The sequence below is a fragment of the Solenopsis invicta genome, chromosome 6, assembly GCF_016802725.1.
Source record: "Solenopsis invicta isolate M01_SB chromosome 6, UNIL_Sinv_3.0, whole genome shotgun sequence".
Classification (NCBI taxonomy): domain Eukaryota; kingdom Metazoa; phylum Arthropoda; class Insecta; order Hymenoptera; family Formicidae; genus Solenopsis; species Solenopsis invicta.
The window spans coordinates 12,574,840-12,719,018 of record NC_052669.1 but is presented as its reverse complement, the minus strand read 5'-3'; the positions used below and the strand labels follow the sequence as shown (position 1 = coordinate 12,719,018).

General features: G+C 39.3%; 2 protein-coding genes and 1 non-coding gene across 5 annotated transcripts; 1 reads left to right on the top strand and 2 right to left on the bottom strand.

Moving 5' to 3' along the window:
• Positions 1-3,511: 3,511 nt before the first annotated feature.
• LOC105197338 lies at positions 3,512-4,645 on the bottom strand. The gene is made up of 3 exons (XM_039450463.1): positions 4,498-4,645; positions 4,022-4,405; positions 3,512-3,954 (listed from the first exon to the last, which is right to left on the bottom strand). The coding sequence occupies exons 1-3, from the start codon at positions 4,643-4,645 to the stop codon at positions 3,512-3,514; spliced, it is 975 nt and encodes a 324-aa protein (XP_039306397.1).
• A 23,319-nt stretch (positions 4,646-27,964) lies between these two features.
• LOC105207843 (serine/threonine-protein kinase 16) lies at positions 27,965-141,104 on the bottom strand. 3 transcript variants are annotated; one of them, XM_039451134.1, is made up of 6 exons: positions 140,889-141,104; positions 137,892-138,126; positions 137,603-137,720; positions 53,453-53,607; positions 33,347-33,481; positions 27,965-30,195 (listed from the first exon to the last, which is right to left on the bottom strand). In XM_039451134.1, exons 1-6 carry the CDS (start codon positions 140,996-140,998, stop codon positions 30,079-30,081), a joined length of 870 nt encoding a protein of 289 aa, XP_039307068.1. In that variant the 5' UTR covers positions 140,999-141,104; the 3' UTR covers positions 27,965-30,078. The 3 variants fall into 3 exon arrangements, with proteins under 3 accessions (XP_039307068.1, XP_039307069.1, XP_039307066.1); XM_039451132.1 differs by having other exon boundaries at positions 29,789-30,195; positions 137,603-137,807; positions 140,889-141,026; XM_039451135.1 differs by lacking the exon at positions 33,347-33,481 and having other exon boundaries at positions 137,603-137,807; positions 140,889-141,026.
• Positions 99,656-99,761, top strand: LOC113005369. The gene has a single exon (XR_003269452.1). It is a non-coding gene; the product is annotated as a U6 spliceosomal RNA (small nuclear RNA).
• Positions 141,105-144,179: the final 3,075 nt, after the last annotated feature.

Here is a 144,179-nt window from a genome sequence, read left to right as displayed (position 1 = left end):
AAAGCGATCAGTCGCGAAGAGATTTTATTATACGAGAGACGACATCGACGCGACTACGCGAGGGAGACGCGCGATGATTACGTGTGAATGAGCGAGTGCGAGCGTGCGAGTAGTTTAAGACAACGAATTTGTGATCAACAAACTAGTGATGAATAAATACACTTATTATTCTAATTGAAATAAATATTTATTTCGCCCGTCACGCATATTATAATACCGACACCGCCACGCTCGCGAGAGTGACAAAGAGAAGAGACAGGGCAGCCGAAGGAGAGAGAGAGAGACAGCACGAGGGAAAATCACCGAGCCGTTGGTGCTGCCGATGCGACGCCGAGCTGGGGGAGGCATCCCACATAGCAACGGTAAGACACCAGCTACCTGAGCGATCCGGTTTTGTCACGCTGAGACGCGCATCAGGTAAGGAAGAAAATCGGGACGCAGTAAACTCGGGAATCGCGATACATAATGACCTTCCCATTTATTCGGTTAAAATGAGTGGCGACCGTTAGGGATATTAACATAGAAACATAAAGATCTCGTGATTTCCGGGAATGCGCGGCGATTTTCGTCATTGTCCGGCTACAACCGATCCCCTTCTCTCGATCAAGTCCTCGAACTGGGCGAGGCAGCGGCTCGGGGGGGGGCATACACCCCAATGACCACCGTCTCGCCCCATCTAGCGTCCACGTAGCTGTCCCCCCTCTCAACAAGAGAGAGAGGGAGAGCACGCAGACCACCACCACTAATGATCGCCACCGAGCCATCCTGGTCACCGAACCAATCAGCCCAATCGTGCACCAGGTATGGCTCGGAGGCCACGGCTAAATTAATGGACCACTCCGCGAGGTGTTGGCATAGGAGATCCTGCGCCTTTGCGGAGTGGTTCAGATTCGCCTGGAGGAAGCGGAGACCGGTGTCTGGCATTACTAGCCGGTCTCCATTGCCTCCTCCGGGCTTACTATCTCCATGGGAGAGGGTGCAGCAGCTCCCTCTCCGACGGCAGGAGAGACGGTGCTGGTCGCCGTCTTCCCGCCGTCTTTCTCTGGCGCAGCCACCGCTGCCGCGCCCTGTGCCGAGGCCGTTGACATGGCCTGACCGCCCGTCTTCTTGGGAGGGGATGTAACCACGCAGGCCTTTCCCCCCATGCGGTGATTGGAGGGGCGGCCGCGCGCCTTGCACCTCGGGCACTTTGGAGGGGCCTGACACGTCCCCGCGAGGTGACCCTCTTGGCCGAAGCGGTAACAAAGCCCGCTACGGTCCATCTCTGAGGGGCACTTATTGCGGACGTCCCCCACCTCAAGGCAGCGATGGCACTGCAGAGGGCAGCTGTCCAGTAGCTCCACCCGGCCATCACCCACCCAACTCTCATTTTTCTGGGCTTTGCTGCCTTAATGGTGGCAGCCCGTTGGGCCCGGACCCATAATCCGTAAAGCCCTTCAGCGCCGGGCCTTAGACCGCTGACTTGCACATCGGCGGCGGAGCAACCCCACACCACCGATAATGCTGCGGTCACCTCCGTTGCGGTGACCAAGTTATACAGACCGGTTATCCTAATTTCCGCCATAGGTACCGGCCTGAAGACTTTCACACCATTGTCCCCAAGACCGGCGACCAACTTTTCAGCGAGTCGGTCCGCCTTGGGGGCACTCTCTTCACCGGGGACCTCAAGGATGATACTCTCGGTAACCGCCCTCCGTATGCGGAGGTGGTCTATTTCCAAAGCCGCGAGGTCCACCTTGGACCTCGCAGTTTTCATCACCTCCGCATACGGGAGGTTGTTTACCTTCTCCGGGGGGACTGAGAGGACGACTGCTGCCGTCCTTACTTTTCCCCCCTTCCTCCCCTTAATCCTTTTCTGTTTTGCGGGGGGGGGCAGCTACCTTGGCCGACGGGGCCTTTTTCGTGGCGGCAGGAGCCGTCTTGGCAGCCACCGAGGGCAACCTTTTTTTATTAGAGGGCACCGCCTTCGATTTGGCGGTAACCCCCCCGGGCTGCCCTTTAGAGGGTGGAGGAGGGGCCGTGAGGGCAGTTGTCGCCGCCCCCTTCTCTCTTCTTCCCCTCTTTACACCTCAACGAACAACAATTTGTCGTTGTTGAGGCCCTCTCCAGCCCTCCCAGAGCCCCCCCGAGCACGGGCCAAAGGCTCCGGCCGTGCCGGCTGAGGTTGGGGCTAGGACTGGGGCTTGTTCTGCCCTTTCCCCGTCTTAGCAGCTACCGGCGGGGTCGGTTTGGACTTTCCCTTTTTAGTAGAGGGGGGAATCACCGGCCAGGTGCCATTTTTTCTTGAGGCAGTGAGGGGGGGACGGAGGTTTTCCTCGGGGGACCAGACTTGACAACCTCGAGCCTCGCACTTAACATATCCCCCACCTGCCTCATTATACGCGCGGCAAGTGCCTCCGTCCCTGTAGCCGAGGTCGGAGGGCTGGTCGCGCCTGAATATTCGCCAGCAAAAGAGGCCGCAAGCGGCTCTCACTCCTGACCAGGAGAGGCCACAGTCAGCTCAACCGTCCTTTTTTTTCTTTGATTACGGAGAGGAAACGCGTTACCGCATACCCCAGGGGAGGCCTGGTGGTTATGTGGGGCTCTCTCCCGCCGGCGACGTGTCGGCGAGGGCTTACTCACTAAAACCTCTCCAGGTGTCCTGCCCTGGTCCATGACTGGGGGGTTCCGGGAACACGTGCAGCATACTTCCGGAAACCCCGGACTCGGTCGGTCTTTTTTTTTTTTATAGTTGGGAAACGCCTTTATGGGTCCCCGGTCCTGTGGGGACAGGAACGCGGGGTATGTGAGACTCGTCGACCTGACTAGCCGACATACTCACTAAAACCCAACTTTTTCCGGCGTCTGGGTTCGGGACGGATTACGGGATCAAACTAAGCATGCACCGCGATCCGTCCTAGACCAAACGGGTCCCCGCCCGAGAGCAGGAACCCCCCTCCGGAGTTAGCGGCCAGAGCTCGACCGAAGTCGAGCCCCAGCCGCCCGAACTGGGAGTGCGTCGGACCCCCCTGGAAGAGGGTCCTAGGTACGCACTCCCGCATCCCAAGCCCCGAGACGGGTCAGCCGGGCAACTACTCCGCCGCTGATTCCGCCCGAGGCGTACCTCCTCAACAGTGGAGAGGGTAGGGCTCTTTGTCCCGTCTAGCCGGCGCTGTGAGAGTCCCCCTGCCCCACTGTTCCTTCTCGGCTCGACTCAAACCCTCAGGTGAGGAGAGCGATGAGCCGCGCCAGCGGGCTCTCCCGGCGACGACAAATGTCGTCGCGACAGATGCCGTCACCGGGACGCCGGCGAACTCTAGTGGGCAGGGAGAGGGCGGCAAAGCCTACCCTCTTCCTATCCTGTCCTCCCACTGGAGGGTGGGCAGAGAGGGAGAAGGGTCTGCTACTGTTGCTGCAGGTATACCCTCCCCCTGCGCCTTCTCTGAGGCGGCGCGTCAGGCGCATCCTCCCGCGCCCGCTCTGCCGCCTCCTTCTGTAGCATTACAGCAGCGCAGAAGGAGGCGAACGCGTTCTACTTTTCGGGACCCTCCAAAATCTGTCCCACTGTGGATAGGAAGAGGTCATCCCCCACCACTGCCACGAGGGCACGCTCGTTAGCCAACGCGGGACACTCCTTGAGAGTGTGCTGCGCCGTGTCCCTGGGCTCCGGACAGTGGTGGCACCTCGTGGTGGGCTCCCGTCCAGTCCTTTCGTGCAGGTGCTCCCCGAAGCAACCATGCCCGGTGAGCACCTGCGTCATGTGGAACGAGAGGACCCCACCACCCCTTCCCACCCACTGCTCGAGTAAGGGCCCAATGGCCTCAACTACCCTGAGTCCGACCCTGGCATGAGGTAGCCTCTCCTGCCAGTGCCGGAACTCCTCCCGTTTAGCGCGGGCTTTTCTCTCCAGTAGCGACTCATGCGCCACTGGCTTGATCCCGCGGGCATGCTCCTCCTTCCAGTTGTAAACCTCCTCTAAGGAGCATGCCACGGGACCGAGCCCGCAAGTACACAAGCCGCCCCCCGCGGCACGGTGCGGTACGCTCTTGCCACTCTGATGGATATTTTACGTTGCGCTCCATGGAGCAGCTCCATGCTTCTTGTGGAGGCCACCACACCGGCGCTCCATACAGGGCTATGGAGCGCACCACCCCCATATAGAGGCGGCGCACTCCCTCACCAGGACCGCCGAGGTTGGGCATTATTCGAGCCAAGCTCAGTGTCGCAAGACACAACCTGGCAGCCATCCACGTCCAATGTGGCTCGAAGGACCAGTGCGAGTCGAGGATCAGCCCCAGGTATTTCAGCTGAGACTTCACCTCGACCCGCACGCCATCCACCGACCCGGTCGGCTTAGGCCGACTCGGCGCGCCAGGTGCGCCATAACCATGGGCGTACCTGACAGGGCTTAAGGGCCTAGACAGTCCTAGGTCGGGGGGGGGATGTAACCGGACGAACGGATATTAATTTCTGTGTTTTTGACTTTACAGGTTATCTCACCTACCTTATCTCACGTACCAAAATGAGCTAACAATTTGTGCGCTCGTTTCATCATCTTCCAGTTCTTTTCTTTTGGTAAGACAATTTTATCAGAGTTTCCGTCTATATGTCGGACGATGTTGTCTCTTTCCAGGAACACGTGTGGATCCGTTTGCGGTGCGCTCATCAAACCTGGGTGCGCTTGCTGCGCATCACGGATGATTTTCACCTAATCATCGGTCCTGATTCCATCTCTCGCATTTTCGATCAAACCGATGTACTTGTCATTTTTCATGAGTACGCGTCTTTCGTCTGCGCTTCTGGACAAAGTATCGGCAAATGAGTTCTTTCCCTGGAATATGGATCACATCTAGGTCGAACTCCTGTAGAAAGCTGAACCATCTAGCAATTCTTGTGTTATTCTGCACGCAAGTGCTCAAGAACTGCAGGGCTCGGTAGTCAGTGTGTCCTCGCACTTGTCTTCCTAGTAGAAGAGTATGTCATTTCTTCAGGGCCCAAACCAGAGTTAAACACTCCAGTTCGGTGATTGTGTAGTTGGCTTTGACTCCATGCAACGCACGGCTGGCGTATGCAATGGTAAATTTTTCTCTACCGTCCTCCTTGTATTGGTAGAGTCGGGCTCCCAATCCGGTTTTTGCTGCATCGACATATATGCCGAATTTGTAACCTGGACGGGGGGTCAAATAGAGATTTGGTGCTTCCTCGAAGGCTAGTTTTATCTCCTCGAATGACTTTTGTTGCTCATCGTTCCATGCAAACTTCTTTCTTTTTCTTAGAAGCTCTTCCAATGACTGTGTCATTCTGGCTAGATTTTTAATAAATCTGCGGTCCCAATTTACAAGAACGAGAAACACTTGAACGTCTCTCTTTTTCTTGGGTCTTTAGCAGTTTCTAATGTCCAATTTGGTATCGGCGTTTATTTCCGCTTCTATCTCGTTGAAAGTGTGGCCTAAGAACTTAATCTCCCTCTGTATGTCGCATTTGTCCTTGTTCAAACAAAAACCTAATACTTCAGTTTTCCAAGGACGAAATCGATATGTTTAATATGCTCTTCCAAGCTTTTGGAGGCAATTAAAATATCGTCGAGATAAACGATTAAGAAGTCATTTGCGTATGGGCCTAAGGCTTTGCTCATAGCCCTGGTGAAAGAAGCTCCGGCTGTTTTGATTCCGAATGGCATGCGTCTAAATATCTACGTTTGGCCATTAAACATGAATCTGGTATACTTCTGTGACTGCTCCTCCAATGGGATTTGCCAAAAGGAATTACTTATGTTGAGTGAGGTGTAGTATCCATTTGGTCCAAATCTGCGGAAAGCCTCCTCTATGGTGGGTGGCTGCGCGTAATCTTAGCACATCCTTTTGTTTATCTCTCTAGCGTCGAGACAAAGACGAATGTCTCCGCTCTTTTTAATCACAACCACAAGTGGGTTTACATATTGAGTGGCTGCTTTTTCAACTATCCCTTGTTCCTCTAAGTCGTTGATATAGCTCGCGACTTTGTCGAAATGCTTATCGGGAATGGGATATAACCTTTTTTTGTATGGTGCGTTTGATTTAACCACAATTTTGTGTTTGTAGTGGTTGACCATTCCTATGCCGTCTTGGAAAATTTTGGCATTTTTGTAGATTATCTGACGTAAAGCTTCGTCAGCTTCTTCCATCGTTATCGTCGCAATGGTTTGTGGTTCGTTGTCAGCTTCCGCTTCAAAATTCACCGTGATTCTATCATCGCATAGCACGTTGGTGTGATATTTTACAAGGAAGTTTATTCCAAGTACCACTTTGTATGCCATTTGTTCGACGATGTATAACTCGTACTGAAACTTCTTGCCGTTAAATTCGAATTCAATTCTAGCTTTGTTTGACATTGCTGCGCCTCTTCCTGCGAAAGCTTCTTTTAAGAAGAACTTTCTCACTGGCAATGCGTCAATTATATTATTGGTGGTGACCAAAGCATCGTACAGCTCCTTTGTTATGGCTGAAATCTGTGCTCCGGTATCCACTAGCGCTTTCACTGTGAACGCTTTGAACTTTATAGTAATTAGCGGCACATTAAAGTTTGTGACTTTCTGGTTTTGCGCTTAGGTGAAGGTTTCCTCCACGTCTTTGATCATATCCTCTATCCTAAGGATATTTAATGCATTTTCGACTGTGCTTGTGGTTCTTTTGGCTTTAGCACTTGCCGTTTAGCTGATTTCTCGCGGGAATTAGCGTTATCCGCGTGAATCGTTTGAATTTGTGGGTTTCTTTCTTCTGGAACTTTTCTCGTAACAATTTTGTCGTCACTGGGTCGTTCCCTTTCAAATCCTTTGAAAAGGTCACTTTGCGTTGATCTAGTACAGCTTGACTCGGTGTTTTCTTCATCACTTCCACTTCTCCGTCTTCTAGAGTTACTGGAATTGGTTCCAGTCGTTTTACGCTGCTTCTCATTTTTAGCCCTCAGAATCTTCCTCTCTATGGTCGATTCTTGTTTTTGGACTGTTGTACTGTTAGTATATTGTTTATTTGTGGTCCCTTGTGTTTGATTTTCATTAGTATACTCCGCTTTCGGGACTCTTTTTTTGCAGAATTTGTTAACTTATTGGTGGCCCCTAAATGTTTATTTTCTTTATTGTGTTCCGTTTTCGAGGCTCTTTTCTTAACGGAATTGTGATTTTGTTCCACATTTTGTGGTTCGTCATCCCATTTGTCCATGAAATAAGTACTTTCTTCAATGGATCGTTTACTGTGGGATCTCGCATAGTCCTTAATTGACTCATGAGTTTTCCGTACGTTTTTAAATCTTTTTCGGAATGGGATTACGTTTGGTTTCCCGCCAATTCGTCCTCTCGGTGTACGGTCGAATTTTGTGGCTGAGCGGTCTCCGAACTCGTCAACTCGCTCGCTTTTGACTCGTCATCGAAGTTTTCTTGACAAACGGTCGGTTTCCTCCCTTTCGAATAATTGTGGTCCACTAAGTGTGGTTTGGGTTCGTCACCGTGATGGTGTATCATATGTATGCCACGAAATTGTTGCTCGGTTGGCATTATTTTAGTCTTTGGCCTTGAGTTTCGCTTTCCCGTTTGTTTATTTCAAGGGTACGGCGAATTGAACTCTGGCATGATGACGTTCATGGATCTGTCTGCGAATTTGTCAGATCTGTCCACGAATACGTCGTCTTGCAATTTGTCGTCTATGTTGACTGCTCTGTTTGGTTGGTTGGATACTGGCACTGCTTCGCTCGTCTCGTTGCCGATTACAGTTGCCATCCTTCTGCGTTGTTGTGGCTGCTGCTGCTGCTGTCCCACATTTTTGTTTTGATTTTCCTTCTGATAGCGGTTTTCGATCTTGGCGACGTTTCTCCGCTGCGTAGCCTCATCATCGCCGTCTGTAACCTTAATGATTACGACTCTTCCATTCTGGTATTCTCGCGATCGCGTTTGCAACGAGTTATTGTTATTATTGAATCTCGCTCGCGGTTTGCTCGCTCGATTAGGCTCGTTGTTCCACTATTTGTCTGACGCGGTAATAGCCAATGGCTTGTGCGATGGAAATGCGGCTTATTGACCATAAGGTCTGTTAAATTGTTACTTATTTGCATTAATATTGCTTTTTGGAATAGTACCGGTTTTATTTACGCTTTTGTATGCGTTATTTCCACCTTTTTGTGGTTCGCTTTCGTTTTTACGTCCTCTACGCGTCGCTTCTATGGAATCTAGTAGTCTAACTAAATCCTGCAGCGTCTGAACGTTCGTGGGCCTAATTTCCCTAGCTACATCTATGGTCTCCTAATATACCTATTATATTGTCGTCTAATAACGGTGTGTTTAACAATCGCGCCTTTAATGCTATCTTCATTGCGTATTCGGCCATCGACGTTCCCTTATTGGGTACTTATTTACCCGTAAATAATAATTTTTTGTTCGCAGTTTGCGCTTCGCGACCCCAATGATACTCACGAAACCTCTCTTTTGCGGTTTGGATGTCGTCAGTTGTGGTCACTTAGTACCAATATTTTGCGCACGATTTCATCGCTCGCTTAAAATAAAACAATTGATCTTGCTCAGGTACTTGTTCTTCCCTAGCTAGGTTTTCGAAATCTCGTACAAATAATTCGGGGTTTGTTTGTCGTCTTTTCCCCTGAATGTTAAGTGTTCGAATGGACTTTTCAACCATCCGCCTCGTGGTAATCGAATACCACTGCTTCCGCCTGAACCGACTCCGCCTCCACCGGCTCCTCCTCCGGAACCTAATCCGGCTCCATCGGAACCGAAGACGTCGTCGTCGGTCAAGACGTGGTATAGGTTGTTGTCATTGTCCGTATCGCGGTTGGCTAGACACGTTCCAGGAACGTTTATGAAAATCGGAGCTTGTTTTTGTGTACGCGGTCCCGCTTCGCTCGCGTTTCCCCCTAGAACCTCGTTCTCCGTGGTGTTGTTTTGTTCCCTAGTAACGTTTTGCACTCGCGCTTCTAATCTATCAATTTTGTCTGATAATCTTCTAATCAAATCCACGATATTTGAATCTGACGTGGTGCGATTAGTGTTTGACGCCATTTCGGTGTTCGCGGTTGTGGGTAAAGTAGTATCTTCCATAATATTTCTACCTAATACACCTATTGGTCGGTCGTCGTAAGATAACGATCTTCGCGTATTCGAAACGCTTGCTTGGCTTTCGATTTGTTTGTTGCTGTCGACATTTTGTCGATTGTCGCCCGCGTCCTGCATTGTACGCGCTGTATTTCGCGTCTGGATTGGCGATCTAGGTAAATTCGGTATGGTATCGCGTCTTATTCAACGGTATCACGGCTATCGCGATTTTAATTTTGATTTTAACAAGTGTTCACGTACTGCGTTTACAACTCTCGAAGTTTACAATCGTATTTGTGTTTATTAACCAATTAATCCGTATGCGCTTTTAACCAATACACGTTTTAACATAATCTACGGTTTACGGTAACACGCATAGTCGTAACTTGGCGCTAAAACATAACACGTTGATTAATATGTTCAAAACTTGCTTCTCGAGTTCTCTATACATCAAATATTGCGATGGTTTTTTGTCATACCTAGTTTTGTGGTGAATTATTAGAATGGGTTACTTTGTATCCACAAATAAATTTCTCATTACTTATGTTTTTTTAATAAGTATGTTATATAGCTAATCTTAAACTTGTTTAGAGAATATAGGTTATATCGTGTATATTTTGTTAATATTAACCATGAATATGTGTTTTATATGATTAAGGTAAGTATAGGTATTGAATATAATATAATATTAGATATTATCCACAAATATGTAAGGTTTACTTAATAAATACTTTATTTATTAATATAGGTATTGAATAAGGTATAATAATAGTTATTATATGTAATAGAATAAATTTGTATCGAAATTTAGATTATTATCCACAAATAAATGAATTTTATTGAATAAATTCTCATATTTATTAGAATATGTAGCAACTACGGCTTATAACCACAATAAATTGCTCTTGTATAGTAATTTATGATAATTATTAATAACTAACTTAAATTTGTTAAACAGGTATAGGATTTTCATGTATGGGTAGGTCAATGCTCATAAAAGCGGGTTTAATCCACACGGAAATGTTCTTTATTGCGGTTTAATCCACAATGTAACGTTTGAAGTTGAGATTCGCAATTATTGACTTAATTTGGCCCTAAATCACCTTTAGAATACGGCAATTTGCAATTTTTGCTTTAAAGTTATGAATGTTTGGGTATTTGGGTTGTATTACGCCTATTTAATGCGATAGTCTGACCAAAATCGGGCATAGGTTCGTTACAACCATAAGCTACTTAAAACTTTACTGTGTATTTAAAATTTCATTTATATACTCGTAAAATACTCGAATTGTATTTGTTTTGTTTAAATTTTGTTTGATTTGCCACAACTAATGTGTTTGCACTATGTATTATCCACAACTGGGTAATTTAACTTAACCTAACGTTTTTTTTTTTACATGGGGAAATCCTCATAGGATACCCCTCCCTTCCGGGGGGAAGGGAGGCGGTTATGCCGGACTCCTACCGGCTAAAACCCCATGGTGGTCCCCTTTACATGAGACGTGGGGGGCGCCCCGGGCTTGCAGAGGCATACTCCAACGGGCGCCCCCCCCCGAGCCCCTTTCCCCTCCCTTTTCAAGGAGAGGATCGTCCTAACTGGAGACCGTTGCGAGACCACCACGCAACGGTCTCCCCTGCCGAGGAGCTGCGTGCAATGGGATAAGGTGCCCCCGCACCCCATCCCTGCAGCTTCCGACAGTCGCGACCTGGAGGGCCATGCGCATTCGCCGGTTCCTCCCTCCAGCCCGCGACTGTTGTTGAGGAGTGTTATAGGGCCCGTGCAAACGCTCGGGCCCTTCTCCTCGGTTTCTTCCTCCTGCAGGGGTCGGCGTTCGGGGCCGACTCCCTTCGTCTTTCTTCGCTCTCCTTCTGCGAGATAACGGACTCGCAGAAGAAGAGCGCGGCTGCCCAGGTCTCCTCCATCTGGGGACAGGCCCTCGCCCCTCGACAGCTTGCCTCCTCTTCTGGAGGCGCCACACCTCCTGCTCTTTGTGTGTCCAGGGAGCCCCCGGGGCCCGACGGCGCGCGCGCCTCTCCTCGTACGCATGTGCGTACACGCGCGCCTCGAGCACCCACGGGAGCGCCCCGGCCACCAGCATCGCCGCCACCGTGGCGATGGTCCGGTAGCCCCGTGCGGCCCGGACGACCAGCCCTCGCTGAGTGCTCTGCAGGAGCTCTCTCAAGCGACGACTGGCCACCACGTCCGCGTACCACACGGGGGCGCCATACAGCGCCATTGACCGGACCACGCCGAGGGGGGCCACCCTTTTTTTTTTTTTTTTTTTTACATGGGGAAATCCTCATGGATACCCCTCCCTTCCGGGGGGAAGGGAGGCGGTTATGCCGGACTCTTACCGGCTAAAACCCCATGGTGGCCCCCTTAACATGGGACGTGGGGGGGCGCCACGGGATTGCTGAGGCATACTCCATCGGGCGCCACCCCGAGCCCCCTTCTCCCTCTCGAGAGAGAGAGTCGTCCTAACTGAAGATCGTTGCGGGACCACCGCGCAACGGTCTCTCCTACTGGGGAGCTGCGTGCAATGGGATAAGGTGCCCCCGCACCCCATCCCTGCAGCTCCCGGCAGTCGCGGCCTGGCGGGACGGGCGCGCTCGCACGACCTCCCTCCAGCCCGCGACTGATGTTGGGGAGTGTTAGAGGGCCCGTGCGAAAGCTCGGGCCCTTCTCCCCGGTTTCTTTCTCCTGCAGGGTTCGGCGTTCGGGGCCGACTCCCTTCGTCTTTCTTCGCTCTCCTTCTGCGAGATAACGGACTCGCAGAAGGAGAGCGCGGCTGCCCAGTGCTCCTCCCCTTCAAGCATGGCACGCACCATGCTCTCCAGGGAGAAGTCTACCTGGTTGATGGAAAGGGCCTCAAGTAGGACCCGGCGGTCAGCATCCCACGCTGGACACTCCAGCAGGGTGTGATCCGCCGAGTCCATCAGGGCCCCGCAGTGGTGGCACACACTGGTGGGTTCACGGCCTATGCGGTGCAGGAACTCACCGAAGCAGCCATGCCCGGTGAGCACCTGCCCCAGCCTGTACGTCAGAGATCCGAAGCGTCGCCGGCACACCCATTCCAAGAAAACGGGCTTGATGGCGCCGACGACGCGAGAGCCCGGCCCATCCAAAGCCAGGCTCTCGCCCCAGTCCTCGACAGCGCGCCTCCTCATTTGGAGGCGCCACACTTCCTGCTCCTTTGGTGTCCAGGGTGCCCCGGGAACCCGGAGGCGCGCACGCTTCTCCACATAAGCGTGAGCGTATATGCGCGCCTCGAGCTCCCACGGGAGCTCCCCGGCCACCAGCATCGCCGCCCTAGTGGCGATGGTCCGGTAGCCCTGTGCGGCACGGACGACCAGACCCCGCTGGGAACTTTGTAAGAGATCCCTTACGCGACGCCTGGTCAACATGTCCGTGTACCACACGGGGGCGCCGTATAGCGCCATGGACCGGACCACGCTGAGGTACAGGCAGCGAGCTCCACCTCCAGGTCCCCCGAGATTGGGCATCAGTCTGCCAAGACTGGCAGACACGACCCGCACCCGGGGTACCATCCGCAGGAAGTGCGGCACGAAACTCCATCGACTGTCGAGGATGAGACCCAGATATTTCATCTGGGTCCCAATTGGGACTCGGACCCCCTCCACGGAGAGCTGGGCCCCGCGCATCGGTCCCCTCACCCGAGGTCCGGCGAACCAGACGACCTCGGTCTTTTGGGGAGCCACGCGTAGGCCCAGCTTCCGTATTCGCCCCACCAGCTGTGCCACGCCGACCTCGGCGAGGCGAATAGTGCTCCTCCAATCCCCCCCCCAGGCCAGGAGTAGCGTGTCATCGGCGTAACACACCACCCCCAGCCCATGAAGGAGGGCGCCCCGGAGGACCCAGTTGTAGGCAAAGTCCCACAGGAGCGGTCCCAGGACCGACCCCTGCGGGACCCCCCGCTGGATCCCCCGTCTGTGGGGTCGCCCATACCGCCCCAGGTAGCATATGCCCCTGTCCCGCAGGTAATCCTCAATGACCTTCTGCATATACGCAGGCACACGATGGAAGCGCAGTGCCTGACGTATACACTCCCACGGGATGGAGTTGAAGGCGTTGGCAATGTCTAGAGAGACAGCCAACACCCTCTTCCCGCGGGAGACAGCCTCATCCGAGAGGGCACGGACCCGTCGAATTGCATCGACGGTTGATCTGCCCTCTCGGAATCCGAACTGGCAGTCGGCCAGATCGGGGCCCTCATGGGACAGGTGCTCTCGGAGGCGAGCAGCTAGAATGCGCTCCAGCATTTTGCTCGCCTCGTCGAGCAGGCATATGGGGCGGTAAGCCGAGGGCGACCCCTCTGGCTTACCCTCCTTCCGGAGGAGCACCAGTTTCGCCTCCTTCCACGCGGTGGGGAACCGCCCAGCCTCCAGACACTTCCCGAACAAGTGCTGGAGGCCGTCCATCAATACCCCGGACACCAAGGCCAGGACCCTGGCGGGGATGCCGTCCGGGCCCGGGGCAGTCTTTTTTGCCCTGAGCCGTTTGGCAACCGCCATTATCTCGTCCCTCGAGACCTCGCGCGCCTCTCCCCACCGGTCAGGTACCGGTGGTGGGGGCACGCCTAGTGGGCACCTTTTTTTTTTTTTTTTTTTTTTTACATGGGGAAATCCTCATGGATACCCCTCCCTTCCGGGGGGAAGGGAGGTGGTTATGCCGGACTCCTACCGGCTAAAACCCCATGGTGGCCCACTTTACACGCGACGTGAGGGGCGCCCCGGGCTTGCGAAGGCATTCTCCAACGGGCGCCCCCCGAGCCGCCTTCCCTCTCCCATTGGAAGAGGGTCACCCTAACTGGAGACCGTTGCGGGACCACCACGCAACGGTCTCCCCTACGTGGGGAGCTGCGTGCAATGGGATAGGGTGCCCCCGCACCCGATCCCTGCAGCTCCCAACAACCCATGGCTGGAGGGCCAGGCAGGCGCGCTCGCCTGTCCCTCCCTCCCGCCCATGGCTGTATCGGGAGATTCATTGGGCCCGCGCATAGGCGCGAGCCCTTCTCCCTGGTCTCTTCTTACGGCAGGGAGCGGCGTTCGGGGCCGACTCCCTACGTCTCTCTTCGCTCTCCTTCTGTGAGATAACCGACTCACAGAAGGAGAGCGCGGCCGCCCAGGTCTCCTCCCCTTCGAGCATGGCGCGCACCATGCTCTCCAGGGAGAAGTCGGCCTGGTTGATGTCCAGGGCCCTGAGTAGGACCCGGCGGTCAGCCTCCCATGCCGGACATTCCAGCACGGTGTGATCCGCCGAGTCCACCCGGGCCCCACAGTGGTGGCACCCACTGGTGGGCTCGCGTCCTATTCGGTGCAGGTACTCACCGAAGCAACCATGCCCGGTGAGCACCTGCCCCAGCCTGTATGTGAGGGATCCGAAGCGTCGCCGGCGCACCCACTCCTTCAGAACGGGCCCGATGGCGCCGACGACGCGAGAGCCCGGTCCATCTGGAGACAGGCCCTCGCCCCAATCCTCGACAGCCTGCCTCCTCTTCTGGAGGCGCCACACCTCCTGCTCTTTGTGTGTCCAGGGAGCCCCCGGGGCCCGACGGCGCGCACGCTTCTCCTCGTACGCATGTGCGTACACGCGCGCCTCGAGCGCCCACGGGAGCGCCCCGGCCACCAACATCGCCGCCACCGTGGCGATGGTCCGGTAGCCCCGTGCGGCCCGGACGACCAGCCCTCGCTGAGCGCTCTGCAGGAGCTCTCTCAGGCGACGACTGGCCATCACGTCCGCGTACCACACGGGGGCGCCATACAGCGCCATTGACCGGACCACGCCAAGGTATAGGCGGCGAGCTCCTCCTCCAGGTCCCCCGAGGTTGGGCATCAGTCTGCCAAGACTTGCAGATGCCACCCGCACTCGGGGAAAGGGGGGGGGGGCACCCTAACCTAACCTAACCTAACCTAAGGTAAGCTAACCTCAATCTGTCACATGTGATTCTTGTATTGCTTGAAATTATTGTTAAAATGGTATTTAACCACAACTCGTGTTTGTTTGCAACGTTACGTAATATTTTTATTAATTTCACGCAAATTTTATGCGTTTTGGAATAACCGAATTGAATTTACACTTTATCGTGCAATGAAAATGTATCTTTCCGCGCGTTGATCCACAACTGGCGATTACGTCATTTAACAAGGATGCAATCGTCGAGTCACTTTATTGTAATTTTATTTAATCTAAAAGATTTTACGAAATTCTGACACTTTTGAACACGACTGTACCTAATTCTTAATCTACGCGTTTAATATACGAAAGGTTAATTTAACATAACGTTATTGTGCATTTGGAATCACTGATTATTGGATAGTAATGAATTTTTATTGCTAAGGTAATTTAATTTTAAATTTAATTAAGTCTTATCCACAATGCATCTGATTATCCACAATGCATGGGTGAGTCTATTATACGTGTTCGAGTCTATTATGCTCTCCACAACTGCATGGAATAGTCCACCTTGGGTGAGTCTATTTTTGTTGGTACGGAGTCACTTTTATGTGCTGTCTACAATAGCTCGTAAAATAATAATTTCAGTTTCATGAACGATTTCCTACTTTCATGAACGATTTCCTACGGAAAATCTCTTTCGTTGTTGATCATTTATTAACGATCTCACTGTCGTATTCACGAATGATCTTGCAACTAATTACACACGCCGCGTCCTGTTACGGTCGCCATTACGAGAGAGAAAGGAGAATTGAAATATTCCGTTTTGCTTGGAAGGATTTTACTAAGACGCATGTCATATTTATAAAGTGTGCCTTCAACGTCTCGTATGATTTGGGTTTTATAAGGTTCACGGGTGGGCGAAACTGCCTCTTATTAAAGTGCTTAGTTGCAAATCTCACTACGTGTTGCATAATACACTGTGACCGGACGAACGGATATTAATTTCTGTGTTTTTCACTTTACAGGTTATCTCACCTACCTTTCGGATGGATTCTACAAAGATCTCACGGTCGCCAAGTAATTTGACCTACTAATTACCAAGGTAATTGATTAATTGTCTCCTTTTATCTCCTTTTATCTTTTATTTCAGCAATTTTCGTACGTGATTGGCCAGGCTCGTCCCTCCTGTCAACGGTCGTCGTGGGATTGATTACGCCGCTGCATAATGTTCGTTGGTATACAGGTAAGAATATTGTTTCAATTACGTGCACTGAGTTTGATGTCTATGCACTTCTTGTTTTAGGTAGTGACATGGGAATGGGACTTATCAACGTCAGTTCCGCAAATCATTTATGCCGATTCACATAAAATAATGTTTATTGCACAAACATGATAATAAAAGAAAATAAAAGTACAATTGGTCCCTAGTCACCATTCACAATGTTCTTAACGAATAATCTCACTGTTCGCGTCTTGCGTGAGATGATGCAATCTTGCATCATCTGACATATGCCCGGTGGCATAGGTCTGTCTTCTAGCTCGGTCTGTAACCGACTGATCTGTAATAGGGCGACGCTTGCCATCTCTCCCTGAGGCCCCTATTTTCGGACGCTGTCGCATATTACTCCGCCAATATGGCGGCGATGCTATTACAAAGCGCGGTAATTCCACAAATTGAATTGTGGTGTATTTAGCTTGATAGTAGTTTATCTTATAATTAATAAAATAAATGGCTCTGGATAATCGAGCTGGTTTTGTAATATTTGTTATACTTAAACAATGACGCGGAATATCAATGGGTTTCTTAACCTAGTATTTTTATTAATCTAATAATGAGTAATTATTTGTCATTTTGTGGTTATGTTAAGTTGATATCGTTTCTCGTAGAGATAAATAAAATAAAAACGGTTGAACAAAGTGGCATATGCACGAATGCAATAGTGATAATAAAAAATAATAACGAAAATTAATTTGAATCAGTTGGATATCTAACTTTGTGGGTTTTCGGATGTAGGACAAGTATTTTCGTCCGAGATGTCCTTGTCCGTTGATGAGACTACCGCTGAGTCCGCCTCCTCGTTGTGGTTATCCGCTGTGTGGTCGCCACTGCTTGCAGTACTTGTGGCGATTGTTGCTTTTGCGTGGACCAGCTCCGGTTGCGTGTTTATCTCGGCTTGACCTGGTGAGACTTCTTTCGGTTTTTTCTCCTTTCGATATTCCATTTCTGGCTTTGGATGGATTTCTACGGGGGGCTCCTCTTCCCTTGGTAGCCTCTGGAGTGTGACCACGGGAAAATTTTCCCGCGGTTGCAGGGTCACCATCCTCCCTCACCCCCCCCCCGCCTCATCGCCTGGTGTTTTGTGGGTAAAGCCCGGGGTGTCCGTAACCCCGGGCTTTTTCGCGCCGCTCTGACGGCAGCGCGGCTCTCCTTTCTACCCTGGGAGGGAGATAGAAAATCCTTCCCTCTCCCCCCGCCCCGGCGAGGCATTGGGGGGAGTGACTCCGCGTTATGCCGCAGGGTTGCTCCCATCATACCGTCAGGTCGGATCTGCCTTGCCAGGCTCGCTAATGTGAGAAGCCCTCCTCCCGCGGCTGCGTGTCCCAAAGGCGTGGCTAGCAGCCGCAGGAGAGGAGGGTCGTCTCCTCTCCCCGTAAGCGCTGTCGCTCCCCTCTTCCTCGATTGTGGGAAGGGAGGGTTGTGACCGGACGAACGGATATTAATTTCTGTGTTGTTCACTTTACAGGTTATCTCACCTACCTTTTGGATGAATTCTGCAAAGATCTCACGGTCGCCAGGTAATTTGACCTACTAATTACCAAGGTAATTGATTAACTGAGTCCTTTTCTCTGTTTCAGGAATCCTCGGACGTGATTGGCCAGACTCGTCCCTCCTGTCAACGGTCGTTGTGGGATTGATTACGCAACTGCGTAATGTTTGTCGGTACACAAGTAAGTAAAATCGTAATTAATTGTGCACTGTGTTCAACGTCTATGCACTTATTGTTTCAGATGCGCACATGGAAACGGGACTTCTCGTGGCTGGGTACGCAAAGAATTCATGTCAAGTTCACATGAATAATATGTTTATTGCACACACATATAAATGATAATAAACAAAATAAAGTTTTTTTATGTCCCGCTGAACAACGATACGTATTAACAAACTTAAAGTTTTTCGTCGCGCGCGATGATGCAATGTTGCATCATCTTGTCCGGTGACATCGATCCGATTCCTTTGACGATCTGTAACCGACTGATTCGTAATATGGCGACGCTTGCCATCTTTCCCTGAGACCCTATTTTTGGACGCTGTCGCGTATTATTCCGCCAGTATGGCGGCGACGCTATTACAAAGCGCGGTAATTCCACAAATTGAATTGTGGTGTATTTAGCTTAATAGAAGTTTATCTTATAATTAATAAAATAAACGGCGCTAGATAATTGAGCTGGTTTTGTAATATTTATTATACTTAAATAATAACGTGAAATGTCAATGGGTATCTTAACTCAGTATTTCTATTAATCTAACAACGAGTAATTATTTATTATTTTTGTGGTTATGTTAAGTTGATATGGTTTCCCGTAGAGATAAATAAAATAAAAACGATTGAATAAAATGGAATATGCATGAACGCAATAATAATAAAAATTAATAACAAAAAATAATTTTGTATCGGGTGGATGTCTAGTTTTGTGGGTATTTTATGTAGCTATTGCTAATTTGTTGGTTCTTTCTCGGCTTGTTCCTCTGTCAATTTTTTGGACGGATGGCGTGTATCTTCGTCCGAGATGTCTTTGCTCGTTGGTGAGATTGCCGCTGAGTCTATTTCCTCGATGTGGTCATCTGTTGTGTGGTGGTTGTCGTTGGCGGTGTTTGTGGCAATTGTGACCGGGGCAAAGTTGGCTGTCGGACTAATAGCTACAGCAATTTACAAAATACTATTTGATTGCTAGTCGTTTACTAGCGTTTGCATGTTTTTTGGTTTTGTTTGCATACTAATTAGTTTAGATAGAAAATCAAAATTAAAAATTGGACAAGTTTTACAAGGTGAAATTGCGATTTGACCATTTATCTCATGATTTCGTGAATATTTCGGTGTCAAATCGTTTGCTAGTCGTTTGCTAGTTCCGTATATATAAGTATTACATCGATAAATTGCTTCATAGTTTATTTATTAATAAATGTAAATTATATAGAAACCGTAAGCCTAGTTACTTTTTAGATAACCCAATGCGCATGCGTCAGTTTTGTTCCGCTGGGTGGTATACCTGTAACTGCATGAGAATTCGGCGTAATTGTATATTACATTTAAATTTACAGTAAACAGTGAACGTATAATACTCGTCCGATACAAAAAATAATTTGGAAATCGCCGATTGCATTATTCACAATCGGCCATTAGAGCAAATTCATCAGTATGTGCGGATGTGTCCGTTACCAGAAATTTTTTTAATCTGCCGATTGCGTAGTAATCGACAATTATTAACTTGACTTGTGTAAATGGCGCAATTCCAGGGTTGCAGAAGCGCTATACTTATTACGCCGCTGTAAGTTGTTTTACATTTGTGTGCATAATCACGTATTTTAAAAACATTTTCACCAAATTATCGTTTGTTGCAGTCGTTGAGGAGAGCGTTAACCAGGATGGAGGCGTCTGCGCTTCTGGCACAAACCTTGATGCCCGATAATCTGTGTAATTCTTTGTCATATAATTTTTTAAATTATTTAAAGTGATTAAAAAATCAAGCGAAAATCAAATTCGATTGGTCCTGTAACGAAGTAATTTCTAAGCAAGTCGCCGCCTCTAATCTTACCAAAAATTTATCTAATTGTACCACGAGTGTGGTGATGGAAGGGATGAGTGTTATACCGAAGACACCACTGAAAAAGATTTGGTAAGAAAAGTTCAATATGTTAACAATCAATATTGATACCGTAAGTTACTTCATTATTACAATACCAAAGTATATATATGTGTGTGTGTGTGTGAGTGTGTGTGTGTGTGAGTGTGAGTGTGAGAGTGTGTGTGTGTGTGTGTGTGTGTGTGTGTGTGTGTGTGTGTGTGTGTGTGTGTGTGTGTGTGTGTGTGTGTGTGTGTGTGTGTGTGTGTTTTGTAGGTGTCTCATCCTTTGTTGCAAGACAAATTCATGGGTCTGCCTCACCAATTGAACGAGTTTGGAGATTTCGTTATCGAAATAGTAAAGAATCAGCAGCAACGTGGTGCGCACAGTTATAGGAACGCCTCCAACGTACTTAGGAGGCTCATGTTCGATCAAGTTGTGCGGATGCTTGCCAATTTTTTACAACCTGGTTCATCGCAAAATTAATCGATGACAGTTACGTTTATTCGATGCCTTTAGCTCAAATGGAAAATTATCAGGAGTATCTGACACGCATGACTCCACCGTTGAGAGAGATTGGAAGTGTGCCAGTTAGACAACACATGTTTGGTAATTAATCAGCAAAATGTTTACAAAAATAACTTTTCTGCGATGTATAATTATATGGATAATTAATGTTATTATTTTGATCGCAGGCAATTCTTTCAAGATAAAGAAGAGAATGATGGTAGATGAGGCAAACATCGAGGTAGTCGGCGCAACATCCTCGACATTGAAGGACGGTCTCAAGCGAAAATCAGACAGCGTTGGTTTTTTCTCCGAAGCCACCTCCTAACGAGAGGAAGCCTGGACACATACCGATAAATGTGATCGTGCCTCATACGTTTAGTAATACTCCACCAAGTTTCTCGATTCTCTAGGTGATTAAGGAGACAAAGAGTCAAATGGCGGTAACAGCGCCAGTAGCGGCATAATTGTTTCTTATACAGAGTTGAATAAAATGTATTTGAGCAATAGCATAACAGCAATAAAAATTACAATGAGAGGTTACGTGTAATCTGAGTGTCTTTATACAAACATAATGCAACAAAAGAAGAATGTAATATAATGTTTATAAATATGATAATAGACGAGGCGGATGTAGTCGGTTAATTTCATATGTTAATCTTCCTTGAGTATTGTGTTTCAGGAGCAGCCTCCTAAGTACGTTGGAGGCGTTCCTATAACTGTGCGCACCACGTTGCTACTGATTCTTTACTATTTCAATAACGAAATCTCCAAACTCGTTCAATGGGTGACGCAGACCCATGAATTTGTCTTGCAACAATGGATGAGACATCTACAAAACACACACACACACACACACACACACACACACACACACACACACACACACACACACACACACACACATATATATACTTTGGTATTGTAATAATAAAATAACTTACGGTATTAAAATTGACTGTTATCACATTGAACTTTTCTTACCAAATCTTTTTCAGTGGTGTCTTCGGTATAACACTCATCCCTTCCATCACCACACTCGTGGTACAATTAGATAAATTTTTGGTAAGATTAGAGGCGGCGACTTGCTTAGAAATTACTTCGTTACAGAACCGATCGAATTTGATTTTCGCTTGATTTTTTAATCGCTTTAAATAATTTAAAAAATTATATGACAAAGAATTATCCAGATTATCGGGCATCAAGGTTTGTGCCAGAAGCGCAGACGCCTCCATCCTGGTTAACGCTCTCCTCAACGACTGCAACAAACGATAATTTGGTGAAAATGTTTTTAAAATACGTGATTATGCACACAAATGTAAAACAACTTACAGCGGCGTAATAAGTATAGTGCTTCTGCAATCCTGGAATTGCGCCATTTACACAAGTCAAGTTAATAATTGTCGATTGCTACGCAATCGGCGGATTAAAAAAATTTCTGGTAACGGACACATCCGGACATACTGATGAATTTGCTCTAATGGCCGATTGTGAATGATGCAATCGGCGATTTCCGAATTATTTTTCGGACGAGTATTATACGTTCGCTGTTTACTGTAAATTTAAATGTAATATACAATTACGACGAATTCTCATGCAGTTGTAGGTATACCACCCAGCGGAACAAAACTGACGCATGCGCATTGGGTCATCTAAAAAGTAACTAGGCTCACGGTTTCGGGTGACACTCTTTTGGACACAGCACTATTGGACACCAACCAATCATCTTGACTTATCTAACCAAACCAACGGAAAAACTCTAGGCATCGGCCGCTGTGAGTAGTGGTGTCCAATCGTGCGGTGTCCAATCGTGCGCATCCCACGGTTTCTATTAGGAGTACAAATTGAAAACCGTTTTCCAGTAGATGGCGCCAGCGGTAAATGCTGGCACCAAACGTTAGATCAAAAATTTTAAATGTAAGGTTGGGCATCTGGCAACAATTTCTTATCATTGCAGTTGTAAATATTTATCGGCGTTATATATTTTTTTGTGATCGAAAATGTTGAAATTTGTGCTCAATAAGCGCCATTTGCGGGAAGTTTTGCTTTTTGCCTTCAATTCGAAAAAATCTGCGGCTGAGGCGCGTCGAATGATTGTAAAAACTTATGGTGAGGCTTCCATTAGTGAAAGAACGTGTCGAGAATGGTTTCAACGCTTCAAAAGTGGTGATTTCGGCGTAGAAGACAAGGAGCGTCCCGGACAGGTGAAAAAGTTTGAAGACGCACAATTGGAAACATTACTGAATGAAGATTCATCTCAAACGCAACAGGAGCTTGCAGATTCATTGGGCGTGACTCAACAAGCTATTTCACATCGTTTGAAAACCATGTGAATGATCCAAGAGCATGGACACTGGGTGCCATACAAATTAAAGCCGAGAGACGTCAAACGGCGTTTTTTCGCGTGCGAACAGCTGCTCCAACGACAAAAACGGAAGGGTTTTCTGCATCGTATTGTAACCGGCGATGAAAAGTGGATCCATTATGATAATCCAAAGCGAAAAAAATCGTGGGGCTACCGCGGCCATGCATCAACATCGACGGCCAAGCCAAACATCCATGGCTCGAAGCTCATGCTGTGTATTTGGTGGGACCAGCTCGGCGTGATTTATTATGAGCTGTTGCAACCGGGTGAAACCATCACAGGAGCTCGCTACCGAACACAACTAATGCGTTTGAGCCAAGCATTGCAGGAAAAATGGCCACAATACGAGCAAAGACACGAAAAAGTGATGTTGCTGCACGACAACGCTCGGCCACATGTTGCTCAGGTCGTTAAAACCTATCTGGAAACATTGAAATGGGACGTCTTACCTCATCCGCCGTATTCTCCTGACATCGCCCCTTCAGATTACCACTTGTTCCGATCAATGGCGCATGGCCTGGCTGAGCAGCACTTCCATTATTACGAAGAGGCCAAAAACTGGGTCGATTCGTGGATCGCCGCAAAAGACAAGCAGTTTCTTCGACGCGGGATTCGTATGCTGCCCGAAAGGTGGGAGAAAGTAATGGCCAGCGATGGACAATACTTTCAAGAATAAGTATGTAACCATTTTTCAACAATCAATCCTCAAATTTTGACAAAAAACGGCGGTTTTCAATTTGTACTCCTAATATACACTACTCAAAAGAAAATAGGGAACACTTTCCAGACACCAAAAATTAGGCTATATTCAAATGACTGTAACTCGGTGAAAAATCATCGTAGATAAAAAATAAAAAAAGCATTTTGAAGCTTGAAGATCCAACTTTAACGCTCTATCAGCAGATTTTCAAAATTCTTTTAACTTCCTTGTCTTATGCAGTAAAAAAGCACACCCTGTTTTGTTCCTTAAAATTTCGTATTTTTGACACTTTGCAGCTCGACCAACAAATTTTTTTCGAACAATTCAAGTAAAGCTTCATAAACTACAACATTTTGCCTACAAAATGCTTTTTTTAAAATTTCTCTACGATTTTTTTTGACCGAGTTACGCTACTTTGAAGCTAAACCTGCATTTTTTACAAATGATATCCGTACTCCGTGAAAAATCATCGTAGACAAAAAATCAAAAAACCATTTTAAAGCTCGAAGTTCCAGCTTTAACATGCTGTTAATGGTTTTCAAAAATTTTCTCAATTTCTTAGTACTATGCCCCAAAAAAGATACACTGTTTTTTCCTTAAAATAACGTATTTTTAACAGCCTGTAGCTCAATAAAAAAATTTTTCTCGACAAATCCAATGCAAGTGCCATAAAGTATGACATTTTCTCTACAAAATGCTTTTTTTAAAGTTTTCTCTACGATTTTTTTGACCGAGTTACAAGACTTTGAAGATATACATTTTTTACAGTACATTTTTCCGAAAAATGACGTCTACCGCCGACATTAGCATTACCCAATGTGCACCACGTGGAGGTTGTCGGTCGGATTTTTGCACATCGTGTGTGTGTGTGTGAGTGTGTGTGTGTGTGTGTGTGTGTGTGTGTGTGTGTGTGTGTGTGTGTGTGTGTGTATGTATGTATCACAGCAGAGATAAGGACCCCGCAGTTCGTCACTTCTGCAGTATTTAATGACTCCAAACCCTCTCTGCTGTGTGTGTATGCGCTCGCGCGCATGAGAGTTCAATAGTGTGTATTTCCTCCTCTCTGATCAATTACTGCTTGCAAGCGTTCTCGCATATTTATACATCTTGCAATACGATCTTGCGGAATGTTGTGCCAAATTTCCGTTAAAATTTCTCCCAATTCTTCTAAATTTCGCGGCTGTTCCTCGCGACGCCTTAATCGTCGTTCCATTTCATCCCAAATGTGCTCGATTGGATTTAAGTCCGGGCTATTGGCGGGATGATTTAACAGTCTAATTGCGTGTCGTTGAAAAAAACGTCGCGTTATATTCGCCGTATGAGGTCGAGCGTTGTCCTGCATAAAAATAAAGTTCCGACAGGTTCGATTTAATAGCAAAACGTGTGGTCGTAGAATATCGTTGATATAACGAACACCCGTCATTGCCGGAGGTGGCAGGATCACTAGATCACTTCGTCTTGTAAGTGATATACACCCCCACACCATCACGGAACCGCCGTTGTAGGATCGTATTGGCATAACGCAACGTCGATCATAGCGTTCATTTCGTCGATGCCAAGTACGTATACGAGCATCATTGCCATAAAGGCAAAAACGTGATTCGTCGGAGAAATATACATTTCTCCAATCCCTAGCGGTCCAATTTATGTGATCGCGCGCAAATTGATAACGTACTTGGCGATGTACGAGTGTGAGTCTTGGTACTTGTGCACGAACACGAGAACGAAGACCGGCTTCTCTCAAACGGTTGCGAATTGTTTGTTCGCACACATGGCGCAAATGAATGTCATTACGAATGTTTCTTGCGGTAATTATTCGTCTTTCTAATGCATAACGAACAATGGCTCGATCTTGTCTATTTGTCGTTAATCGAGAACGACCACTACCTTCACGTCTCGTGTAATTTCCCGTGTCTTGATATCGTAACCAAGCTCTACTCACTACGGACACAGATGCACCAATATCTTGCGCCACATAACGCATACTAAAACCTTGTTGCAAAAGCGCAATTATGCGTGCAACTTCTACGGCCGATAAATGTCTACGCGGCATTTTGAAAATTCCGTGTCGCTTATCACACTGCGAGAATCGCCGGCGTACTAAACAAAATTTTATTGTATTGAGCATGCAATGTTTACATATGGAATCATCTTTGTCTAAAAAGAGATTTTTTTAGACTAAGACGACTATATGTTTACAGTTCACAGGATTGGAGAAATGTATATTTCTCCGACGAATCATGTTTTTGCCTTTATGGCAATGATGCTCGTATACGTACTTGGCATCGACGAAATGAACGCTATGATCGACGTTGCGTTATGCCAATACGATCCTACAACGGCGGTTCCGTGATGGTGTGGGGGTGTATATCACTTACAAGACGAAGTGATCTAGTGATCCTGCCACCTCCGGCAATGACGGGTGTTCGTTATATCAACGATATTCTACGACCACACGTTTTGCTATTAAATCGAACCTGTCGGAACTTTATTTTTATGCAGGACAACGCTCGACCTCATACGGCGAATATAACGCGACGTTTTTTTCAACGACACGCAATTAGACTGTTAAATCATCCCGCCAATAGCCCGGACTTAAATCCAATCGAGCACATTTGGGATGAAATGGAACGACGATTAAGGCGTCGCGAGGAACAGCCGCGAAATTTAGAAGAATTGGGAGAAATTTTAACGGAAATTTGGCACAACATTCCGCAAGATCGTATTGCAAGATGTATAAATATGCGAGAACGCTTGCAAGCAGTAATTGATCAGAGAGGAGGAAATACACACTATTGAACTCTCATGCGCGCGAGCGCATACACACACAGCAGAGAGGGTTTGGAGTCATTAAATACTGCAGAAGTGACGAACTGCGGGGTCCTTATCTCTGCTGTGATACATACAACACACACACACACACACACACACACACACACACACACACACACACACACACACACACACCACTACACACACACACGATGTGCAAAAATCCGACCGACAACCTCCACGTGGTGCACATTGGGTAATGCTAATGTCGGCGGTAGACGTCATTTTTCGGAAAAATGTACTGTAAAAAATGTATATCTTCAAAGTCTTGTAACTCGGTCAAAAAAAATCGTAGAAAAAACTTTAAAAAAAGCATTTTGTAGAGAAAATGTCATACTTTATGGCACTTGCATTGGATTTGTCGAGAAAAATTTTTTTATTGAGCTACAGGCTGTTAAAAATACGTTATTTTAAGGAAAAAACAGTGTATCTTTTTTGGGGCATAGTACTAAGAAATTGAGAAAATTTTTGAAAACCATTAACAGCATGTTAAAGCTGGAACTTCGAGCTTTAAAATGGTTTTTTGATTTTTGTCTACGATGATTTTTCACGGAGTACGGATATCATTTGTAAAAAATGCAGGTTTAGCTTCAAAGTAGCGTAACTCGGTCAAAAAAAATCGTAGAGAAATTTAAAAAAAGCATTTTGTAGGCAAAATGTTGTAGTTTATGAAGCTTTACTTGAATTGTTCGAAAAAAATTTGTTGGTCGAGCTGCAAAGTGTCAAAAATACGAAATTTTAAGGAACAAAACAGGGTGTGCTTTTTTACTGCATAAGACAAGGAAGTTAAAAGAATTTTGAAAATCTGCTGATAGAGCGTTAAAGTTGGATCTTCAAGCTTCAAAATGCTTTTTTTATTTTTTATCTACGATGATTTTTCACCGAGTTACAGTCATTTGAAAATAGCCTAATTTTTGGTGTCTGGAAAGTGTTCCCTATTTTCTTTTGAGTAGTGTATAATTTACATTTATTAATAAATAAACTATGACGCAATTTATCGATGTAATACTTATGTATACGGAACTGGCAAACGACTAGCAAACGATTTGACACCGAAATATTCACGAAATCATGAGATAAATGGTCAAATCGCAATTTCACCTAGTAAAACTTGTCCAATTTTTAATTTTGATTTTCCATCTAAACTAATTAGTATGCAAACAAAACAAAAAAACATGCAAACGCTAGCAAACGACTAGCAATCAAATGGTATTTTGTAAATTGCTGTAACTATTAGTCCGACAGCCAACTTCGCCCCGGTGCAATTGTGGCCTTCGAATGGGCCAGATCCGGTTGCGTGCTTCTTGGCTTGGCCTGGTGAGAATTTTCTTGGGTCTTTTTCTTTCCGGATTCCATTTTTGGCTTTGGATGGATTTCTACGGGGAGCTGTGACCGGACGAACAGATATTAATTTCGTGTTTTCACTTTACAGGTTATCTCACCTACTTTTCGGATGAATTCTGCAAAGATCTCACGTCGCCAGGTTATTTGACCTCCTAATTACCAAGGTAATTGCTTAACTGAGTCCTTTTCTCTGTTTCAGGAATCCTTGTACCTGATTGGCCAGGCTCGTCCCTCCTGTCAACGGTCGTCGTGGGATTAATTACGCCGCTGCGTAATGTTCGTCGGGACACAAGTAAGTCTATTATTTCAATTGCGTGCACTGCGTTTAATGTCTATGCACTTCTTGTTTTAGGTAGTGACATGGGAATAGGACTTATCAACGTCGGTTGCGCAAATAATTTATGCCGGTTCACATAAAATAATGTTTTATTGCATACACATGATAATAAAAGAAAATAAAGGTACAATTGGTCCCTAATCACCATTCACAATGTTCTTAACGAATAATTTTACCGTTTGCGTCGCGCGCGAGATGATGCAATATTGCATCATACGACAAATGCCCGGTGGCATAGGTCTGTCTCCTAGCTCGGTCTGTAACCGACTGACTCGTCGTGGCGTCATTTGGGTTTCTCTCTTTTGGGGCTCCTATTTTCGGACCCTATCGCATATTACTCCACCAATATGGCGGCGATGCTATTACAAAGCGCGGTAATACCACAAATTGATTTGCGCTGTATTTAGCTTAATAGTAGTTTATTTTATAATTAATATAATAAATGGCGCTGGATAATCGAGCTGTTTTGTAATATTTATTATACTTAAACAATAACGCGAAATGTCAATGGGTATCTCAACTTAGTATTTCTATTAATCTAGCAACGAGCCTTAAGCCTTTCTATCAACCGACTTAATTTTTTTCACATGTTTATATAAGTGGCAGGAGTATGCTGTTCTACAAATAAGGTGGCAAAACATCATTTTGTGAGGTCCATAATTAGTACAAAAAATTTCAACTTTAAGCATTTATATCATTAAGACTACTTTTTTTTACATAATTGAGACGCTATTGTCAAGCAATGTTCCGCTGGCGCGCCCACAAGAGTCGATTTTATGGATACGTAGCACAAATATGGTAAGAGAAAAAGTGAATTAACTTTAAACTAATTTGTAAAAAAAAAGTGTCGCTAGCTCCCGGACTATTAATGTAGAGAGAGAACGATCGACGGCAAGTGTGAAGGGCTCTCCGCGGACTTCGTAGCAAGCTAAAAGAATTTCGCGAGTCGTGTAGGCTAATCTCCTGAGGACGCGTGACGTATCAACTGTCAAAATGTGTGCAGAATCCGGTACGGAGCTCTGCACCACGCGTGCGGATTAGCCTGTTCGTGTTTGTTTTCGAGGCGAGTGTAGAAAAGATATTCGCGAGCGGTAGTTTGAGAACGCCTGTCGGGAAGCGATTTCGAGATCGCGCAGAAATTTTAGTTTTCTTTTCGAGTTCGGCCACACTCCCCTTTTACGTTCCGTTAATTTTAGATTAGCATTCGAGTGCCAGACTTACTGTGAGTAGACTGTCGCTCATGTAATTATTCGCAAATGAATAAATTCTCTTTGTTATTGTTACTAATCTGATTCGAATTTCTCGCCTGTTCTCCGATTTCCTCGTAAAGCAAGTGGTGGAAACTATCCCTCGCCTTACCCCCCACCTCTGCCGTTAGGTAGAGTTAATTTGTAATCTTTAGTCTTATTTGATCGCGCCGTTCACACCGTTACGCGGAAACGGCGTAATAATATATAAATACATTTATTCAATACTAGGAATATTTGCCAAATCAAAAATTTTTAAGAAGTAAGAGCAATTCGTTCGCTCTCGCTGCGCGCTTGAACATCTGTCCCATCATGACTTTTTTGAGACTGTAACTCGAAATATACTTTAAATCTCGATTAAATATTTTAAAAGGACATTTTCAGATAGTGTTATCAATTAACATCACTTTTAAAAAATCGATTCTTTTGATCTTATAAAACAGATTAGGTTCTCCCTTAATTATATTAGCATACAAAACATCCACACAAAAGATCCGCTTCTTAAAGTTTTATTTCTTACATTATTTTTAAATATAGGAGTTGTTTATTTTTCTTAATATTTTTATTTATTTTACTTTCTACATAAATTAATAATATAATAATCATATATTACAGAATATAGAAAATGCATTTTAATTTTTACAAATCTTCTGTCTCTAAAATTTTAAATAGCGCTTTATTTCCCTTATTATCTTATTATAAGATTATATCGTAATTTTCGACGTGGTCATTGAAAATATTTTTTATACATTGTTTTGGTGTATTTTATGATGTTTTTATATTGCTTACATGCCTCTATAATATATATAAACTATATTATATATAATTGCATCTATTTTACATACAATTGTCTTATAAATATATAATCCTGTATGGTTTTCTTAACCATGTAATCTAGTCATCGCAATATCATATGTTACATTTTATATGCTGTGTGACTATACTCTATCCTCCAATTTAATAATAACACCATGCACGCTCTCTATTACACTATATATATATGGACGCTCCATTGGATTAACTTTTAACATTGATAAAATTAAATTTTGCATATCCTGAAAAAGAAATATTTAATTTATGGAAAAATTCATATTAAGTGAATAAAAGTCTGTCCACGAAAAAAGCAATTTTATTCCAAAAGCAAAATAGCAAGACTTTAAATGTGTGCGTGTTACATAAATATCTTTATTCAAGTTTAAAAATAAACTATTTAATCATTTATTTGTAAAAACAATTATTTTATAAAATAAAAATTATATAAAAATTAAAGAAACATAAAATGTAAAATGCCTGAATGATATACTTTAGAATAATTACAAAAAAATAAAATTATTAAAACTTTCATAAAGCAAAGTATGATTTTATTTATTTACTTTCTGTAATTATAAACTGTATTGAAAAATACCAAGCTATAGAAATTAATGACTTTAATAATTTCTTAAGTAATTACAATTTTAAAAAATCGTATTGCAAAAATTTGTAAAAATAAATATTTTGAGTAAAAGCTCTCAAATTTTTTAATTTTAATATTAAAGCAGAAAAACTAGTGAGAAATTTTAGTTGATTCTTTGGGCTAACAAAAAAAAATAAATAAATAATTCAATATGAATCGAAATAATAAATTACCGGTCGAAAGCAGTTTTTAGTACTAAATAATTTTTTAAATAAATTTTATAAACATTTATATTCCCCCAAATCGTGTGCCGCAATTTTGCCGAATTTAAAACGCGGGTTTAAAGAAGAATCCAAATGTAACATCACAAAATTAAATTGCTAATCAATTCATCCGTTTTAGAACAGACATACTGATTGAATCTAGGAGAATTCCTATGCTACAAAACTTTTTTTTCATTGTACTAAGTGTACAAGCATGAAATGCGAATTTGAGACAACATATGGTGCACCAATGCAGTGTGTAATATAAAGACTTCACGTATATGCCATTTTGTTGCCATTAACAAGCAGTGTTGCTAGATGGGTCGCTTTTTTCGCATATGCGCATAAAACTCAGCCTTAGTAAAGTACTATAACCATACGGAAAAGGGTACTACTAGAGCATTGTTTCAACAATAATAAAAGAAAACTTCTTGAAAAGAAAAAATATTAGTTATTTAGTCATTAATAAGATTTAAATGCACGGGCACGTGCATGTAAATCTTATTAATTATAAGATTTACATGCACGTGCCCAAATATAATTATAAAAAGATTAAATAATTGATGTACAAAATGACTTACATTATTATATCAAATTCCAAAACGTTCCTTTAGAAAAAAATTTTACTCGAAATATACAGTACATGTAACGTATACTACATTATTTTGAGTACAATTTTCATCGAAAGGTATGTTTTGAAATGTAGCTTACATCTAACCTTTGCAGCAACAACTTGCCAAGATTTCCCGCCTATATGTATCACTATACGGCACTGTATTAAGTGCCTCTACTGTGGCGCATGCGCGTAAAAAATGACCCATCTAGCAATAGTCAACAAGAGTCAACGCGCACAAATGATAAATTGAAAAAGTGTTTGTATAGTATTATTTTGCTATGTTCAATATGTCGAAATTTGTGCCAAATAAAGAGCATTCGCAGACAGTGTTAATTTTTTTGTTTTTATTTGAAAAAAACTGCCGTTGAATCATATTACTTCAAGAAACTTATGATGAAAATGCTCCATTGCAAGATACGTGTAAACGATAATTTCGGCGTTTCAAAAGTGGTAATTTTGATGTTGCAGACAAGGAACACGGAAAACTACCAAAAAGATACGAAAATGTAAAATTGCAAGCATTGTTGGACAAAGACGATTCACAAACACAAAAACAACTCGCAAAGCAACTGAGCGTTAGTCAACAAGCTGTTTTCAATCGCCTACGAGAGATGAGAAAGATTTAGAAGGTCGATATATGGATACCACATGAGTTGAACGCGAGACAGATAGAGAGGCACAAAAACACACGTGAAATTTTGCTCAAACGATACAAAAGAAAGTCGTTTTTGCATCCTATTATTACTGGTAATGAAAAGTGGATATATTTTAAAAATCTCAAGCATAAAAAATCATGGGTAGACCAGGCGCACCATCCACATCAACCACAAGACCGAATCGTTTTGACAGAAAGGCGATGCTCTGTGTTTGGTAGGACCAGAAAGGTGTGGTCTGTTATGAGCTGTTAAAGCCTGGTGAAACGGTTAATACCAAACGCTACCGACAATTAATCAATTTGAATCGTTCGCTACTCGAAAAATGACCAGAATATCGAAAAAGGCAACACAAGATCATTTTTCTTCATGATAATGCTCCATACATACGGTAAAATCGGTTCGCGACACGTTAGAAGCATTCAGCTGGAAAGTGCTAGCCCATGCGGTTTACTCACCAAACTTGATTCCTTCCAATTACCACTTATTTGCATCGATGAGTCATGCACTTGCTGAGCAGCGCTTTGGTTCGTACGAAGATGTGAAAAAATGGCTTGATGAATGGTTCGCGGCAAAAGAGGAAGATTTTTACTGGCGTAGTATCCACGAAGTACCCGAAAGATAAGAAAAATGTATATCAAGCAATGGAGCATACTTTGAATAAATTACTTTTTATCATTCTTTCAAATTTAACGTATTTTTTTGGAAAAAAAATCCGCATTTTATACACCTGGTAGCTATTATCGTTCTGTGGACACCTGTTGGCTGTATAATGTGAAAACAGTTGCTCGTACATGAAAAATATGTAGGACCTTTTTTATGGAAGACAATTCAATATTCAATTTTTATAATACATAATTGACGTACGACTAATAGAAAGCGAGATATTTACAAAAAAACACGTTTTTTGTAACCTTTGACCTTGAATAACTTTTGAAACAAATACGATGTCGGCAACTTTTTGTACGTTGTTTATAATGCCTAAATAAAAGTGTGTGCTGAAATTTAGCTAAGTGGAATTTTTTCCGAAATAATCTCTTCTTACGTAAAATTCTTGGATTAATGTGCGTAAATATTTGTTAACACAATTTAAAATATTATATAAAAACAGGAAAGAATTATTAGAATTAAGTTTTATACAAAATATGTTATTGTTCAATTTACGTTTAATATTGAAAACTTTAATTTTGAAATAAAACTACAAAAAAATATTTAAATATTTATATTTAACATTAACAGTGGACAGACTTAAAAAAAGCATAATATATAACAGATTACAACTTCGTTGTATGGAGTACCATCTGGAAACGTTACATGTGCACTAATTACAGCAAGAGCTACGCTGTCGCCTCGTTCGTAAACAGTATCAAAAGGAGATTTAAAATAACATAGTGCATACAGTATACATCCCAACGACTAAAAGAAAACAACATTAAATCAAGAGCTTTATATCACTTACAGAGCTTTATATCCCATACAGCACACAAACGTTGAATTATAACATTGCAAATGTTGAAACGACGTTTTAAAATTTAGATTCAATGTTCAAAAAATATTATAAAATCGTTCAATGTCTTTTGAATGTCTTGCAGACGTTATACTTCAATATTCAGAAACATTGTGCAATATTTATTCAATGTATTATATATGCAATGTAAATTTCTTATGTATTAAATATACATATATTATTTGCTGAAAAAAATTGAATAAAATAAATGTGTAAAATGTTTCTGAATTGTCAAAGAAAGTACAAAAAATTTAAAAAAAAAACAGTATTGATTTTTTTTTATTTAAAAATTCCTTCTTCTCTCAAATATATTGTATATATCTAAATACTGCTAATTTTTGTAATAATTTTGTGATAATAAATTCCGTACATACTTTGCAAAATAATGTATATGTAGTTCGATCATAACTGTATTTTATAAAAAGTGATGTCAAGAATAGTTATTATTTAAGTTATCTTTTTATAATTTATCGTAGGAAAGTTTTTATTAATATTTACATTCTTTATTAGTCTATCAAATTATTAAAAAAATATTGATTAATTCATTAGGACACCTTCATTAAGACACCATAAAAGATATTATCTATTAATTTACGACATATTTTATACGACAAATTTGACAACTCGATATGTATCAATAACTCGATGCATTCCAAAATCAATATTCCATAAAATAATTTCTAAACCGCTATTAATATTATCAGCATATACAGGATCATTTCTGAAAAAAGGCATGTAAAGAATATATCGAATGTATCGAAATTATTGTTGTTGCTTTTCCGCGATGCTGATTGTTTCTCTCGCTGCGCTAACTTCGTGAGCGGCTGTCATCGCGGAGATCGTGTATTTTGACTTTGTGTATTGAGGGGTTAATAGTGTCACATTAAATTTGTATAAAATTATGTAACATCAGAAGTTTTGTAATGCGCGCGTAGCGCGCGCTTGTCTTGTTTAGTGTTAATTAAACAAGAAATGTTACAAAGAAAAGAATTTAAAAATGAACACAAAAGTGTATACGCTAAATCATATTACTATTTAAACGTTAATATCTACAGACACCTTCACTATTCAACTGACTTAAACGCGCGAACAATAGACAATCCGATTAGACATTTTTAAACGCTTTCCATTTGAACATTATTGTAGCTTCAACATTTTCTTTAAATGACCTCAGGAATCTGCCATTAGCAAGTAGTGTGCTGGATCTGGGACACCCTATATATTGTATAAGTGACTACCCCCTTTTATCTCGTAAACTAACAGAGATAGATTCAATAAAAATATCAAATTATAAGGTTTAAAAACTGTATTGTGAACACACAGTGACCACTTAAAGAAAATGTTCTGTGGCAAATTTGTTTTGCTAGTTGACACTGAAATGTTCAACAAGGTTATCACTACGAGTTGATACATTGAACGACTCCTTGGCTATAAACATTTAATTGAGATCTGCACTTTCTTTATATTACTTGCTGAAGATGACTTCAAAATGCTGAAACGTCCATTTCAATTAAAATATAGTCTGTATTTTGAACAACAATAACGTGCACTGATTATTGCACCCAAACTTTTACCAGCACTGTGATTACTTTCTTTGAAAATTTTAAAAGTTAAACTTTACTTAAAGAAAATATTTATGTTAAAAAACAGAGGGTGCATAAATTTCGCATGGTAAAGTGAATATTTCTACATGATAAAAGTTTTAGCGTCTTTCTAATGAGTACAATAATGTACAACAAATTAAAATTTACAAATTATTTAAGTTATGTCGGTTTAAAGTTTGTAACAAACCGTCTTACCGCTCCCCCTCGGACTGTCTACCGTTCCGTGCTGTTTGGCCGAACATCCGCCGGACAGCAAATAACAAGCGCATAGCGCCAATAAGATTTTCAAAACGGTGTAGCGCGAGAGTAGACATCCGCGCGTCAAATTACTCTCCGCGCGCACGCGCCGTAATAGCGAACAAAGTGGCGGTTGCTGCTCTTGAGTGGCGGAGATCCTCTCTCCAATAACGTACCGTCCGCTTCCCCGCACAACCCCTCTTCTCAAGATCTGGCTATATAAACGCCGCCGCTTCTACGAACAGGACTTCTTTTCTCCGGACCGCCTGTCCGTACAAAAGACGCACACCTTTCCGCTCTGATCCGAAATCAAGCAAACTTGGTTTCTGCCGAGAGATCTCGGCGACAAGCTTCCTGACCGCCTCTGCTTCTACGGGCTCAAATGCCTTAGGCTCAACCGAGAGATCTCGGTAGACCGGAGAAACCAACATCCTATCTCCTCTCCGTCGGCACCGACTCACAATCTGGGATGTGGAGTTTCACGCCTCCACCAAGAGATCTTGGCGTGAGTCGTTGCCACCGCCGCAACAACAACGCAGTATTAAACGCTGCACGTCGCGATCGCCAAATCACCGTACCGTACAGCTGTACCGCGCGCGCGAGCTATATTGCCACCAGGCCTACGCGCCCGTGGCCGTGGCCACGGCCTTCGGCAAGGCCGCGCCAACTCGTAAACAGGGATTCCGAGTTCGGAGAAATTCGTTTCGAAATCACCTGCGTTGTAACTAGCCGCGATCGTCCTATTCCGCGATTATTCTCCGTCGTTCGTCCGTCCGCACGAAATTATAGATTCGTCCGTCCGTCTGAGCGCCGCAATTATTTTCCGCCCATCTACGCGTTATATCTCTGTTACGTCCGCGCGTAAAAATATATTCTCCGTCACGTCCGTTCCGAGCGTCATCTTTATCCGTCCGTCCGCGCGCTGCTTTTGCTTTCCTGCGTTTCAAATAAACAAATTTGTTTTGTCATCATCAAACACACGTCTAGTTCTCTCGGCGACCTGCCCACGTCCTCGTCCACCGACACAACACCGCCCGTGCGCGAAGTCAGGTCGTTACAAGTTTCAAATACTACCTTTTCAGCTTCGGCCCTGCGATATGGCTAACTTCCGACTCCTAGGGCCCTATTCTTGAAAACTTATGTATACAAAAGTGACAGACTAACCAATGGAATTATTCAGTGACATTCTTCCATTGACTATTTTGTCACTTTTGTATGCAAAGGTTATTTACATGTTTTCGAGACTATGGCCCCTGCTTTATAATCAGATATCAAAATGTTACATGTCAATCGCCAAAACAGAAATCGAAAATTATAGCATATTTGCCAACTCGACTCAATTCCGAGTCAAATCAATCTCATGTTCGATTTGAAACTCTAAACTATTATGACAGAAATTGTTGTCTAACTTGTTTACCTTCAGCAAAATATTGTTTTACCGTTATTATTTCCCCGTAAGAGATCGAGTAAGTTTAACTTCAAAGTTAATTTTTAAAAAATTATTTCATCGAATATTAAACATTGATATCATGATACTATAATTTCTTTAAAATCAAAAATTTAAAGCTCAAGAAAGTCAAGAGAAAAAAATTGACATTTTTACAATAATGAGTCAATTAGATAAGAAAAGTTTTAGCCAAATAAGGACGGTCAAAATCCCTCCCTCAATGAATTTATCAGAAATTTAGCCCATCTTTTTGTCATTAAACAAAACTAAGTTTCTCAAACCAAGTCGCGGGCTTCTTCCTATCGTCCGTACTTTTAAAAAAATTATTGATAGACTCTGTGTAACGAATATAGATGATTGAAAACAAAGTTTATAAGTGTCGGCACAAGGTGTTTGTGTGCATATAAAATTTATTAGCAATTAGATATGATGATAAAAGGTAAACATTAGTATCCCATGGATACAAAAAATTGGCAGTGAATGTAACAACAGAAATAACAACAAAGAAATATTATTATGTTTCGTGAATACAAAAACTTTTATAAAAAAATAATCCTCACATTATGCTCATACATGCGAACAAAGGTAATACGGTGGTTTGCATAAATAATGATTAAATTTACAAAATGAAAATTAATTTGTGTATGCTCCGAACACGATACAAGCACTGTTACATTTACAACGCGCGGACAAAATATCCGTTAACAAACTTGTAATCTCTATTTCCATCTAATTGTAAGTTTCTTGTGATAAGCTCTCTTTTAATTCATATCATAAGAGCTCTCATAGTCAACACCGCTAATGGCCGAAGACAGCCGTTGACACGAGACCGATCCGTGCACAACAGAAAGCCACGTGCACGAGCATCACCAGCTAGGCACAAGGAAAAATCCCCGTGAAAGCGTACCTGTATTAGCGGTCCGTAAAGGGAAATCTCAAGATAAAATCTCGAAATAAAACAAGACTATACGAGAATAACCAAGTGTGCGAGCCAGGGGGTATAAAAGGCCCCAGCTCGCACACTCAGCATCCATTTGCCGATCCTGACCCGAAACTCCTCTTCAGTAACAAGTAGCGGTAAAAGTTCTTTGCCGCTAGCCAAGGTACTCGACAGCTCTTGTGGTCCCATCAAAATTCGGCGACTCCACGCCAGCCCAATACAGAATAACCGGTTACTAAGCCGATCGTGCTGCAAGAATTAACTCGGCGTACAAGCGTACCAGACTAGCCCGCGTATCCGTGCCGTCGACGCGCCGCACACTGCGCCCTGTCAAGTATAAATACAATCGCGCTTAAAAACTCGTCAGCTGTGGCTGCCGAGCTATTATTTTCCGATACTCCGAAAAACCGACACCGGTTCTAAGAACAGCAAGACTACGGTCTCGCGGTCAAGGCCGCCCGTAAATAATCTGTAATTAGCGCACCGTATTTTTTTTCTGGTACCAGTGTCCAATCAATATTAAATCGTATCGAATTATATTCTCCGTTCTGTCAAAACGTAAAATTCACGCGATCGCGCGCATATATGTTCTCCGTCTTTTTCTTTCCTCTTATTTTCTTGTAAACCGCCGAGAAAGCACAGTTCATGCTCCGACTTATAAATATACATTTTTGTGTTATTAAACGTTGCGTTAGAAATAAATGTTACATTTTCGTTAATCATATTTCAAACCACGTGTCAATTTATTTTCTCTCTCCCATCTCGAACTTATTCCGTTAATCTAGCTGCAAGCTAATTCCGCGCATTAACGTATCGGTTGTTTCAATGTCTAATCGCTAAATTTTATGTGCATACAAACACCTCGTGCCAACACTTATGAGACAAAATTTATTTTAAACCATCTATATTGAAAAAAATGTTTTTAGTAAATAATTTGGTAAAAGTGCACATTAGGAGAGCAGCCTCTGACAACCTTGACCTTGATATATGTTATCAAGGAGAAGTACGAGCGACTTACAAAAGGCTTTAAGTAATGCTCATTTCTTATTAAAATGTATTACAGAAAAAAGAAACAGTTTTTCTTACTTATTTCAGAAAATATTTATTTTATAAAAAAGTGTGTCGAACAAAAAATGAAGCTCGCATAAACTTTATAAAAAATGTTATATACATTTTTTATCTAACTTCAATACTTTAGTCCTTATAGTAGAAAAAGTGTTTTAAAATAATTTTTTTTTATTTTTAGTAGTTTTGCGTGAAAAATAGATGCTTGGGCGGAGCCCCTCCCCCACACCTCCTCCCCGTATTTTTTCTAACCTAATCCAGTCCGTCTCAATCGATTCACTAATGACAGGGAGGGTGCGGGAGGGGATGGGCCATAATTTCAAATCTAATACCGCAACGTCAATTAAATATCCTTGGCCAAATTACAACTAAAATAGAGTTAGGTTGGGTTAGGAAAAATACAGGAAAGAGGTGCAGGGAGAGGGGCAAAGCCCCTCCCCCGCCCATGCGTTCTCTATATGGGTTTTCGACGCAAAACAGTTTTTCTACAATAACGACTAAAGTATTCAAGTTAGATAAAATATGTATGTGACCTTTTTTATAGAGCGTATTACTAGCTTTATTTTTTGTTTGACATTTTTTTTCGTAAAATAAATATTTTCTGAAATAAGTAAAAAAAACTGTTTTTCTTTCTGAAATATTTTTTTAACAAAAAGTAAGCATTACTTAAAACCTTTTGTATGTCACTCAGTACCTTCCCATTGATAACATATGTCAAGGTTAAGATCGTCAGTGACTGCTCCCCTAATGTGCACTTTTACTAATAATTTTTGTTCTGCAATTTTTTAATGAATTGATTTGAAATTTAAACTAGTCGTATATATTATTCAGACACATAACCACAAATTTTTGCTTTCCAGTTTGACAGAAAATTCTAATTTTACAAGCCGAAAAAGTAATTTAAATTGTAATATCTCGGCTCTTATAAGACATGCTACCTCTATATTTTAATCACAGTTGTATTTTCATAAAAACTACCTCCTTGATTTATTTTAAGATTTTTTTTATGAGAACACCCTTAAATACCTCCAAAACTACTTTTTTCACCTTTTTTTAGCTATTTTTCGTGGTTACTTTTGTAAAGACTATTTTGGCTGAATCCAATAAATTTTCTATTCTCCACGGAAACGAAGATTATCATCACGCATCATTAACCAATAACTTAAAATATATCATATTTCTGATTTAAAAAATATCACATTTCCGCTTGTTTTCGTCATTTTCGTGTATTTAAAGCGCGATTTTTTTGCTATTTTTTATAATCCAAAACGCTACTCAAAAACTTTTTTAATCTCAAAAACGACATACTTCCACAGGTTTTTACAATGCCATCCCAGCAAATACCAAGTTAATGTATATTAATGTTAGTTGTAATTTCCGCTTCAGCAATGTTGTATACCATATTCTTTACACAACATTTATATTGTTGAGAGAGAAATTACAACTAACATAACGATAACTTTGTACAATATTTGCTGGCAATGCTTTCAGTGCATAAAATCCTTTTTCTTTTAATGGATAACATCTAGTTTGAAAAGCATTTACAGTTTAAATCAAATCCAGCTTTTAAAACAAAAAAGATAATTTATTTGCTGTTTGAAATTTCATTTTAAAATAATTTTTCAGCAATTTTAAAAATTATTTGACCAGTAATACAAAATTAATATTACAAAATTACAATATTACGAAAAGAGAATATGTCATATAAGAAAAATGTAACTCATTTTCAAAAATACAACAAGAAACGGGTTTAAAAGCTGTACCAAGTATTATAAGCAAGTATGAACAAAAACATTGTTAATTGAATATAATAAACGGTTCGACCTGTTATTATCATTTTTTTTTTAGTATACAAACAAATTTCAAGAACTGTACTAAAATTCTATAATGTTTCTCTTGTTGTATGACATATCAAAATACATACTATGTAGCTAATTACCAGTGGTGCAGAAATAGTCACATTTACTGTAATGTTCGCCTCGATAACTACTTAAAAGTCATTAAATTATTACAAAATGTGTGTCGAACGGCATTTTTTTTGTGATGGTCTTATGAAACATTATAAGAAGACAAAGGTTTCATAATATTAATTTTGGTTGAAAGGCTCAAACTGCACAGTTACAGCATATTTTAAAAATTTGTTACATCCTAATATAAATTCTAAAGATATATTTTCGAGATAGTATGATAATTGTTTTTCTTGTTATTTTAATTTCAAATCGGTTCTAATTTAAAATTTATATCTTTTTAACTTGTACAGCATTCGTTTATTTAGTTCTGATTTATTTAATTAAGTTTTTATTAGCTAATTTTTTACTTTTATATTTGATAAATATTACTTGTATTTTATTAACTTATTGTCGTCTTATTTATTTATTTACTTATTTAATTTTTAAAATATGCTGAATTTATAACTGTTCATTTTGAGCCTTTCAATCAAAATTGATGTTCCGAAACTTTTGTCTTCTTACAACGTTCCATAAGACCATCACATAAAAAATGCAAAAAAATGTTATATTACGAATGTGATATACAACATTGCTGAGTGGAAAATTACAACTAACATTGATATACGTTAACTAAGTGTTTGCTGGGATGGCATTGTGTAACAACCTGTGATTGTCCGAGCACAGACGAGCTCAGGAAAGGGCTCGAAGGGAGGTTGCCGGGTAATTAATCCTGAGATCGAGAGTTCGTATATAAATGTGAATTTATTAGAAAAAAATACTTCGGTAACATAAATGAAATGGAATATAGAAAGCGCGGTATTTACAATGCGGCGATAGCTATATACAGGGTTTTTATTTCCGCTGGGATCGCGGCCGGTGAGGGGGAACGGTGCGGTATCGGTATCTCCGTCGCACTCGTTCGTCTACGGCGCACATTCTTCGCGATGTTTACGTCCGCGGCTGCAAGACTTCGGGGCCCGCGGTGTGCGCGGGTTAGGACATCGCGCAGACGGTGCGTCAGTGCGCTTCTCGAAATTCGGTCTCGCGATTTGCGACAGGTGAATCCGGGATTCCTTTAGTAGGGAGTTTTGTTAACTCGTCGATGACGGCTGCCTCGAGATCTATCTACCTCCTGGGTGGCAGTCGTCACTGCGGACTCTGATGCGGGACGAGAGATGGTCAGTGCCAAGATCTCTCGACCGTGACAGAGCTCGCTCCACCGTGGTAACTGGTCTCTCTGAGATTGGCGGAATCGTCGACATCTCTCGACGATGGCAAAGTTCTCTCTACCGCTCGGATTCCTCGGGTGTTCGGAACGGAAAGCGGGATCGGAAATCACTAAAATCTCTCAGCGGTGACAGAGCTCGCTCTACCACACGGATTTCCTTAATCTGGCTCGAAAGCTGGATTAGGAAAAAGTCGATCTTTCCACGAGATCACCCGCCTTTTATACCCCGATCTCGGAGAGTCGGAGATGCTCAGGTGGAGTTCGGTTCTCCTCGAAATACAGCATCCCCGCTGCTTCGAGATCGGTCCGGTATCGCGTTCTCGCTCGCACATATGCCTCTTCGTTGCCCAACGCCCGGAACGTGCGGTTCAGTGCGCGTACGCGCAGAGTTCGTATAATAACGGCGCGTTCGTCGAACCGTTCGAATGCACGTATATGTAACGTTTACTGGCGCACAGCGCCTGTATGCCTGTCCGGCGGGGGTTCAGCCGGACAAGGGGCAGTTTGTAGTACCAGGAGAGACAATGTGAAGGTGCATCGTTACAATTGTAAAAATCTGTTAAAATATGTCGTTTTTAAGATTAAAAGTTTTTGGGTGGCATTTTCTATTATGAGTAATAACAAAAATTATGTAGTTGCATAAGAATTAGCAAATCTATCAAGACATAGATTAAAAAATCGCCCTTTAAATACACAAAAATGACGAAAACAGATGAAAACGTAATATCTTTAAACCAAAAATATGATATGAAATATGATATTTAAGTTATTGATTAATGATGCTTGATGATAATCTCTATTCCCGTGGAGAATAAAAAATGTATCAGACAAAGTCACGAAATAATCTTTACAAGCAAAAGTAAGCACAAAAAATAACCAAAAAAGGTGAAGAAACCGGTTTTTTGGGTATTAGAGGGTGTTTTCTTGGGAAAAAAATTCTGAAATAAATCAAGATGATAGTTTTTATAAAAATGCAATTGTGATTAAAATATAAAGGTAGCAAGTCTGATAAAAGCCAAAATATTATAATTAAAAATATTTTTGGCTTGAAAAATTAGAATTTCCTATCAAAATAAAAAAAAAAAATTTGTGATTATGTGTCTGAATAACATTTACGACCAGTCTAAATTTTAACTTAATTTATTGAAAACTCGCAAACAAAAAAATTATTTACTAAAAAACATTTTTTTTAAGATTATGAATGATAGGAAGGAACGCGCAGCTTGAAAATTTGGAAAACTTAGTTTTTTTTAATAACAAAAAATGAGCCAAATTTCAGATAAATCCATTGAGGAGTTTTGACCTATGTGAACCTAGCACCCAACTTCAACAAAAATAACTTTTCAAATATGCATTCAATTCATCTTGGTTTGTACTCGATTGTACCATTTTACTTTTCGTTTGTATCCCTAAGGGGGTGATTTACCTCAATTTCAATATAGGAGTAAGAGAAAACTTCGCCGTTTTTCAAGATATTTGAAATCCGCAAGCGCGTGTTGTTTCAGAATCGTGTGTACTCGATTGTACCACCGGCCATTTTGTTTGTAGCTCTAAGGGGGTGATTGTGCAATGAAAGTGCAGTACCCCCTTAGGGATATAAACAAAATGGCCGATACAATCGGGTACAAACGATTCTGAAACAGCACCGCTTGCAAATTTCAAATATCGTAATGTGGGGTGCTAACATTTTTTGAATCCTTTATATTTTTCAACCCTTTGCAGTACAAACAAAAAGTAAAGTAGTACAATTGGGTACAAACCAAGATAAATTAAATGCATATTTGAAAAATTATTTTTGTTGAAGTCTGGTGCCAGGTTCACATAGGTGGAGTTTCGACCCACCTTATTCGACTAGAGCCTTTGCACTAAATTAGTAACAAATTACGGTCAATCATGTAATGCAAATTTCTTACTTGATTCATTATTGTAAAAATATCAATGGTCTTAATTTTTTTGAGCTTTAAATTTTTAATTTCAAAAAAAAACGTAGTACCACGATATCAATGTTTAATAAAGAGTAAAACAATTTTTTTTTAATTAACTTTGAAATGAAACGTACTTAAGCTCCCATAGGGAAATAATAACGGTGAAACACTATTTTGATGAAAATAGGTTAGATAACACTTTCCGTTATAATAGTTCAAGTTTCAAATCAAACACGAAATTTGACTCGACTTTATTCGAGACGAAATCGAATACATTATTAACCACACTGCAGGGCTGAAATGAAAAAGTGTTTGCTCACGAAAATTTAAACTGACATAATATGTATAATTTGTAAAATAATTTTGATATATCATACATCATTATATTCAAAAGAACGCTACGACTTTTGTCATGTAGAAATATTTACTTTACCATGCAAAAGTTATGCATGTCTCTCCGTTCTTTAATATAATTTCTTTAATCTTTAAACACACTAGGATATCTGGAAAACCTTCTATACTATTTCAAATGCTTGATGTGTAAAGATGGAATGAGATAGGAGATTTGGATCAGGGGGTAAAAAAAGTTTGAAATTTCTTTCGATTAATATAGTTGATCAATTTTATTGGTCAACTATACTGTTAAATGTTAATGGGTTAAATTTGTACCAATCTCTTGAGTTAAATAGTATTTAGTTATTCTTAACTACGTATGTGTCAAAATTGACTTTACTATAGTTATTTTAACACAAAACATGTGTTTAAAGAAACAACTACATCTATGATTATTTTTTTCAACCCTATCTATGATTGAATTATAGTCACAAATATCACGTACTTTTTTCTTTGTATATAGTAATACACAAAACCGTCACTAGATGGCTAAGATAGCGTAAATTTCTCGTAAAGAAAGAAACACATAAAATGGTATAAAAGGCAGAACATTATGAAATTTTTTACTGATGTTCTATTACAGTAATAAATTTTCCGATAAATTCTTTTAAAAATAAAATCAAGTGGAAGATGTATTTTGACAATTTACTATGATTAAACTAACCTTTTTAAATTTTTAATATTAAAACCATATAAACATAGTAAATGTAATTATACATAAAAGATAGAATATTATAATTCAGGCAGCTATGATTTACATTCTCTTCTCTCATTGTAACCATACACAAAACATGTGTTTAAAAAACCAACCACATCTATGGTTATTTTAACCCAGTGCCACAAGTCACAAATAAACCTAATTTTAGTTAAATTCAACACACATTTTTAGTTAAATTATTTAACTCTATCGTTTTAGTTAAATTAACTAAATATTTAGTAGGAGCAGTGGCAACTTGTAGATACAGTTAAAAATAACTCATTTTGAGTCAAGTTTAACACTACAGATTTAACAGTGTAGAATTCAAACAACACGGTAGGAAAGTTTTGTTGGCATCTATGAGACTACCATTGTGTGTGAGTGTAACTTTTTTGTGAGTAATCTTATATTTAAAAAACCAGACAAAACATGTTCGAACAGGTCCGTTCACGTACATTACTAGTATACTCTGTTTAAAGTTAGAATACTACATAGTGCTATGGAAAAGGGAGTTTCTGCGTAAGAGCCGAAATATATTATGAAACACATCAATTTTCAATTTTAAACACTTTAAGTTATTCAAAAATACTTCATATTTGTTTTGTTATAAAATTATGTTTTTTTAAAAAAAATAACAATGTCATAATTTTTTTTAAACGTATGACTTTTTAGCTTTAACCCTTAAACACATAAGTGAGTCTGAGAGACCCCATATAAAGTTTCGAATGCTTGCTGTGTAAAGACAAAATAAGATAAGAGGTTCGGACCAGGACGTAAAAAAAGTTTGAAATCTCCTTTTTGAATGATTTATGATTGATCAACTTTAACTAAAATTCGGACGGCACGGTAGCAAAGTTTTGTTAGGGTCAATAGGACTTATATAGTGTGTGAGTAAAACTTTTTGTGAGTAATCTTATGTTTAAAAAACTGGACAAAATACGTTCAAACAGATCCGTACGCGTATGTTACTCTATCTAAAGTTAAAATACTATAGTACCGTAAAAAAGAGGACTTTTGCGTAGGGTCCAAAATAGATTATCAAACACATCAATTTTCAATTTTAGACACCTTGAGTTAATCAAAAATCATATTTGCCTCATATTTGCCTTGTTACGTAAGTACATTTTTCAATAGAAATGGCAGTGACATATTTTTTTTTTTTTTTTTGAAAGTATGATTCTTCAGCTTTAAAACGCACTATTGTAAAATTCTTAAAATTTTTTTGTTACAAAGATATGATTTTTTTTTAGAAAAAATGGATTTTTAGACACCCAAAAATACCTCATATTCTAATGAGACAAGAGCTTCAGGGCCGTGCAGAGTGTTGTGCGTCAATACGAAATAAATACCAATGTAAATAAAGTAAACGTTTCGACTATTTAATGACTAGTCATCTTTAGTGCAATGTTTGAATCTATAAAATCGAAACAATTAAATAGCAAATTATATCACAAACTTAACGCAACATTAATCCATAAATTAAGATCTTATCAGATATATCTGCGATATCAGCTTACATAAACGTACCACATTGAAACGTGCAAAAAGTGTCGAAAAGCGTCTTAGTTCAAGATGTATGTACCTCATATTCTCTTTGTTATATAATTATACTTTTTAAAAGGAACGTATGACAATACCATAAGTTTTTTTTTAAAGTATGACTCTTTAGTTTTTAAATGCTGTATTTGAAAGTTTTTTAAAGTTTTTTGTTGCGGAGGTATGATTTTTTAAAAGAAAAGTGGATTTTTGAATAATTTCTAATTTTTGTTTAATGGTTTTTCTTTTACAACTTAACAACGAGTCATTTTTCGGCAAAACCAATGCAGTCATATTTCTGAAATACTGTACTTTCATGTGAAAAAAAAGTTTGTTAAAAAATGTTGATTAGAACCAAAGTTATAACGTCTCAAAGTTGAAAAAGTCTCACAGACCCAAAAATGTGTTTACGTATTTTACGGGATCATTGTGTTAAAGGATTAAAACACCGTATAGTTCTTAAAAATTTTTTGTTGCAAAAATATAATTGTTTAAAGAAAAAGCAAATTTTTGAACAATTTTAATTTTCGCTTAATGATTTTCCCTTTATGATTTCACAATAAATAATTTATCAGCAATATCGATTATGCAGTCACGTTTCTGAAATTCTAAACTTTTATTTGAAAGAAAAAAGATTGTTGAAAAACATAGATTGGAACCAAAGTTATAGCTTCTCAAAGTTAAAAGTCTCCTAGACTTTTAAAATGACAGAAAATGTGTTAACATAATTTTTCGGATCGGTGTGTTTAAGGGTTAAATTATCACTCACAATAAAGTTTAGTTCAAACCATATAATTCAATATTATTGAATATCTTTATTAATTTACAAGATAAAAGAGGATGACCAATTATACAAAAACACCTTATACAGTGTTTCAGACCACCCGTACACCCCTTTTCTCTTCGCAGGATTAGGACCAATCAAAAATATGTTCAGACGAAAGTTGTAGGGTTTCGAAAGATCTATTCAATGATCTTATCAGTTTGACCTTGGATGGCGTCGCCAAGGTCAGATCGAAATCACATTAAGTTTTTTAAATGAAACACCCTATTTTTGATTCCAGAATCTAATAGCTGGTGTCAAGACCTTTCCAAAACACTACAAGAAAGTTTATTTTCGTTGACTACTTTCCGAGTTGTGCGGCTTGAAAGTTACACTACCGCCAACACCATGTAAATAACAATATAAAATCACGCGTTACGCAGAAAGCCGTGCAGCCGACACAAAGAAAGTAAACACGCGAGCCGGGCCAACAAAAACAGATCATGAAAAATCGTGAAAGTTAGCTGTCGCGACCGTAGATAGTCACATACATATGTATGTCATAATATTATGTAATTACATTATTACTTTAACGGTAGCACACGAGCAATAACGAGCGCGGCTTTCTGTGTAACGATGTCTAACTCGTGATTTTATACATATTGTTATTTGCATAGGATGTAGTAGAGATGTATTCACCACAACGCTATTGTGACTCAACTCAACACGAGTGACAATAACTCTCTCAAACTTGTCACCTACGTCTTCAATAACCGTCATATCAGTATCAATCGCGCAACAAAAATCCGACCCTCTTTATTAGTCTAGGTTTATTTAGCCATGTCCTATTCCAATGAAGAAACATATGATATGCTGCTAATTTTAGATGAGTGTCGAGGTACATTCATTGCAGCGGAAAGATTGTGGCGGGAACGTTATCCTGATCGGACTCCTCACTCGCGAAATGTTTTTTCACGTTTGGCTAAACGAATCAAAATTAAAGGTGTCGTTCAGCCTCAACATAACAAAGGTACACAAATTCGTCGTCCGATTATGGATGAAAGAACAGTGGAAATTCTTGCATCGACAGAATTGAACCCTTATGATTCTTTAAGACGACGAGAACAAGATTCTGGTGTTAGTAAAATCAGTGTTTGGCGCATTCTAAAAAATAACAAATTTCACCCTTACAGAATGTCTGTTCATCAAGCGTTGAATTATAACGATATTAGACAGAGACTTGTATTTTGCAACTTTATAAGACAGCAACCACTTGATTTCCACTTGAAAATTTTATTTTCTGACGAATGTACACTTAAAAATGATGGATCTGTTAATACTTGGAACTCTCGTTATTGGGCACAAAATAATCCTCACTGGTTGAGAGAAGTAGATCATCAAACCATTTGGAAAGTCAATGTTTGGTGTGGAATTATTGGAAGTCAAATCATAGGTCCTGTTTTCTTTGACGAAAATCTAAACGGTGATAGATATTCCGCCTTGATAATGACAGATCTTCCTGTCTTACTAGAAAATATTCCTCTGCAATTGCGCCTGAACATGTGGTTCCAACAAGATGCATGTCCGTCTCATACATCGAGAGTTGCTCGTGCGGCATTAAATACTATGTTCCCCGACAAGTGGATAGGCAAATACGGTCCAATCAATTATCCACCCCGATCACCAGATCTCACCGTCCTTGATTATTATTTCTGGGGAAGGATAAAAAACTTGGTCTATCATGAACGTCCGACTACGAGGGATAATATGATTCGTAGAATAAGTGAAGCAATTCGATCCTTACGTGCCGAGGAAATTCTTCGAGCAACCAATGATTTTCAAAATAGAGTTGATGCTTGCATCGCAGAGAATGGTGCTCACTTTGAACATTTAGTCGCTTAACAAAACATACACTCATTCATTCCCGAACGTGAGAGGCAAGGGGACTCACGTGAATCAAGCACCCCAAACGTGAGAGGCAAGGGGACTCACGTGAATCAAGCACCCCAAACGTGAGAGGCAAGGGGACTCACGTGAATCAAGCACCCCAAACGTGAGAGGCAAGGGGACTCACGTGAATCAAGCACCCCAAACGTGAGAGGCAAGGGGACTCACGTGAATCAAGCACCCCAATGGGATGAAATTCTCGTCACGTCCACGTCGTTCATTCTGGATAATGCTAAGCACGGGAAAATGCATACAGTCAATCTGGACATGATTGATCATCAAACATAATCAATCCAGTTAATAAACAAAAGCAGAGTACATAAAACTTTGACTCCCCATTTCCTCCCCCATACACATACGCATGCACGTATGCACACACCCACACACAAGATTAAATCCGACTAAGTAACCACCACATGGTACATCTTGAGTAATGCTGATGCTGGCGGTAGTGTAACTTTCAAGCCGCACAACTCGGAAAGTAGTCAACGAAAATAAACATTCTTATAGTGTTTTGGAAAGGTCTTGACACCAGCTATTAGATTCTGGAATCAAAAATAGGGTGTTCCATTTAAAAAACTTAATGTGATTTCGATCTGACCTTGGCGACGCCATCCAAGGTCAAACTGATAAGATCATTGAATAGATCTTTTGAAACCCTACAACTTTCGTCTGAACATATTTTTGATTGGTCCTAATCCTGCGAAGAGAAAAGGGGTGTACGGGTGGTCTGAAACATCCTGTATATCCTGTATATAGATTTGGGCTGCGGTCTATTTGATACTATAAAAGTTTCAAAGCGTTTGATTAACCAATCGGAACAAAGAATTTTACAAATTGACCAATCAAAAAATGTTTCGAAGCATTTTTAGCGTTAAGTGGATAGTGAGTGCGGATGCGAGCGGCGGTGATTGCGAGCGTTAACAGAGATTTTAGAAAGTTTAAAATAACGAGAAAGAAAAGTATGTAGATAGCGTACGGTAAAGAAAAGCGGAGGGAAAAACGAGGTGAAACAAACAAAGTGGAGGAGTAGAGTGTAGTGGAGATTTCAGGAAAACAAGGTTTCGATGGGTTTTGCGAAGGTGCATGGAAAAGCAAAGTTATAATGTCAAAGAACGCAAGTGATGTGGGAAATGCAAATGGGAGGGCAGGTACGGGCATATCGGGAAAGTTAAAAGAAGATAGCAAACAACGAAAATTGATAAAAGATAAGGAAAATGGAAAAAGAGTAACTTTTAAGTGTTAGGATAAAATAAAGAGGAAAGTAATTTAGAAAAATTAAGGAAGGAAATAATTGAGTAAATAGAATGATAGTGAGGAAAAAAAAGCAGGATGTTGAAAGGTTACACAGAAAAGTTCAAGATTAGGGAAAAGATAAGAAAAAAGAAATTAGGCAAGTTAGAGAAAAAGTTGAAAAAATTGGAGATTAAAAAAGGAAGAAAGAGGAATGAAAGGTACAGATGTTAATAAACAGGGAGAGACTAGAAGTGAATATAATGTACGAGGTGTGATCAAAAAGTAAGGTGACTTTTCATTTTTATAAAAAAATATTCATTTATTCATCCAAAATTATGTTATCCCTTTCAAAATAATCCCCCTCTGATACAATGCATTTGTGCCAGCGCTTTTTCCAGTCGTCAAAACATTTCTGAAATGCACTTTTGGGTATTGCCTTGAGCTCCTCCAGCGATGCAGCCTTAATCTCCTCAATCGTCGCAAATCTTCGTCCTTTCATAGGCCTTTTCAATTTTGGGAAGAGGAAAAAGTCGCAGGGAGCCAAGTCTGGTGAATACGGTGGCTGAAGCATGATGATAGTATTGTTTTTGGCCAAAAAAGTACTCACTAGTAACGACGTGTGCGCAGGTGCATTATCATGGTGCAGAATCCATGAATTTTCTTTCCACACTTCCGGACGTTTTTTTCTTATTGATTCACGCAAACGCCGCATAACCTCAAGGTAATACTCCTTGTTTACCGTACGACCTTGTGGTAGGAATTCTTGATGCACAACGCCATGGTAATCAAAGAAAACTGTGAGCAAAACCTTCACATTCGAACAAACTTGGCGTGCCTTTTATGGTCTTGGCTCTCCTGGGCTCTTCCACTGGGATGATTGGGCTTTGGTTTCGATGTCATAACCATATACCCATGTTTCGTCACCAGTTATAACCCTTTTGAGCAGATCAGGATCATCATTGACGTCGTTCAACATGTCTTGGGCGATGTTCATGCGACGCTGCTTCTGATCAAAATTAAGCAGTTTTGGAACGAATTTCGCTGACACACATGTCATACCCAAAACATCCGTTAAAATTGATTGGCATGAGCCAAACGATATGTTAAGATAATCAGCTATTTCTCTAATCGTGATTCGACGATTTTTCAACACAATTTCTTTCACTTCCTGAACATTTTCGTCGGTTTTTGACGTCCTGGGGCGTCCAGAGCGAGGTTCATCGTTAACATTTTCTCGGCCCTCTTGGAATAACTTATACCACTTATAAACATTTTTTTTGCTCAAAGTTGACTCACCGTAAGCCACTGTCAACATTTCAAGAGTTTTTGAACACTTAATAGCATTTTTTACACAAAAATTAATACAAACTCTCTGCTCCATTATTTTCAACAGCAAAAAATCGCCGAGCACGCAAACACGAGTCTAACCTTTATGCCTCTCACATAAAAACAACACACGCTATATAGTCAAAACTGTGAACATATGATTGTGACAAGTATACCAACACAAAAAAAAAATTTTGAAATTAGAGTGTACAGAGCGCGCGAAATTCAAAAAGTCACCTTACTTTTTGATCACACCTCGTATGTAGTAGAAGGTCAGCGAGTAGTCGGACAAATTCAGAATTTAGGAAAGTGGATAAACTAAAAAAGTGTATGATGGAAAAAGATGAAAAAAAGACGTTGCAACATAGTGATAAAAGAAACGGAGATATTAGAAAACTTAGAACATAATAACAGAGAAGGATGAACGTGAGCTCGAGATTTTATTAAAGAAAAAGTAGGAGTGGATTGGAGTCAAATAGTGGGTTGGAGAATAAGTAAATACGTGATTAGTAATTAGAGAAAAGAACAAAGATCAAAATGCTAGAAGATGAGATGGTAAGATATAGCAAAGATAAAATAGTAGGAAATGGAGGTAGGAATTTTATAGAATGGTTACAGAATAATGGATGGTATATTTTGAATAGCACAATGGTAACAAACTGGAAAAAAAATTTACTTATGTAGAAGCCAGGAATAGTTCTGTAATAGATTACATAAGTTAATGATAAAGTAAAGAAGTTATAAAATATAAGATTGGAGAAAGAGTGAATTCAGATCACATGCCATTGTTCTTGAAGCTGGAAGAAGAAGAAGAAGATGATGATGAACAGGAAGAGGTAGCAGAAGGAGAAAGGCGAAGAGATGGAGATTATCGTGTTGGATAAAGAAGCAATTAAGCAATACATAGGTAACAGAAAATGGCAAGAAAAATAAGGAGCAAGAATCTACGACAATAGAAAAAAAATGGCAGAAAATTGAACAGATAGTGTACTCCCGGAACAATAATTAGAGAAAAAAAAAGTTAGAAAAAAGGACTAAAATTAAAAAATTGATGGAATAGGAGTTGCACCAAAAAAAATAGAAGTAAAAAGAATATGCAAAAAATGGAGGCAAGAAAAGATAGATAAAGAAAAGTATATTGAGAACAAAGGAAAGTATAGGGAATTACTGTACGCAGAGAAATGCTGTTTCAACTTTGCAGCAACATTAACAATCAATGAAAAAGTATCAATATAAATTCAACGTTAAAAAATATTGAAACGTCCGCCAAAGACAGGCCCGCAATACGGTTCACTCACGCACTCTTATTCACAAACGCACTAAGAAATTAGACTCGTTTATAAAAGAATTCTTCTTTAGTTCGAAACGTGTCACAAGATCAAAACTAGATCCAGAACAAAACGAACAGAAACAGAAACACAACGACCTCCGATCATCAAATAACGCAGTTCCGTTCACGCGCCGGACCTCCAATACCGGGCGTAACACTATCTACACTTGAATATTGCTAGATTTCCGAACACAACGTTTTTTCAATGTTCTGTACTGTATGAGTTATATTAAAGCAAATCTAGAAGCATCTCTTACCCAAATGTCTGTACGTTCGTCAATCATACAATAACTTTCAACGTTAAATAGTTCTGGAGCTCTATACGGCATGGAACATCTTTCAGCCGCTAAATCCTGTAAAGTCCGCGCAGCTTGAGTACCACAGATTTGAACTCTGGCAGTTGTTACAGAACCTGAACAAGCATTTTGTATTTAATGATGCAGAAGTTTCATTAGATAGTTGTATTAAATAATAAAAATCCTTGATGCATAGAAGACGAACAGCAGTGGGACAATATAAAGCTTTGTCTAGTTGGACAAAACGATTTTTAAACAAAAATACGGTATATCGGACTGACAAAATTAAAACGCGAGAATAAAAGACCTATGTCAGTTAGCGGTTTTTGGTACCAATTAATAACTTCTAATTTTCACAAATTTTAACTCAAATCGCAAAATGCATATTCGTCGAACTTGAAACACAGTCATAAACCTGAACTCAAGTATTAATGCTTTAAGAAGCATATATAATATCCCTCCTCCCCGGAAAAACTGTAAATTACCTTATTGCGAAAAAATAACACCTCAGCCAGCGTTCAAACCTAGATTCCGTCCTACCATTTCAACTACCGAAGCATGTGGTAAGACGTCACGTCACATTCCGCACGGAATTCGGAAGATCCAGATTTGGAATCGTGGATGAAGTGTTATTTTTTGGCAATAAAATAACTTAACAGTTTTTCGAAGCACGATTCCGATCAAATGGACCCGATTGCATACAGCCTAAATTGCACACCGATTCGATCGGACACGGACTCAATTAGACACATTAATGATCAGATACACATCGTTTTAATCGGACGCGGAGCCAATTATGCCCGATTGCATATGACCCAATTGCACACGACCCGATTGCACACGATTCGTTTGCGCACAATCTATTTGCATTTTTATATTTGTTATAACTTTACATCTTACTTTTTTTAAATAAAAATATATATTTTTAAGGCAAAAATATGTTAGTTTTCTGTCTAAAATAAAATTTAAATTAATCTAAATAAAAATCTTATATTGTATTGAAAAATACCTTATGTGCATGTTGTTATAGGGCACACTCATGTCGCTAAATTTTGCCGATATGACAGGTTTTTTAAGCTGTTATCGTCAACTTTAACTACTAATACCTCACTTCGCAAGGCACGGTGACACTTTTCTGCGAGATTCGTTTGTTTCGTACAAAAATGTATCAAATAAAACTAATTTTGTCAAAATTGTAGGTGACTAGATTATTCTGGATAATTACCTTATCTTCTTATATAAGTTTAGTGTTCTTATAATAGAGAATTTGTTTTTAAAATAGACATTTTATGTTTTAAAGCAGATAGTAGTTTCTCATTTAATTATTTTAATTTATTGTTATAGAGGGTGGAACAAAAGTCTGGATATACCATCATAACTTTTGAACAAATTAGATAAAAAGTTAAAATTTGGAGAAGTTAAATAAGATCATGAAAGTTATTTACTGATCTTATCAGTTTGATTTTGGATGGTGTCGCCAAAGTCACATCAAAATTACATTAACTTTTTTAAACGGAACATCACTTTTTTGATTTCAGAATCTAACAGCTAATGTCAAAAGCTTTCCAAAACACTATAAAAAGTGTATTTTTGTTAAGTACTTTCCAAGTTGTGAAGCTTGAAGATACAGTGTACTGTAACTTTCAAATGTTATAGCTCGGAAAATAATTAACAAAAATAAACTTAATTATAGTGTTTTGAAACTCTCAAAATCGACTACAAGAAAATAAAATAAAAGATGTAATGTTAAAGTATCAATAGATCCCTAATTAAAAGGTATCGGTACTTCCGTAACATTCTATATTTTTTATTGCATTTTCTTATAATCGATTTCGAGAGCTTTACAAAACACTATAAACAAGTTTTGTTTTTGTCAAGTACTTTCAGAGTTATGACGCTTGAAAGTTACAGTACACTAGCTTTCAAGCCTCACAACTCGGAAAGTACTTAACAAAAATAAACTTGTTTATAGTGTTTTAGAAAGCTCTTGACACCAGCTATTAAATTTTGGAATCAAAAATAAAGTGTTTTATTTAAAAAAGTTAATGTGATTTCGATGTGACCTTGGCAACGCCATCCAAAATCAAACTGATAAAATTAGTAAATAGCTTTCATAATCCTATATAACTTCTCCAAATTTCAACTTTCTATCTAGTTTCGTTCAAAAATTATGAGGATGTATCCAGACTTTTGTCCCACCCTGTATAATTATAGACGATTTAATAGATACATTCATTTATCGTTGAAATCATCAAATGATGTATTACAACTGCATACAAGTTTCAAACTTGTGCACTTTTTATGTGCAACCCAGGTAACAAGCTGATATTATTTGTCGTCATTTTGACATTAAAGTATCATCAAAGACGTTACTTTGACGTCAAATTGATAACAAATTACGTCAGCTTGTTCCCTGGAACTCGCGCGCGTTTCCTTACAAAAATAATTCACCATTTTTACCTCATATGGATCGCTTTTAGCCCGTTTTATCATTTTTATGTCCGTTTCTTGCATTCGTAGTCTATTGTGAAAGAAGATGACAAGTATACACGAGTATGCTTACGAGTATTTATGAACAAATTATCTGTTTTCAATAATCACTTTTCAGCTGATAAGTGACACGTTATTTATACGTTTTTTTACTCACAAAAGAACAATAAAATATTCGCTAATTTTTCTTAACTTTAATCATATTTAACTTAATTGTATTAGTATTTACACTCCACTAATTCATGAATAAGTGACATGACGCATTATTCAAATATTATTAATAATATATGATACTATTCTATTTATTTTTTTGATATGTTACAAATCCCACTTAAATATGTGCAGGGTACTGTTATTAAAAAAGATTTTCTAAATTTGTTAAGCGCGGCAAAGAATAAAAATATTTTATTCATTTTTGCGAAAATAGAAAAGTTTGATTCGCATTTTAGGAACAAATTATTTAATAATATTTGATGTAAACAGTGTACATATATATATATATATATACATACATACATATATATATGTATATATATATACATACATACATATATATATGTATGTATATATATATATATATATATATATATATATATATATATTGTTGTGCCCCGGTGATGGCTCCAGGGACGTCGGTAGGTATATCGGGATCTTTTCAGCGTCTTAGGAGTTAGGACTCGTAGGAAGGGCCGCTCGGTGATCAAAGATACAACACTAGCTCGTTCCAACGTTAAGATAATGTATTTTCTTCAGTATTGCCTTCGTTACACTTGTAGTATGATTATGTATGTCGCTCGTTTTCTTGTTCTTCCCGGACGGCCCGGTATATATAGGTCGGCTGTTATCTCCGGATTGTGTTACAAGCTCGACGTGTAAGTCACGCACGGCGAGTAACACACCGGACAGCTGTTTGTCAAACTCTTCCGTCGCTTTCCGATTTTGTCGCGATATTTATACGGAAATTCGTCGTTTGGTTCGGCCAATCGTGTTCCTTGCGGCATGCAGCTCCCACGCTTAGCCGAAATCCGAATACCGGAAAGCGACTCAGCATTAGCTGGCGCAGCGCGATGGTGTTGCGGGCCGGAAGCCCGACAGACCATCAGCGTCTTTTCGATATTTCTAGCGTATGCGGAATTCGAGTCCGCTACGCGTATGCATAGCAATAGGAATCTTGATTTCCTGTTGCTATGCGTATAATTATCGTAGTTGTACAGGGTACAACAATATATATATATATATATATATATACATACATACATATATATATGTATATATATATATATATATATATATTGTCACGTATTTTTCTGACGCCGGAGAGCAATGGCGAAATACGCGATCAAACAACGGAATAATTCGCGAAACACGCGCGGGAGCGACGAGCGAACCGAGAAACACCAAACGCTCGCACCAAACCGCGAGATTGGGCGCCAGACGCGATGATACCGGTCGCGTCTCCGGGTTCACTTTTCAACTCTAAGCACGGATCCACAACACACGAGAATGCGTCATGCCGAAACGCGAAATCGTCGCTCACACGCGGCCAGCTAGCTCCTCTAACCGGTAGAGGGGCGGGGTAGCGGAGACAGAGACGAAGCAGCTCTCTTGCGGGAGGAGACGGGTAGGCGAGAAATCAAGCAAAATCAGGCCGATGTAACAGATAGAGATCACATATATTGCAGTGCATGATAGAGACGGCATACAATAAAAAAAAAAAGAATAGCGGTTAACGTAAGACAGAAATACAGAGTATAACGTAAGACAGAAATACACATAAAAAGTTGACAACAGAAATTAATAAGCCGGACACGGGAGTTATCTCAGCTCATACCATAATTACGCCACACGCGCCGATCACGACGACTGGCTCCGCGCGAAGCGCGGCAGCCAATCACGCGCGTTCTGAACGGTGCGGCAAGTACGTGAACGCCGAGCCTTCGCTAAGGCGAATCCAGCAATTCCGAGACAAAGTACGCTCCGCAAAAAGAGTCGCGCTGGCGACACGTAGTCGCCTGAACCGCACTACAAAATTAATAGAACAAGCGCGACACGCCAATTCACCGATATCTCAGGCGGCCGTATAATCACGGCCGTAACACGACTCACGCACGTGCGCGAGGGCTTTGCGGCTTCCCGGGAAGCCGGTGGTGCGCGAGCTTCTACGGCGGGATGGCTCAAACACACGCGGCAGCCGACAGCTAGGTGCCTCGACGAGGTCTCGGGCTTGAGGTGGAGAACCAGCCAAACACTAAGAAGCAAGGTGCGTTCAATCGCCACGCGGCGGACGCACTCGCACACTAACCTAATGGCTCCACCTCAGAACGCGAGCCGGTCGACACCGACAGCTCGTGGCTTTACACAGTGGTTAGACGGGTCACCTCGACTTCAGCACGGTTCTTCCTCCGCTCCTCGATCCGCGGGGCTTGTCCGGGCCTGGCACACTCTACGATAGCCGCTCCCGATATCTCCAGCCGATATCTCGCACGCTCGCTCACGCTTCGCACAGCAGGGATCGCCGGGTCGCACGCAAAAGCCGAGAGGATCGCGTTCGATGCGCGATCGATGAGCGCTACCCCTCCCACAGGGTGCGCGATATCCTTGCGCCTAGCGGCGCGGCCTATCAGCGGCCGCCCTTATCTAACCGTGACGTCACGGCAGCGCAGTGTCGGGTCTCCGCAGGTGTCGTGCGGTCCCCGTCGGCATCCGACATCCTCGTCGTTCTCGTCGTCCTTGCGGACGACAGCAGCAGAATTTTCCCAGCGACGACTCTTCGCCGCTACCCTCCTCGATGGACAGCCGGCATTCGACGGCCCTCGTCCTGGCTGTTCGTCCGCCCCAGCCTGTCCATCAGCTGTGCCACTCGCGAGCCTCCTTTGCGTGGCGCTTATCTGTCGCCATGTCTTGTCTCGTCCGCCTCTCTGTCGGCGGCTTCCTGTGCGCCGGCCCTGGACGATCGCCCTCTCTTTTTCCTGTCGCGGTCCGTCTCCCTCGCCGCTGCTAGTCCTTAGGCGACGTTTGTCGAGGTGCCCGCGGTTACATGAAATAAGCCACGAATGAGTAAATAAAATAATACGCTCCGCAGTCCCGCCGGAGATTTCGTTCTCTCGCAGAGCGCCCGACCCGGTCATACGCGCCTCCTTGCGCGACGCTTAGGCGGAAGACGGAGTGGCGAGGCAGCTAAAACTGCCACGTCACAATATATATATATATATATATATATATATATATATATATATATATATATATTTGTATGTACATATACACACACGACACGCAAGCACGCACGCACGCACGCACGCACGCACGCACGCACACAAAATTGTACATGCATTCGTTTTACAAATAATAATCGTGTGTATACATATATTAAGAGACGCGGTAGCGTTTCACGTTAAGTATTTTTTTTTTAATTTTTTTTTACCAAGTAAATAAGAGACGCTACCGTGTATCATTTACAGGAAGGAACTCAGTTTTTTACAAATAAATGGTTGTCCTTTTTAAACAAATTAATGTTATTAAAAAATGAGTGTAGAGGGGGTAAGTGTCGATTTTTCCGAGCATAATGACACAAGAATAATGCCCGTACATAGACATTTATATATTTACTAGACTGTTGACTCCCTTATTTACCGAGCCTAAAAAATGGCAACAAAATCTATGTATTACATAGCCTGACGTAAACGGTAAAAAACAAAATAAAAATGTTTGTGTGTGTATGTGTTTGTGTGTGTATTTCTGTTTTGTTTTCCTAATACTTATAAATTCTTTATATCAATCATATGGATGGATATTTTATATGTATGCATACCGCTTGCTTCGTACGCATGCGCCATGAGTTTTATACATACTTTCTATTGCCATGTATTTGAGTCAACAGTCTAGTAAATATATAAATGTCTATGTGCCCGTACGTGCATTTGATTCTGAGATATGAATTATGCACATATTTTTTAGCCCAATTTATGTCATTCAGATACGTCGTCGTCGTCGTCATCTTCCTCTTCGCAAAATTTCAGAATTGTTCCCTTTGGCGGTAATATCATCAAAAAAAAGTAAAATCAAAAATATTGAAAGTATATTTATTACCGATGGGGTGGAAATCTTTTGACCACGTTGCAATTGACCACCAGCCACTTACAGTGTTAAACAGTGAAAAAACTTTAGACACCGGTCGCTCTAAATGACTGTGATCAATTGCAACGTGGTCTAACGGGACACTCCCGTACCAATGAGTAGCAAATTATGTGACAGATAAAATCAAAGATGGGCAAAATCTCTAGCAGCAGCATACTTAACGCGCCCCTTTTTTTTATATAACTAATACCGTTAAAGTTATCTTTTATAACGATTTAGTAATGACGTTATAATTTTTTATAACATTAATAATTATTTAGAAATTAACAAGTAGTTTTATTATTTTTTTAAATGCTCTAGTAAATCACGAAATTTTTAAATTACATTATTTGACAATTAATAATAAATGTGAGGTATTTTATTCCTTGCGGAGTACATTGCAGACTTCCGCTCCGCTTACATAGTTTCAACCTTTTTTATTCCTTGCATCCTTTACAACGCACGAGAGAGAGAGAGAGAGAGAGAGAGAAATCACTTATCTTTTCATACCTCCACACTCATTCTTTGGACCTCCGTTTCCGCCGCTTTCTTCCACACTTTCCTCTCTTCCTTCCACACTCTCATTCATACCCAGCCACCATCCTCCTTCCCTCACCTCCTCCAGTTTTTTCAACCAAATCTCTTTCTCCTCCCTCTCACCTCAAACCTTTCCTACCATCTCCTGCCATCCCTTTTCCGTCCTCCAATCCGTGCATTCCTCCCATATATGTTCCCTCGTTTCCTCTTCCCATGCACATATCCTACACTTTCTTTTCTCTTTCTCTTCCCAGTATCTACCTCCTCTCATACCGTCTCCTAACCTAAACCTCGCAATCCTTTTCCATCTTTCCTCTTTCCAATCCCTCTTCAAGTACTCCGGCACTCCCTTTCCCTTTCACTCTGTTATACCATTTGTTGAAACTCGAGATCTTAATTTTTTCCCACCTTTCCTCTTCCTGTCGCCTCCTCTCTCTTGCTACCACCTCTTCTCCCCTTAACCCTCCCTCTTCTCTCAACTTTTCTATCTCCTTGATATTCCAGCTCTTTTCTTCATAGAAACCTCTTCTCTCTTCCTCTCATTTTCCCATCACCTTTCCCTCCTTCGCTCTACCTCTTATCTCCTCCCAACACAACCTTGCCAACCTCCCCCCCACCTCCTTCTCACAGTGTTTTTTAACTCCAGGCCCTCATTCCTGTCCTTCCCCTTAACTTTTCCCTCTGCATCACCACCCTTACCATGTACCCCGGTGTGTACCTTCTCACCCCTATTACCCATTTCAAATACCTGTCCTGTATCCTCTCTACCCTTTCCCTTTCTTTCCACCCCCAAATTTCTGCCCTATAGCTAACCACCGTCCATACCAACTTATCAAATAACCACATCCTTCTAGCCCAGTCCTTTCCGAATTTCCTCTTTCCTATTCCCCATACTTCTCTCATCACCACCGCTCCTTTTTTGACTCTCTCCTCTATATGTTCTTTCTATCCCCCATTTGCCATCATCATGTAGCCCAGATATTTATACCTTTTCACTTCCTCTATTTCATTTCCTTTCCATTTCCACATTGTCTTATTCTGTCTCCCACCCCCTCTTCTACACCTCATCACTTTTGTCTTCTCCACATTTACTTATAATCTTTTCTGTTCTACATATCCTTCTAATGTTTTTATTAACCCTTTCATCCCTGCTTTATTCTCTGCCACCACCGCCACATCATCTGCATACGCCAGGGAATAGATTTTTCTTCCCTTCACCTTTACTCCTCCCCATCCCCCCTTTTCCAATTCCTCATCCAAATCCGCTAGCAGCAGTGTGAACATGCATGGGCACAACGGACATTCTTCTCCTCACAATGTTCCCTGTACTTCTTCCTCATTTCTTTATATTTTTTCCCTTCTCCCCCTTTACTCCTCCACCATTTTAATTCCTCCATAACCTCTCTTTTCCTATCCCTACATCCCACCACCCTCTCCGTTCCTTCTTCTCTTCCTTCTCTACTCTCTTTAATGCCACTTCTATTTTTCTCTTCATTTTCCTCCAAACCTCCCCTACCTCCTTACCATCACTATCCCTCTTCCCAAGGTATTCCTCAAATTTCTTTTTTCCCTTCTCCGTCCAAACCCCCCTTCTTCCACTCCCTTTTCTTTTCCCAGTCTTCTCTTCCCTCCGCCCACCTCCCTCCACCCATACCGTTATCGGCTGATAGATCGGAGTCTACCCAAACCTCTACCTTCATCTTTTCCACCTTCCTTCTTGTCTCCTCATTCTCGATCACATAATCTATTACGGTGCCTCCCTTCCCTCCTGTATACGTCCATTCCCCCTCCTCATCCCCCTTTACGCTTCCATTCAATATTGACCATCACAATTCTCCTATATAACCACATAACTTCTTTCCCTCTCTATTCATCTTTTCATCCTTCAAGCTGCTTTTTCCCTATTCTACCCCTCCCTCTTCATCCTCACCTATTTTCCCCCCTTCTCTCCCCGTCTTAGCATTAAAATCCCTCCCTATTAACACCCTCACCCCTTCCTCTCTATCCTCCATCTCTCTTAGCTTTCCCATTTTTTTCTCCAAATCTCTATTTACATACACTACTCCTATTAGCCCCACCACTCTCCCCCTAAATTTACTTTTACTGCTTGTAATCCCTCCTCTTTTCTTTCCTTATCATCCTTTTCTCTCCCTATCCCTTCCCTTATCCCCACAATCATTCCTCCCATTGCCCTCCCTTTCTTACTTTTCCTTGCCGCCTCTTGTACTTCCCACACGCATCCTTTTGGCAACCATTTTCGAACTTTTTCCCATCCCTTCTTCTGTAACCAAGTCTCACTCAGAAACATCACATCCCATTCTTTTAGTCTCTCCCTGAAATCCTTCTCTTTGTTTTCCATGCCTGCCACATTCCAAAAATCTATCTTATACTTTTTGCCATCTTCTTTTTTCTTATTCCTCCTCTTTTTCCTATGCTTCTCATTTTCTATATTTTCTTCTATTTTCCCCTCTCCTTTCGGCCACCACCCTACTAAAAATCTTCTTTCTCTTTTTCCACCCCTCTACCCTTCTCCATCCCCCCTTCCATTCTCTTACTTCTTTTCCGTGCCATTTCCTCAACTCATCCTTAATCTCATCCCATATTCATAATTTCTCCTCAATCCATATTTTCATATATCTTACTCTTACTTTCCTACCTTCCCTCCTTATCCTTTCCACTTCCTTCCTTATCCACCACTCTATCCTTCTCTCCTTTTCTGTCAGATCATCCACTATCCACTCCCTTTTTTCCCTCAGCTTCGCTTTTCCTTTCATCACTTCAATTTTCTCCCTTACACTCGCTAATCTTACCTATACCATTTCCCTTTCCTCCTTATCTTTCTTCCCTATACTCCTTATCCCTTCCACTCTCGCTGTTGCCCCCGTCGCCCCCACTATCTCTTCTATCTCCTTTCTTAACCCCTCTATCCCTTTCTCCTTTGCTTTCACTCCTTTTACGATTATATTTCTCTTCCTCTCTTCCCTTTTCCTTCTTTTCCCCTCTAACTCTATTCTCCTCATCCTTTCTTCTAATTCCTTCATCTCTCCCTTTCTCCTTCTCTCCATCTGCTTTACCCCTTCCTCTTCCTTCCTTTCCTCATCCCCGTCATCTTTCTCCTCCCTCCCCCTTCCCTTCTCTATCTCCTCCACTCTTTTCTCTAAACTGTCTAATCTTTTCCTCATATCTTCCATCCATTCCCTCATCTCTGCTTTCCCCTCCTTTACCTCTCTTAATTCCGCTTTAATTTCCTAAAACCCTCCCTTACCTCCCTTAATATCTCACTCAACCCCCCTTCTTCTTGCTTTTTCGGCTGCTTTTCTAGCTGTTTTTCCGGCGACCTCAATACCTTTATAATTTTCTTAAAAATATCTGCCTGTAATGCATCTATCTCCTTCATTCTCTTTCCTCTCTTAAACGCATCTATCAGCGACAGACTATATACTCTATCCCTCATCCCCTCTGCTTTGCTCTGTCTTCCCACCTTCCTCTTCTCCTCCCCTTTTCCCTCTTCTACTTCTCTTTCCCTCTCCTTCCTTCCCTCCTTTCCTTCCTCCATCTCGTCTTTCCTCTAACCTGCCAACTTTTCCTATTCAAGAATTTATTTACTTGCAGTCGGGTTGTAAATAAAAAAAAACAAAAATTTCTTTTTTTTTATTTAAGTAATCTATTTTTTGTAGAAAATATTTACTAAAAAATATGACTTTTTTATATTTAAGATGATCACACTTTTATTCTAAGAAAACAATTTAATCAAGTTTAATAATATTTTTAGCTTATTTTTACAATTATTATATAAATGTAACAAATGTAAAAATATAAAATCATATACCAGGTGTATGCATAAGTTTTTTCCCGTTTTTTGGTAAAAAAAACACGTAATTTTCAAGGGAAATTAATTTTTTTTTATTCAAAATATTGGCCATCGGCTTCTACATTTCGCCCATCTTTCAAGTAATTTATGAATACCATACCAGAAAAACTACTTGTCTTTTGCGGCAAACCATTTGTCGAGCCATTTTCCAACTTCCTCGAAATTGCTGAAATGCTGCTCTGCGAGCGCGTGCCCCATTGATGCGAAGAGGTGGTAGTCAGATGACGCCAGGTCTGGGGAGTACGGCGGGTGCGGAAGGATGTCCTATCCAAGAGATTTTAAGGTGTCTTTCACTGGTTTTGCTGTGTGAGACGGCGCATTGTTGTGTAACAAAATCACTTTGCCATGTCTTCTGACCCATTCCGGTCGTCTTTCGATTAATGCGTGGTTTAAATTAATCATTTGTTGGCGATAGCGTTGTGTAACGGTTTCGCCGGGCTTCAAGAATTCATAATACACAATACCGCTCTGGTCTCACCAGACACAGAACATGGTCTTCTTGCCGAAGCGATTTGGCCTTGGTGTTGATGGACCGGCTTCGCCAGGTGAAAGCCACGATTTTTTCTGCTTCAGGTTTTCAAAATAAATCCATTTTTCGTCACCCGTCACAATTCGATACAAAAAAGATTCCTTTCGTGGCGTTGAAGCAGCATTTCACAAGTGACTGCGATTTTCCATTTGACGTTCATTCAAATTGTGTGGGACCCATTTACCCAATTTATTGATCTTTCCGATTGCTCGTAAACGTCTACTAATTGTTTCTTGTGATACATGTAATGCTTCTGCTAATTGCCGTTGAGTTTGAGTTAGGTCATCATCCAATAATTCCTGCAATCGTCTTCATTTTTGTGGTCTACCAGAGCGCTCACTGTCTTTCACATTGAAATCAATTTTAAATTGTCGAAACCATGTCTCACATGTTCTAATCGATGTAGCGTGTTCACCATATGTTTCTACCAGCAAACGATGACTTTCAACAGCTTTTTTCTTTTGATTAAATAAAAAATGCAATACGTGCCGAAAATGTTGTATTTCAGGCACAAAACTCGACATGATCGCTGAACAATAAAACAAAGACGTTAGTTGTTGGCGGACTCAACTTGTGTGTGTTTGTAGTTCTACGTCAGACGAACAAAATGACGTATGTGTCAAATTAATACGCTGCGTACTTCTCTTAGTAAAACAGAAAAAAACTTATGCATACACCTGGTATTAAGATATTATATCGGTTACTCAAACGTTACTCCAATTCAAAATTTCCCGCAACTGCACTTACTCTCTCCTGCTATGCTTCTCACTTCTACCACCCGATGTCGCTACCTTCCCTCTTTTCTGCTTTCTCTCTACACTCTAAACCTGCTCTCCTGTATAACCTCCAAATCCCGTCCCAACCTTACTATCACTCCTGTCTCACTATTCCCTTACCCCGGCCCTTTACCCTTATTCACCCTCTACCAGCCCCTTCCCTTTTCCTTCACCTCCTCGCACACCACCACGTCTCACCTTATCCCCTAATACCTGCTTATCAATCGCACTCTCCACACACACACGGCAATCACTTTCGCTACCGGAAACGGAAGTTCAATTAATATTAAATGTAATGATAAATATTGTTGTTTGGGAACAGCGTAATACGGGAACGCGAGTCACCCGCTACATGCGAGCGATCGATATCGATCCTTTATCACGCGAGGGCACCACCTTACGACGGTGTCCTGCGCAAGCCCCCTCTGGGCGTCCGGGAGCGCTCGAGCGGAAGCAGGCGTTTTTGCCTCTCTCAGATAAAGATTCGCAAGACTCCTAATCGTACGGCCATGACTGCCGGTTAATTAAATCTCTAATCTCATTTTTAAACTCACACGACCGTGTCTGTCGGTGTACCAAATATCTCAGAGTACTTCCTTTAAAACTGTGCCTGTAGTGTCTAAGTGGCATTAAAGCAATTTGTGAACTTTAACGGTTGTGTATTTCATTGCTCCGATTCTCAGTCCAAAATCCTTCAATTACGCGACGATTAAGTGCGCACTCCTAACAAAAGAAATGGTCCTTCGAGCCGGATTTGTTGAGAATCGGATAGACTGTGGACCGCAATCCGATCACACTTGTGAATTATCGGCCCGTTTCACTGCGGCATAGAAAAGTTAGTGATCACGTGATCGCCGAGATTCGGCAACGTGATCGGCAGCCGTTCCGCTCACGCGTGCTCTGTGCATATGACTCTTGTGCATTGACCTTTGATAATTTACGCGTGCTAGAGGTGCAGTGTATCATATCCCGTGCGTACAAGCGACAAAGCAGTACACAGGCGTGATCTAATGCTCTGTGAATCACGTGACTCCCTAGAACGGCGCGTGAACCGCGCTGCGTGCTACACATGTGATTAACGATTTCTATCGTCTACGCGTGTAGACAGTGCACCGCACGCAGACTTTGGGTCGGTGCGTTGCACCTGACTTTGTGCATATTGGCAATCAACGCTTTATGCAAGCTCGATCAAGCGCTCTGCTTATCACGTGACTTTCAAATTTCGGAGCGTGAGCAGTGCCGCGCGTCGGAAAACGCCGCGTGGCGCGCACGTGATCAGCGAGTTCGGCAGGCGTGCTACAGCGTTTACTCCAGGAGTACCAGGGCCGAGTGGATCGACACGGGTCCCCATGTCAGACATATTGTCTTGCTCGTATTTGCGCAAGCATTATGGAGCGGCTATTAGCAGAACAAGAAGACGTTCTCTATCAGATTGCGAGGACGGTCGACAACTTCAAGAAGTTGGGGCAAGGCAATTTTACTACATCCGTCACGCGGAACCGGATGTCCATTTTGGAGAAGCAGTGGACTCAGTGCCAAAAGCTACATGCGGACCTCAAGGCGGCAGTCAAGCCAGCGGAGCGAGATGAATGGCCGTATTTCAGTGAGGAGCAATTTCGGAAGGCGACAGAGGACTACTACGAAGCGTCTGACTATCTGAGCGAAGTATTAGAGAGGTTGACGAGACCTACCGCTCATGTAACCGCAAGTAGTACTTTAGATTTAAGCTCGGGTCCGCCAAGCTCAATCCCGTTGCCGCGAATAGAGCTTCCTAAGTTTTCCGGTCAGTATACGGAGTGGGTCAATTTTCGGGATATTTTTGAGTCGATTGTGATAAAAAATGAAGGCCTCACAAACGTGCAGCGTCTGCATTATTTAAAGTCGAGTCTGACTGGCGAGGCTCGCATTGTTATTAAAAATATTTCCGTTACCGACGCGAATTATGAGCTAGCATGGGGAGCCGTGAAAGAACGGTACGAAAATACCCGCGCGATTGTTTCTTCTTATCTGAATACTATCCTAGAAGCTATTCCGATGAAGGCTGATTCCGTCTCCGAATTGAAACGCGTGCATGATAGTATTAATGATGCGGTTCTTGCGTTACGTAGTCTCGAGAGAAATTGCGTCGATGATTTCGTGGTTGCCATCCTGTCCAGGAAACTTGATGTGAATACCCGCACTGAGTAGGAAATCAGCTTGGGCAATAAACGAGAGCCAGCTTCCTTTAACGAACTGAGCACATTTCTTGTTGGCAGAATGCTGGCTCTGAATGCAGCGGGAGATACTCGCAGTTCAAATAATAGTAAAACAAATCGCTCAGCAGCCACCAAGTCGTTGACGGCTGCCATCTCTAATGTTAAATGTTTATACTGTGCGGGCTCGCACCTTTTGTTTCAATGCGCTCAGTTTAAATCCTTATCCACGGAGCAGAGAAAGAATGTTGCGCGGCAGCACCGTTGCTATAATTGTTTGACCAAAGGCCATTATCCGCGCGACTGTAAATCGCGGGGCCGCTGTGCACGTTGCCAACGCAAACATCATACGCTTCTGCATGACGACGATATCAGCGGGGGGCAAACGACAATGGGTGCTCCTGCTATAGCGAGCACATCCAGTGTAAACACAGTAAATGACGCCCCCCCTAAATCAAGTCTTTCAGCAAGGGTAACAACTCCTTCACGTTCCTTCCTGGTCAAGGGTACTGTACTACTCGCAACTGCACGAATCTTTGTACGTACTGATGGAGCTCGTTGTATAAACCTTCGAGGCATGATTGATACGGGCGCTGAGGCTACATTTATCACTGAAAGGGCTGTTCAAGCCTTAAAAGCAAAGCGTATTAAAGTATATTACACTGTCACTGGCATGGGTGATCTAAAGGCTGGGGTCGTTACTCATGCAGTTAAGCTCCATTTAAGTGCGGGTATACAGTCGAGTACTACAGTTACAGTGATCGCGTTTATCCTCCCTGTACTTACTTCTTATGCTCCAAGAAGTCCTGTTGATTTACTTGCGCATCCTCATTTGCAGAATTTAAAATTTGCGGATTCTGATCCATTCAGTGATGACCCTATCGATCTACTGATAGGACTTGACTATTATAAGGCCGTAACAATGGATGGATCCCGCCGAGGACCGAGCTCTGATCTCATGGCGAAACCTACTATCTTTGGCTGGGTTGTCTTCGGCCCGTGCAACGACACTTCTGAAGGAAACCCTCAGTCGGTGTCCTCGTTACGCTGCTCTATTTCTCCTGGAACAGATGCGCTGATGAGGCAGTTTTGGGAGATAGAGGAAGTCTCGGTTTCTAATCCCCTCACTGAAGAGGAAGTCGAGTGCGAAAGGCACTTCGCATCTACACATTCTCGTTTGCCAAGCGGACGCTATCAGGTTCGCTTACCTTTTCGGACCGATTACTTGAATAAGGTCGGTCGCTCCTTTCACGTCGCTTCTGGTGCCTTTGATAGGTTAGAGCGACGTCTAGCTCGCGATAGTGCATTGTCTGCCAGCTATGGTGGCTTTCTTTCTGAGTATGAGCAAATGGGTCACATGACCCGTGTAAACCCGAACGAGGTCATTAATAATAATTCGTTATATCTGCCTCACCATCCAGTGGTGAAGGCGAGTAGCAGTACTTCCCCTGTACGGGTTGTATTCAACGCCTCGAGTCCCATGGACAACGGGTATTCATTAAATGATCTGTTGCTTACTGGACCTAAGTTGCAGTCAAATCTTTGCTCTATCATTATGCGCTGGCGAACTCATCGCTTCGTTTTCGTCGCTGACGTCGCAAAGATGTTTAGACAAATTATGATTCATCCGTTAGATACTGACTTTCAGAGGATATTGTGGCGTCCTAGTTCAGGCCAGCCGATCCATCATTACCGTTTAATCACCGTCACGTACGGTACCGCCTCGGCGCCTTATTTATCCATGCGCGTCCTGCGACAATTATGCGAGGACGAGGGATCTGCATTCCCGCTGGCTGTGTCTATACTCAATAATTCCATCTATGTAGATGACGTGTTGTTTGGGGCAGACAGTGTGTCCGCCATACAATCCACACGTCAGCAGTTGAATGCTTTGTTATTGAAAGGAGGTTTTCACCTTCGTAAATGGACGTCAAACTATGACGAATTGTTGTCGGAGATACCAGTGTCGGATCGACTGGAGGACAATAGTGTCGAATTTGACGAGGACTCCTCCTTCAAAGTTTTAGGAATTTCGCGGAGTCCTATACTTGATCGATTCCATTTCAGGATACAAATTCCGGAGTTTCCGGTGATCTCGAAACGTAGCGTGCTATCCGCCATTTCGCGATTCTTTGATCCACTGGGTTGGATTGCCCCTGTGGCAATCACCGCTAAAATTTTCATGCAGGAACTATGGCTGCGTAAGGTTGATTGGAATAGCCCGCTCTCGAGTGATCTAGAGGAACGATGGACTGAGTATTCTCACAGTCTGACAGATCTCAAAGAGATTTCAATCCCAAGGTGGACGAATCAAAGCAACTCCGATCTGGGTATCGAGTTGCATGGATTTGCGGATGCTTCAACACGGGCCTATGCGGCCGTTGTATACATTCGCATTATTCACACTCGAAGCAGCTTTGGAGTAACACTCTTAGCCCGTAAATCTAAGGTCGCTCCTATTAAAACAATTAGCGTTCCCAGGTTAGAGCTGTGTGCAGTTACCTTATTAGCTCGTTTTCTTAAAAATATTGTTAGTACTTTAAGGTTAAGTTCAGTACCAGTATACTGCTGGTCAGATTCCATGATCACACTTGCTTGGATTAAGCATCACCCCAATACCTGGAAGACTTTCATATCCAATAGGGTATCAGAAATCCAGACAAGCTTGCCGCAAGCTCAGTGGCTATTTGTCGGGTCTAAAGAAAATCCCGCAGACTGTGCGTCGCGCGGCATCAGCGTTCAGGAGTTGAAGTCGCACTCGTTGTGGTGGAGTGGGCCTCAATGGCTGCAGTCACCCTCGACTGTGTGGTCGGAACAGCCCTCCTCCCTTCGATCGGACGGAAACATGGAACGACGTAGCGTTCCAGTTTATTTAGCTCAGCGGGGCGCGGCAGGGTGGGATCTTTCCGAGCAAGTTTCCAGTTGGCCTAAGTTGTTGCGGATCACGGCCTATTGCCTATTGTTCGTTCATAAGGTTCGACAGCGCCTTAGAAGGGCGGATAGTGATCAATTAGGTACGTTATATGTGTTGAGTGACGCTATCAGACAGGCTCGTAGTTTTTGGATTGCGTACGTACAAAAGATTAACTTTTCGAATGAGATCCAGGCAATAAAACGTGGTGAGGGCCCGTCTAAATCTAGTCCCTTGAAAAATCTAAACCCGTTTTTGGACACGAAGGATAACCTTCGTGTCGGGGGACGTCTCTGCCGGGCGTCCCTCTCTTACGATGAGAGACATCCCATCATACTACCGAGGCATCGCATATCGGAGCTGATTGTTGCGCAGGCACACGATCGAACGCTTCACGGTGGGACACAGTTGACGTTAGGAGTTTTACGCCAACAGTACTGGATTCTAAATGCTAGAAACCTTGTAAAACATCACATTCACAGGTGTGTTGTTTGTGTCCGCCACAGAGCTATTCCGATATTGCAGCAAATGGGTGATCTGCCGGACGTTCAAATAAACCCTTCTCGTCCGTTTCAACATACCGGCGTAGACTATGCCGGTCCTTTTCATGTCCTTCCGATAGTAGGACGTGGCCAGCGGACACACAAGGCTTATGTGGTTGTGTTCGTTTGTTTGGCCACTAGGGCCATACACTTGGAACTGGCCAATGATTATACCAGCGATGGGTTTTTGGCCGCATTTAGAAGATTCACCTCTCGTAGGGGTCTTCCGGTCTCATTATTCAGTGATAATGGGACCAATTTTCAGAGTGCCGAAAAGGAATTGCGCAATGCGTTCAGAGCTCTGTCGCGTGATCCTGATCTCGTCGCGTATTTAGCCTCCGACGGCATCACTTGGAGATTTATACCGCCCTCCGCCCCACATTTTGGAGGAATGTGGGAAGCGGGCGTAAAGTCCGTTAAGCACCATTTACGGCGTGTAATTGGTGCTCACACGCTTTCAAATGAGGAGTTCACTACATTACTAACTCAAGTGGAGTCATGTCTAAATTCTAGACCTATAGCTCCCTTGTCCGATGATCCCTCCGATCTCTCACCTTTGACTCCTGCCCATTTCTTAATAGGTACCTCGCTGATTGCGACGCCTGAGGAGTCCGTATTGGATTTGAGGGAAACGCGACTCAATCGTTGGCAGCGTGTACAGCGGATGCACGAGCAGTTTTGGCGGATATGGTCGCGAGATTATCTCCACACGTTACAGCAGCGCTATAAGTGGCGTCAGAAAGCGACTAGTTTGAAAGTCGATGATCTAGTATTAGTTCAAAACCCGTTGCTACCGCCGACGAAATGGGAGCTTGGGAGAGTAGTAAAAATCTATCCTGACCCTCAAGGTCTCGTTAGGGTAGTGGATGTAAGGACGCTTTCGAATACAAGAAGGCGTGCCGTTAACCGGCTATGCAAGCTTCCTATCGAAATTAATGCGGGGTTGCCGCAGTAGAGCTCCCATGGCGGGCGGCGATAGCATCTCAATTTGTTTATCTCATGCGTTGTAACTAATCTTTATATTCACGGTTCATTGCGTCGTTATTAATTTGTATTATTGTTTAGCTTTATCAACTAATATTACTACACTAAGTTCTATTAGGCGTGATGCTTGGTCTCCCGGGTACATCATCGTTTCGTACTATCAGTACGAGGCGAGCGGCATGTTTGGGAACAGCGTAATACGCGAACGCGAGTCACCCGCTACATGCGAGCGATCGATATCGATCCTTTATCACGCGAGGGCACCACCTTACGACGGTGTCCTGCGCAAGCCCCCTCTGGGCGTCCGGGAGCGCTCGAGCGAAAGCAGGCGTTTTTGCCTCTCTCAGATAGAGATTCGCAAGACTCCTAATCATACGGCCATGACTGCCGGTTAATTAAATCTCTAATCTCATTTTTAAACTCACACGACCGTGTCTGTCGGTGTACCAAATATCTCAGAGTACTTCCTTTAAAACTGTGCCTGTAGTGTCTAAGTGGCATTAAAGCAATTTGTGAACTTTAATGGTTTGTGTATTTCATTGCTCCGATTTTCACAGTCCAAAATCCTTCAATTACGCGACGATTAAGTGCGCACTCCTAACAATTGTAAAAATTTAAACTAAACTATTCTGTACATTCAACAAGCTTATCTTTATATTAAACTTACCTAATAATTTTTCTAATAATTTTTTAGCATACTGCATTTTATAACGTCATTTTTTACCAGAATTTGGATTAATTTTGTTAAATATTAATATTATTATTAGAACTATGTTCCAATCAGTGCCAGTACTGAAAATTGATTTAATCATTATTTAACAAGTTTTGTAAATAATGATTAAAGTGTAGGTTATATTTTAAATTAATGTATATAATATATATTTATTGATCCCCTTAGGGCTACAATCTTTCAAATGCGATACAACCCTTAACCTATGCTTAAACGCTACCTTAAGACTATCTTAACCTATCTTAAACCTAAAGCGCCCGCCACATACACACACACGCCCAGGACCTCCGCTTCCGTCGCAAGCCAACTGTGCCATCTTGCCTTCCTTTCTTTTGACATTCTATAACAGCATTCTCAGGCTTCCCATTCATTCATTCCCACTTTCATCCCTTACACACATCCATACTTCCGCCCCCCACACACTCCCTCTCATCCCTCCCCCTCCTTCGCTCCCTCTCGTACCTCTCCCCCCTCCCCATATCCCCTGTCCGACCCCTCTTCCTTCCCTCCCGCCCCTCCCCTCTGCCTCTCCAACTCTCTCATCCATTTCTCTCCCTCTCCCTTCTCCCCCAGAATCCAACTAAATACCTCTTGCCAACTCTCCCCTCCCCTCACCCTCCAGCTTCTGCATTCCTCCCACACATGCTCCCATGATTCTATCCCTCCTCCACACAGCCTGCATCCCTTCTCCTCCGCCCCTCCCCAATACATCCTTTCTCTTATGTTATCTCGTTCCCTAATCTGAACCTCGCTACCCTCCTCCATCTACTCTCTCCCCAGCCCTTCTTCAGGTATTCCGGCAGGCCTTTGCCCTTTACCTCCCCATACCACCTATTGTACCTGGAGCTTCTTATACTCTCCCACCTCTCCCTCTCCTACATCTCTCTCTCCTTCCTCTCGACTTCCTCCCACACCCCTTCCCCCTCCTCCTCCCATCCTCCCGCTCTTCCCGCCCCCACTCCTTTTTCCTGGAAGAACTCTCTTCTCTCCTCTTCCCAGTTTGACCAAACCCTCTGCTTTTCTGCTCTACCTCTTATCTCCATCATGCACCTCCTTGCCAAGTCCCCTCCCCTCCCTTCCTCTAACCTTTTCTCAAAGCCCCACGCCCTCCTCGCTGCCCTGCTCCTCATCATCTCCCTCTGTAGCTCCTCTCTCACCAAATAACCCGGCGTCCTCCCCTCCACCCCTAACACCCATATCAAGAATCTCTCGTGCACCCTCTCTATTCCTTCTCTCTCTTTCCACCCCCACACCTCTGCTCCATAACCCATCACTGTCCATACCAACCTATCGAACAACCATACCCTCCTGCCCCAATCTTTACCAAATCTTCTCTTCCCAATCCCCCATACCTGTCCCATCGCGCTTGCTGCCTTTCTTATCCTTTCTCTTAAATGTGCTTCCTGCCCCCCGTTCGTCTGAAACCTGTATCCCAGATAATCAAACTCCTTCACTTCCTCTAACCCCCTTCCCTTCCATCTCCATCTCACTCTCTTCCATCTCCCTCCCCCTTTCCTAAATCTCATCACCTTCGTTTTTCCCGCGTTCACCTCCAACCCCTTCCTGTCCATATAGCACTCTAACCTCTCTATCATACTCCTCATTTCTCCTTCCTCCTCCGCCAACAGGACGATATCGTCCACGTACGATAAGGAGTATATCCTCTCTTCTCCCAATACTACCCCTCCCCATCTCACCTTCCTCATCTCTTCTTCCAAGTCCGCCAACACTAGGTTGAACAGCATAGGACTGAGTGGACAACCCTGCCTCACCCCCCTCGCTGTCCAAAAACTTCCCCCTTCGTCCCCCACCCTCACCCTACACCTTGTTTCCCTTAGTAACTCCTCCACTCTCTCCACCAGTCCCGCCCTCACTCCTCTCCCCCTCATTGCCCCTATAACCGTTTCCCTGTTTACGGAGTCAAATGTCGCCTTCAGGTCCACGAACAGAGCCACTAACCTATCCTTTTTCCCCAGTTGCCTGTTTATGAGAAAGTTCAGGACATATATATTCTCCACAGTCCCTTTTCCCTTCCTAAACCCTACCTGCCCCTTCTGGAGCATCTCCCCCTCTTCTGTTTCCACTTCCAACCTCCCCGCTAATACCGCCGCGTATATCTTATATAACGTCGGCATTAGTGTCACCCCTCTATACTCATTTACCCTTTCCCCTTCACCCCTCTTAACTATAGGGACTATTACCCTTTCTTTCCACACCTCCGGCCACCCCTCCCCCCTCCACACCCTATTGCATGTCCCCCATACCCAGTCTATTAGCCTCTCCCCCCCCGTACCACAATACCTCATTGGGTATCCTGTCCATTCCCACCGCCTTCCCATCCTTCAGTTTTCCAATCACTCTCACTATTTCCTCCCTTCCTATGTCTTCTTCCCCTTCCGACCTGATCCCACACCACCCTTTCTTCCACCCCTCCCAATAACTCCCTGAAATACTCCTCCCATTCTGCCATCTCTATATCCTTGCTTACCTGCTTCCTCCTCTTCCTTTCTCTCCTCACCACTTCCCAGACTTGCCCTTCCCTTTTCGCCTCCTCCACCACCCTTTCCCATCTCCTATTTTCCTCTGCCTTCTTCCTCTCACATAGTTCCTTGTACACTTTCTTCTTACCCCTATATTCCTCCCCACCTCCTCCTCTCCTTCTCCAGTCTCTCAACTCTCTCCTGACCTCTCTCTTCGCAATCCTGCATTCCTCGTCCCACCACCCCTCCTTTCTCTCTCTCTTTCCTTCTCTCTCACCGTCTCCTCCACCTCCCTCAGCGCCTCCCTCACTTTGCTCCCCACCGCCTCCAAATCCTCCTCAATTCCCCCCCCCGGCCCTCTCCACCTCCCCTAACTTTTCTTTAAACCTCTCTCTCCCCTCCTCGTTCCATACCCCCCTAATTCTATTCCTCTTCCCCCTATCCTTCCTTAACCCCCTTTCCTCTTCCTTCAACCATACTACCAATGGCTGGTGATCTGATTCTACGTCGTCCCCCACCTCCATCCTACTAATTTCTTCTTTATCCTCCTCCTTCACCATCACATAGTCGATCACCGTCTCTCCTCTTCCCCCCGCGTATGTCCACTCCCCTCCCTCGTCTCCCTTTATCCCTCCGTTCAAGATAATCCAGCCCATTTCCTCTATAAAATCTACCAGCTTCTTCCCTTCCCCATTTATTTTCTTATCCTTCGATCGCCTGCTTCCTTCCTCTCTGTCTTCTCCCTCCAGCCCTACCCCTCCCCCTCTCACCCCTGTCCTTGCATTGAAATCCCCACCAATTATTACCCTCGTATCCTGACCTCTTTCTTCCATCCACTCCTTCAATTCCTCCAGCTTTCCCTCCATGTCTCCGTTCACATACACCCCCACCACTCTCCATCTCGTCTTTCCGCACTTCATCTCACCTACTACGATCCCCTCCCTCTCTTCTCCCCTTTCCTCCCCCCCTCCTACCACCAACTCCTTCCTGACCCCCATCAGCATTCCCCCCGTCGGCCTCCCCTTTTTTTTCTTCTTCTCGCCTCTTGCCACTTCCACACATACCCCCTCGGCAGCTTACCCTTCACCCACCCCTGCGCCTTTCTTTCTACCCACGTCTCCATCAACACTATGACATCCCACCTCTCCAAAATTCCTCGTCCTTTCTCCGCAGCCCTGCCACGTTCCAAAACGCCATTTTCACCCTCTTGCCATCTCCCTCTCCCTGCTGCGCTCCCCCCTCCCCCAGCCTTTCGCCCTCTGCCTTTCTCATCCCTCTCCTAGGTCCTCCCCTCTTCTCCTCTACTTGACCCTCTCCTTTCCTTCCCCCGATCCTCCTATCTTTCCCTCGTTACCTCCCCACTTTCTTCCCGTCCTATCCTTCAACCCCCCTTCTTCCTCATCCCAGAACCACCATATCCCGTTAACCGTCATTCTGTTATCTCCCGCCCATACTCTGGCCCCTCTCCTTTCCTCCTCCCTCGCCACCTCCCTGATCCTCCACCTCACTTGCCTTTCCTTCCACGTCAGGTCGTCCTCTATCCACACCTTGTCTCCCCTCAGTCCACCCTTCTTTTTCATTACCTCCCTTTTCTCGCCTTCTGTCCTGAAACTCACTACCGCAAACCCCCCCTGCTCCTCTCGCCCGGTTTTCACCTCCCTCACTTCCTCCACCTTAACCTCCGCCCCCACTCGCTTTAGTATCTCCTCAACTTTACATTTCACGTCCTTCCCCTCTGCTTTGTATCCCTTTATCACCACTCTCCTCCTTCTTTCCTTCCTATCCCTCTCTTCCCACATCTCCTCCATCTTCCTTACTCTCTTTTCTAGCCCTCCATCTCCCCCTCCTCCCTCGCCTCCTCCTCTTCCGCCCTCCTCCAATTTCCCTACCCTCCGCTCTAGATCTCCGACTCCTTTCCCTCCCTCTCCTAACCTCATGCCTTCTTCCAATTTCTTCTCTAAGTCTCCTACTCTTTTCTCCAACTTCTCCCTCTCTCTCCTCCACTCCTCCTCTCTCCTTTTCGCCTCCTCTAGCTCCCCCATAATCAGTTTCATTCTCTCCTCCATCCTCTCCTCCCATCTCTCCCACCTTCCCATCATCTCCTCCATCCATCTCTTCATTGCTCCGATCATCTCCGACTGTCTCCCGTCCCCCTCCCGCACCGACGATCTCGACGTCTTTTTACTCCTCTGAAAAGCATCCCCTACCTCCCTCCCGTCCTCCCCCTCCCCTCCTACCTCTATGTCTCTTTTCCTCTTCCACATCTCCAACCCCCCTGCCGTACTCCCGCTGCGTCCTCTACCTCCACCTTTCAACAACATCCCCTTTCCTGTCGCCACGTCTTCCTTCACTCCTTTCTCCATTTTCCCTTCCCTCCTCCCTCTTCGTTCCAATGATGAGCCTAATAGTTAATTATCTCCGTAGCTATTCGTGATGATTACACAATTTGTCTGTGCTTGCAGCCCGATTATCTGATACTTTAGGTAATATAATATAAATTGTTTTGCAGAAAAAACGAAAATTAAAATAAAAATAACAATAAACTGATTAACTATCCTCTCATTTATTATTATTACTTACTACTTATTATTTCGTATAGTTATTTTGCTTTTGTTACCTAATTTGTTCCAAACTGTATAGTCATAATTCTGCGATTTGCTTGTGTAACAGTCTGTTCAATGCTTCGACTCTCTTACCGCTTTCCGCTCTCTTCCTTCTCAAGTCGCCTCTCTCTCTCTCTACTGCCTACTCTCTGGCCGTGGCCGTGCGCGCGCGCACCTCTCCGTCCGTGCCACACCGTTCGCCTGCTCTCTCGCCTCTTCTGCCTCTGTGCCCCGCGCTCGCGCTCTCGCACTCCTTTCCTCCTTCCCCTCCCTCCTCTCCTCTTCACTATTCTCTCCACCACTCCTAACCTCACTCTTGCTGTTCTCTCGCTCTACACTCTCTCTCTCTCTCTCATTCACTCCACCCGATCTCTCTCCCCTCACTCACTCCACCTTTCTGTCCCTCTCACTTTCTTTCCACGCACTCCGCTCTCTCCTTCCACTCCCCGCATACACTCCACGCCTGTAAACCCAAAACCTTCTAATCGCACTCTACTACTCTCGCTCGCTCCGGAAACGGAAGTCCAAATTAATATATATATAAGTATGTGCACATGCGTGTAATGTAAGTCAACATACACGCACACATACACGCACAGCTCATTTTACTATTGTTACTCTTTAAATAACAAGGAAAATAGAATGACCATCATTTTATGTCTAAATTGAAAAGATATTCATTCCTAAACTTTATTATGGTAACAATAGAAGTTATTATTTGACATAATATTTCTATTTTTTAAGTGGATTATATTGCTTTATACAAAATACAAAATTTCGTATTGAATACAAAGATTAAATAATATAGATTTTACTGAATAAAGCATGGAGAAGCAATGTGTGAATAATTTGCTTACTATAAAATTTCTTCTTTTATAAAATAAACTTTATTACAAGTATAAACATAATATTTCAAAAAGATTTTGCTAAATAAATTTTAGGCTTACAATAAATCTTAATTTGAATAAATATTTAGTAAGTTTGTTAGTACATTTAAATGAACTTTATATAACATTTTCTGCACTAATAATCTTAGTGAAGATTGTTATTTTATAACTATTATTATTGTAGTAAAAAATTATTACTTGTCGTAAAACGTTATTACTAAATCGTTATAAAAGATAATTTTAACGGTATTAGTTATATAAAAAAAAAACGGGCGCGTTAAGTATGCTGCTGCTAGAGATTTTGCCCATCTTTGATTTTATTTGTCACATAATTTGCTGCTCATTGGTACGGGAGTGTCCCGTTAGACCACGTTGCAATTGATCACAGTCATTTAGAGCGACCGGTGTCTAGAGTTTTTCCACTGTTTAACACTGTAAGTGGCTGGTGGCCAATCGCAACGTGGTCAAAAGATTTCCACCCCATCGGTAATAAATATACTTTCAATATTGTTGTGCCCGGTGGTGGTCCAGACACGTCGGTAGGTATTTCGGGATTCGCTTTTGCCCAAAGAGTTAGAACTCACGGGACGGCAGCAGCTCGGACGGGTTGCCAATCAAGAAACACCTTTCTTGTTACAATATAACGTAGATCTATTCTCGATACTTCTTCTTATACAGTGGTTGCTTAAACTTAGATGCCCTGTTACGACGAGCTGCGGTGCGCGTTATCTTATTATCACTTCGCGGCTCGACGTATGAGTTACGCACGGCCGTGATGTTGCTATGGCGATTGTTCGAATTATTCTCCACCGTTTCCTGATTCGGAGGCCCTTTTTATCCTCCAATATTGCTGACGCTAAAATGCAGGTCGGTTGCATGCTGAATCGGCGGCGGTGCGACATCCGGCGAAAGACTATCTTCTGTCGTTGTCGCGTTTTCGGCACGTCTTTCGAAAGGAAGTTTCGAAAGACGATCCGTTGCTTTCGTGTTTAGCGAATATATGCATAGCAAAAAAATCGCTTTTTGTTGCTATGCACTGGTGTTTGCTTAGGCTACAACACTCTTCCCCCGCCGGGAAAGAAAATTGGTGGCAGCGGTGGGATTCCGCTTAACATATCGCTCAGAAATGCCAGGAAAAAGAGTAATCCCGCAAGTCGCATCGACGACAGCTGAGAAACAACGCCAGGGAAAACTGCACAAAGAAAGACGACATCTGCCATTAATCAAGAACATCAAGGAAAATCGCAATACTTCAAGGGACAACAGGCGAAATAAAAGACCAGGGCAAAAGATCACAGTTCCGTCAGCCGAAACGAGACGACAGGTCAACCTTGAGATCACCGCCGACCTACCGCAACAGCCAGCGAGCCGACGAACGCGAGCCCAGCTGGAGCGTACAGATAACACCAGAGGAGGCGCAACCAGACACCAACATGCGAGCGAGCACCGCGCTACTACTGTAAGTCGAATTACTTCCGTAAATCACCGACACAATAAAATAGTAAACAGTAACGGTAGACTAGATCCCTCAAATAACTTAAAAAAAAAAAAAAAAATTTTTTAACGCAATAACTGCGCTAAAATTGATTCGTGATCAAATAAATAAATAAAAACGAGCGACACGGAGAACGTGATAACAGAAAGGGAGTTCCCTATAAATCCGCTCGACTTCAGTCTTTTAAATATGGACGGAGACGAATTAAATGGTACGACACAACAAACCGGCGCCACCACGGCAAATTCTCCCACCGGACCGTCGTTCAATTTATCAAATAATACGGTAGATAACGAAACGCAAAACTTACCGGGTACAAGTCGGCGTAACAATGAATCTGAACAAAATAGAAGGGCGAGTAACATGCCAGGCGCGGATAATTTCCTTTTACACGAGTTGTTACGCGAAATCGGGTATTTTTCGAATTACGGGTATCTTTCATGGGAATCGTATCCAAAGCCCGCGGTACCCAACCTAGGAACCCGAACCAAGAAACAAAGAGTTTCCATAATCACGCCCGCGAATTTTCTTATGGCCGATCCATGTACGATATCAGAAATCAGAGAGGATCAACGGTTAATTTCTTAACGTTAAGACGCTCGAAACATGATCCCAGATATATACGGAACTTCCCGAGATCGCGTAAAAGAATTAATAAACGCTAGCTCATATGCTATGAAAAATATTCACCCAGCAGAAGAGCACTCACTGCTTGAAGCCATGATCTGCACGAAATTTAAAAGAAAGGCCATGACAGATTTCCAAACACGGGATATAAGAAGTTACGAACAATTAAAAAGAAAGCTAGAAAACGAATATTTAAGCAAACGAAGCACAGCGCATTTGCAAATCGAATTTAATTCACTAAAACAAAAAAGTGGAGAAAGCGCGCAAGACTTCGGACGGCGAGTAGATAAATTGGCAATGGATCTGTACGAATCAATGGAAGAGGGCAAGGAGCACACTCAAGAACAACAACGAGCCATTTTAAAAAGCATTAGAGAACAGGCCCTCCATAATTATCAGACCGGATTGCACGAGAATATCAAGCTCCTCGTACGCGCACAGCAATATCCGACGCTGGCTGAAGCGATAACCGGCGCAACGGCCGAGGAAAAAGTTAAGGCCCAGGCAATCGCAATCCGAATTTTTATCCAAGGAATAGATCAAAGTTCCAAAAACCGATCCCCTCGTATAGAACACCGCAATGCAAAAAATGCGGGAAAACCGAACACTACGGACAAGACTACCGTAGTAGCCGATATGGAAACCGCTTCTAACTACCGAAGCCGGAAAGCCGCTCCCACATAAATACTTTTGAAAAATATTGCAATCTTTGCAAGAAAAAGGGGCACACCCGTAAGGAATGTTGGTGGCTAAACAATCAAAGAGGCACCGCAACGAAAGAAACAAAAACGTATCAAAATAATAAAAATAATAAAAAGTAAAAATAATAAAAAAGAAAAAATACGAGCCATAAAAAACTCGGGCGCACAAAGCAGCGAAGAAGAGAAAGAAGAGACAAATAAAATAACGTCGCGCAACGCCGCCGCGTATCAAGTGTCACACATGCGACACGCGCCAAGGGAAGATACCGGGCTGGATATGATATCACTGCCTGTACGAGAGGCCCAAAGAAATCACATTGCTTTCTTGTTCGACACAGGGGCAACAATCTCGATTATAAAATTGAAGACATTAAAAGATGAGACTATAATACAAGATGAAAAAATAAAACTAACTGGAATAACAGACAATTCAATTACTACACTGGGAAAAACGTATCTACATATACATGTACAAGATGCAAAAATAAGTCACCCAGTATACGTAATTAAAGATAACGAACCTCTAGAGTACGATGGAATACTCGGGGCCGACTTTGTCAGGAAAAATAATATGACATGCGATTATGAATTAAGAAAAGTGACCATTGGCAAAACAAGCTTCAACTTGTTTCCATATCGAAGGATAATACTAAAACCACGAAGCGAAACTATCGTACAAGTATCAACGAATCAAAATAAAATTGGTATAATCAAACCAGAAGAATTGAAAGCGGGAGTCTATATCGGATGCTGCTTGGTAGAACCAAATAAGTTCACGTGCCCCGCGAGTATATTAAATACTACGGAAGAGAAAATAGATATCCAGCAATAGATATCCACCACAGGTAAAAATCGAGGAATTAATACGTGAAGATACTCTCAAAAAATCAATAAATAAAATCGAGAAGGAAAACGCACTAAAAATTTCAAGAAAAGAGCAAATAAATAACCTCTTGAGAATAAGCCATTTAAATAAAAAGAAGAAAACTCTCTTAAATATTTGCGAAGAATTTAGCGATATTTTCCACTTAGAAGGAGAACGGCTGACGTGCACCTCAAAGGTTTCGCACGAAGTAAAAACACGCGCGGACACAGCGACTGTAAATGTCAGACCGTATCAACCCAAAAAACATAAAATCGAGGTAAATAAGCAAATAAAAAACATGCTAGACCAAGAAATAATACAGCCGAGCACGAGTCAATGGAATGCGCCATTACTCGTAGTCCCGAAAAAATTAGATGCATCAAGCAAACCAAAATTACGCATCGTAGTCGACTTTCAAAAACTAAACGATTTAACAATTGGAGATTCGTTTCCAATACCTAATATCACTGACATTTTGGACTAGCTAGGCAATGCGAAATATTTCTCAACACTAGATTTGGCGTCGGGATATCATCAAATCCCAATGTCCGAAAATGATAAACAAAAAACAGCATTCTCAACGGCGCACGGACATTACGAATTTAATCGAATGCCGTGCAATCTTCGGATTGAAGAATGCGCCTGCAACCTTCCAACGCCTAATGAATAGTATTTTAACAGGATTACAAGGGCTAAAATGTCTGGTATACCTCGATGACATCGTAATATACGGTTCGAGTTTAGAAGAACACAATAAACGATTAATTGAAGTATTTAAACGACTACGGAAAAGTAATCTAAAATTACAATCTGACAAATGTGAATTTCTAAGAAAGGAAGTAATATACTTGGGACACATTATAACAGAAAAGGGGATCTCACCAAATCCATCCAAGCTCGAAGCGTAAGCAAATTTCCGACTCCTCGTCGAGTAAAGGAAATTCAAGCTTTTATAGGATTAGCAGGATATTATAGAAAATTTATAGAAAATTTTTCAAAGATCGCCAAACCGCTCACAAAATTAACGAAAAAAGTAGAAAAATTCGAATGGACGAACGATCAACAGAATGCATTTGATGCATTAAAAAATAAATTGATAACGGCGCCCGTACTGAAGTACCCAGACTTCAACGTGGAGTTTATCGTCACGACGGACGCATCAGATTACGCCGTTGGAGCCGTACTCTCGCAAGGTATCGTAGGCCAGGATCAGCCGATCGCATATGCAAGCCGAGTGTTAACAAAAGCCGAACAGAACTACAATACGACCGAAAAGGAACTGTTGGCCATAGTCTGGGCTGTTAAACATTTCCGGCCATATGTATACGGTACAAAATTTAAAATTATCACGGATCACAAACCACTGATATGGCTATTCAATGTAAACGATCCGGGTTCACGATTAATCAAATGGCGACTTAAATTAGAAGAATACGATTACGAAATAATTCACAAGGTTGGTAAAATAAATAAGAACGCCGATGCCTTGAGACAAAATCCGATCCGAGCGGACGAGCATATAAACGCGATAAGAGATGACGACGACGAAGAAGGAGAAGACGAAGAAGATGAAGAAGGACAAATAAATTATTCCGAAGATAAAAAAAAGAAAATATTATATGAATATCACGATGCCCCCCTCGGAGGACATCAGGGAGTAAAAAGAACTCTTGAGAGAATTAAATTAAAACATCAATGGCACGGAATAAAAAAATATATAGAGACATATATCGCGAAATGCGAATATTGCCAAAGAAATAAATGAAGGCAAAAAACTAAAATGCCATTAGTAATAACGGATACGGCTAAGAAGCCATTCGAGAAATGTGCGTTGGATATAGTAGGACCATTAACGGTCACTACATCCGGACATAAATACGCACTAACATTTCAAGACAACTTTCAAACAAACTTCAGCAAGGCAATTGCATTAGTCAATCAAGAGGCAAATACCATAGCAAAAGAGTTCGTAACAAAAATCGTGCTGGAACACGGAATACCCAAAAAAGTCCTAACAGACCAGGGTACAAATTTTACAAGTGAAATTTTTAAGAACACATGTAAACTTCTAAAAATCGAGAAAATTCAGACAACCGCTTATCACCCAGAGACGAATGGAGCATTAGAGCGATCGCACAGAACCTTAGCAGAGTATCTAAGGCATTATATTAATGAAGATCAAACAAATTGGGACGAGTGGTTACCGTACGCAATGTTCACATACAATGCCACGCCCCACACAGCTACAGGCTTCACGCCATTCGAACTATTATATGGATATCAGACAACCATGCCTACGGCGTTAACAAAACCGCCGAAACAAGGATATACATACGACGATTATGCACAAGAAATGCGAGAACGAATAAGAGCCACAAATCAAGTGGCAAGGGAGAAATTAAAGGACAAAAAACAAAAAGCAAAGCTTCAATTCGACAAGAAAACCAATGAAGAAAATTTTCGAGTAGGAGACAAAGTACTATTATTTGACGAAACATTACGAAGAGAAAGATCGAGAAAACTCGACTCTCAATGGACAGGGCCGTACACTGTGATCAAAAGACACAGTGACGTAAACTATACAATAAAAAAGGGCCAAAAAGAAATACGCGTACATGCGAACAGACTGAAATTATTCATCGAAAATTAACAAACACGAGCAATGAAAAAATAAATATAATTATATATACGCGTAATGAACGCAAGCACATAGTAAGAATATAATAAAAAAGTAATAAAAAACAATAACAAATGAAAATACAAATATACAAATAATAGATAATAATAGAATAAATAAGAATAAAATAAAATAAACAAAAACTCACCAATATACAAGAATAATCCAATAACTCCAAATAAAATCCAAAACAAGATGAAAGTCAAAAGTCACTTAACTACGTTAACACTAAAAATATGAAACTACCATAAAAAAACCACACAATCACAAATTGTTACTGCTCCTCCTCCTCTGGAAGCTCAGCAGCAAACTCCGAATCACCAAAGAAAGAATCGAGGACAGCGATATCCTCCCACTCGTCATCGGAGAGAATAAACAAATCAAGCTCATCAAAGGCTCGAGGGTCAATGAAGTCGTCCAGAGCCTCATCAAAGACCTCGTCCACCGCGACGATCTCCTCATCCACAGCTAGCCCCTCCAGTTCCATCTCCTTCGGAATCTCGATTCCTTCTTCCGGAATTTAGGCACCAAAATGAAGCTTTAAAAGCTCCGGATCGATCTCATAAAGATCCTCAAAATCGCCGGTGGCCGCTGACTCAGCAACCTCTTCAGGAGCAAGCGGCACTAAGAAATACATTTTTTTTTTTTTGCAAATAGTCTGACGACTAAATAAAGACTGAGAAAAAATTAACGAGCAAGGGTAGCAAGAGTTAACAAAAGACATCAGGTGTAGAAACCTGACATCGGAAGATACGAGGAGGAGGAAAGGGAAAAACAAAATATAGCGAAACAAAAGAAAACTCACCATCCTCTCCAAAAAATGCGCGAAATCGACGCTCAAAATCAGCGTCATCAACAAAATCCATTACGAGAACCGGACCGGGATCCTCAAAATCAAAGTCATCCTCAGAGAGGAGAGGACATATGCCCTCATGCTCCCAAAATGGGAAAATCGGCGAATAAAAATACATAATTAAATACGTAATTACACCACCGACAGTCGAGAAAAGACTGACGGCCGGATAAAAAAATCAAAAACGACATAGTCCAAACCGAGAATAAAATCTTGCTGAATAAAATATAATTATCAAGAGAGATGATAACATGAAACAAAAACCCTGATGCTTACAGGTGTTGCAACGTCGTGAGAACGAAACTAAAGACCGCACCATCAAAAGAAGTAAAAGAATCAACGAGCAGCGAGCCGTACGAAGTGGAAGAATTTACTCACCACCCAGGAATATATTATGAAAAATTAGGAGAATTACACCCATTAGAATCAACATGGAAAATAGTTATAGAAATAGATTTTACCACGTTAATAAAACGACAAGAGCAATTACACGATTACATGCAAAAAACTAAAAACATGTGCCAACTACTTGCATTCGCGCACAAAGAAACATGCGACAACCTCTATAAAATAGCAAAAAGAGATTTCGAAGAAGTAAATAAAAAGATGGAAAAAATAAAATTAGTGTATCAACCATCACGAATAGAAAAAAGAGGTATTATTGATGGAATAGGAACCATCGCGAAATCACTATTCGGTACAATGGACGCAAACGACGAAAAACGAATTAATGAACAATTAACTTTATTACAAAATGAACAACAGACGATACAGCACGCAACGAAAAACCAAATTAAAATATTACAAGAAACGATAGCTCACATAGATAAAACCGACGAAAAATACAAAAAATGAAGACCTCCTCGGAAATGTGACAAAAAACTTAAGACAACAACTAAAGTTCAATGACAGACAAAACAACATACACAAACACTTTTTAGTAATTAACGCAATATTAGGGAATTTAAAGCGTGACACAAAAGATATAGCAGATCATTTAGTATTAATAAAACAAGGAATACTACACCCACAATTAACGCCAGTAACAAGTATAATGGATAGTTTAAAAGAAGCAAACTTGCAATTACCGGAAGGACTTTATTTCCCATTTCGAATACCATTTTCAAATAAATGGTTTGAAATCGAAAAAATAACCACAATAAACGCATACTATAATAACGGTAAAATATTTACGATATTAAAATTTCCGTTAATCTCACACACGGAATATAGCATACTTAACGTAATTGCATTACCTATACCAAGAAACAAAAACCAATATGCTATCATTAAAATAAAAAACCCGGTAATAGCAATTAGCACAAAAAAACGCTCATACATTACACTCTTGCAAAACAACTTAAATACATGTAAACATATAGATAGAAAATACTTATGCGAGGAAAACTTCTCAATAAAACGTATAAACACAAATCCAACATGCGAGACAAAGATATATGTGGAAAATAGAATGCAAAGCGACAATTGGGAAATAAAATACATAACTTCCAACAACACGATTTGGATACCACTAGGCAATCCGCATTCATGATTATACTCAACAACAAGAAAACAATCAATAATCATCCAATGTAAAGACCGCGGGAAAATAAAGAAAACGATTGAAAATACAGGTAAAATCACATTAAATAATAATTGCAAATTAATAACACACGAGGTAATACTACAATCACCTAAAATATTAAACGAGACAAAAATTGAGGCATACATGCCAGATTACAATATTTCATTACCAAAAGAAATAATACAAAAAAATGAATGTCTCAAATAAAAATAGAAAGAATAGTGTAAGACCATCCAAAATTAAAAAATTTAGAAACAAAGTTAAAAGAATTAAATAAGGGTCTTGACACTCCGCATTTTCAATCAACAAACTTTATTTACCCTATGGCAACAAGCGGCGTTACCATGTTGATAATCGTAGCAGTTGCAATAAGGATAATACTATTGTAACGTTGCCGTTTTTCTCTCGCGCGGACTCGTCGGAGCGGTGCGATCGAAAGGGCTCGTACGGGAAGAGAGGAAAGAGTCGGCCGTGTGTAAATGATGAGTCGGCGGTATGCGTGTGTTCTATAATTTACATGTGCTTTTTATTCACTAAGTTCGAGCGAGTACAGATGTTTGATGCGCGCGGACGGACAAAATACACGAATTCGGAACGGCGCGCGGACGGACAGATCTTTGTAAACGCGGCTATCTACAGTTCGGTATGTACAGATGCTTCGCGAGGTGTCGCCAGGCGACGGGACGCGAGCGATACTCGGATGCGGGCGCGGCTTTCCCGCGGTGTAGCGATGCGCGCAGGACGGAGCTTCGCGACGCGATGTGGTGATGCGCGAATCGGTAGTGCGACCGCGGCCGCGTGCGGGCCGATGACGATGGCGGCTTGGATGCCACGAAACGCGCCGAGTACCTCGGCCGAAACCCCGTGTCGGCGATTCCGCTTGGTTGCGTTTCGTGGAGGAGCGGATGTAACCGCGGCTCGAGAGCTGGTCGGGAGTCCTCCCCTCGCCAAGGACCTTGACGAGAGTTGGACGCTCGGGCTCGAGAGAATGCGGAGGATGAGGAACGGTGCGGGAATTTGCGGAGTACCTCCGTGGCCAAGTAATCTTCGACCACTTTTATTCCCAGGATTGTCAGGCGCAGCGGATCAGCGGGTGATGCTGGCTGACGGGAAACAGGTGACTCTATCGGAGCACGCGGCCCTATATATACCCGGCGACTCCGTTTGCCTCCGTCATTTTCGGCGCTTGACGGCGGGGTCGCCGGAGTGGGACAAACGCGCGCTCCTTCGTGTGCGCGTGCGCGCCGACTTGACGCGCGCGATGGACCGATCTTATCGCGCGAAGTCTCTATTAACTTTTACATTTGGGTGCCCGAGGCACCCCCGGTTATAGCCCGGCGGCTCTCTTTCTCCGGCTGTCGGTGGCCGGGGACGATGCATAGCTTTTTCGGGGGTGTGCATCGTTACACTATACAGGGTGTTTCAGACCACCCGTACACCCCTTTCCTCTTCGCAGGATTAGGACCAATCAAAAATATGTTCAGACGAAAGTTGTAGGGTTTCAAAAGATCTATTCAATGATCTTATCAGTTTGACCTTGGATGGCGTCGCCAAGGTCAGATCGAAATCACATTAAGTTTTTTAAATGAAATACCCTATTTTTGATTCCAGAATCTAATAGCTGGTGTCAAGACCTTTCCAAAACACTACAAGAAAGTTTATTTTCGTTGACTACTTTCCGAGTTGTGCGGCTTGAAAGTTACACTACCGCCAACACCATGTAAATAACAATATAAAATCACGCGTTACGCAGAAAGCCGTGCAGCCGACACAAAGAAAGTAAACACGCGAGCCGGGCCAACAAAAACAGATCATGAAAAATCGTGAAAGTTAGCTGTCGCGACCGTAGATAGTCACATACATATGTATGTCATAATATTATGTAATTACATTATTACTTTAACGGTAGCACACGAGCAATAACGAGCGCGGCTTTCTGCGTAACGATGTCTAACTCGTGATTTTATACATATTGTTATTTGCATAGGATGTAGTAGAGATGTATTCACCACAACGCTATTGTGACTCAACTCAACACGAGTGACAATAACTCTCTCAAACTTGTCACCTACGTCTTCAATAACCGTCATATCAGTATCAATCGCGCAACAAAAATCCGACCCTCTTTATTAGTCTAGGTTTATTTAGCCATGTCCTATTCCAATGAAGAAGCATATGATATGCTGCTAATTTTAGGTGAATGTCGAGGTACATTCATTGCAGCGGAAAGATCGTGGCAGGAACGTTATCCTGATCGGACTCCTCACTCGCGAAATGTTTTTTCACGTTTGGCTAAACGAATCAAAATTAAAGGTGTCGTTCAGCCTCAACATAAAGGTACACAAATTCGTCGTCCGATTATGGATGAAAGAACAGTGGAAATTCTTGCATCGACAGAATTGAACCCTTATGATTCTTTAAGACGACGAGAACAAGATTCTGGTGTTAGTAAAATCAGTGTTTGGCGCATTCTAAAAAATAACAAATTTCACCCTTACAGAATGTCTGTTCATCAAGCGTTGAATTATAACGATATTAGACAGAGACTTGTATTTTGCAACTTTATAAGACAGCAACCACTTGATTTCCACTTGAAAATTTTATTTTCTGACGAATGTACACTTAAAAGTGATGGATCTGTTAATACTTGGAACTCTCGTTATTGGGCACAAAATAATCCTCACTGGTTGAGAGAAATAGATCATCAAACCATTTGGAAAGTCAATGTTTGGTGTGGAATTATTGGAAGTCAAATCATAGGTCCTGTTTTCTTTGACGAAAATCTAAACGGTGATAGATATTCCGCCTTGATAATGACAGATCTTCCTGTCTTACTAGAAAATATTCCTCTGCAATTGCGCCTGAACATGTGGTTCCAACAAGATGCATGTCCGTCTCATACATCGAGAGTTGCTCGTGCGGCATTAAATACTATGTTCCCCGACAAGTGGATAGGCAAATACGGTCCAATCAATTATCCACCCCGATCACCAGATCTCACCGTCCTTGATTATTATTTCTGGGGAAGGGTAAAAAACTTGGTCTATCATGAACGTCCGACTACGAGGGATAATATGATTCGTAGAATAAGTGAAGCAATTCGATCCTTACGTGCCGAGGAAATTCTTCGAGCAACCAATGATTTTCAAAATAGAGTTGATGCTTGCATCGCAGAGAATGGTGCTCACTTTGAACATTTAGTCGCTTAACAAAACATACACTCATTCATTCCCGAACGTGAGAGGCAAGGGGACTCACGTGAATCAAGCACCCCAAACGTGAGAGGCAAGGGGACTCACGTGAATCAAGCACCCCAAACGTAAGAGGCAAGGGGACTCACGTGAATCAAGCACCCCAAACGTGAGAGGCAAGGGGACTCACGTGAATCAAGCACCCCAAACGTGAGAGGCAAGGGGACTCACGTGAATCAAGCACCCCAAACGTGAGAGGCAAGGGGACTCACGTGAATCAAGCACCTCAAACGTGAGAGGCAAGGGGACTCACGTGAATCAAGCACCCCAATGGGATGAATTTCTCGTCACGTCCACGTCGTTCATTCTGGATAATGCTAAGCACGGGAAAATGCATACAGTCAATCTGGACATGATTGATCATCAAACATAATCAATCCAGTTAATAAACAAAAGCAGAGTACATAAAACTTTGACTCCCCTTTTCCTCCCCCATACACATACGCATGCACGTATGCACACACCCACACACAAGATTAAATCCGACTAAGTAACCACCACATGGTACATCTTGAGTAATGCTGATGCTGGCGGTAGTGTAACTTTCAAGCCGCACAACTCGGAAAGTAGTCAACGAAAATAAACATTCTTATAGTGTTTTGGAAAGGTCTTGACACCAGCTATTAGATTCTGGAATCAAAAATAGGGTGTTCCATTTAAAAAACTTAATGTGATTTCGATCTGACCTTGGCGACGCCATCCAAGGTCAAACTGATAAGATCATTGAATAGATCTTTTGAAACCCTACAACTTTCGTCTGAACATATTTTTGATTGGTCCTAATCCTGCGAAGAGAAAAGGGGTGTACGGGTGGTCTGAAACACCCTGTATATTGTAAAAAGTAAACGGAGCAAAAAGAGAGAAACGTTAGAATACGAAGACAAGCGTTATAATATATTACCTAGATCAATTTTAAAACGCACACAAAGCACGCGTTTCTAATATTAAACCGATCTAATATATTTCTTTCCTCATATATTATAAAATATAAATAATTGTAGAAAACTACGTGCCTCCGTTTTCTTTCCCGGCGAGGGAGGGGTGTGAAAAACAAAAAACTCCTTTTCCTCGTTTTTCTTTCCCGGCGGGGAAAGAGTGTTGTAGCCTAAGCAAACACCAGTACATAGCAACAAAAAGCGATTTTTTTGCTATGCATATATTCGCTAAACGCAAAAGCAACGGATCGTCTTTCGAGACTTCCTCTCGAAAGACGTGTAGAAAACGCGAGAGCTACGGAAAGCGCGGATCGTCTTTCAAAACTTCCTTTCGAAAGATGTGCCGAAAACGCGACAACGACGGAAGACAAAATAGAAGGAAGTCTTTCGCCAGATGTCGTACCGCCGCCGATTCAGCATGCAGCCGACCTGCATTTTAGCGTCAGCAATACTGGAGGATAAAAAGGGTCTCCAAATCGGGAAACGGTGGAGAATAATTCGAACAACCGCCAGAGCAACATCACGGCCGTGCGTAACTCATACGTCGAGCCGCGAAGTGATAATAAGATAACGCGCACCGCAGCCCGTCGTAACAGGGCATCTAAGTGTAAGCAACCACTGTATAAGAAAAAATATCGAGACTAGATCTACGTTATATTGTAACAAGGTGTTTCTTGATTGGCAACCCGTCCGAGCTGCTGCCGTCCCGTGAGTTCTAACTCTTTGGGCAAAAGCAAATCTCGAAATATCTACCGACGTGCCTGGACCACCACCGGGCACAACAATATTTTTAATTTCACCTCTTTTTGATGGTATTATATTTAATTTCATTCATTGCAGTTTTGGTTTGGTTTAGTTTGCTTTTTTATTTAAAAAAATATAATTGGCGCTTTTTTTACATTTTTAATGTTTTTTTAGGCGGATTTTACAAATTTTTGCAAAGAATTTTATTAATAATATATTGCAAAAAAATATACTCAACGCCTTTTTTACATTTTTAATGTCTTTTTTAGGCGGATAGCATTTACATTGCATATTTTAAAATAACATAATTTAAGAAAAATTCTAATAATTATGTTAATTATAATTTTTATGAATCGTGCTATTTCAAAATGTGCAATATCCCGTGTAAAAATTTACCCGAAAATTAATTTATATTTAATGCTGTCCTCATATGAATATTTACAGAAGCATCCAAAATAAAAGTTTGCCAAACTCAAACCCATTTAGGGTATAATTAGAATAGTATAACTTAAGCTGCCCAGTTACAATCTGTATTGCACCCAGTTTAAATTTTTCTTTTATTCTAAGATAATCATACTTAAAAAGTATGTTTAAATAAAAATTTCTTTCTTTCAAAAATAAGCAAAATGTAACTAAATCATTCCGTAAATTAAAAAAAAATTATGTTTTAACAGAAAAGAACTTTTACTTTTTGTTTTAACTCATTAAAGCCCACGACCAAACCAGCAAAGATAGCTAAAAAATAACAATACAAAATAAAACCAAAACGTACAAAAACATTATTACGTAAAAAACATGTTGCAAAAATCCATTTTGCAACTGACTTGTTTATAACTATAACAATTAAGAAAACATCATATATGTTTCTTTAGTAATTTTTCCCGTTGAATCTATTGGTGCAGTATTTCTTTACAGTCAATTTTTAATAAATTTATCTATAACAATTAATTTAAAAAATTGACTCTTGCAACGTGCTTTTTACGTCAATAATGTTTTTGCATGCTCAAGTGCTATAACCAATTGTTCTTTGGCTACTTTTGCCAATCTAGCTATGAGCAAGAATGGATTTTAATTATTTATAAAGTTTATTTCTTTTTGCATAAAATACGGATGGTTTTAGAAAGTCATACGAGGTGTGTTCAAAAAGTATCGCGAATTTTGTGTTTTTTCAAAAATTATTTATTTATTCATGAATATCTATTTTGTCCCCTTCAAAGTAATCCCCATGAGATATTATACACTTGTGCCAACGGTTTTTCCAATCTTCGAAGCACTTCAAAAAATCATTTTTTTTTATCTTGTTCAGCTCCTCCTTCGATGCCGTCTTTATCTCGTCAAGCGTAGCGTAACGTCGTCCTTTCATGGGCCTCTTCAGTTTAGGGAACAAGAAAAAGTCACAGGGGGCCAGATCTGGGGAATACGGTGGCTGCGGCATCATTAGTGTGTTGTTTTTGGCCAAAAAATCGCGCACAAGCAACGATGTGTGAGCAGGGGCGTTTGGTACGAATTGGCGACCCGTCTCATGCCCAAATCATTGATAAAAATCGAATGGCACGAGCCAATCGATATGTTTAGGTCCTCAGCAACTTCTCTAACGGTGATTCGACGATTGGCCAATACCATTTTCTCCACTTCATTAATTTTTTCGTCTGTTGTTGAAGTGCTCGGGCGTCCGGCACGCTCTTCGTCGTTCACATCTTCTCGGCCTTCTGAGAACATTTTGTACCACCGATAAACGTTGCTTCGGTCCAAGGTAGCTTCTCCGTATGCCACAGTCAACATTCGGAATGCATCCGCGCACTTAATTTCGTTTTTCACACAAAATTTGATACAGGTTCTTTGATCCATTTTTTTGAATAGGTAAAAATCGAAGACGATCCAAAACACGTGCAAGCAAAGCAGCTGTCAACAATTAAGTGAACATTCAAAATGGCCGAGCTTGTCGGCATAAGTGAGAGACATGAGTACCAACATAACGCCACAAAAAGATCGAAATTCGAATATACGTAACCCGCGAAAATTCAAAATTCGCGATACTTTTTGAACACACCTCGTATATATTTCTTTAGTAATTTTTTCCGTAGAATCGATTTGCGTAATCAATTTTTCTCTACAGTCAATTTTTAATAATTTGTTTATAACAATTAGTTGCAAAATTGATTTTTGTAACGTGTTTTTTACGTCAATAATGTATTTTATGCTCCGGTACTATTAGGACCTTAACTTAGTTTCCGCCCGAAAAAGGCTAAAAAAAGCATTTACTGGAAAAAATTTGTATAAATTATTTCAATAAAAGTGTTTTTCATCACTTTCTATAACTTTTTTCCATCTGTCTGGCAATTGGGCGATACCATCTCGATAAAACGATGTCGATTTGAAGCAATTCATTCGTCCACTCATTCTCGCCCTTCAACATTTCGGAAGCGTGTACCACTCAAGCCGTGCTGCATCAATCTGAACAAATGATAATTAAAAATTGTCGTAATAGATCCACTTTTCATCGCCAGTCACAATACGCCACAGAAAACTCTTCTTTTTTACCTGGCAAGCAAAGAAACCGTGATATAAAAACGGTTATGAATGGCACTTTCAGACAATTCATGTGGTACCAATTTTCCTTCCTTTTGGATCTTTTCCGTGGCGTGTAAACGTTTGGAAACAGCTGCTTCAGTAACTTGTAGCTCGTTTTCAAGTTCTTCAAACGTTCGAGCTAAGTTTTCATGCAATAATGTCAACAATTCATCGTCTTCGAATTTTTTCGGCTGTTCTGAGCGTTGTCATTGACATCAAAATCATTACTTTCACTACTCGTCTATACCACTTTTAACATGTTGTATGTAATGGAGCTTGATCATCATAACCTTCTTCAAATCGATGAACTTCTGCTACACTTTTTTTCAAATCAAAGTAGTGCAAAAGCACATGCAAAAAACGTTCTATTTTTCATAAAGCAAAAAAATTGTTGTTTACGCAAATAATTGTGTATGCTGACTGAATGTTATCATAAAATATCAAAACTAAGAAAAAAGTACCAGATGCGTTGATAATGACTACTAGAACTGTTTACATCGCCATCTAACATTTGTGGGCGGAAACTAAGTTAAGGTACTAATATTACCAATTATTTTTTTTTACTATTTTTACTGATCTGGCCGTAAACAGGAACAAGTTTTTTATTATTTACATAGTTTATTATAAAAATATCTAAAGCTAAATAATCAAAGGACTAGTGAGAGTGTTCGCGCGGTACTCAACACGCAAGTTTCTTCATGTTCAAATCAGCTTCACTCCAAATATAACTTTTTATTTATGATATTGCAAGTGTACGATTAACTCAGTATTAGCGGGGGTGCGCATGATTGAACACCGCATGATGAGACATCACCATACATAGCGGCCAATGCCTAGAGTTTTTCCACTGGTCAAGCGCTGTGAGTGGTAGTGTCTAATCGTGATGTGTCCAAAACGGTGTCACGCGTGTTAGCGTATTAGGTTACTATTCCAAAGATCTTAAATTCGAATCCCGCCGATGCGTTTTCAAAGTTGTAAAATAATGCGTAAGTGTATTTAGTCAATTAAAAATCTTATATGCAAAATAGTGAATATAAATTAAGCTATAAAAATAATAAGATTTGATGAAAAACTATAAAAATATGTTTTTAAAAAAATTAAAAAATAAACCGGCATAGAATAAAATTTTTGGTTTAAAAACTACTGCAGGCGTGAGTGCTTGTGACTGCTAAATGAGTATTTTGTACTCGTAGCTAAATATACATTTTTACATCCCAAATTTACACACAAGACGTTTTAACTACTCAAAAATACTTATAACTATACGTTATTACTACTCGGATATATTTGTATGCAATCCGCTTTAAGCACTCATGTTTCTGAAAAAGTTCCTGTTTGCGACCTAAAAACAGATCATATTCATCGAGCGGATTGCACGTTTTCACCACTTAAATTGACTGTTTTCGAATGCTAAAAACGGACCAAAAAACGGTAAATTATTTTTGTAAGGATGCGCAATTGGCTCCGTGCGCAATCAGTTCCATGTCTGAAGAAAACAATGTGTCCGATCATTATTGTGTTCAATTGAGTCTGTGCCCGATCAGGATTGTGTTCGATCGGGTTGGTGTGCAATCGAGTCTGTATCCAATCAGGTCCGTGTTCGATCTGGAAATGCTGTTATGTCCAATCGTTAATGTACGCAATCGAGACAATCCCGGTATACACATAATAGACATAAATGTGTATGAAGAGATGGGAAAGATAAGAAAATAAGTCATTTATTAAAATTAAAATTGTTTCTTTGATATTATTTTTCAGTTAATAATAAAATTATGCGTTCCTGTATGTGTGATGAATATGTTTCGCTGTTAAATAATTTAGTGGTTCTGAAAAGAATCATTTAAATTATACTGGAAGGTTCTTAATTAATCCTTTTCCATCTCCTCATATGTAATTTATCTATCTCTGTTGTGTATACTTATCTGTGCAATCTATAATTTATAACATAATATAAATCAGAAATTTATAAATAGATCTAAAAAGCGGTGTAAACATAACACAAATATTATTCATGCATTTTGGCCTTAACAATTTTGTGAATACAATTATATGAATTGTTTATACATAATAGAAGAAAATATAATTAAATTAAACAAAATATTTTAAGTAATTATTCAATTTAGAGGAAACAGCTCCGGTAATCTTGAGCATGACATATGTTATCATGGCCCTGAGTAACCTTAAACAAATTTTAGCCGTTGCTCGCCCTTCGTTAAAAAGTGATTAACAAAGAAAGTTTCATAAATAAAACGAAATTTCTATCAATTTTAGTCTTATCCACATATTTTATTCAACATTATTATTAATAATTGAATATGTCTTATAATTTGGCGAGGTCCATCTTGCCCCCCCCCCCTCCCCGGTTTCGGTAACAAAATGGGTCTACAGATGTAATGTTCTACATGGGTTCAAACAGTACATCTGTACACCTCGTTTCGCCTTCAAGGCAGAAAAGGGGGAAAGAGGGGGGGGGGAAGGTAGAGTAGACTTCGCATCGTATAGAAAATCGCAAACCCGTGTGGAACAGTACATCTGTAAACCTCGTTTCGTCCCCGAAGCAGGGATGGGGGGGAGATGGGACAGATCTCGTCGTGTACGGTCAAAACAAACCCATATGAAACAGTACTAACAATAAGATAGACCTTGTTCCACGTAGAAAGTCAAAAATCAATTATAATTTTCATAATTTTTTATAATTTCACAGTTTTTTATGATTATAACTTTTTAACAAATAACGAACGACTAAAACATCTTGGTAGTCACTCAAGAGTACGATCTTTACAACATATGCCAAGATCGACCCCATCGAAGCTGCTTCCTCTAAAATAAATAATTACCATATTTTATATAAAAAATTGAAAATATATGAAAATCATGTTTCATTTTAATTTCATTTTTAGTTTAACTTTACCATTTATTTTACTATACAGCTTTACATGTAGATTTTGAAACATAAGTAAAATATTTAACCTAAATTAACAATAAGTATATTTAATCCAAATTGGACTACGATAAAAGAAAAGTGTAACTAAGAGAATTAGTAACGTATTATTCGTGATAAATATAATTATTATTAATGTCCCTTCCAAATAAGCGCGTGTGCATTTTCATTATCGACTAAGTGTATCGATAAGTCAAACCATCTATTATGACCTTGCAAATTATTGCACCATACTACACATTCTGTGGTCATATACGCGTGTTGTATTATCGCAGTACACAAGTTGGTCTCGCGCTGCGTATACACAAATACTCACTTAAACTTTCATCTGTGTTAATATAAAACTTAAGATTCATAAAATTATTAATATAATAGACAATAAGGCGGCGAATACGAGTTGGTCGCAATAAACGATACGTAGTGAGTAATAATCTTAATGTATTATTTAAAATCACATAAATTTATCAACAAACGTTTCAGCTCCTGTTTCGAATCATTTTCAACGTAACATTATCTTCATATACAGTGAACAGTGGCAGTCATTGACAGTGAGGTAGAGGGTCTCCCCGTTAGGAAGATATCAAAGTAATCAAATTAAACTGTTCGAAAACGATGGACATTGCTTAAACTACGAAAAGAAATAATATGAACCCTAGAAAAATAAATTAAACAAATAAATCCCAGAGAAAAAACCCACCTCAAAATAAGCGAAAATGCATAGCGTGTAATCTATGCAAACAAAAAAGAAGAGCGCACAAATTTCTTATTTTGCTTAATCATCGTAGAAACATTAATGTGAAAATTTAATAAGCACAGTCAGTTCGAGCAGTGAACACGTCTTGTGTGTACAAAAATCAGAGATATACTAAATAAAAATAAAGTTTATTATTCCCGACTTCTATGGTGAACTGTAATCGTGAATGTATCGAATTGAAAGATTTTAAAGTAAGATTTACCATATCAGAAAGTATCGCCATCTGTGTTATATACTTAATCCACAGGATATTATTACACGTATCATCACTTGGTTCATTGGGTTATGTTTCTTGCGAAGCAATCACATATTATCAGAGATGACAACAATCTAGCATGAAATCACTCAATCACTCTCTGTCGATAACTAACAAAACTATAGGTAAGCACAATCGGTCAACGCAATAGATAGCAAACGAGTGCCACTGATGTCGAAAACGTGAACTGGACAAAATTTTCTGGGATAACAACGTATCTTAAATAAAAATTTACAACTCTTCAGCTTTGTGTCGCGATATCTTGTACTTACTTCGGCAGTATATATACTAAAATTGAAACAAAGAAGATTAGCATAGCCTCTACGTAAAGATAACACGCAAAATGTGTTGTAACACGTTCTATATTTTTAGGTATTATCCGCGGTATTTCTCTTAACCTCAACAAAGAAGATATTTTATAGAGCATTGAAGCCTCCTATAAAGTTATAAATATTCGCAGACTCAATATTATATTACTTGATAGAGAGTGTGTATATTCCCCTTATTTAAAGATTAAGTCACGTTCATTGTTAAGTGCATTGAGTATATTGTTAAGATTGCTAAAATAATGAGAGTACTACTTGGTGGATACATACATTTAAAATCGTTTAATTAATTAGTTTTCTTGCTAAAAAAATGCGACTTTGCAATACAGGATATTAGATTAAAAAGATTAAGAAAATGCTTAAAAATAATGGTAATAGAGATGGGGGGGGGGGAGTAGATATAGAGAGTTGTCCTATTCCCCGAAAAATGATTGTTTCAAAAGCTCTCCCAAAAAATTAAAAAGTAAAAGCCTATTGGAAGGAAAAGGGTGAAATAGTATAACTTTAACTATTGAATTAGTCCCGTTTGCTTCTACTCCAAATTACAAAAAGGAGAATAGAGATTTCAACAAATGAATACAGATAAGAGCATGGAATGGCAAATAGGATTGCCGCCAGCTAATGGTAAGGTATAGGATAAAGAATTGTTAGAAACCGACTCACAGTTGGTAAATAAGGATCAAATTCCAATACAAATTACTACACAACTACAGAAGTCATTGGAGAAGAAAACAAACCCAAAAGTAGATAAAATTACAAAATTAAGAAAGTGCCGGAACGCAAAAGTGGCAATATAAAGATTTTCAATGCAAATAATAAGTCAAGTAAAGGTAATACTGAGATACCAACGTGCTCTAGAAGCGATAAAGACAAAGACATAGGAAATATTAATGATAGTTTTAAGTCAAATAAATTGACATTCATGCTGGAACAACAGAAAATAAACAGATATAAAGCTTCAAATAACCTATTATTTATAAATGTTAGTAGTTTACAATAAATCAAATGATAAATCTAATAATATTGACAACCTACATCCGCTAAGTATAGGGAGAAAACACTTGACGCTAAATTACAAAACATAACCAAAGTAAGGAAACTAGGACTAAGTATTATTGAGGTCAATTTTAAATTATATTTTGAGGCTAACAATGACGTTACTAACCCTAGTGTGAAAAGTAACCGGTGGATCGCTTATATTCCCAATCATGGAGTACGTCGGTTCAACATGGTCAAAAAAGTAGATACTAGTGTTAGCGTTGAGAAAATTAAAAATGTCATAAAATTCCTTAACATACCGATACAAATTAATTCTATTGAAAGCTTTACATTTTAAGACAAAAAAGGAATTGAAAGAAACGACCTCGTTAAAAATCGAATTTATAACTATTAATACCAGAATTTGCGTCATATACGAGGTGATCAAAAAGTAAGGTGACTTTTTGAATTTTGCGCGCTCTGTACACTCTAATTTCAAAATTTTTTTTTTTTGTGTTGGTACACTCGTCACGATCATATGTTCACAGTTTTGACTATATAGCATGTGTTGTTTTTATGTGAGAGGCATAAAGGTTAGACTCGTGTTTGCGTGCTCGGCGATTTTTTGCTGTTGAAAATAATGGAGCAGAGAGTTTGTATTAATTTTTGTGTAAAAAATGGTATTAAGTGTTCAAAAACTCTTGAAATGTTGACAGTGGCGTACGGTGAGTCAACTTTGAGCAAAAAAATGTTTATAAGTGGTATAAGTTATTCCAAGAGGGCCGAGAAAATGTTAACAATGAACATCGCTCTGGACGCCCCAGCATGTCAAAAACCGACGAAAATGTTCAGGAAATAAAAGAAATTGTGTTGAAAAATCGTCGAATCACGATTAGAGAAATAGCTGATGATCTTAACATATCGTTTGACTCATGCCAATCAATTTTAACGGATGTTTTGGATATGACACGTGTGTCAGCGAAATTCGTCGTTACTAGTGAGTACTTTTTTGGCCAAAAACAATACTATGTTCATGCCTCAGCCACCGTATTCACCAGACTTGGCCTCCTGCGACTTTTTCCTCTTCCCAAAATTGAAAAAGCCTATGAAAGGACGAAGATTTGCGACGATTGAGGAGATTAAGGCTGCATCGCTGGAGGAGCTCAAGGCAATACCCAAAAGTGCATTTCAGAAATGTTTTGACGACTGGAAAAAGTGCTGGCACAAATGCATTGTATCAGAGGGGGATTATTTTGAAGGGGATAACATAATTTTGGATGAATAAATAAATATTTTTTTATAAAAATGAAAAGTCACCTTACTTTTTGATCACACCTCGTATTGGGTGAGATTCAAAGTTCATCCCTTAGTTAATCAAGTTAGAAGAGGTGGAAACTGTTTGAAGTAAGAACACATTGCTTATAAATGTAGAAGTGAGCTCAAGTAGAAGAACGAGAGGAAGGGTTACATAATAAAGATAATGATAAAGTATTAGTACAATGTGTTAATTGTGTGGGTAACCACAGATCGACGGACATGGGATGTCCGATCTTTAAGAAGTACAAAATAATTAATACGGTTATGGCCTTCTGTCATATCAACCAATTTATGGCAATGAAAATAATTAAAAAGTAAAATATTAGAGACATAAACGAGGTAGAAAAACATTACCAATCCTCTACTTACCTTGGATGGCAAATGAACTTAGATAATTACGATACTATTAGTAGACGAGAGAGAATTAGCCTTAGAAAACGTAATAAAGGAAATTACAAACTAATAGAGGAAAAGAAGATATCCTTTAAGGGAATAAAGTATGGAAGAGATTTAAATTTTACACCACTTAAGGAAAAATCTAAAAATAGTTTAAGTAGAAAAATAAAAGAAAAAAAACATTGAAATTATTTTCTATGTCAGACCATAGTTCTAGTGTCAATAAAACTTTCACACCAGATCTTTCTAGTAGCGGGAGTAAGGAAGTAAGAAAAATAGACCTTTTGAAACTGTTGTATCCAGTACAACCACGCTAATAACGCGCATAGCAACAGGAATTAAGATTTTTATTGCTATGCATATGAGTATCGAATTCAAATTTTGCAAAAACATCGAAAGACGGCTTCCAGCGCAAAATACTATCGCGCTACGTCAGCTATTGCTGAGTCGTTTTCCGATATTTATATTTCGGCTAACCGTAGGAGCTGCATTTGCAGGAACACGATTGGTCAACCAATCAAGTAACAAATTTGTGGATAAATAGAGCGACCAAATCGGAAAGCGACGAAGAGTCTAACAAACAGCTGTCCGGTATGTTACTCAACGTGCGTGACTTACACGTCAAGCCGGTAACATAATCTGGAGATGACGCGCCGACCTATATATATCAGATTGTCCGAGAAAACAAGTGTATGAGTGACATATATAGTCACATAACAAATGTATCGATGGACAAAACTGAAGAAATATATATTATTATTAACGTTGAAAACTCAAGAGTGTCTAATCTCTAACCCGTCAACGCAACCCTTTCTCGAGTCCTAACTCCTCGGGCGCTGTAATAATCCCGAATTACTTACCGATGTGCCTGGACCACCCACCACCGGGCACAACAAAACAATTAAACAATAAAATAAATAGTACTTCTGAGGACAATGTAACGGATGAGTCATTGCAATCGTTGATCTACGATCACTCGAAAAGAGTGATCATAGATCAACGATTGCAATATTGTAGAAGCAATACAATATCCAAGACAAAAAATGTTGGGTGTAATTAATAAGAAATTTCACTATAATGATATCATTCTACTCAATTTGTTAAAAATGGTTGAATCGAATAAATCTAGTCATATCAAAAGCCAATGTATAATTAAATATCTCTTAATGTATTAACAAATAAAATTAAGAAAATCAATCCTATTCCGTAATTGTAAATAGATTAATACCATAACATGCAATGGAGATTTAATGTCGCGCCAAGTTTCTTTTATTTCTTTTCTGTTATATAATAAACAAGATAGATTGTATCCAATAGAACTGTAGAGGTGCTAAAAGCAAATTTTTAGAAATATCGAATATTATGCTACAGCAAAATATCATATGCTTACAGGAAACTTGGATACATAATGTAAACTTTTTTGAGTTTACTTTTGAGTGTTACTTTGACAGAAGATAGGCCTACAAACTGTCAAGGGAGTAGGGTAGCAATTGTAGTAAAAAAATAGATTCAATCACAAACATAATATATCAGCCTTTACAAGACATACGGGTCTAGAAGTAGTCTGTATTTCTATTAAAAACAACTAAATTCTATCTAAACGTATAATTATAATTTCTATCTAAAAACTTCCGGATTTACATGTCTCTAAACAAATATGAGATGATTTCTTTAAAAATCTCTGAAGTAGAAAATAGGAAAAATATCCTCATATACAAAGACTTTAATCCAAGTTGTGGGATTCTCCGGAAAGGACTCCAGAAGAGCGGGTAATTTTCTATACGAAGCTTCATATAACTCTTTTTCGTATTTTGAACGATAGGTCAGCTATAAGGGTTTTTATAACGAAGAATCATGTTAGCATTTTTGACCACGTTATGATATCACACTACCATTAACAACATTAATATTACATGGAATACATTAAATAACCCCAAAAGTAACGACCACTTCCCTATTATGATCAGACTATTTCAAAACATAATAGCAGACGAGTATTAACGAGATAATTTGAAATGTTCCAGAGGCAATATCAACTTCATGAATTTTGTACCATTTGAGTTTGTCAAGGCATGGGAGGATAGAATTGAGAATTTAAACATAACGGAAATAAAGAGAGCACAACTTTATGAGTTATGGTATAATAATAACCGGTAATCCACGATGAAAAAGATAGGAAAAAGATAAGGAAAAAGGATAATAAAAAAATTAGAGTTACAGATAAAAAAGTAATCATCTAATTAAAAGGAAAAGTAGTGATAAGAGTAGAACAATAAATAAGTCTTGGTGGGATATATTATGTCAAAAGACAGAAGAAAAAAGAAGGGAATGCTTCAAGGATCCGATGAATTGCTCATCCAGAGAAAAATTATCAAATTATAGAAGGATTGCTAATAAGGCAAGGAAAACGGTTGCAAAAAGCAAAAGAAAATTTTTGTAGCTTGATTAAAGAGATTTCTAAAATGGCCGGATCAAAGAAGTTTTGGAATACGATTAAAAAACTCAAAAACAGCACTGTCATCAAACCCACTGTTTCCTTAGACAGGAGTAAGGATAGACTAGTGGAGAATTATATTTCTAAACTTGTTCCACCGATGACGATAAAACAGATAAATATTCCTGGGGATACTTCAAACGGTCAAAGATTATCGTATTTTTTATCAAGCTTTTTCTGTAAGAGCTGATAAACCATATTAAAAAAAGTAACTTTAACAGCAGCCGAGTACAAATTTTTTAAGGTATAGAGTCCTCCAATATTTATCAATATCCGCTTTGGAAATTTTGAAGGACAGTTACAATCAAATGATAAAGGATTTCAGATCAATGGAAAGACCATTGGTTTTGATTAACTCCCGAAGATTAATATACTCCCGAAGAACGGGAGTAACAATTTTAGACTTATCTCACTCGAGTCTCGCACTCTTAAAATTTTCGAAAAAAATGTTCAAGACTGGAATAGAAAAATTCGTAAAATTAGATGTAATTATCCCCAAGAATCAGTTAGGTTTTTTTAAAGATAGATCTTGCGAAATGCTTAGCATTGATAAATTTAGAAATATATAAAACATTTTCAGAAGAAAATGTCATTGGTGGTCTTTTCCTTGATATTAAAACGGTATACGACAACATTAACCCTCCTCCGGGCAGTAACGGTCCATTGGACCGACAACACTATATAAATTTATATAAAAACTTGAATTTTTATTTCAAGCATCTGAAACTTGGGCAATATGTTTCTTGCATTGTCTCTCACATAAATAATTGATTTAAGTTCAACTTTTTGCCAATAGTTGGCGGTAGTGTCACTTAAGAGAAAAACATAACTTAATCGGGCACTACGGTCCATCGGACCAACAACAAGAAAATGCTGATATATGCAGCTTCTGTTATTATGTTCTAAGCTAATTGTGTTTGCATTCAATAAATTTGTTTCTTTTCACAATTTATATCGGTGTTAAAGGTAAAATAACAATAATTTTTTATTTAAATTGGAATTTTATTATGTATTTTGTGGATTTATAAAGGATTTATTGAAATGGCTTCAATTCGACGTATATGCTTACCGATGAGCAAATTCGCGGTGCAATTAAAAATGCGACAATCGATGGTGAAATTCCAGCGTTAGACACCGAAGAAAATGTTGCCGTTGATGAAGAAAGTGATGACAAAGTGTACAACGTGAATCAAAACGATTCACATTGTCCACTTCATCAATACATTTTACAATGATACTAAAGGTGGTGTCGACACTTTAAATCAAATGTGTCATACATATTTCTGTCAACAAAGAACTAATCGGTGGCCATTTGCCTTTTTTATGAATTTGATAGTGGCATTGCAGCTTTCATCATTTACAATTCTACTCATGCAATTAACCGATCTGCCTCATCGTTTTTGCACAAGAAGTTTTTGATTGAATTGTCTGATGCATTGGTTTTCGATCATATTGCGCGCAGAACCTCACAAGGCATGACTACACCTCACTGTGCATTGCTGGCTGAAGTGCGTGAACATTTGGGCGGACCAGAACAGAAACAAACGCCACCAACAGATAATTTGAAACGTGCTTGCTACTTATGTCTTAAGGTGCAATATCACATAGCCTTAATATCCAGATATTTACCCCTACTTTAACAAAATTTTCTATAATTTCCCATAATTCCTCATAATTTCGGTAGAGTGGGGGTATATATCTGGATATTATATCTACGTGAAATCGCACCTTTAGTGCTATAAATCGCAAAACAAAAACTTGCTGCAATAAATGCGGAAAAAATGTTTGTGGTCAACATTCAAAAAGCACTGTCTCATGTGTACATTGTGAACGAAAACGCAAGCATCAGAATTCATTTGATTCTAACTGACTGGATTTAATTCATTTTTTTAATTTTGTATTTGCTGAATTTTATTAAAATAAATATAAACAACATTCATAAACAATTTTTCATTGTATTTATCAATTTAATTAATACGGTCCGTTGAACCGGTACTGCCCGAATGTGTTTTTTTTTTTTTTACTTCTGCCCGGAGGAAGGTTAATCAAAAAATATTATTTAACATGATAAATGGTTTGAAGATTCCAGTATAAGACTTTTGTGAGAAATATTTTGGGCCCAAGAAGGGCTATATTTTTTAAAAGTGGAGTCTTTCAGGATTATAGAACAATTTAAAAAAGTGTACCGCAAGGCTCAGTACTTAGCCCGCTGTTTAAGATATATAAATGGGTAATATTCTAAAATATAATTCCCTCATATTGTAATTGTAGAGTAATACAGTTTGCTGACGGTATCGCGATTCTCTACTCGGAAAATAAAATTGACAAATCATATTTAACCTTATAAGATACCTTTTCCAAAGTAAATACATGGTTGAAAACCCTAAAGCTTGAGATTTCAGTTGTAAGACGTGGGTATGTTTTTTTTTTTTTCATAGAAAGAAGAAAATTACGATCTCCACGGCCTTGGAAGTAACAACAGGAAGTATTAAAGTATCTGTTCAAATTGTCTGTATTGTGTTTGTGCGTTTTTTGAATGTTAACGCCTTTACTGATTGATCGCGCGAGAGTTGATGAGTTCCATTGGAGCGACCGGGGAGGCATTGCAAGCCTCCCCGGTCGCTCCAGTGGAACTCATCAACTCTCGATAAAGCAAGCGAACCGCGAGCAGGAATAGACTTCATTAACGCCACCATTAAGGCATAGACGAGTTGAGAAACCATATGGTTTATGAGCACCTCAAAATCATATCTGAATTTGGTAGACAGACAATTAGTAACGGCCTATAAAATGATATAAAGATTGCCAAAGTTTTCGTCGGTAATAAAATAGGGTGGTTAATATCGGGTCAAATATTTTCATTAAGGTACATTTCGAAAATAAGTGATAAATTAATTCTGAAAGCATACCAACTACGAGACACGGAACTGATTAACAAAATTAAACGCTTATATAGAATTTACAAATATGTTTTGGACCGATAGTGTAACAACACAATGATAGTAAGAAAGCCTTCTTCAGTCGCGGCTAGGTCTTAATGCTTATATTTATTCGTGTGATTTTATATACTTCTTCGAATTCAACCAGAATGTGCGCCGAATTAATTCCGGTCGTAACACAGCATGTCAAATAGGAATTAGTAATATCACTATTTAGATCAAATAGGATGCATGTCAAATAGGAATTAGTAATATCACTATTATATTAAATTAATTAATTTAATATAATAATTGATGCTGATTTGCATCTATATACCCATTCCCCCCTAAAAAAAACTGTAAGAAATTTATTGCAAAAAATAACACCCCACTCAGGGTTCAAACCTGGCACCTCCGGAATCTCCGGTCCCGGTGTCTTACCACCTCGAACATTGAGGCAAAGTGATACTTCTCGCAATATTCGTATGAGTGACAACGCATTTGACAACTTATATAGAATGATGAAACGCGAGAGCTCCTGCCAAGAAACTTCACTTGTAATCTAACGTTGCATTAAACATTATCGTAAACAAGAACATGTATCATATCTCAATACCCAAATCCAGTCAAATCAAATCGTACATTGGTCTTTCAAGCCGGATTCCAGTAAAAGACTGGGAGAGAAAAAAGTGCGGCCAACAGAAATACCAAAGATCATCAAGACCGGTTGACGAGAAGAGATCCCTCAAGGAAGCAGTCGGCAAGACGAGGAAACTCAACAAGCTCGACAAAAAGAAAGGGAAGAAGATGGCCGCTAGGTAACAAGCACAAAGCGCACCAGGGCGCATGCAATCAAGGATTTGACAGCTACAAGGCAAGCAGTAAGAACGGTCCGAGAACCACGAGGTCGGAAGTCAAGACACCAGCAACGGACAAGAGAAGCTACGACAAAAAGGCTGCAACCGAGCATCAAGACAAAGACGTGGCATTTCGTAAAACGCTCTAAGACACACAAAGTAAGGAGAAAGTGCATACATTTAAAAAATCGGCAATTCAAAGGGCCGAAAAAGCAGCCGCGGCGGACGAGTCCATTGTGATAGAGAGGGAACTAAGTTTATTATAACGAGCAAGGGATTTTAGTGCGGGGGGCGAGCGAGCCTGCCCGGAACAAGCAAGGATTTCAAACAACGAGCAAGTTGGTTCGTGCAAAGCAAGGACAAACGACTACATACAGCGAGCCAAGCGGACGAGAACAGCTACACACAACGACTGAGTCCATTCGCGCCAAGCGGATGAAGCTATACCTACGAACAACTATACATCGATACCATCAATAAAACGATCGATACAACGTTGCTGCAAGCAAGCGAGATACATATTAAGGAGCAATCACGAGAACTAGATAAAACGTAACAAAGAGACCAGAAACCAAAAATAACAAGCTAAGTTAAAATAAGCCGTACAAATATATTGTTATACTCTGTCTGATCGATAGATCTTTCTTCAGCCAGCTTCTCAAGCTTGGCCAAACGGGCACAACAATATTGTTGCATAAGTTCGCATAATTTTTTTATTTTACCGGTGTGCCGCAAAACAAAATAAATAAAAATGAGCGATTTCGCAAAACTCAAACAAAAGAAAAGAATAACAAAAACCGGCCTTAATTAAATTAAAACATTTGTCAAAAAAATGAACATTAACACAGTAGATACGGAAGGATTAAAATTAAGATTAAATAAATTAGACAAACTTCATCAGACTTTAATTGACACACAAATAGAGAAAGCAGCATACGATGAGACTTCAGATGAGCAAATTGATGCCAAAGTGGCTATTTGCAAAAAAATATATATTTCATTAAAAATTTTAGGAGACAGTCCGAGTAAAAGAAGGAGTAAGGCTAGCTAGCGTTATTAACTGTGTTGATCAGGCGATAGAACTATCAAATCACCCTTCAAATAGAATTAACGATAATTTTACGAGATTGCCAAAAATTGATTTACCCACATTTTCGGGCGCATACGACGATTGGCATTTGACATCTTTAATTCCTTGATACATGCTAAAGCTTCTCTAAAAAATATTCAGAAGTTCCATTATCCAAAATCTTCATTCATAGAGGTTATCGCATGTTTCTTTATGTGCAAATGAAAGGAATTGAAACATGTTTTTGTTTTTTGCATGTAACTTGCATGTAATTGCTCCTGTCGTTTTGTTAGTGCTGTAAAGTCTATCTGTATTACTATTTTCCATGTTGATTTTAATGGGTGTAATTCTCCTATTTTTTTATAGTATATCCCCGAATGCTGGGTAAATTCTTCTGCTTCGTACGGCTTGTTGCTTGCTGATTTTCTCCCGTTTCTTCTGATAATATAGGATTTAGTTTCGCTTTCTGTATGTTAGTCCATATGATACAGGACCTGTAATCATCCGGTTACACATTATCGTATTTTATTCAGCAAATTCTTTTCTTAGTACTAGATGTGCTGTCTTCATGTTGTACTAGGTTTGTCAGTCTTCTCGGCGCTGTCGTCGAGTATTTGAAAAAAAATGTCGTTTTGTTTACCTTATATTGAAGCAGTCATAGTAGTTGGAGAGGATCTCCCAATCAATATTTGGGACAGATTTACTTTTCCTAGTACAGTTTACGAGAAACCTTTAGAATCTGATGAAGTTTCTGGTGTGTTTCCGGAACTAGAGCCGGACGATATTTTGGACGATCGGTCATCTAATAGTGATTAGTCTCTGCATTCCGCAGAGATGGTATTATTGGACAATTTTGATTTTGGAGAAGCTCTTCTTGATAGATCTTGGAAAAATTGTAGTAAGTTTCTTTGAAATACTTCTCATTTGACTATTAGGTTCTCTTATCTGGCACTTTTTTCTGATAACTTTTTTATTCTGCTGGTTCAGCTTTAATTATCTTTTCTCTCTGCAGCTTCTGCTCTTTACTTCCTCTTAGTCTTCTTTTGACTGTTTAACTGTGCCGTTGCGTTACAGTAATAAATAAAAATGTTGTGCTTAGTGCACAATTCCAAGGTAGTAGACGAGTCGGTGGCTACGTGTGATTTCGGAACAATCTTGCTATCGATCCCGAGCTGCTAGAGGTGCATTTTGTAGCAGAGCTGTACGTTTCCCTCATTGATTTTGATGCGAAAGTGCCGGAGATTCCTCCTGTCAAATTTGATGCGGTTGTTAAAGACAACATTGATCTTGCCGATCCTGCCTCCGACAAAAAGGTAGAAGATGAAGATAACGGCTCGGGGTGATCGTGTCCAAGAATATTGATGATGTTCTCGAGGACATAAAGATTTCCGACGATGAAACTGACTGAATTGGCAACCTAATGGATCTTTTAGTTGAACCGGACTTTTCTCTGCTTTTTGTATGTAATGACTTTGATGATGATGCTGAGGAGGAAGAAAAAGAGAAGGAGTATTAGTGAGAGATTTTATTAGTAGTAGTGTAGTGTAGTAATAGTGTAGTAGTAGTGTAGTGTAGTAATAGTGTAGTAGTAGTATAGTTTGTAGACTCTAGTGTAGTTTTGACTATTTTGTTTTGACTTTTCTTTTAGACTGGATTATTTCGCACTCCAATTTTTAGATTACGGGATTTTTAACCATTATTGGTGAGTATTATTTTTATTTAATTATACTATTTTTCTGTCTTCTATCTTCTATACTTATTTTATTTTTTATTTCTTATCTATAATAATCTTATCTTTAATATTTTTTATTCCCACGTATGCATCTTTTTATTCTGTACATAATTGTATATAGTTGCACAATTTGTATATATGTATATATGTAATTGAACATATTTGTATATATTGCAACCGCACTCACAAACGTGGTGCAATTACGTAATCACCCGTGACGACAAATAAACGTGAAAATTAGCTCGCAGATATTGTTTGCAACAATAATGTACAACAATTAAACGACAGATTAGGTGCCAGGCACAAGCAAGCGTGCCGCTCTTATATAACAAGGTTACCGGTCGCTGAAATTCCTCGCTCTTAAACGCAAAAATATTTTATTGCGTCACGGGCAATGACGGGCTTTCGTAACCCGTAGTTCAGCCACGGAATTGGCAGAGGAGGTGATTCGTTGCGGGCGGAAAAGTAGAAGAGAGCGAGAGAACTTAAAAAGAATACATTAATTAACTAGAAAAGTAACAAACATATTTCTTCCGATCTCGGACATTAAATCACAGAGCTTCGGGACAATTTCTCGCGACACGGGCGCGGTCAAAAAAGACCACGCGGTCGTCGATACAGGCTCATAAAACGGAGAGAGTCAGGATTCAATTCTCATTAATGGCAGACAATATATGCCGTGCACACTTAAAACTCTTTACACGCGCACTTTCATTCTGCACAAGAATACGTAGCGATTCGGCTCGAAATATGCGATTGGCAAACAGAGACACATCTAAACGTGACTACAAGCAACACACAAGAATATTACAACAATTAACGCGACTGGGCTGTGGCGTCGGCAACGCTCTCAGTAAACGGAACCAAAAAAATTAAGACACGACTTGATCGGATGGGGCGCACAACGAGAGAGCACGCAAACAGCACGCGATTACCTGCGTGCTCCAATTTCAACGGAAAATCTTACAGTAAACGCGGACTCTAATTACGACCATCCCGCGTACGACCCATCCGATCAGCAAAATTGGTGGCTTTACAATAGTCTCGTTTGTCTTACCATGACGCTGGCTTTGCTCCAAAGATCGTCTTCAGAGGAAAAGCGAAAGCAGCTCAGGTCATCCCAGCTCGTGACGGCTCACGCACGACGATTCACAGCAAAGTGATCGATAGCGCGAAGAAATTCGGCAGGCGGCACGCAGGATCTCTCGCCCCACACACGGGGGCTCGTCGCGCCCCGCTATTGGTTCCGACTTATCGCGTGGTCCTTGCAACCCTCTAATCAGGCTGTCGCGCTGCGGCGCGCAATTTGAGGTAAGTCAGTGTCTTCGGGTAGCTCGCAACTCTTCCCGTAATTTTTCCGACGTCGGATGGCTATCCTGACGGACTCTTCGTTGTCCGCTGCCTCCACGTTCGGAACCAAATCAGGAACATCTTCTCGCAAGTCCTCGTTCGGGATCTTCCAGGCGATAATCCGTAAGAAGTGTCGACGTCTCCTTCGTCTGACTTTCCCTCTCTGCGTCTTGCAATATTCAACGGCCTTACTGTTGCGTACGGGCGCAACGGTAAAAGATAAAATAATTAATCAAATTGAGATCACCTGGAGTGCGCGCTACCGCGATCCTGCGCACAATCCGTAAAGTTCCGACTGGCGGTAGGTCCTCCTTCTTGCAGTCTTCTTGTCGGATGAGACTCTGTCGATACAAAATTATTAATCGTCAGCCGCCAATCCGCCAAACGCTAAAATTTCAGGGACGAACACACGCACACAAAGTCTCGCACACCAAACAAAAACGCAAAATTATTAGTGCACGCACTGACACGTCCGTCTTCGAGCCAAGAGGATGTAGAACCGCACCGTGCGCTCGGTGCGCCCCCAAAATGCAACTCCCACGCTTAGCCAAAATACGAATACCGGAAATCGACTCAGCAATAGATGGTATAACGTGATAATATTTTGGACCGGAAGTCGAGAAACCATCAACGTCTTTCGATTTTTTTGCGTATCCAAAAATTGAATCCGATACAAATAGCAATAGAAATCTTAACTAATTTCCTATTGCTGTGCGAGTTATTAGCGTAGTTATACTGGGTACAATACTTAAAAGCACGCGTAATTATGGCATATTTTATAAATTTTTTGTATCATTATTTAAAGTATTTCTCTTTTAGTGTCATCAGCCTCAGGGATGGATTTTCGCATAAGGGGTAAAGCACTTAATTAACGAGTAGTATATTTTAAAAGCACCTAATTCACGTATAATTATTGCGTATTTTATAACTTTTTTGTATCCTTATTTAAAGTACTTCTCTCTTAGCATCACCAGCTTCAGGGATGAACTTTCGCATAAAGGATAGAGCACTCAATTCGCTGGTAATATATTTATAAAGCATTTAATTTATACCTATTTTCTGTATATCAAATAATTTTTTATTTAAATTATTTAAAGTACTTTTCTCTTGATACCAATACTGTAAAGGATTGTTTTTAGGCGAAGGGATGGAAATACGACTCCACGAGCTTCGTCATTCAAAAGCAACTAAAAAACACCTAATTATTCAACCGTTTTTATTTATTTTAAGGCTCTTCCTTTAGTGATATTAGTTGGGTGAACTGCTAGCTTACTTCAAGGTTGGCAGCACAACCGTATAATTTAAATTTCCGGAGAGCAAAAAAGTACTTAATTTTTAAATAGAGCACCTAATTAACACCTAAAAAGCACCTAATCTTTATGCTGTTGTTTTTCATTTTTAACAACCTTGTTTTACTAACTTGATAAACGTAAAAAAAAAACACAAATTAATTGCAATTTAGGCACAATAAAACAACTTAATGAAAGAATGTATAAATTCTAGGAAGTATAAGCGTACGATTCGATAAATAAAACGGGCTTGGATCAAGAAAAAAAATACTGTGAGGAAATTTTTAAAGCAACGTATTCTCGTCAACCGGGGGGGAAGGGGGAGGGGGGTTTATAGTTAAATTACCGGTAAAACAAGAAATATAAGCATTACTAAATGATTCAAGAAAAATGATGTTGAAAAAGTTCTTATCGTTAAAAAAAAGATTCGCAAAAAATCCAAAATTTAAAATTGAATAAGTAAAATTTATGACAGAATATTTAGCACTAGGGCACATGAGGCGTGGGTCGACATCGGAAAAAAAGAAAAACCAATTGTTTTACTGCATCATGCGGGAGTCAAAAAAAGTAGCAACACTAACACGATAACTGTTTTTGATGCTTCAAGCAAAGGGGCGAAGAGAAAATTATTAAATGATGCGCTATACAAAGGTCCGATTTTACAGTTAGACTTATTCGCCCTAATAATAAGATTTAAACGCTTCAAATACGTGTTGAGCGCAGATATAACTAAAATATATAGACAGATCTTCATACTCGAAGATCAAACCACTGCACTGCAAACAATTTTGTGGCAAGAAAATACGAAAGCGGAAATTGAAGAATTCGAGCTATTAACGATAACTTATGGTACAAAACCGGCATCATTTTTAACAGTGAGAACAACAATTAGCAGAGATAGAAAAAGATTTCCTTAAGGCCGCAGAAATAGTTAGCAAAGACTTTTATATGGACAATTTATTAAGAAGAGGAAATTCCATCGAGAAAATTTAAGAAGTTAAGAGACCAACTAACAAAATTGTTAGGAAAAGGAGGATTCAAATTGCATAAATGAAATACGAACTTAATTACCACACAAAAAAAAATCAAAATATTAGGAGTATAAATAAGTTTCCGCCGTTTTTTATCAAAAATTGGGCATTTATTGTGAAAGAACGGTACCTAATATTTTATTCGAAATATTGTCCATCGCTAGCCACTACTTTTTCCCATCTTTCTGGTAGCATACGGATACCGCGTCGGAAGAATGCTTCACCTTTTGAAGCTATCCACAAATCGACCTAATTTTTTGTATCTTCATATGATGTGAAGTGTTGCTCAGACAGGCCATGCGCCATCGATCAAAACAGGTAGTAATAAGAAGGAGCAATATCTGGTGAATACGGCGGGTGGGGTAAAACTTCCCAATTGAGTGTTTCCAGGTAGGTTTTGACCGGCGCCGCAACATGTGGACGAGCATTATCATGCAGAAGAATAACTTTGTCGTGTCTGGAGTAGTAATGGGCACGTTTTTCCTTGAGTACTCGGCTCAATCTCATCAATTGTGTTCGGTAGAGAGCCCCAGTAATGGTTTCATTCGGTTTGAGCAACTCATAATACACGACACCAAGCTGATCCCACCAAATACACAACATGAGCTTTTTTCCATAAATGTTCGGCTTGGCTGTCGATGTTAAAGCATGGCCAGGTGGTCCCCATGATTTCTTCTTCTTTGGGTTATCGTAGTGGATCCATTTTTCATCACCAGTGACTATACGATGCAAAAAACCCTTTCGTTTATGCCTGGCAAGCAGCATTTCACATGTGAAAAATCGGCGTTCAACGTTTCTCGGCTTCAGTTCATATGGAACCCAGTTTCCTTGTTTTTGAATCAATCCCAATGATTTTAAGCGATGTAAAATTGCTGATTGAGTCACTCCTAATGTAAGTGCAAGTGCTTCTTGCGCATTTGGCACAAATCTTCATCTAATAATGTTTCCAATTCCGCGTCTTCGTACACTTTCGACCTTCCGCTACGTTCTTTGTCTTTGACGTCAAATTCACCGTTCTTAAACTTGTGAAACCACTCACGGCAACTTCTCTCACTTAAGGCAGCTTCACCATATGCTTCTACAAGCAATCGATGCGCCTCGGCTGCAGATTTCTTCAAATTAAAGAAGTAAATCAAAAGCTCCCGCAAATGACGCTTATTCGGATCAAAACTCAACATTTTCGCACGAAAAAAGATATATGATGCTGATACAAAATCGCTAATATTTTAAGGTTATGTTGTTGCCAGATGTCCAACCTTACGATATAACGTTTTACAACAGACAATTTCAACCATAACATACTAGTAGCGCCATTTTTGTGAAACGGCGGAAACTTATTTATACTCCTAATAAAAACAAATTAATAGATTTTTATAAAATGGAGAGATCAAAGCTAGAAATATTGTGGAATCCTTCAAGCAATGCATTCCATTACAAAGTGGGTTCGAGAGAGTGCAAAAAATGTATCAAAGCGAACTACACTTTCACAAATTTGCAAATTGTTTGACCTGTTGGGTTTAGTAGGGTCCATAATAACTTCAGCTAACGTATCAATGCAAAAATTATAGAACCTAAACTAAGACGAATTAGTTCCCATGAACGTATATAAAGAATGGCATCAGTTAAAGTCACAATTGCATCTTTAAACCATTTAAAAATTCCTAGAGCAATATTAACAGGTAATCCCAGTACACAGATATAGTTGCATGGATTTTGTGATGTAAGTAAAAAGGCCTACAGAGCATGAGTACATATTAGAGAACAAATAGAGTCAGACCAAAAAAAGATAACGTTAATGTTCCAAATCTAGGGTAGTCCGTATAAAAACCTTACCGTTGCCGTGAATTGTACGGAGAGGTTTTGTTAGCAAACTTAATGAATCGAGTGTCAGATAGCTTAAGCATAAAAATAAGTCACAGATTCTGCTACGATTTTAAAATCGTAATAACGTAGATAAGGTCTCCGTCACAAAAATAGGAGATCTTTGTGGCAAATAAAGCAAGCAAAATTCAAAGCATTTCTTCTCCTTCTGAATAAGATAAAATCCAAAAAAATCTCACCAATTTAATCTCAAAGGGAGAAACCTCCAAACATCTAATAAACACAAAATTGTAATGGGAAGGGCCTCCATGGCTTCAAGTTAGTAATGAAACGTGGCCAGTGGAAGGTAAGATACTGCTTGTAATAAACGCTCCAAAGATGCAAAAACGGACTGTGATCGCCGTAGCATTAAAAGAAAATCCAGTAATAGAGTATAGTGGACAATCCACTTTAAACAAGTTAATCAAAATCGTTGTTTATGTTTTAAGATTCGTTGACAATTTAAAAAGCAAAAACAAAAATAAAGAGCGTAAACTAGAAACTGTTACTCTACAAAAAAACAACGCAAGGCAAAGTTAACAATAATTAAATTAATACAAGCCGAAGAATACAAAGAAGAAATAAATGCACTAAAATTCAGAAGTATCATTAAAATCAAAATTGAAAACCTTCCATCCGTTCCTGGACAAAAAAAGCGTCATAAAAGTAGGAGAAAGGTTGCAGCAAGCATTGCTACCAAAGAAAACAAAACATTTCATTATCATTCCAACAACACATCACTATATTACTCTAGTAATAAACTACTAGCATGAAAGACTATTACATGCGGGTCCGCAGACCACACCACGCGATCCAAGAGAAAATTTGGCCAATACAAACATAAAACAAAATATTATAAAAAAATAATCCTCCAGTGTGTCAAATGTCGCAAGGCCAACCCAACAGTTAGCTAATGGGACAACTACCGTCAGTTAGAGTGAGCATTGGTAGCCCTTTCTTAAGCAGCAGAGTAGAATATTGTGGGCCATTTCAAGTAAGAGATCAAACTCGCCGGAACGCAAAAGCATACAAGGCTTATGTAGTATTTGTGCCATATTTGTGTGTAACACAAAAGCAGTGCATATTAAGTTGGTGGAGGATTTTACAGCAAAATTATTTATAGCCGCTTTAAAAAAATTCGTGTCGCGTCGAGAAAGAACAAGGGATCTATATAGATAGTCCGAGAAACATTGAACAATGAATAATTTAAAAAATCCGTTCAAAGATACACATCGTCAAAACAAATAAATTGGCACTTTAGTCCAGCAAAATCGCCTCATTGCAGAGGTATTTGGAAAACCGCAGTTCGGCCCATATAGATTTTAAAAAAGTAATAGGCAAAACATGTCTCACGGTGACGGAGATGAACACCGTCCTAACTTAGGTGGAAGCCATACTAAATTCGACGCCCTTGACAGAAATGTCGGACAACGTCAATAATACAAGAACCTTGACACCTGACCACTTCTTAATTGGCAAAAGTTTGCAAAACTATCCCAAGCAAAATTTAAAAGAAACAGATTAATAAAATCAACAGTCAACAGATTAATAAAATGACAATACATTGACAACTCCGTCAGTACTTCTGGTCCCGATAGCAAAAAGAGTATCTTGTTAAGTATCAAGAAAGAAACAAATAACAAACTAAAATCAAAAAACAATTCAAGGTAAAACAATTAGTTATGCTAAAGGAAGCCGAAAGAATGCCTTTGAAATGGACGCTAGTAAAAATAGAAGAGATTCACCCAAGACCGGATGGAGTGATTAGAATAGTTACCGTACGCACGGAAAAAGGTACTTAAAAAAAAACTATTGCAAATATTGCTCCGTTATTAGATTAATCATTATACTTGACTACATTAAATTTCCCTGCCTTTTTTTAAAATATCTATTTCGTTTGTTATTCTTTACTTTGTTATTGAAAATATAATTATATTTGTCAAGACAGGCTGCGTGTTCAAATAATCATTGTCTGTATTATACTTATGCGTTTTTTTTAATGTTTTACTGAGATTGATCACACAAGCGTTGATGAGTTCCATTGGAGCGACCGGGAAGGCGTTGTGAGCGATAAAGCGAGCGAACCGAGAGAGCTCCCGCTAAAAGACTTCACTTGTAATCTAAACGTTGCATTAAACAGTGTCATAAGCAAGAACGTGTGTCATACCTCAATATTCAAATCCAGTCAAATCAAATCGAAGCGTATCTAACAAAATGAAATATTTAGAGATCACTTTTGATTCCGGAATGAGATAAAAAGAGCATCTAACCTCACTAAAGAACAAATCATTTTGCTTCATAAATATACTAAAATGGATAAACGGAAGATAGTGGGGAATTAGTATGAGAGCAGGAATGGACTTTATTAACGTCACCATTAGAGTACAAGCGAGTTGAGAGGCCATATGGTGCAATTTTATGAGCATCTTAAAATCACATCTGAATTTGATAGACAAACTATTAGTGACAATGATATATGAAAATGATATTAAGATTGCCTATAAAATGATATTAAGATTGCCAGAGTTTTCATCTAATAAAATAGAATGGTTAATATCGGGTCAAATGTCTTCATTAAGATACATTTCAAAGATAAGTGATAAATTGATTCTGAAAGCATACCAACTACAAAACACAAAATTGATTAACAAAATTAAACGCTTACATAGAATGATATCAGGAAAAGACACGCCCTCACGAAATATTCCTTTCATATTAAGATGGAAACAAACTGAACGCTCTCTTCCACATTTATATAAGTAAGATGTTCATCCTATGTTTGCTTACCCAACCAATATAAGAAATGAAATGTCGATTTTGATTATAAGGTAAGAGCATACGTAAAAACTGTAGACTATATTAACAAAACCTTCATTAGTAAAATGTTGAATAAAAATGTGGAAGAAATTACTATATATATACTGTTGTGCGAGAGCGTAGTTGGTACAAGCGCGCGTACCGATTCCCCTGTAGATAGCGCCAATGTCTAGGCGAGCACACGCAGCGCTACGCGAACGAGCGGAACTCGCTCTCTTCTCTCGCAACCGTGGACACGTGCGTATCGTTCTGTACCAGCGGCGTTAATGTAATAAAGCATAGCCATTAGTAGTACACGGTCCTCTACGACTAACTCTTTGCAATCCCGCAACCTACACAACAGAGAATTGGCGACGAGGATGAGATCCACGAGTTGCTAGCGGGGAAAGAAGAGCCATCCTTACAGCTCGGACAAAGAAAACCGGCATTCACGGCTCAAGAGTGAGCAAGTACGACAAAAATTACATACATACTGATGAAGAAACAATAGAGAAATCGCGCCGCGTGCTTACGTACATACATACTTGCGAAGAAGCAATACAGAAATCGTGCCACGTGCATACATACATACTTACGAAGAGGCGATAGAGAAATCGCGCCGCGTGCATACATACGTACATACAGGATCACGTGTTGGTACACGCTCAGAACACGTGGCGTGCGCGCAGAGTCGTAGAGTCGTGCGTCGCGAGGATTCAAGAAGTACAGGGTCGAGAAACGGATCTGATTTCACAAAAAAAAAAAATTTTTTTTTTAATCGCACGGGCGTGTGATTTGTGCATACACGGGACAATGACAGAGGTTGTGCTACACGGTAACCTCTCAATCGATATTTTCGATCCTGCAGCCACAGAGTGGAAACGATGGTTGCAGCGATTTCTGGCAGCCATTAAGATTTTCAAGGTCCCGGCCGAACAACAAGTGTTGTATCTATTACATTACATCGGTTCAGCGGCGTTTGATGTTATTTGTAATAGAACAGCGCCGGCAGATCCCTACACCATTCCATTCGACGAGCTGGTTGTAAGCCTAAGAGAATTCTACGCTCCAGAACCACTAGAAATAGCTGAGAATTTCCGTTTTCATCAGAGAAAACAAAAGGAGGGAGAATCTCTGAAGGACTTCGTTGCGGCATTACATAAACTAAGCATCCATTGTAATTTTGGGCCCTATTTGAAAACGGCGTTGAGGAACCAATTGGTGTTCGGATTATCCAGTCTACAGGCTCAGTCGCGGTTATTCGAGACCAAGGACCTGACCTTCGAGAAAGCTGTGCAAGTGGCCACGACAATGGAACTTTCAGAAAAGGATTCCCGGCAATTACAGACCGGGACGGCCGTCGTGGAATACGTTGGTACGAAGAACAACAAATCAGAATACAAGGGATCACGGAAGAAGAAGCCGATTCGAGAAAAGCCGAACAAGGAGAAGAATCGTACAAATGTCGGTAAAACTAATAATGTAAACTCGAGTACACTTACAAATACTAACATAGCTTGTTTTAGATGCGGCGGAAATCATTTAGCCAATAAATGTACACTCGACAGAAATGTTAAATGTAACTCTTGCGACACGCCAGGGCATTTGCGTAAGGTCTGCATGAGAGCCAAGCGGGCGTCGGCTAACCAGATCGAGGAGGTCTTAACTATAGAACACTGGAACCACCGAGATAAGTTTTTCAAAACACTCGTAGTCGATGGAAAAACGTTACGATTCGAAATCGATAGCGGGGCGGCGGTTTCCATTGTAAGTATTAGCACGGCTAAACGTTTCTTCACGGGACAACCGTTACAACCGACGAGCCTACAGCTAGTCGCGTTTTACAAAACATCAATCGAAGTAATCGGGATGTTGTCGGTTTCAGTTGCGTGGCGTGGTGGCATTTACAAATTGAACTTGTACGTTTCTAAAATTGAACGCGAACCGTTATTAGGTCGCGAGTGGATACGGCAATTAAAATTATTTCAATTGACAAATTCAATAAATACAGTTTCAAACATACAAAACAATACACAAGTTAAAGTTTCAAAAATGTTACAACGTTACAAAGAAAAATTAGATATCGGTTCTACAAAGATAAAGGGCCTACAGGTCAGTTTAGCATTAAAAGATAATGTCAAACCCGTATTCCTAAAAGCAAGAACGGTACCATTTAAACTGTTGCCCTTGGTGGAACAGGAATTGCAAACGCTTGTGAAAGACGGAATACTTGAGAAAGTAAACACTTCGCGTTGGGCTACACCCATTGTTCCGGTTCTAAAAAAAAATAACAGAGTACGTCTCTGCGGAGATTTCAGTGTCACTCTAAATCCGAATCTCGTGGTGGATGAACATCCACTTCCAACGATCGATGAGTTATTCGCGTCGAGGCAGGAGGTACGAAATTTACGAAAATCGACCTACAACAAGCTTATTTACAGTTAGAGATACGCGAAGAAGATCGCGAGTTATTAACCCTAAGTACACATAAGGGATTATTCCGTAGTACAAGATTAATGTACGGAATCGCGTCAGCGCCAGCGATCTGGCAACGGGAGATAGAAAATATCCTACAGGATATACCGGGGGTGTCAGTTTTTCTAGACGACATCAAAATTACGGGACCGGATGATGAAACTCATTTGCACCGTCTTGGGCAAGTATTGTCACGATTAGCTGATAGAAACATACACATTAACAAAGAAAAGAATGAGTTTTTCAAGGATAATATTGATTACTGCGGATACAAGATTGATAAGCACGGCATACATAAAACCGTCGAAAAGATGCAGGCAATTGAGCGAATGCCACGTCCGCGCAGCGTAGACGAGCTACGTTCTTTTTTAGGAATGATAAACTACTACGGTAGGTTTATTAACAATTTAAGTACGATTCTTGCACCGTTACACATATTATTACAAAAAGACGCTGCATACAAATGGACGCAAAATTGCGAACGTGCTTTCCAATTAGCAAAAAAAGAATTTCAAAATGACACCGTGCTAGTACATTACGATCCGAAGCTACCACTAATCTTAGCGACTGACGCGAGCTCTTATGGCGTGGGGGCCGTGTTGTCTCATCAGTACCCCGACGGTACTGAGCGTGTATTACAGTACGCGTCGCAAACCTTAACAAGTACACAGCGAAAGTATGCGCAGATAGACAGGGAAGCTTACGCGATTATCTTTGGAATCAAAAAATTCAATCAATATTTATACGGACGTAAGTTTATACTTATTACAGATCATCGTCCGTTAGTACAAATCTTTTCACCTTCGAAAGCATTACCAACTTACACAGCATTACGAATGCAACATTACGCAATTTTTTTACAAGGATACACCTTTGAAATTAAGTACAAAAATACAAAACTACATTGTAATGCTGACTGTCTATCTCGCTTGCCTGTCGCACTAACAGCCACCGCGGAACGCGACGTTGTCGATGTTCACGAAATCGGAATTGTTCAAAGCATGCCGGTAACCATAGAACAATTAGCACATGCAACATTAAAAGATACACAATTACAAGATTTGATTAAAGCGTTACGCGGAAAGAAGGAAATACCCGCTAAATTACGATTCAATATAAATCAAACAGCTTTTAGTATACAACGCGAGATACTATTATGTAACGGAAAAGTCGTGATTCCCGTATCATTACGAATGCGTTTCTTACGCGATTTGCACAGAAGTCATTTCGGGGTAGCAAAAATGAAAGCGTTGGCGAGGAGCCTATATTGGTGGCCAGGCGTGGATAAAGCTGTTGAGGAAATGGCAAGAAATTGCAACATTTGTAACTCGTTACGTAACAATCCACCAAAGGTTGAGGTTCACGAATGGGAACCCGCAGAAGGTCCTTTCGACAGAATACACATAGATTACGCAGGTCCATTCATGAATGCCAACTTCTTTATTTTAATAGATTCATTTTCAAAGTTTCCATTTGTTCGCATTGTCAAAGACATTACGGCGAAAAGTACAATTGACGAATGTAAAAAAATTTTCTCGGAATTCGGAACTCCTAAAACTATAGTGATGGACAATGGTCGTAGTTTTCGTAGTACAGAGTTTACACAATTTCTTAAAGTAAATGGAATTACGCCAAAGTATACTGCTCCATATCACCCGTCTACAAACGGGCAAGCGGAAAGATTCATACAAGCGATGAAAAATTCATTGCGAAAAATACTAGCAGATCCTGTAAATAAAAATTTGAAACTGGAAGATGCATTACAATTGTTCTTAACACAGTATAGAGTTACATCACATTGTACTACAGGAGCTACTCCGTCCGAGAGAATGTTCGGTAGACAAATATACACGTATTATACTGTATGCGTACCAAATAAAAAAAAAAAACTCGCAAGTACAAACTCAGATAAAAAAATTCGCAAATTTGCGGTGGGGGAAAGTGTGCAATGCCGGAACTACGGCGGAGTCGTCAAGTGGAAGCACGGCAAGATCACCCATCGCCTGGGAAAGTTACACTACAGGATAGCTCTAGATGATGGCCGAATATGGGAGCGGCATGTTGACCAGATCCTTCGATCTGGAGAATATTGGAGTCATCCGGAGGAACCACAAGACGAAGTGGACCCGAATATACCTGAAGCTTACGAAGGCGCAGACTTACCACAAGATAACGCGGAAGAAAACCAAAGAGTACAGCCGGAGCTAGGAGAAGCCCGACAACCACAAGTGGAAGTACCAGCCCGGATTCCAGCAGGATCAAGAGAGCGCCCTGTACGCAATAGAAGACCCCCAGTGAGATATACGGATCTCACATGGACCCGGAAGTAACTCAGAGTTTTCCTTTACGGGGGGAAGTGTTGTGCGAGAGCGTAGTTGGTACAAGCACGCGTACCGATTCCCCTGTAGATAGCGCCAATGTCTAGGCGAGCACACGCAGCACTACGCGAACGAGCGGAACTCGCTCTCTTCTCTCGCAACCGTGGACACGTGCGTATCGTTCTGTACCAGCGGCGTTAATGTAATAAAGCATAGCCATTAGTAATACACGGTCCTCTACGACTAACTCTTTGCAATCCCGCAACCTACACAACATATACCATATACACAAACGGGTCAAAATCAAGGAATCCAGTGGAGAGACCCGAACGGGAAGAATATAACTCCAATACGGAGTGGAATGTGGGTTGCGCGGTTTTCGTTCCGGTATTAAACCAGGGTTACTCGTTTAAATTAAATCCCTATACATCGTCTTTTTCGTGGAGATTTCTGCAATAGATAAGGCAATATAACTAGCTATAAGATCGGGTTGACATTATATTAATATATGCACGGACTCAAAGAGCTCCATGGAAACTCTGGGAATCATGTGAGAAGGGAGAAATTTCAAATCATACATTAAATCACTTAGCCCCACAGTAAAAGATTTGTATAATTTATTGCTGATTCACTCAAAAAGTGGGACTTAAAATTCAATTCACTTAGTGCCCTGTGCATGCAGATATTTTCGGAAACAAAGAAGCAGATAGGATAGGTTGGCTAAAATAGAAACAATTAATGGAACAAGGATAAACAACAAAATCTCACTTAAAGAGCGTATTGACTATTTACGGAGAAATTATTAAAAATTAAATACAATACACTTTAATCAAGTTAGCCCTAATACAGGTAAATATTACATTGGAAATTTCATAGACATTAATCTAAAAACATCACTAAAATTTAAATGTAAGAAGATTACTCTGGAATATTAATTAGAATTATATTCGGTAATGCGTTTACTATTGGAAATCCAGAGTGAGCCTGAGTGATACGCTGGAATGTAGCTGTGGATTGCCTATACAAGATGTAAATCATATATTTAAAAAAAATAAAGAAAACAAAGCCAGATAAAAAGTAGAGAAAAGATCAATTGGAATATCTAAGGTTCTAATTCGACAAAAAATAAACCTGGTACTTTGTCTCCTTCGGAAGCAGAAAACCAAAAACCAACTTAAAGAAAAAGAAGAATAGGAAACAAAAGATCAAGGGAGAAGAGAAGTTAAGTTAATCCACTTCTCAACACTCTGTTAAAGTAAGACAATTATCTGCCTGTACAAAATCAAATATGATTTGGGTCTTTTCATTCCTAATGTTCCTAACTAGATTTATTTTAATTGTAATAAAATAGAACGTATCAGTGACTCTTGTAAAGGAACCCCAAAGTGTCTGCTTTGTAACAAAGCAAGACATGAAAATGATGACCTGTGCAAGGACTCTTCTCTGACGTGTATTAATTGTGGAAGGAGACATTCGATCATTTCGAAGAATTGCCCGGCGGTTACCAAGAATAATGTACAAGTATAAAATGCGGATTTGAGACAACAGATGGTGCAGTGTGTAGTATAAAGATTTGACGTATATAGCATTTTGTTGTACCATCAACAAGAGTCAATGCGCACAAGTAATAAATTGAAAAAATATTATTTTGCAGTGTTCAATATATCAAAATTTGTGCCAAATAAAGAACTTTCGCGGACAATATTAATTTTTTGTTCTTATTTAAAGAAAACTGCTGCTGAATCATACCGATTACTTCGAGAAGCTTATGGTGAACATGCTCCATCGCAAGATACGTGTGAACAATGGTTTCGGCGTTTCACAAGTGGTGATTTTAATGTTGCAAACAAGAAACACGGAAAACTACCAAAAAGATACAAAGATGTAGAATTGTAAGCATTGTTGGACAAAGACAATTCACAAACAAAACAAAAAACAACTCGCAAAGCAATTGAACGTTAGTCAACAAGCTGTTTCCAATCAGCTACAAGAGATGAGAAAGATTCAGAAGGTCGGCAGATGGATACCACATAAGTTGAACGAGAGGCAGATGGAAAGGCAAGAAAACACATGTAAAATTTTGCTTGAACAATACAAAAGAAAGTTGTTTTCGCATCGTATCGTTACTGGAGATAAAAAGTAGATATATTTTGAAAATCTCAAGCGCAAAAAATCATGAGTAGACCCAGGCGCACCATCCACATCAATCACAAGACCGAATCGTTTTGGCAGGAAGACGATGCTCTGTTTTTGGTAAGACTAGAAGGGTGTGGTCTTTGGTATTAACCGTTTTTGGTGAATAAGCCGCATGGACTAACATTTTCCAGCTAAGTGCTTCAAACGTGTTGCGAACCGGTTTTGCCGTATGTGATGGAGCATTGTCATAGAGAAAAATGATCTTGTGTTGCCTTTTTCGATATTCTGGTCGTTTTTCGAGTAGCGAACGATCCAAATCGATCAATTGTTGTTGGTAGCGTTTGGTATTAACCGTTTCACCAGGCTTTAACAGCTCGTATGAGCTGTTCGTAACTTAACTAACGGCAAACAAAACGGACGTAACAATGTTAAATTTAATTTTCAAAACTTTTTATGTTACCTAACAAAGCCAACAGTAGTTTATACGGGCCTTCTAATAACTCATTTTCACCTAATGGATTTAAGCTGCTTGGATCGGACCAAAAGAGACACTCTTATCACCTGAATCCGATCGATCGACTCCAACATAACGGCTAAAAATGCATGGCCATTAAAAGGAATTCTAAAATATTAGTTTTGGTCGTATAGCTTATTGGCATTCTTCTCAACACGAGAGGACTCCACTTCTCATAAATGCTGCAAAACTAAGAAGAGTATCGATTTCTCCTCCTTTGCCGGGCTCGTCAAATCTATCATCCGTCCCTTCTTCTCTTCGAGATTATTGGATGCTAAACGTGCTGTCGCTTATTTAATAGCGCCCAATAGTAAATAGCCGCTAATTATAGGCAAATGTTTACTTTACAGGTAGCGCATCAGAATTATTTTTCATTCCTCAGTTAGGCAAAGTAAGACACTTTAATGGAGCCAATAATGTAAATAAAAATAATACTAACGCTAATATCTCGCAATTTTGTTCTTTTTTTTAATTAATATCCTCTCTCTTTCTTTTATAATGGTAATTTTAATAGCTTAACCGATACATTCATGAAACACTACTCTATATAGACATTCCTGCAACCTCCATTTTGAACCTTGTAACTCTCAAAACAGACATGAATCATTGCCGCATAATAATAGAAGTGATACTATTCTCCAAAGATTCCAATAGTTACATTTAATCATAACTCTGATTTCAAGCAGAGCTCTGTCTACTATGAAAATATCACAATGAAATTGTAGAGGTATTCAAAGCAAATCTCCATTTTACAATTTGTCGCAAAAAACATTGACATATTTTGCATTCAAAAACTCTGCTACATAAAAATTCAACTTTTTACCTAAAAGTACCTTTTAAAACAATAAAATAAATATTGTATACTCTAGCAAAAGCAATTATATATTTCATTATTAAAAATAATATTTATTTCTCCAAAGTCGATTTAAGCTCTTTTGCTCACTTCTTAATTGAAATCCTAGGCATAGAATTCAAAAAGGGCTAAAATTCTTTATTATTGATTAATCCATATAGACGTCGGAGTCAAAATGCCCCGTCCAAAACTTTTTCGATAAATCTTTGCTCAACTTACAAGGGGAGTTCTCAAGATACATATCACCAATTTTAAGAAAACTTTATAGATGTGTAGTATTCACTCACATCTTTACAGTAAGCCGTTTGTTGCAAAACTTTGGTATTTTCGAGAAAATAACGATTAAATATTTCCAGCATCTATTAATACCATTATAGAAGAATCATTGTCGATTAAGCGACGTAGAGTAGGGCGTTAGGACGTCGACTAGTACGCTTGAGGTCTCAAGTTCGATCCCAGCGGCTAACTTTTTTTTTAAATCTTATATTTTTAAATTGTTATGTATAATTTTTAAAATCCTTTTAATTATTTAAGATAAAATGTTATTTAAAAAAATCAAAGAATATAAAAATGCTCTTTATTATTAATTAAATTAAAATTTTTCATGAATACAAAAAAATATATATTTGCAATAAAAATTTACAAAAAAAACTGTAAAAGTCATTGTAAATTTTTATTGTAAATATATTTGTTTTTATTTTTTTAAACCTTTAATTTTTATGTTTTAATTTTAAGCAAGAAGCTTAAACAAACACCGTAAAGTTTGAACAAAAAAAAGACAATAACAAAACCGTTTTACTCGGAGACCGTTGTAGGTATAACAATTTATTGAAACATTTATTTTGACGTTTTTAAAACAATCATTGTAAATTTTTATTGCAAATATATTTTTTTGTAATAAAAAATTTTAATTTAATTAATAATTGTTGATGTAAAATCAGGAATAGGAGGCGATATAATTGATGAAGAATACGAGACACTAATTGAATTTATTGCAATGAGACAAATGCGTTCAATGTTACACAATAAGGCGTACAGCACAAACACACAGAGAGAATATGGCGGAAAAGTGTAGAGCCATGAGCCCGCGCATACAAGAGTGGAAATTACGACAATGGGGAAATACGCGTGGAGATCTTTTGGAGATCGTATTAGCACTAACAATAATAAAAAATATTTTTATATTCCTTGATTTTTTTAATAAATTTTACATTAAATAATTAAAAGGGTTTTAAAAATTATATATAACAATTTAAAAATATAAAATTTAAAAAAAAGAGTCAGCTGCTGGGATCGAACCTGGGATTCCAAGCGTACTAGTCAACGTCCTACTCTACGCTTAATCGACAATCGTTCTTCTGTAAGGATACTAATAAATGCTGGAAATATTTAATCGTCATTTTCTCGAGAATGCTTAAGTTTCGCAACAAACGGCTTTATTACTGTAAAAGTGTGAATGAATACTACACACCCATAAAGTTTTATTAAAATCGGTGATATGCATCTCGAGAACTTCCCTTGTTAGATATATTTATGCTTTGATACTTTGATACTACTAGAGATTTTAACTGTCACTATCATTATTCGTATAATAATTCGGAAGACACAAGTAGAAAGCTGAAGAAAACACTAAATACTTTCAATTGTATTAAATGACAGATACCCACTCTGAACACACCCGCGAGATCTAAATTCATTATTGACATAGTTCCAACCACAGCTAATCTATTTTCCTCGTACATTTCTAAGATCTGCCCAAATGCCTGGAAAAGGTTATCACTATCCAATAATCACTCTTATAAAAGCAGTAAAATAAAAGACTCTTTCACTTACAAATAGTGTCCATTAATTAAGGATGCTTTCATTTAATTTGCTACTTCGCGATTAATCTTCAATACCACGCTTTCTGTCGTCTACACTTCTCGCTCCCGTTGTCTTCCTCAGCCCCGCTGCTGGATCGGTGGATCAAGGAGCTAGGAGCGATTGGCGGGACGGGGGAGCGGAGCATTGCGGCTTTTCGCGTATTTCAGGGCTCATACCGGCTAAGGGAGTCAAAAAAAATGGGAAAAGTGAGTTTAATGACAAAAAAAATAAGTAAAAAAAAAGTAAGTAGAAAAGTGAAAGAAATTAAGAGAAGAACAAAGAAAGGATAGAGTGTAATTAAAATTCATACTTAATAAAATCTACGTATTTATCAAAACATTTTTATTTAATAATAAAAATTCTATGTAATAATTTACTTAAGTTTATAAAACAGAAACATAATTTTTTTATATTTATCACGTCTGATTTCTGGAAATAACTTATATAACAAATAAAATTGTATCTTTTCATATTGATAATAATATTGATAAATAAGTATTTATAAAAACAAAAATATAATTTTATTACAAAATATTTATCACAATTGATATCTGATCGTTGGAATTTACTTATCATTTAAATAACAAATAAAATCTATATATCTTTTAATGCTAGTAATAATATTGAATGTAGTAATCAGTATAATTAAAGATAAACTTAACAATACAAAATATAAAAATGAACAATTGAAAATAATGAAAGCATTTATTAATAATATTTTATATAATAAAATTAGTATTAATTATGATTGAATATTTATAAAAAAGACTTTCTTTTCAATCCTTAAAGAAATTTCGTTTTTTGTTTTTATTTTTTGCTTTTCTTCTCTTAAGTTTTTTGCAACCTAACAAACTTTGAGCTATTTTTACACCGTTCATATCTCCCTTTTCGACAGCTAATTTTAATCTATTATTCGCTTCAACAAACATTTCATCGGCAATTTTTCGTTGGCTCTTTTCTTGTATTTTAGCTTCTTTAAATTCCTCTTCTAGTACCTTAAACTTTTTTTCAATTTTTCCATCTCCTCTTCTAATTCTCTCTTCCTTTTTATACTAGCTTCTTCAATGAGTTATCTATTTCGTTCAGCTTCTTTCTTTTTTTTCTTCTTTACAAAAAATCATATATTTCTGTTTTGACGATTCTGCGGCAATAATTAACTCCTTACTAAAAGAAACCAGTTGAGGTTTGTTTCTTTTCATCGCATCCTTAATATTAAGTCTAGCATTCAGCATTTTTAAAAACATCAATGCTTTTTCTTCTGTCAGAATACAACCAAATTCCGAAAAACCTCTCTCAATGGCTGCACTGCCATGCGAAAAAGAAAGAACATGTCCGAAATATTTTCGAAATGTTGCAATCACTATTTTAGACTTTACTCCAGAACTTAGAGTTTAAAGAACACTATCAGCGCCACCTAAAGTTCATAAATAGCAATACCAAAAAAACAAAATATCTTAATTGCAATGCTCCTTTGCATTTACACCTTAGGCATTAATTAATACAAAGCAAAAGCATCAAAAACATTTTTTTAAAAATTAATATTTATATAAGTAAAATTATTATTAAAAATTACTTTTGTTTAATAAAAACTTATTTCTTGGAATGTTAAAAAGGTAAAAAAAGTGAATTTTGATAGAGAAAGTGAGTAAAAAGTGAGTTTTGATAAAAAAGTAAATAAAAGTGAGAAAAGTAAGCAAGTATGAGTCCTGGTATTTCGTTGGCCGTTGCTCGCTCTCTCGTTTGAGGACCGAGTAACGGAAAGCACGCAACTCGTGACAGTAATTCGAATCCGAAAATGTCAATATTCTTGTATATCGAGTAGAGCAATTAAAGTATTTGTAACGGCGCAAGAAATCGCTGATGCTTGTGATTGTTAATAAAATGAAGTGTGACAACTATAAAAATAGTTTTATCTCTCAAAGATACCCCCATAACAATGCGGAAGTGCTCTAGTCTGGAGCAGTGCTTCTGATCGAGACAATAAGCAGACAACTCGGCAGACAAATAGCTTATTAATAACATGGACTTAAAAATATTTAATAATTTTTGTGAAAAAAATCATGTTTTAATTAACTGGATGCAATGCAATCGAAATGCAACTCCTTCCTCAATAAAATACAGAAATAAATATTTACTTTCATTTCAGTTAAAAAAAAATTCTGGACCATCAATCCTAAACAATTCCATGTTAATCTCTCCTGGTGAAATGACTTATGCCAGGAAATGCTAGCTAAAAGAAGAGAGGCCAATAAGGCATACAAAAGATCTCTTCGCGGAAAATTATAATAGATACATGAAGATTTGTAATAAACTTCTGAGGAAAAAAAAGAGATTGAAAGAAATTATGCAATTCATTTCATCATAAAACTCCCACTGCAAAAATTTGGTCTTTTATCAAGGCCTATAAAAAAAAAGAAGTCTTAATCTAATCTCAGCTCGATTTAAAGAACATATCAAATCTCAAAAATCCGCCATCGAGAAACTTTATCTTCCTTCCCATCTGCATATTCTAAAACCCTCGGCCACCTCTGCCATTCCCACATTAAACAACCATTGTTCAATCATTGCTCCAATCCCCGTAAGAAAGGGTATAACAAAATAAAAAGTGATTTTGGGCCCCGCGCTTAATCAATCGTTATATAGGGCAAAATCCACCAAGATAAAAGAACTTTTTGTGCCAAGTTTTATTTCAAAAGACCCCCACAATTTCGAGATACCGCAAAAAATGTGATTTTTCATTAATATTTTTTTTCTCCGTTAAATCTAAATTAATCTTTACAAAAAATTCATGGTTATAAAGGATATTCATAAACATAAACTTTAATTTTTTTTGTCGTTTTGTGCTAAAAATTCTGTTTTTAAATAAATCTAGAATTCTTAAAATCGCATTATCTTTTGATCTAAAATAGTGACCATTTTTTTAAAAATTCAGTGAATGAGTCATATGACATTATATTCAAGATTTCTTTTAGATTTTTCAATTTGATGGAACGTGTCAAAAAAAATAAAAACCGATTTTTTAAATTATTTTTTGGTCTTAACCCTTAAACACGTAAGTAGATCTGAGAGACCCCATATGAAGTTTCAAACACTTGCTGTGTGAAGACGGAATGAGATAGAAGGTTCGGACCAAAACGTAAAAAAAGTTTGAAATCTCCTCTTTCGATTGATATGGTTGATCAACTTCTTTGGTCAACTAGAATTCGAACGGCACGGCAGCAAAGTTTTGTTAGGGTCAATGCAAAAAATATCACCTCAGCTGACTGAGTATTACTAACTCTTATTCAATAGCTGTTATATCCAAAAGTAACGGCGCGCAGTTTAGTTGAGTCTGAGAAAGTATATAAAATCACATGAATACATAAAAGCACTAAGATCCAGCTATGACAGAAGAAAGTCTTCTTGTTTAGATTTCTTTTTATTTTTATTTCAAAAATTTTTTTTTAAATTACCTCTTTTTAATATTTCAAAATAGGTACCCCACTTAAGTGCTTCGCCAACAAATCTAACTTACAAGGAGTAGGCAAGAACAGTAAAATGCCAAATGAGATGAGTCATAACTCATTCGAAAAGGGGGAACAAGTTATTATTATATAAATATTAACAGTATAAAAAGGTTAGCGTGAATGGACCTTACTTTTTAAGAAAATCGCAATTAAAGTTTAACATTGGGACATTTGTACGTTAAGTACTAGACTCTTAAACCAGCATCCAAGTTAGCGTCGTGGCAGAGAAGACTAGATGCTAGCGTAAGTAATTTCCCTCCGCGGCGGACCGAGTTCAAATCTCCAAAGCATATATATATTTTTTTTTTTAAGTCTTTTGCTATTATATTTTACAATTACATTATTTTTATTATTTTTTAAATTAATCTTGACGCGGTTAAAGATGTACAACGAAATTTTCCGAAATGACAAAAATAAGCCAATGTGTTTACAAATTATACCGTATAAAGGAATTCCGATCTGTCAGCCTTATTTATGTTTTAAATGTTTTTACCTCGATTTTCACCCACAATATTGTACAGCAATGTGCGAGTTTTATAACAAATAATTTTATTAATGTATAAATAATTTTAATCATAAGACAGTCATAGTAATTTTAACTTATTAATTTATTATTTCAATTGTTTTAACTTACGCACATGGATATCATTATATTTATTATTTATTTTTTATTATTTATTTATTTATTTACTTTCATACGTTTATTTCTGTAATTCGCGATAATACTCGAGATATCAACATGAAAAATATTAGACATATTAATATAGTTATCTAATAATTTATTGAAATGTACTAGTTTTTAATAAGTTCACTGATGAAAGCTCTGTGTAGCATGAAATATGTTCGACAAATTGGATGTTTTTCAAAGTGTATCATTTACTCATTACTAATTTATTATGGTCTTATAACTTATAATATTGTAGAAACTCTTAAAGTGTATTATTTTTCGAAATAGATCTGTTCGTTAAGGCCTCTTGTAAATAATTTTATTATAATAAATAATTTATAAAATATCTGTATTAATTTTTAATTAATACAAATTTTATTATTATATGTAATTACATTATTAATTAATTTAAAAAATAATAAAAATAATGTAATTGTAAAATATAATAGCAAAAGACTTAAAAAAAAATGATACTTCGGAGATTCGAACCCGGTCCGCCGCGGAGGGAAATTAGTAACGCTAGCATCTAGCCTTCTCAGCCACGACGCTATCTTGGATAGTGATTTAAGATTATATTACTTAACGTATAAATGTCCTGATGTTAAACTTTAATTGCGATTTTCTTAAAAAGTAAGGCCCATTCACGCTAACCCTTTTACACTATTAATATACTTGTCCTTCCCTTTCGAATGAGCTATGACTCATCTTATTTGGCATTTTACAGTTCTTGCCTACTCCTTGTTAGTGACACAATATCTTAATGCTCTAGCAATAGAGAAGTTGCCAGATCACAAAATAAAAATCGTTCATAATTTTCAATCGATTCATCCAGTTAAGATATTCTCACAATCTTCAGCAGCACAATTCCTTCAGGATTTATACTAAACTAGCTGGCTATCATATGCAAATCATCTATATTGACATTAAACTAACTTGACTTAGGAAAGACGGCTCAAAGAAATACATCTAGTAAATTTTCTACAAACTTCAAACAAAGGACCCTAAAAGAATCTCAATTGAGATTTGCATGAATGGTTTTAAATTTTAAAATAATAACAAGGTTGATATTCACTTTCTGCATCTCAACGCCTTTATCACTATTGGAATATATGGTACATTTATATTGTACAATAACAAGTTCAGCATTTGTTTGCATGGCATGGAAGTGTACAATGCGCAAGAGAGAATGTGTAGTGAATACACACATGTATGCCTCCCGTATCAAGTAGGTATATGAGCGTCGTGAGAAAGGGAGAGCGTTTGAGAAGGAAACGTGGTGTGTGAAGAACTTACTTCTATTCGAGGCTTTGGAGCGAGCGGCTCGCATAGCTAACTAAGATGTTTTGTAAGACTTTAATAAATCACATTTAATCATTTAAGTCCTCTCTTTCTAATCACTCCAAGTAACAACAAATCTCAACAATCACTCACAAATCACCTTCGGAAACCTTAATCTTATCAGCGGAGGCTTACCTGATCCAAATTGAACTTACCTTAGATTACAACTGTGAGGGATACACCACAATTTTTTTTACTCGTTGAGCGTGTTGCAAGCAATAGATAGCAATTATACTATGGATAACATCAATTACCTAACTCTCATCAAATAGAAACTTTGCAAGAAACATCTACAGAATATTAACATTTCTTTCGTCTGGATTCCAGCTTACTTCTGTATCAAGGACAACAAGCTTGCAAACGAAGCTGACGAAGAAGGCCGTCAAGGGACATAAACCTTCTTTTGAAATTATATTCACAGACTTCTATAATCAAATTAAAGAGTTTAAAGACCGCGCGTTTACGAGTTACTTGATAAACGCTGCGTTATATAAACTTTTTCACATGCAAAATAAATCGCTAATAGAAAACCTAGTTCCATAAAAAGGCTCTCAACAAAAAACAAATCCGTCTTTGTGACTAAGAAGTGATCACTACAACTTGGATTTTAGTTTTTTCAGGAAAAAATATGTGTACTTCTCCAGTATGTCACGATAGATTTTAGAAACAAGATATTAATCATATCATCTTCAATTGTTATCCTTTAACATAAAATATATCTGACAAACTTAGAAATCATATAAATTTTCTCTTCATCCTACTGATAATCCTACTTTCATGAAAGATTCCTAAACCCAAAACTTGTTCGCCTCCTATTTGCTTACTTAAAGTCAGCAATCTCAATCATTTAAATCCTCCTGCCTCACAAGCACTCACGACCGAGAGTTCGCGCCCTGTACGCGATTCAAGGGTCTTTACTAGTGATTTGCACACAACTTCGTTATTATTCCCTTGATGTTTATGTGTAACCATATGTGTAACATCTTTCTGAAGTTCTTAGGAACGGACACCAATCAAACAATACAAAGAAGTCGCGACATTTCCGCTCATAGAGTACGGAGAGAAAAAAAAATACTGTTGCGTGCCCACTCTTTGGAAGTGGTTATTATCGATTCGCACGAGGCGATCGATGAGCGCGACAAGAGAAGATCATTCCCTGTCAACGGTTGTTGTAACGCGACGCGGAACTGTGAACGGACGTTCGGTTTTGGTTTTGCAATCTGTTAGATTATTAAGAGAGCTATTAATAAAGTTCGGAGTTGTTTCTGCTAAAGAGTGTCAAGTCATTTTGCGTTACGCATTCGTAAGCTTGTTTCGTCAAGCATAACAATACTTTTCTTACACAATTCCTACCCAAGCTATTGATTGAGACTACTCAGAACTTGATCAATTCAGCCGTTACTAAGATTCTATAATCTCTGGTGCTCAAAAATCACCGGTTTGCGTAAAAATGCGAATTCATCACGCTACGCGTTACCTTAGTGCGAGACATTACCATGTCTCTTGATCAGGAGGCGTGGTCGCGACTCGACGCCAAGTCAATGCGTTAGCGAACCGCCTCACATTAAAGTGAAGTATCGCTTATCTTAAAGAAACATCAGAAACAAAACATCTTTTTTAAAATTCTTAGATTCTTAAGTTCAGACCTGTGATTAGAGGTTTCACAAATCGTAATAAATACTACACATATCTATAGGATATGCAGCAGTAACGCACATTACAGATCAAGATATTATAAAATATAATAATGTCTTTCACAAATATTTTACCACATGTGTTGTCTACAACACGATTGACAAGCGACGAAGATTCCGATACAAAACCATTTATTTTTAAAACCTTATTTTGAATAACATAATCTTATCAAATTATATGCAGAAAAAATATATAAGTATAAGTAGCAATGATTTTCTTGCTAATTCTTGCGATATCTTACTTAACAGATTTTTTGTAATAATTATGAAAGCGCATTAGATCTTGTCTTTGATCGACAATTTCTTCTATATTTCCAATATTTCTTCAAAATAAGCAATATATCATTCAACTTCTTATGAATGCTACAATGACAACAAATTCATATATGCTAAAATATATACATATTTGCTAAATATAACAAAATTTAACTTACCCAAGTCCATAATAATAGGTGTCCCGTCGTCACTAAGCAATATATTTGCAGTTTTTAAATCTCTGTGAGCAAGTGGTTCTGGTTTAGACTCGTGAAATGCCTTTACACCTTCACAGATCTGTAAAAATATGCTAAGAATGTCCATAGAACTCATGTAATCACAATTCCTTGTTCGTCGTTCTAAATCATTTGCTAAAGTTCCTTTCTAAAATTACAATATCAATTTGTTTATAAAGAAATATATTATACTTAAAATGTATATTTTTATTACAAACTATTATTAACTTACTTGATAATATGGTAAAACAATCAACATTTCGCTCGTTGTATTAACAATTGGATCCGCCATGCCTTCGTAACTCGAATCTATACATTCTATAACATTTGGATGCTTAATTAATTTATAATACTCAACTTCTTTCATCGCTAATTGCTGGTCTTCTGATCCATGACAAATAATTTTTTTAATGGCATACTTTCTGTGTGTGATAACATCCTCAACCAAATGTACTGTGCTAAATCCACTAAAAATATTATGTAAAATTCATTTATAATGTCAATTATAATGTCTTAGACTTCTAAAAAGATATCATACTTAAAAAAGTAATGCAATGCTATAAATAGAAAATTGCTAACGCTAATATAACTACCTCTTAAAGTATAACTAGAGATAAAAAAAAATAGGTATTTTTAAATTTGCAGAAACAATGTAAAAAAACTAGTTTTTTACAGTAAGACTGTATTTTTACTCAAATTTAAAAAAAAACAGAATTTTTCTTAAAATAGAAAACTTTTCAACCAATAATGTGAAAACACAATATAAACGAAGTGTCTTAATGGTCATAGCTAGATCTTAGTACTGATATATTTATTGTGTAATTTATATACCTTTTCAAGTTCAACAAACTGTGCATCAAATAGATTTTTCAGCCATAACACAATTCTACGTTTTTTCGCAACAAATTCTTCAATTTTTTAGGGGTTCTCACATTCAGATGCGAGTTCAGTACCATTTAATTTTAATTAATTTTCAATTTAATAAACGTGATATTACTCAACTTGCTCTTCTTCAACTTAGAATTGTGTTATAACCAAAGAATCTATTCAATGTGCAGTTCGTTAAACTTGAAAAGATATATAAAATCACACAATAAATATCATATATAAATTTGAAAAGATATATAAAATCACACAATAAACATCTAGCTTATTATAAGCACAATAATCATTAAAACACATTGTTTATATAGAATTTTTCTTGATATTTATTGTTAAAACATTTGATACATTGTTTCAATATTATTTAATGTTTTTATGCTCCCAATAATTAAATAAACATAAAAAAATATATTTGTTAAAATAACATAAGCTTTGAATTTATTTCCTGCTTCTCACTGATAATAATCTAAAGTATCCATCTTCATTTAATCATTGTATTTTATTTCAATTGTTTACACTTATCTTTATACAAAGATCTTTTTAAATGTCAAAATATAAAATATATATATTGAAGTAAACAGCTTTTCAAGGCCAGATAAAAAACTGTTTTTTACTCAAAGTTCCAAATTTTTTTCATCACTGGTTATTTTCATCTCTAATAATAACCTCGTATTCTTAGAAATTAAACATTGCACTATATTAATATTGATAAAAACATAATCTAAAATAATTTAAAAAAATAAAAACCCATAGTTTACATATTCATAGATTTTTATACAGTGGTGTGCAAAAGTTTTTGGCTAGTTACATTTTGTACTCTAATTTATTAAAAAACAGCCTAATAAAATTTTCATAATTATCAGGTATGAGTATAAAATATAGGTAATAAAATAATATAGTAAAACAATAATTATAAAAATTTTATTAGACCGTTTTTAATTAGAGTACAAAATGTCACTGGCTGAAAACTTTTGCACACCACTGTATATATAATATCTTGAATTTTTCAAATGTAAGAATAAATAATTTAACTTAACAATAATATACCTAAGGCTCAGTTTGAAATATTCAAATAACAAGTTACATAGGCTAAAAAGAATGGATATTGGTGTCAAATGTGTAATAACAATAGTAAGAACTATTCACATTTGGGTTAGCAGAATTATTATATAAACATACATCTCAACCTTTTTGCTAATGTTCTTCAGTGATCCAATCAGATGACATGAAAAGCAAGTACATCATATAAAATTACAATTCAGATTGAAGTCCAGCCATCTTATTTTTCAGGCTGGAAAATTTTGGCTAGAACCATTTATTCCTGATGTATCTTGTTGAGAAAGATCGTACTTAAATAATTGGGTCTAAAAAAATAAGAAACGCAAGCTTTAAAATAAAGTCTAGACTTCAATCTGAATTATAACTTTTTATATGATATGATAGCTTTGTATGTCATCTGATTGAAACACTAAGACCATTAATAAAACGGTAGAAACATATGTTTGTATAATACAGTCTTATCGAAACAAATAGTAAACAGTTATTATTATATTATTACACATTTGACACCAACAACTGCTGCAGCTCTGTAGCCCATGTAATTTATTATTTAAATAATTTTACAGTATTAAGCTCAAGGAATTAAATTAAAGCCAATGCCAATATAAAACCAACACTAGTTATTTGTTAGTAATATATAACTTTATTATTCAATAAAAAGAATAAAATTTGATTTTTTTGCTTGCATAGATCAATGTCTCATAAAATTTTAAATCAAAGTAGTCTATACGATGTCACAATACGATGTCACGATATACAAGGATTAAAATGCAAGTTTATGCGGCCTCCTTTTATAACATTGACTCTTAACTGCTCTGCTTTTTCTCATTTCATTATGTATAATATAAGTCACCCTTTTTGGAATCTCATTTCTAAATAAATTTTTATTTAGAAATGAGATTCCAAAGGGATAAATAATCTTTATTTTTTCTTATGTTAAAATAATAATAATAATCACAAAATATAAAAGTATTATAAAATTACTAATAAAACACTTTTTAGTTTGTATTTATGGTTTCAAAATTTTATTTTTGGTTTTTATTTAAGAAATATAGCCCAAAAACAAAATAGTAGTAAGGTTAGTATTAATTCTTCTAATAATTTTTATAATAACATGCTATATTTTTTTTTTGCTTAAAGAAAATCTCATTTTCCTTGTCTAATAGATTTAAATTGTTTAAAAATAATTCTTATACATATTATACTACTATACACGAGGTTACATTATAATGTAACAAACTGTATGATTAATATACTCTTAATTTAAAAAATTGTTTAATAAACTTGCCCGTCTCCGAGATGTTCACAGACTTTATATTTTCTCGAGTTTACCATAATGATCTCTTTAGCACATAAACAACCCATTCTTAAAATTAAATTTAAACCTAAGCTATTCATTTTAGTTGTATACTATTATTATTATTGTAATAAAAAGGCATCATCTCATTGTCACAGAACATATACAAAGAGAAATGTCAAGTCCGTCTTGAAAGAAAGGGAAACAGGGGACTACCACGATCCTACTGGGGTGGCATGTGTACTACATACTGAATTGTTCTCATGTGGTAACTTACAAGCATGGAGGTAAGAAATAACAAAAATACCCAGATAACATTTCATGCGATCTCATATAGACCTAGTTTACACCGAACACTTGACACGCATACTAACAAGTAACTTTCTATTAAATTATTTTAATTTCGACAATACGTGTAAATGTATACGTGATATCTATATTTAATTAATTATCTTGATTCATATTGTACCAGCTTAATATAGTACATTCATTAAATTTATTACCAAAATTAAGATTATAGGCTTGTTTTCTGTTCCTGCACTAGACTGCACTGGAACGTTCCTTCTTGCTTTCGCTAACTTTGAAACATCTATCTATTTCATTTTAAGTGTACACTTATTTAGAGAGTTCAGGAACAGAAAACAAACGGAATGACCTTGTTTACACCGAGCACTTGATACGCGTACTAACTAGTAATTTTCTATTAAATTATCTTAATTTCGGCAATAAATTTAAAAAATAGTATATTAAGTTGGTACAATATGAATCAAGATAATTAAATATATGTATTATGTATACACGCATTGTCGACAGTTATAGCGTTTTTTATTGGGAAAACTAGTGCGCACTGAGTGTGCACTTGCCGCTGGCAATTGGACGTTTCGGTTTGCGCGATGACGGTGCCAACGGAAATGCCCAATTACCTGTAGCAAGTGCACTTTCAGTGCGCACTAGTTTTTCCAATAAAAAACGCTACAAGATAAATTAATAGAAAGTTACGAGTTAGTACGCGTATCAAGTGCTCGGTGTAAACTAGGCCAATTGAATAAAAAGTTACTAAATATTACGCGTATCAAGTATTCGGTGTAAACAAAGCCGGTATTCATAGGCCTAGTTTACACCGAGCACTTGATACGCGTACTAACTCGTAACTTTCTATTAATTTATCTTACTTTCGACAATGCGTGTATACATAATACATATATTTAATTATCTCCGATTCATATTGTACCAACTTAATATACTATTTTTCAAATTTATTTCCGAAATTAAGATAATTTAATAGAAAATTACTAGTTAGTACGCGTATCAAGTGCTCGGTGTAAACTAGGACATATAGTCCTCACGCATGATTATCACATCATGAGTGCACCATCATATTGACTTTGTTTACACCGAATACTTGATACGCGTAATATTTAGTAACTTTCTATTTAATTATCTTAATTTCGGTAATAAATTTAATGAATAGTATATTAAGCTGGTACAATATATATGAATCAAGATAATTAATTAAATATAGATATCACGTATACATTTACACGTATTGTCAAAATTAAAACAATTTAATAGAAAGTTACTTGTTAGTATGCGTGTCAAGTGTTCGGTGTAAACTAGGTAATTGTCATCACACGTGATAAAGCACGCATGTGCGAGGCATTATGCTATCACGCCTGATGGAGGCACATACGTGCGAGGCATTATGCTATCACGCGTGATGGAGGCACACGTGCGAAGCATTATGCTATCACGCGTGATAAAGGCACACATGTATGGAGGTATTGGAAGCAATAAATTAAAGGCAAAAGTTTTGAGAAAAATCATACTTATTTGTGAGCATTTAAGATAATTATCACAAAGTATAAAAACAAATAGAGGAATATTTCTTAAAAATTAAAAAAAATTTTTTTTAATTTTTTCACTTTATTATTTTTTTATTGTATTATTTAAATAATTCTTGATATTTCAAATTACATAAAAATTTAAAATGTGTATAATTATTTAATTATCGTTAAGTTTTCCTTGATTTGAAAAGTTGATCAATCGATGTCGTTTTAACCTAAATTGTCATATCACGTACGCCATAAGCCTATTATCATTATCATTCAAAACAAATTCGCACAATTATTATATCTGTATAGAAACAATTTAAACAGAATAAATCAGAAATCGCATTACAATGGTGACGTCGGTGACACGTCTCTGATTGGATACGTTCAGCAAACTCAACTCACTCATAGAGTCCTATATAAAGAGAGAAGCGACATTGATGTCCGAAGCTCTGATTGGTAATCTTATTGATACTTGATTGGTAAACGAGCAGCCATATTGTGACCACAGCTGTTTGCAGAATGATACGAATGGTGTTTGATGACGTTCGAGCGGTCCCAAAATGGCGGTGAAGGACTCAATTGGATATTGAAGATTGTGGTGGGGGTTCAATGTCGCTCCTCTCTTTATATAGGACTCTACTCACTCATAGCGTTTTTCATTGGGAAAATTAGTGCGCACTGAGTGTGCACTCACCGCTGGCAATTGGACGTTTCCGTTCGCGCGATGACGATGCCAACAGAAACGCCCAATTACCTGCAGCAAGTGCACATTCAGTGCGCACTAGTTTTCCCAATGAAAAACGCTATCAGTGAGTGCTCGCTGGTGTATTCTTCTAGATCTAAAAGTCTAATTGGATGATCTAGAAGAAATACCTTTTTCAGTTCTTTTTCTGCTTCAAAGTATTCTTTGATTGGACAATTTTAAAAATTTATTGTTTTGATTGGTTAATCAAACGCTTCGAAGCATTTGTAGTGTCAAGAGCAGTCAAGTGCACCGCAGATAGTTCGACAAGTGTTTCAATAAATGCAGCGTGGATTTTTGTGGAAAAATATTATAAACTGCAATTTGGATAGTGCTTTTCGCAGACATCTTAAGATTACATGTAATTAAGGATAACCCACACAACACATGGACGTCCACGGACGTCCAATACATGTCCACAAAAGTCCTTGTAATGTCCTAGTATCTCGTACGACCATAGGACGTTCCAAAGACGTCCGAAGGACATCCTGGTTTATCATAGCTGCAGTATGACGTTTGTAGGATATTCGCAGGACATATTTAGGATGATTCGTAATATTTAACATATTATGTATACATACATAATAAATATGCATTCAAAAATTGCGTTGTTCTTTATATTAAATAAGAGATTTTGAAGATGTTCTAAAGACGTCCTTTAAATGTCTAACAGTGGGTCGATCATGAAACTTTTTCCCTAAGGCGGAA

Coding starts and splice junctions, on each gene's coding strand:
- LOC105197338 (XM_039450463.1), bottom strand. CDS start 4,645: ATGAGCGCACCGCAAACGGATCCACACGTGTTCCTGGAAAGAGACAAC. Junction 4,406..4,497: donor CAAATTGTTAGCTCATTTTG/GTACGTGAGATA, acceptor CCCCCGACCTAG/GACTGTCTAGGCCCTTAAGC. Junction 3,955..4,021: donor TCCATCAGAGTGGCAAGAGC/GTACCGCACCGT, acceptor CATGCTCCTTAG/AGGAGGTTTACAACTGGAAG.
- LOC105207843 (XM_039451132.1), bottom strand. CDS start 140,998: ATGAATAGCTTAGGTTTAAATTTAATTTTAAGAATGGGTTGTTTATGT. Junction 138,127..140,888: donor TGTGAACATCTCGGAGACGG/GCAAGTTTATTA, acceptor TAATATTTTTAG/TGGATTTAGCACAGTACATT. Junction 53,608..137,602: donor ACCTATTATTATGGACTTGG/GTAAGTTAAATT, acceptor ATGCTTGTTCAG/GTTCTGTAACAACTGCCAGA.